The sequence below is a fragment of the Danio rerio genome, chromosome 17 (assembly GCF_049306965.1).
Source record: "Danio rerio strain Tuebingen ecotype United States chromosome 17, GRCz12tu, whole genome shotgun sequence".
NCBI lineage: Eukaryota > Metazoa > Chordata > Actinopteri > Cypriniformes > Danionidae > Danio > Danio rerio.
In genome coordinates this window covers 23,192,501-23,307,500 of record NC_133192.1, presented here as the reverse complement: position 1 = coordinate 23,307,500, position 115,000 = coordinate 23,192,501, and the positions used below count along the sequence as shown (strand labels likewise).

At 36.3% G+C, this 115,000-nt stretch overlaps 8 protein-coding genes across 50 annotated transcripts in view; 6 read left to right on the top strand and 2 right to left on the bottom strand.

Moving 5' to 3' along the window:
* Positions 1-1,953: 1,953 nt before the first annotated feature.
* On the bottom strand, positions 1,954-26,415 carry plekha1a (pleckstrin homology domain containing, family A (phosphoinositide binding specific) member 1a). Of its 13 annotated transcripts, none has more exons than XM_009293023.5 (14): positions 26,334-26,410; positions 17,934-18,126; positions 17,790-17,846; positions 17,654-17,699; positions 14,885-14,982; positions 12,098-12,220; positions 10,185-10,328; positions 9,995-10,063; positions 9,405-9,469; positions 8,518-8,581; positions 8,316-8,405; positions 6,167-6,237; positions 3,503-3,571; positions 2,159-3,366 (listed from the first exon to the last, which is right to left on the bottom strand). In XM_009293023.5, the coding sequence occupies exons 2-13, from the start codon at positions 18,072-18,074 to the stop codon at positions 3,547-3,549; spliced, it is 993 nt and encodes a 330-aa protein (XP_009291298.2). In that variant the 5' UTR covers positions 18,075-18,126; positions 26,334-26,410; the 3' UTR covers positions 2,159-3,366; positions 3,503-3,546.
* A 3,030-nt stretch (positions 26,416-29,445) lies between these two features.
* LOC110437703 (scavenger receptor cysteine-rich domain-containing protein DMBT1) lies at positions 29,446-35,378 on the top strand. Of its 2 annotated transcripts, XM_017351806.4 has the most exons (15): positions 29,446-30,003; positions 30,113-30,142; positions 30,241-30,285; positions 30,588-30,686; positions 30,820-30,858; positions 31,022-31,123; positions 31,255-31,317; positions 32,537-32,635; positions 32,865-32,897; positions 32,997-33,147; positions 33,397-33,608; positions 33,811-33,986; positions 34,126-34,517; positions 34,661-34,917; positions 35,200-35,378. In XM_017351806.4, the coding sequence occupies exons 1-15, from the start codon at positions 29,961-29,963 to the stop codon at positions 35,238-35,240; spliced, it is 1,782 nt and encodes a 593-aa protein (XP_017207295.3). In that variant the 5' UTR covers positions 29,446-29,960; the 3' UTR covers positions 35,241-35,378. The 2 variants fall into 2 exon arrangements, with proteins under 2 accessions (XP_017207295.3, XP_073784576.1); XM_073928475.1 differs by lacking the exons at positions 31,022-31,123; positions 31,255-31,317 and having other exon boundaries at positions 29,930-30,003.
* Positions 35,379-38,991: 3,613 nt separating this feature from the next.
* On the top strand, positions 38,992-61,274 carry LOC101886384 (CUB and zona pellucida-like domain-containing protein 1). 9 transcript variants are annotated; one of them, XM_073928467.1, is made up of 17 exons: positions 38,992-39,061; positions 39,250-39,276; positions 39,356-39,388; positions 39,579-39,723; positions 40,572-40,756; positions 48,252-48,632; positions 48,706-48,762; positions 48,920-48,973; positions 55,325-55,629; positions 55,763-55,910; positions 56,023-56,207; positions 57,282-57,432; positions 57,558-57,769; positions 57,888-58,063; positions 58,211-58,602; positions 58,785-59,047; positions 59,127-61,274. In XM_073928467.1, exons 9-17 carry the CDS (start codon positions 55,410-55,412, stop codon positions 59,162-59,164), a joined length of 1,785 nt encoding a protein of 594 aa, XP_073784568.1. In that variant the 5' UTR covers positions 38,992-39,061; positions 39,250-39,276; positions 39,356-39,388; positions 39,579-39,723; positions 40,572-40,756; positions 48,252-48,632; positions 48,706-48,762; positions 48,920-48,973; positions 55,325-55,409; the 3' UTR covers positions 59,165-61,274. The 9 variants fall into 9 exon arrangements, with proteins under 9 accessions (XP_073784568.1, XP_073784574.1, XP_073784567.1 ...); XM_073928469.1 differs by lacking the exons at positions 38,992-39,061; positions 39,250-39,276; positions 39,356-39,388; positions 39,579-39,723; positions 40,572-40,756 and adding an exon at positions 46,408-46,555 and having other exon boundaries at positions 48,541-48,632; positions 48,920-48,949; positions 55,445-55,629; XM_073928468.1 differs by lacking the exons at positions 38,992-39,061; positions 39,250-39,276; positions 39,356-39,388; positions 39,579-39,723; positions 40,572-40,756 and adding an exon at positions 46,408-46,555 and having other exon boundaries at positions 48,920-48,949; positions 55,445-55,629.
* On the top strand, positions 52,430-55,241 carry LOC141378558 (uncharacterized). Its single transcript, XM_073928465.1, has 2 exons — positions 52,430-52,750; positions 52,832-55,241. The coding sequence occupies exons 1-2, from the start codon at positions 52,504-52,506 to the stop codon at positions 55,198-55,200; spliced, it is 2,616 nt and encodes an 871-aa protein (XP_073784566.1). The 5' UTR covers positions 52,430-52,503; the 3' UTR covers positions 55,201-55,241.
* A 1,584-nt stretch (positions 61,275-62,858) lies between the features above and the next one.
* cuzd1.2 (CUB and zona pellucida-like domains 1, tandem duplicate 2) lies at positions 62,859-72,472 on the top strand. Its single transcript, XM_021467400.2, has 17 exons — positions 62,859-63,012; positions 63,119-63,263; positions 63,969-64,153; positions 64,987-65,085; positions 65,223-65,261; positions 65,400-65,498; positions 65,642-65,692; positions 66,793-66,891; positions 67,029-67,076; positions 67,235-67,330; positions 67,485-67,526; positions 67,613-67,778; positions 69,075-69,286; positions 69,486-69,661; positions 69,801-70,192; positions 70,336-70,580; positions 71,164-72,472. The coding sequence occupies exons 1-17, from the start codon at positions 62,958-62,960 to the stop codon at positions 71,169-71,171; spliced, it is 2,157 nt and encodes a 718-aa protein (XP_021323075.2). The 5' UTR covers positions 62,859-62,957; the 3' UTR covers positions 71,172-72,472.
* Positions 72,473-72,864: 392 nt separating this feature from the next.
* On the top strand, positions 72,865-78,188 carry ifi44e (interferon induced protein 44e). The gene is made up of 8 exons (XM_073928482.1): positions 72,865-72,953; positions 73,312-73,338; positions 75,169-75,202; positions 75,288-75,492; positions 75,610-75,756; positions 75,841-76,012; positions 77,345-77,445; positions 77,535-78,188. The coding sequence occupies exons 2-8, from the start codon at positions 73,314-73,316 to the stop codon at positions 77,709-77,711; spliced, it is 861 nt and encodes a 286-aa protein (XP_073784583.1). The 5' UTR covers positions 72,865-72,953; positions 73,312-73,313; the 3' UTR covers positions 77,712-78,188.
* Positions 78,189-81,226: 3,038 nt separating this feature from the next.
* Positions 81,227-115,000, bottom strand: part of ikzf5 (IKAROS family zinc finger 5) — a 260,811-nt gene continuing 227,037 nt past the window's right edge. For 10 of the 21 annotated variants that reach the window (XM_073927087.1, XM_073927081.1, XM_073927086.1 and 7 more), the window contains 3 exons: positions 85,136-85,303; positions 83,480-83,653; positions 81,227-83,093 (listed from right to left, as the gene is read on the bottom strand). In XM_073927087.1, coding sequence (XP_073783188.1) covers positions 82,141-83,093; positions 83,480-83,653; positions 85,136-85,268 — 1,260 coding nt within the window. In that variant the 5' untranslated portion in view covers positions 85,269-85,303 and the 3' untranslated portion in view covers positions 81,227-82,140. 21 annotated transcript variants of the gene reach the window in all.
* Positions 110,212-112,679, top strand: hmx3a (H6 family homeobox 3a). Of its 2 annotated transcripts, none has more exon segments than NM_131634.2 (2): positions 110,212-110,764; positions 111,164-112,679. In NM_131634.2, coding segments are annotated over 2 exon segments (894 nt in total). In that variant the 5' UTR covers positions 110,212-110,478; the 3' UTR covers positions 111,772-112,679.

Genomic DNA, 115,000 nt, shown 5'->3' with positions numbered 1-115,000 from the left:
ACACTTCAAAAATTTGCAATCTAGCAGCAGCCACAAATGTCCACCAGAGGACGACAAAACCTCCGTTTTCACTAATGATAGACAAATCCGTGAAAAATAAGTATTGCATGTTTCCTTGCGGCGTTAGTTCACAGGCGTAATATAAATAAAATCTGATTTTGTCCGGACCCCTATTATAACAGTACTACTTCATTAATTAGTTCTTCATTAATTGGTTCTTGCGTGACCCAAAGAATAAATCTTATCTCTAAAAGTAACATACGGTGGTGCGTACAAAATAGCATATTCTTCATACGTTATAGAAACTTTATAGGGAAAAACAGTATGCGAAGGTAGTGAAACATCTGAAGTTATATGATAACCTACTGCTTCACCTAATTAATAATAGTTATAATGTAGTTTTGGCCACATCTAATGGACACTTTACTATTTTATGAGGCCACAGAAGAGATTTTATGGATAGACACACATACTATACAATTATTCATGGCCACTTAAATATGGTTCTATACGAGTAAGTTCACATTCAAAAGTAGTACCTACAACACAGTAAGTAGCCTACACAATTTCAGGTACTCAGTATGTAGCCTACTATACAGTACCTACTTACACTGTATGTACTAGCCTAGTGGTTCCCAAAGTGTGGATCGCGGGATAATGAGCGGGGGTTACTTGAAATTTCAAAAAACCCAATTTATTTTATAAAACTATCAGAATGAGCATATTTTGTCCATATGCTGCAGAAGATAAAATCAGTTTTTAATGTTTATAGGGGTCTCATTACGTTAGATTAGACACAACAATAAGGTCAGATGTAGCAGATTGTTCTCATGGCACCAGGTTAAACTTTCTGACACTTTTACGGCACTCGCATACTATAAAATTAATCAATACAGGTCATGACTGAACAGAGGATGATCTTCGAGTGGCGTTCTCCAAAATAAAACAAAGAATAGACTTGGGCCTATTGGTGTGTGTGTGAGCCGTTTTGTGTTTGCAAGGTTTGTATATTTAGTATATAACCACCTCAGAGGATATTGGGGGTCGCAAGTCATTGGCATTGTTACTTTGTGGGTTGCAGGCTGAAAAGTTTGGGAACCCCTGCACTAGCCAAAGAGCTAACCCATAGTAGCAAATTACAGATCAGCAGAGCCATAATGTACGGCAGTGGGAGTCAGACAGCTATTTTTTTGCTTACAGTAATGTTACAGTGAGTGGTCTGGATAATCGTCAGCTCCACCTCAACTTCTACTCTGATACTGTTTGCCTTTGACATGCTTTTTTCCTGGAGAGATGAAAAGTGGTATCAGTGCACATATTGTACAACAACTGAAGATGCAGATGAAAAAACCTCTAAGTGCCATCTGAAATTTTATTCAAAAATGTGCATTTTTCCTCAAGCTCCTATGTCTTGATTCAGTAATTTCACTTTAATGGCAAATAATAGGTTATTGTCATCGCTTTTAGCATGGAATACCTGAACATAAACATAAGAGGATCAAAAAAAAAATGCTCGTTCTAGAAAAAAATTCCACATGGCACTTAAAGTTTTTTTTTTTTTTTTTTTTTTTTTTTTTGCATCTGACCTCTTCAACTATAGATACAAAATTTAAAAGGCGCATCATAAATGATTTTTTCATGGCAATTTAATTCACATATAACATGCTGCATTATTCATTACACAATCATTTATGATACATCTTTCAAATTGTATCGACTCATATCTATAGTTGTTGTACATACAAATACATGTTTTGGTTATTCAATAAAGTCTTTACACAACAATAACGAAACATAATTTAATGCCTTACTTTCCTCGAATTCTTTGGGAACACTGTGTAAATACTAATAATTGGTCATTGTTTATATAAAAGCCTAAATCAAATATGCTAGTCTTATCAAGCAACCATGTCCATTCAGAAGCTTTGGATTAAACTGTTTGACCCAAATGGATGAATTTGTTGATCTCTTTATTGTTTAAACATCAGAGCTTTGGGAGAGCAGACTTCATTTAATTTCATTTGTCTATTTGAATTTCTCGTGTTTGGATCTACTGTACACAAGTCCTAGTAAATGATGACAGATTTATTTTATGGGCTTAACTATTTAAATAATTGTCTATGGGGAGCGAAAGTGTAATATATATCCAATCAACAGCAATAATTCAGACTTGGTTTATTGCTTTTTCTTATAATAAATAATATAAACAAACAAGATTAAAATGGTTACAACACAAAAAAAAAACTGAGGGTTAAAACCGCCAAACCTTTGAAAGCAAAAGAGAGGCTCTTTTTTTTTTAGACAGGGCAAAAATGATGAATCAGTGCGAAGATAAACTTACACTGAAAAGCATTTTGTCATAGTAGTCATACGCAAATCCCAACAACTCAAAACACAAAATGAACAATTCATCAACAACAACCTCTCTCACTCATCTGGTCAGACACTTATAGTCTTATCAGGATGCCGGAAAAATGACAGGAACGTGGACCAATTAAACAGTATCTTTACAAGCTGCTTGGTTTTACTGTAATCCAACTGAGTACCGTAATCACACTGAGTTATTAAATAACAAGTGAATTTGATTCCTCAGTTAGCAGAGCAAATGACAGACAAAAATATTACAACTACATGAAGTCACCCATATGTATGTATGTAGATTAAAGGCAAATGAGGAGTTAAAATGAACTCCGGCTTAGTCCACAGGATCAATTAGTCACAATTAGAGCACAAAGAAAAACCTTAAAAAACTGTACAGAAAAAAAGCATGTTCTGTTATCCTCAGTAAAGGAGAGTTTTCAGATATTAAAAGGGAATCATGTCTCAAAAACACTTTCCAACCCCAATCCATGTCAATCTTCACTTCCTCCAATGCAGTCGGTGATATTTAGCCAAAAAAGAAGGTTGGGGGGTACTTTGAAGAATCTTTGGTGTTTGAATCAATCTAATGTAGTGTTCCTGATCAAAACGAACATGAGCTCTTTCAATCCGATCAGTTTTTGAAGACCTATCACACCTTGATATTTCTGTCCGAGTTAAAAGTTTACTATAAAACAGTCAGACCTCACTGACGGGAAGATCTGCGTTGTCAAGATCAAGTTGGGGTAAAGGAGCGTCGCACATTCCCATGCTGCTGCGTCTCCGCCAGGGCGATTCGTGAGTTACTTGGACAGGCGGGTCTCTTGCAATGACAGGCGGGCGTGTGGACGGGGCAGGGGCAGCAGGCTCATGAAGTGCTCGCTGTCCCATGCCAGGCCTCGCGGGACCATGGCGTTCTGGGTGGCCTGACACGGCAGGGCTGGCCGTCCAGGGGATGACTGAACCCGTGTGCTGGCGGTAGAAACAGGAGCCGCCAACAATGTGCTCCTAAATGGGGTGAAAAAAACAACAGCATTTACATTTGAAGGTCTGGTTTGAACAAAGTGGCTTTTTTTAGGAAAGCGTTAAGGCTGATGCAGCAAGTTAAGGACATCCGAGAAACATTTTAGGAGATGAGAAGTACCAGAGACCAGAGGCAGCAGAGCATCAGATCACAAGTGTTAGTATTCAGAGAGCCCAGCTATGCCCTTCACTGGAAAACACAACATGAAAGAGAGACAATGTGAGAGGCGGAGAGATTTTAAAAGGAGAACTGGACGATGCAGCGTTTGCTCAATTGATATAAGAATTTTGCAGGATCAAAAAAAGGGAAAATAAAAAACTATAAGGAAATGTGCTTTTCATTTGCTCAGTAAGTTTCCTTAGGAGTGTGTTTATACACATTTTAACACATGCCTTTGTGTCACAGGCAATTTTACATTTTTTTTTAAATGCATTCTTGGCAATCAAATCAATACTAAAATTGTTTTAAGCTTGTCCACAATCAATCAGATCCAAAACTGGGCCAAACAACATTTGCTCAGATCACTTTTAGAGTAGATATACAGGTGAAGTCAGAATTATTAGCCCCCCTTAATTATTAGTCCCACTGTTCATTTTTTTCCCCTAATTTCTGTTTAACGGAGAGATTTTTTTTAACACATTTCTAAACATAATAGTTTTAATAACTCATTTCTAATAATTTATTTATTTTATCTTTGCCATAATGACAGTAAATAATATTTGACCAGATATTTTAAGACACTTCTATACACCTTAAAGTGACATTTAAAGGCTAAACTAGGTTAATTAGGTTAACTAGGCAGATTAGGGTAATTATGCAAGTTGTTGTATAATGATGGTTCGTTCTGTAGACTATCGAGAAAATACACAGCTTAAAGGGGCTAATAATTTTGACCTTAAATTTTTTTTTTTATTCTAGCTGAAATAAAACAAATAAGACTTTCTCCAGAAGAAAAAATATTATCAGACTATATTATTTTGACTGTGAATATTTTCTTGCTCTGTTAAACAAATATTTTCATTAAGGTAAATCCTGTAGTATATTAATGTATTATTAGTTCATAGAAATAAAAATGAATGATTATTTTGGATTAAATATTTTACTCATTTAAAAACGTCTTTCAGTTTTTGTTGCTGTACTGTAACTATTTTGTGTCAAATTTTGCTGCACTGATTTAAAATAAAGTAGTAAAAAGTTCAATCTCAAGATATTTTAGAGGATAAACAAACAGAGATGCATATGGAATTTCAAAGCATTATTTGAAGCTACTTCGCCCAGCCCAAGGTACAAGTTGGTAGACAGAGAAGAAGGGTAATTTAATAAAAGAAAGAGTGGGGATGGAAAAAGAAAGTATATAATGAAAACAAGAAAAAGGTGAGAAATATCAATACTAGGTTATAACTGCATTCTGTGTTAAGAGTTACAAATGAAATTACAAATATAAACACATTAGCATTAGTCTGAGAACTGCAACACAACAGGAAAAAAAACAAAACAAAACATCTTAGTCACTGCTGTAGATTGCCAAAACATTTAACTTAATCTTGTGAGAAAGCAGAGACATGTCTAATCGAATAATGGCAGTGATTGATGACCTGATGTCTGAGACTTCATTATTCACCTCACAAGACAAAAAGCTAACTGCAAAACATTACTTGGTATTTGGGATAAATTTATGAAACACTGACACCAAAATGCAATGCATATGCAATGCAGAGCACATTTAACATCATGTTCAACATTATAATAACACACTCAAATTGCACGCACAACAACATATTATTTTATGTATATATACTTGTATGTTTTATAAATGAGTGAAACATGACGCATTAACATAAGATTTCTGAGATATATATTTTTTACTTTCAAAAATGACTTTGTTGAATTTAAACCTTCATTTGTATCATTCACCAAAGTATAAATAGTGTTATATCAATCAAAAACATATTTAAATTAAATCCAACCAGTTTCCAAATAAAAAAAGTTGTATTCTAAGTGGGGATGCTAACAAATAATGAATGAACTATTAATTTAGTCTATAACTGAGCAAAAAAAAAAACATTTAATTTTGATAAGTCCAAAGAATAACTGATGCTGATCCACATTGTAGTGGGATTGTTGCTTATTATATTTAATCACATCAACTTATTTTACAGTTCAATTTCTGTCCAGCAGAAAAAAATTAAATCCAAAAATGACAACTGGTGTAAAAAGATCCTAAATTTCCATCTCATTCAATATTTACCTCATTACAGAATGGCTGTGAACAGGGTTTGGTTATTTCAGTCAGTATTTACCTATTTGGATAATTTAGGACGATTAAAAAAAGGCAATACAATTTCATGAACCATTAAAAAAAAAAAAGAACAATTGAATGATATGAGCTGCTAAAATGTGTGAAACATGCAATGTTTCGAGTGTGTAGCAGGAGACTGCAGTGGGCTGGCAGAGAGGCAGAAGCATTAGAAGTGAAGAACTGCGTCAAAATTAAACATTAGTTCAAATGAAGGAGCCACAGTGTTGAGAAGACATAAGTCAGGGGGAAACAGAATTAGAAGGAAATAATTAGGCCAGCATAAAACTTAAAGCATCTCTGAATGTAGTTTATTTCTACAAATGAGCTTGAACTGTTAAATGTGTATGTGAAGTTATTCTGCAAAAGTGGAAAAGATTAAGCTAGATGACTTCGCCCGTGAGCGTATGTACATTAGCGACTCCTCTAAAGCGAAGCGAGGAAGCGGAAAAAGTGGGGGGCGGATCAAAGGGGCGGAGCTCACATACGTGCTGCCTTGAGTGACACGTGGTGTGTATCTCTGAATACAGGGGCTCGAATGCCTTCTGGCCTGACGCATCTGAAACAACAGTGCAGATCTACATTAGGGGAGGACAGAGGGACAGAGATAAATGTGCCCGAAAAAGTATTTGAGCATTTAATATATGATTGTCATTGCATTTATATATATATATATATGACATTTGCAAACAATAAAACAATCAAAAAAAGAAAAAGCATAAATAATTCTATGGTTTTATGATTTTGAATTTAATTGGAAATCGACACACAAATTTAAGGACAGAGAGGCAACGGCTCATTTCCATAATGATCATTACAATCTACCAAAAACAGCACAAATACCAATGGCTTGGTAATAGAAAGCACTTCAACGTTCAAAATAACAAATAAACAAATAGATGAATGGAGAAAATTCCCTCGACTACACACTCTCTGTTTTAACACGCACACGCACGCACGCACGCACACGGTGACACACACACAAACATATATATATATATACTTTGTGTAAAAATAATAAATATTATCGTGTGTGTGTGTGTGTGTGTGTGTGTGTGTATCAGTGGTCACCAAACTTGTTCCTGGAGGGCCGGTGTCCAGCAGATTTTAGCTCCAACCCTAATCAAACACACCTGAACAAGCTAATCAAGGTCTTACTAGATATACTTGAAACATCCAGGGAGGTGTGTTGACGCAAGATGGAGCTAAACCCTGTAGGCACACCGGCCCTCTAGGACCAGGATTGGTGACCACTGGTGTATACATGTGTGCAGGGCTTTACATTAACACCCGCCAACCCGCCAAATGCGGGTAGATTTCAGCTTTGGCGGGTAAGACAGCCAGAGCTGCACTAGCCACTTTGGCAGGTTGGAAATAATTTTTACAATGTAGTTTTCTTAAAGCAGGGTTCGACAATAAGCATGGCCCAATATACGTGAAATTGCGATCTTAGAATCGAGAAACAGCACGACTGAAAACAATAACTGTGTTCGCGCGAGACAAAGCAGGTGAATACCATATAAGAGGATTATTACTCGCCCGCACAGGTGATGTGATGCGCGCACTGTTTAAAGCGCGCGCGCTCCCGTTTACTTGCGCTTTTTCCCGTTCATTTGCGATCGGTTCTATTTGGAAAAGACTAGAAAAAAAACGATGCTCGTGTACCCACAGTCCTGCTGCTTTTAAGAGCTCAAGATTGAAAAATAGATATATTTTTAAGCAACAGCAGCAGTCACTGCTTTTGTTTTAATTATTCTCAGGCACGTGATCATACTTTCATTATCACTCGTGGTATGTTTTTACCTGCTTTCTTTTGCTTACAGCTATTTTTGTTAATATAGTTTAATTATTATCCTTTACAAAAACATTTCTTTAATATGAGATTAACCAACCATTTTTATGTAGTAACTGCTGATCAGGGACAACACAACATCTAAATCAAGTCATTTTAGCATGTCAAAGTCACATTTATTTATATAAAATATATTTTCCAAACAACAAAATTGTGGCTAGTGAAAATGGCAAGTGGCTAGAAATGTTGGAAATCTACTAGCCACAGTGGCTGGTGATCAAAATAGTTAATGTAAAGCCCTGCATGTGTGTGTGTGTGTGTGTGTATAATATATATATATATATATATATATATATATATATATATATATATATATATATATATATATATATATAAACAAATATGCATCAGCTACTTACACAAGAAATGCCTTTTCACTAAATATTAAGCTAAAATATGCGCTTGATCCATCAATGAGTTAGGTTGTTAAATGCAATGACATTCAAATATTAAGTGTGACTAAAGTCTCCAAAAACTTTGAGGTCACCAGGTTCATAGGGATTGAGAGAAAAAGAGTATGAATGAAGAGAATGTGGCCCACATTTATTCCAATGATTCACTCTTGAATCTAGAGTAATGCAACACTGTACTACAAGCTCATCTTAAACCAAACCACTGCAGTCACCATACTCACACTTCAGTGAAAAAAACTCCTCACACAGTCCACGGTTTCTCAGGTTTGTTCCATTGTTTCACTTAGGAAGAGTGACTACCTGTGTTTGAATCTAAGTGCGTGCGTGCATGCATGCGTGTGTGAGAATATGTGTGCATGTGTGTTTACATACAGAGGCTGCAGACCGACCCGGGCCCCTCTGAGCCACAATAGCTCCTGAAATAGCCTTAATCCAGCCGTGCATCTCCTCGGGACTATCGGCCTGAAATGAAGGGGAAAAAATAATTACTATTATTGCTATTTAAAAGGAAAATGATAGTGATAGTTTACCATTGTATTAAATGCAAAGCTTGATGAATGACAAGATTCCTCACCTGGACAAAAAATGTTCTTGAGGTTGTGACGACTTCAAAGAGGTTGTCGCGCATCATTATTTCACTGTAGGTGAAAATGAAGAAAATATAATTTTATGTTTTTATCTATCTATCTATCTATCTATCTATCTATCTATCTATCTATCTATCTATCTATCTATCTATCTATCTATCTATCTGTCTGTCTGTCTATCTGTCTATCTGTCTGTCTGTCTGTCTGTCTGTCTGTCTGTCTGTCTGTCTGTCTGTCTGTATAGATATATATAGATAAATATAGATATAGATATATATATTTATATATATATAGATATATATATTTATATATATATATATATATATATATATATATATATATATATATATATATATATATATATATATATATATATATATATATATATATATATGACGAGGAAACATTAACCCTTTATCTACCCCACAAAGAAAAAAAAATGCTTGGATTGAATTTCTTAACTCCTAATGTCGCTAGTTAACACACTCAATGCATTTTTTTAATATCCTATAATGTCTAAAATATCAGTGTGATTGATATGTCAGTTTGTGGTAAAAAGTACAGAAATTAACACATATACTATGAAAAATCAAAAAATATAAAGTTTAAGACCAGTTTAGTTTTAAAAATATTAAAAATAAAACATTTATGAACACTAAATCACCTTTATTTTTTTAAGTATACAATAGATTATTTCAGATTAAAGATCAAACAAACCAGCTATTAGAAATGAGTTGATAAAACAAATATGTTTAGAAATGTGCTGGATTTTTTTTTCTTTCCATTAAACAGATATTGGGGAAAAAATAAACGGGGGGGTTAATAATTCTGACTTCAACTGTATTTATGCAATTTGCAGACACTGTTTTTGTACCTGTGTTTACACTCCTGTACCTTATGGACCTCCTTCAGAAGAATAATTCTCAATGGCTCCTTCTCCTGAAAGAACAGTAAATAGAGAGAGAGACAAATAAATTAGCACTCTTACAGACACCACATAGATAGTGTATGGCACACCTTACAGATTACATGCAGGTGAGCAAAATCAGAGTCTTAAATACTTTTTCCATAATATCTTTGACTTGCTAACAGGCAGAGACACATGATCATATGCAGTTAAATCACACACAACCAGCAGTGCCTGGAATTTCACAGGGATAGTGCCGTTCATGTTGAGGCAGAGCACTGGTATTTGCTTTATCTTGTGTTGAGATAAAAAAAAATATTCAATGCAAAAGACAATAAACTTTCAATTTACATTTTTCTGCAAGAAAATATCAAAGTCACCGGGTATATTTTTCCTCCACTACATAAATCTGCTTCCATGTCTAAATAAATGCAACCATTTAATCTAAAATGTTAACATGATTTATTGGCCACCTGAATCTTTGTGCTGAATTGTGAAACGACGTGTGCATTCAATACAAATCATTAATACTTCATAGACAGTGCTCACATACATACCAGATCAGACTTGAAGTAACTCATTGAGTTCTGCTCCAAAACAAAATATCTTCGTTTCCAGTTCTTCATCTGGTGTGAGAGAAGGACAGTTATGCGTAATTAATTATCTTTGGTAGTCAACCAAATCTGCAAACAGGTCTCATTTCTCAGTTTTTGCATTTTTGGGTAAAGACAGCTCCTCAACGCTCACCAGAGCCCCCTGTTTGACACAGTATCCTGCTTTAATAACGGCCTGATCCTGCCCTGCTCTCGTGTGCAAATATGGCGGATGGTTCGGAGGCTTCCTCAAGCCCAACTTCTCTCCTGCAACACTGTGTCCCACCTCTCCATCCTGCTAAAAATGAGACATTTATCAGAGGTTCTACAGGTTTCACAAAGTCAAATTTAAGACTTAAGACCATCAATAATAAAATTTTAGACTTTAGAATTTTTATATATATATATTTTAACTGGCCTACAATCTTTTTTTTTACTAGCTCGATCAAAAAACGTATTTTAAATAGTTATTTCTTAGCCACATATTTTAAATAACGGGTAGCTTTACACAAGACCCATTTAAAATTGTTTACCTACAAGACCATATTTCTGTGAAATTAAGATTTTTTTTTAAGGCCTAAGATTTTGATTTTGAAAGATTTTTCTTTTTAGATCCTTCATCAATATGGGGTCACCACAGCGAAATGAACCGCCAATTTATCAAGCATATGCTTTATGGAGCGGTTGCAATTCCAGCTGCAACCCATCACTGGGAAACACCCATACACACTCATTCACAAACATACACCATGGACAATTTAGACAATTCACCTATAGCGCATGTCTTCGGACTCTTAGGGAAACTGGAGCACCCGGAGGAAACTCACGCCAATATGGGAAGAACATGCAAACAGAAATGTCAACTGACCCAGCCGAGGCTCGAACCAGCAACCTTCTTGCTGTGAGGCAACATCGCTACCCACTGCGCCATTGAGCCACCTATATTATATTATATTATATTCTAAACTATTATAATTTTTTTATAAAACGATCAAAAGAATAATTTGTTGCAATTGCAAATGTTGCTTTTTTAACTCTCTTGACGTTAACATATTTTGCGTAGACTAAAAAAATAATATAAAAGATTAAATAAAAAATGTACGAAGTACACTTTTTGTATCAGGTTTTTATGTGGTATTAAAATCATACATATTTTTAACTAAAATGCAAAAATGTATCAATATTAAATAGTTATATTATTTATATAAAAATGCATTATTATGAGATTTATGATTTAAATGTGATATTAAAATTCTGAAACAGTTTTAATTATTTTTTTGCATTAATATAAATATACTGCATTGATATCAACAAAAAGATTTATTAATATTTAACAATTACTATTAACTGTCAAATTATCATATATATTTTTAATCTGGAATTAAATATGTAACAGACAACAGCTACTTTTCTTTTATTGGTATTAACTGAGAAATACAGTTGAAGTCAGAATTATTAGCCCCCTTTTGATTTTTATATTCTTTTTTAAATATTTCCCAAATGTTGTTTAATAGAGCAAGGAAATTTTCACAGTATGTCTGATAATATTTTTTCTTCTTGAGAAAGTCTTATTTGCTTTATTTCGGCTAGAATAAAAGCAGTTATTAATTTTTTAAAAACCATTTTTAGGACAAAATTATTAGTCCCTTTAAGCTAATTTTTTTTTCGACAGTCTACAGAACAAACCATCGTTATACAATAACTCGCCTAATTACCCTAACCTGCCTAGTTAACCTAATTAACCTAGTTAAGCCTTTAAATGTCACATTAAGCTGTATAGAAGTGTCTTGAAAAATATCTAGTAAAATATTATTTACTGTCATCATGGTAAAGAGAAAATAAATCTGTTATTAGAAATAAGTTTGTAAAACTATTATGCTTAAAAATGTGCTGAAACAATCTTCCCTCCATTAAACAGAAATTGGGGGAAAAAAATAAACAGGGGCACTAATAATACAGGGGGGCTAATAATTCTGACTTTAACTGTATGTAGAATGATAACATTAGCGTTGCCAGACAGAAAGAGAGTTAAACTCTGTTTATAAATGGCCAAGAGAATAAGAATACCTGTGTCTGTGTGACGACAGCCACTCCTGCAATGATTTCAGTCTTATATGGGACCTGTTTCTTGTTGCCATTTGAAGTTAGCTTCTGACTCTCAGAGTGAACTGGATCAGAGGACTTGGGAACCTAAGAGAGATGAGAGAAACGATAGAGAATGATTCAGAAGTTATTTTCAGATAAGAAAATAGCAGTAATTGGTGGTTCTAGACTCGGGAGCAAAGTTTGCATGTTGATTGCTTCCTTGTGTAGTCCTAAAATCACAATTAAATAGCATAAGATTAGTATAAGTGTATAACCAGACAATTTAACCAACCTACACAATAAAAAAGTAAAGAGCAGTTTCTCTAAATCATTGTTTAGCGTGTGTGTAGAGAGCATGACTGACTCGTTCATAAAATTGCATGGCTGAAACTGTCTAGTATTGTTTGTTATTCACTATTTTTGATCAAATTAACATTGTTATAAAATCTTCATTATGTTGTGAAATGTTTGTCATGTTATCCACATGTATCCAAATGCGTACAGTGTATGCATTGTGGTCTGTGCATGCATGCAGTGTTGCCAGGTCCACTTATTTGGTGCCTACTAGTTAATCATTTAAGCTTTCCTCAGACATTGATAAATGACAATGGTGGAAAATAACATGCTGACATTTTTATAGTATTTTCTATATATACCTTATTTCAATTATTTCGGTTATTTTATTATATTCGGTTTATAATCAGATTGTTCTTGTTTGCTGTTATTCCCATTAAGGTCTGGCAACTTAAATGAGTCACTGAGGTTCATGCCTAGAGTATATTCTTGCTGCTGAATATCATTTGTGCAGTTGTTCGTTGCATGTATAAACACAAAAAAAAGTCATATCTAATGGATATTTAAAATAGATCATCACTAACAACAAGTTGTTTAGTCTGGTTCCATTCAAAAGGTTTTCATTATTCAATTATTCCCCAACTGCAAATTTAAAGGGGCAAGAGTGTGAAGCTTGTTGTTGACACAGGGAAACTGCCCACCAAGCAATTCCAGAGATGAAAATATTAAGCAGTTCATCATTCTTGGCTAAAAATGTATTCTAGTGAAGTGATCTATGCCTCAAGTTTCAACTATCACTATGTGGATATCACAGTTATCAGCCTTTTTTCCTTTGGAGAATTTAACCTACCCTCAATCACAAATTCCAGACAAATTATAGAGGATCCGAGTACCTCTCCACTCTCAAAAAGATCTTAGCTTTTCCCTTCCTGATGCGTTTTGTTTTTGAGCAGGTAGAGATGTCAATCTTAATGGTTGCACTATTTATTTCTCAGCACTTGGGGTCTGTATATTAAACAATCTTGTAATCAAGTAAAAGAAATAATAATAATAAATAAATAAATAAGCAGTGCCACCTCCAAACTATTAAAGAAAAAACAAATGAAGTACAGATGAATTAGCCAGCGATTGACTAACAGGATATCTCAACAACTGCTTATTGTGTAGGCCTTCAATCCATCAGCCCACACTCCACATGTGTCTGGCCTAAAATGAGAGCCTTCCGGCCACTGCATGTGGATGTATTAGTGATACAGAGTGAAAAAGAGAAGAAGAGAGACAGAGACACTCTAGTGTGCATGTGTGTGTGTGTGCGTTTGAGTATTCTGAACTGCAAATGACTCAGAGGTGATGGCCGTTCAAACAATACAACTTCCCTTTAGTCAGCCAAGTGACTCGCACATGGAAAAAGTCATCAGGATGAGGAATGCATTTTTTTGGAGAAACTTTCAACTTCCTGAGCATTTCTATGTATTTTTGACTGCACGTGTGCTCAAAGGGAAGGAAGACTGGAAGTCCAAAAAGGACTTGCTGTTTTATTGTGTGCCTTTTAAATTATTTTCAATAGTTAAACTCGCAGAGAATATTAACAAGAATTGACCTGCCTGTTGACAGAACCCCTGACACTGACTGAATAAACTCACACAGTGCTCTCATTGTTTCTTTAACTGTTCCTGTGTGCTGTAGTCTGGGATATCAGATCAGTATGTGAGTGATTTAATAGCTAAATAACCAATGCAAACAATTCAGGATACCCCCCCCCCCCCCCCCCATTTTAACACAATGCAATGTGTTAAAATGTTTTTGAAAAATAGCATCATGGTGGTTGCAAATTGCAATTGCAAATCATAATGTTCACTTATTCAGTTTGATATTGCATGAATAGACAATTGACAACCCACAGTGTAGCTGTGACTGTTTATAATATAATTATACTTTGATTTAATTAGTTATTTGTTTAACTTCACAAATGGCAATATCATTACAGAAAATTAATTAAATTAATTAAATCAAAAATAATAAATAGTTAAATTGGCATTCTGGGGATAGTCACGATTCAAGATGTGCCATTTCAGTGTTTAAAACAAACTAAAATTAAATTTGTATAAAAAAAATTAATTCAGAGCAACATATTCATGCTGAAACTATATAGAATTTTAAACAAAATAATTGTTCTGACCTGCACCTAGGAGCACAGCAAAGTATAAATGTTTAAATGTTATACTTGGGTGGCTACTTTTAATATGTCGTCAATAGATTCCTGTTCTAAATACGGGTGAGCAAATATTTTAATACAGATTCTATTGTTGTTCATTATTGTTTTCTGTAAATATAGGTAAAGGTGAATTAGTCACAATCTGTTGCTAAAAAAAGACAAAAAAAAAAAAACATTTAAAGCTATATTGTATTCTTAAAACCCCTCTTTGCCTTTGATGAAGACATTCACACTTGTGTATTTTGCGTGCAGGCACTTACTGTGATTTTGGTTGCATTGTTGAGAGCATTGACCCATTCCACAAGATCCTGCTGATCATTAGCCTGCAGAAAGTATTTCCTCATTCCTGCATTGATGACTGCAAACAGACAGAAAGAAAGAGATGTTACCAGGTAGTTATAGGAACTACTCATCAGGGCCAGTAACCCAAAAAATATTTTTTCCTTAAGGCCATTTTAAATTCACACAATCAAGAAAAACTCTTACGTCACGTATGCAAACTAACAGCAATGTCATTTAAATGTGTCATTGGTCTTGTGATCATTAAAATAATATGTAGACAAGGAAGACATGCAATTTTTCTTGTTTTGCTAGATCCCTTTATAGTCACACTGGATACTCCACTGTTCAAAACCTTGCATTCTATAATAGTTTGAGTTTCAATTTAGTTTGTGGAGTATTATTATATGCAAGTTTTTAAAAATAGGTGTTACTGGTAGTTCTGAAGAAGAAGTAGGAGCTCATTCAGTCCCCTGATAAGGCTTTCCTATGACTAAATCATTGTCTTGCTACAAAAAACTTCTAAAGGCTAATTTACACAGCACAAAAAGACAGCATGTTACTTCTCAGACAGTCTATGACCCAATAAACAAGCCTGATTCAGCATGTTTAATTTGCAAAAACAAGCACTGACAGACACCAACCGAGGTAACACACTAATCCGACAAAACTCAACTGTCTGTTGGCATATACCAGTCCTGTGTGAATTGGCCTCACAGCCTGTATTAGAGCCCTGTAGACTTTATGGATTACCATAGACACAGCTCATAAAATCAATAAGGCAGTGCGAATCAATTTCAAACTAAAAAAGCTCGACTATATTTTCCCTGCAGTGTCTGTTCATTCAGTGGCTATTCTGAAGAATGAAAGGAAAAATGCTAGAATTCACAACATCACAGTATAAATTCTACTGTGCATACGCAATTTATTTAAAGCTGTACTTAAACATTTAGCTTTCTACTAAAAGAGTGCAACAGCTGGATTCTAGAAATAATAAATCCACCAATTTAATATTAATAGAAATTGATTATATTAACAATAACTGTTAAACTATTAAACAGAGCTGTTTTGTAAGCTCTCAATCGATTGCATATACTTTTGTTGAATCCACCTGATAGCATTAATTCAAGTAAGTTTTGAAACTAAACTGTGATTCACCTATTAGCGGGTTGTTCTGGTTTAATGGTTTACATTGCTTTAATGAGGACTTTTCCAAAACACCTAAGGGAAAAACACTTCTGGATACAGCTCTGCTGAAAAAGTAAGTGGTCACTAATGCACTGTATAGTTCTGCATTAAGCTACATCATTTTGTGTCTTTGTATTACTGGTCAGTGTTTATCTACAAAATGATTATATACTGGCAGCAAAATACTGTTGTCAATGATAATTTGGAAAGTTACTTAGATTTTTTTTTTGTGAATTAAACCAAAGTATAAGTAGGTATTTACTGATAATCTTTCCTTCCAGTGAGCTGTTAAATGTTGTAGTTAGATCAATGAATTAAAAAGGTCTGATAATGCATTATTGGCCATTTTGGAGCCTAATGCTGATAATAGACAAGGAAACTTTGAGCGATTTTGCAAAGCGATGTTGCTTGGGTACTTTCTTATTAAGAATGAGCAACAATACTGTATCTGTAACACATTGCCCTAATTAGCTATGCTGTGTCCCAGCTGGTTGCCCATTTATGGCATCATTTTTCCAAAGTTACCCAGCAACACTCCTCAAAAAGCAATCTTGACCATTTGTATCATCAGCATAAGAGCAAGAGATTCCTTTCAATAAATATAGTCAAATAGGTTTGGATCATGATGGGAAATAGGGGCTCTAATACAAGTAATAAAAGAATAAATGGTTCAAACTGAAGTTCAGATTACCACAGAAGCATCTTGCAAAGAGCAAGGTTTTAGAAGAACATGTGCATACACACACCAACTCAGTAACACACATCTATCAAGTGACCAGACCACTGTTTCCTGTTTCCACTGATGTTGTGCAGAAGGTTACCATGTGCAGTGCAGTAAGCATATGTGCAGAAGTGTGCATGTAAAAGCTGTGAGAATTTGGGCTGAAAAACATTTCAACTCTGCATGAAAATGGAAGAGCTAACGAAATACTGTATACTTTAGCAGAGCTCCACTGCAAAAAAACATACTGTACTGTTAAAAACTATTACAAAGCATTGCTTACAGTGTAAATATGATCTATTACATTATAAACTTTCTACATAGTACCTAGTCAGGATTCAAACCACAAACTCTTCAGTCAACAACAACAGCTTCAGCCAAAAATCATGTTTTCTGAGACATCTTAGATATTATTCTTGTTTTTATTTGTATTTAAAATATAAATTTTTTAACTATAACTTTAGTCATTTATTGTTGTTTTTTTTATTTTGGAAGAAGTTTATTTCTATTTAAAGTTTTTACCAATGTAGACTAAATAAATAAGACAAACATATGTGGTAACAAGCCAAAATAACATTTACTTTATTACAATAAACAAAAATGTTATTTCTTTATGATTTTTTGTTTTGTTTCAATTAACTGTATTAACCATGATACGTTTGTGCTATGTTAAAAAAAAATATTTATACTATATATAGTATGAGAAAAATTAGATAGTATTGTATAAAACAAGTAAAAACATATAGGGCTTACACATTTAACAAAATATTAAGAAAAAACACCCATTAATGTTATGAATGAGTGCAAACTCATAATTTGTATTTATATGAGAAAATCTTACCAAAGCAGTACTCAGCTTTTGGCCTCTGTTTGGTGGCATCGCTGACCTACAGAAAAACCAAAAGTGGGGTTTACAATAACTTCTCAAACAACAATATTAGGCAAATTGCTAAATGTACTAAAGGTTGACAGATTACCTTGGATATGTAGGTGAGACTGAGGAAACCCACATGCTTGGCACCAACGGGCAGGTTCTAGAAGACAAAAATACAGCATCAGTTTCAGACAAAGAATCAGCAATGCTTTACCCAGAAAGCATTTAGACTTAAATAATATGATACCTGTGGGTTGTCCATATACCAGAGCAGGCTACCCTGCTGTGTGTCCAGAATGAAATAGCGCCGCAGAAACTTGCCGCTGTTCTCCACATCTTCGATGTCCAGGAAACCGCAGATGCGGTTCTGCCGGTCCACGTAAGGCATGTCCCCCTGTCTTCACACTACTCATTCCACCTCCTTCTGATATCAGAAACGGCTACAGAGAAACAGAACAGGAAGAGTATGGGATGAAAATTGAGGAGAAAAAGAGAGGTTAGTCAGACAAAAAGAAAATGAGCGGATCCCAATGTGGTTTTAAAAATCTCCCTTCTTCCTCGATGACCCAACTCTCTCTCTTCCTTTCATTCCCTGACTTGAGCTCTTGCAGCTGAACAATATTTTCTTTCTCTGAAGTATCTTCTCCACAGGATCTGAATCACCGCACCACCCAGCATTAGTAACTGAAAAGAAGGATGTTCAATTTACCCAGCAAAGCTATATTCATGGATCATTCATTCATTTTCTTGTCAGCTTAGTCTCTCTATTGGGGTCGCCACAGCGAAATGAACCGCCAACTTATCCAGCACGTTTTTACACAGCGGATGCCCTTCCAGCCGCAACCCATCTCTGGGAAACACACACACACACACTCATACACTATGGACAATTTAGCCTACCCAATTCACCTGTAAAGCATGTCTTTGGACTGTGGGTGAAACCGGAGAACCAGGAGGAAACCCACGCGAATGCAGGGAGAACATGCAAACTCCGCACAGAAACACCAACTGAGCCGAGGTTCGAACCAGCGACCTTCTTGCAGTGAGGCGACAGCACTACCTACTGCGCCACTGCATCAAATATTCATGGTTAGCAACACAAATTAAAATAAATAAAATATCTGTTTAATTATTTTCATTAGTCTGTTCAACTTTACTACACATTACGGCTCAAATGTATCAGTATGATTAATTGGTGTAAAAAACTTTCAAATTTCTAAAAGGAATAGCTGTTGAACTTTCTATTCATCAAATAATGCTAAAACATTGACAAAAATAAAAAATAAAAATCAAGCAACAACTATTTTCAAAATGAATAGAGAAATGTTTCTTTAGTACCAAATTAATACATTGAAATAATTGTAAACAGTTTATAGTGAGGCTCCATTTGTTAACTGCAGCAGTCAACATTAATTAACACTGATGAAACATTTACTAATCTTAATGTTACTTTATAGTAGTTAATGCTTACTAACACGTTATTAAACTTACAAGTTATATCTAATAATACAATTATATATCTGAGCTAACCCAGATGTATTTTTCTTGATGTTAAATAGAAATAAGCTATAAATAACCAATATAGTCAAAGGATCTTTTAATTATTCAGTAGAACCTTATTGTGCTTCTCAAATCAAATTTTAACAATATTTTTAATACATAAATGCATGATCAGCAAGAGACATTGCGTGATGGACAGTGATAGTGCACATAACCACTTACTTTCACTGCATGCACACACTCAAACTGTATCATTTTAAATTCAGGAACAATTTGACAACTTGCAAAGAAGCCACATAACACATCAGACCAAGAATAATTCCACTATTCTCTTCTTTTCAGGGCAGAGACATTAATGGCATGAGCGCAAGTCATAAACAGACAAAGGCTGTGAAGGAAGACAAGGCCTGCTGTGTCATCCCCATGCAGAGGCAACAATGACCATGAGTCACTTGACCAATTAGCATGAAGCACTGGTTGTCCCTGCCTGGGATCCAGAGCACAGAATCGGCCTTGTGTTCTGGAATGTTCAATGGATTTAGAGGAGAGCACGTGGGCCTGTTCCATCATAATCTAAACACGACGGATACACCTTTTTCTTGTACACCCAGTGATGTGTTACGTGAAATAAGGTAGTAAATTTGGTCAAACTGTAAGGAATCAGTGATTTTTTTTTTCTAGCCACTGGGTACAATAAGTCATTATTCTCATTACAGTTCATCTATTAAGCATCAAAAGACATCATATTAGAATTTACAAATTACTTTCAGCAGACCATAAACAATCTAAAAATAAAAAAATAAACAAATAAATCAAGCCTAGTCTTTTTGCAGCAATAGTATCAAGTATTACTGTACTATATATAAAAAAATAAAAACAATATGGAGGACCAAATCTCATTGAACTCAAGAGCTTTGGTGGCAAATATGCTTGTTGTGATATTAATCAGACCCCCTGGAATTTCGCTATTTTGCAATGGCTGATCCAAAGCAAAATCAATAAAATGTTAAAAATTTTTGCAATCATGCAATATTCTTAATTTAAAATATAAATAATTTCATAAACATCCAATTATAAACCATATAATCACATTATATTTATTTCAGTAAGCTATTAATTGTTTTACATGACTTATAGACGTTGCATACACAGCACAAGTGAGGTATTAAAGTGTCTCTCAAAAAATTACGTCTCACCTGTGTTCTTACAATCATTACATTACATGGAAGGGCATGTTTCGCAGCCTGTGCAGTAAGCACTTCAGACTGCAAAAAAACGTTGGAGCAAACATCTAACAAATGGAGCAATGGAACAGACAGAAAAGCAAGCAGCTTACAATGTTGGAGATTGATTCAAGAATGACGGCCTCTGAACGTGACCAAATTGAAGGACATTTTTTTTTGCTTTACATGTATGGCTGGTAGCCTATTAGGATGGGCGTCATATCGATAAATGATTTCGATTAACTCCTTCCCTGCCACTGACGAGAGAAAAAACTTCCCTGTCATTGACAACTTTTATGGCAATTTGTGTTTTATGTGTATTACAGTAGAGGAAGCCCTAATGCATTTTTAAATAAAAAATTGTATATTTATGTTTTTTTTTTTAAATCGCAAAATTGTCCACAAATTTCTCTTCACAAAATCAGTCATTTTTATCTGAAAAAATTATATGTATATTTAAATCCCAAAAAAAATTCTGATTAATTTCATATTAAAAACGAAGCTTGAGATAATTTTTATGAAGGATGAATATGACAAAAGCAAATACTCATGTCATCATGGCCATGTTCATGTGTATAAACAGGTATTTTTTATAAAAAAGTTTTTTCCTGCCCTTTTTAAAAATAAATGTCAGCATTAAAATACACTGGGATGCAGTCAAGGGCATGCTAAATCAACAAGTGCTGATAAAGCGTGTTGGCCAATTAGAAAGGATAATACAGCATGGACAATGAAATCATGAGGCCTTCAAAAGTTTTTAATTTTGACATGATACTGCACTTCTTTGTAGGCAAACAGCCTAAGTGGATTGTTTCTCTGGACAAGGCCTAAGCTTTCACTATAAATTATTTGCAGCACAACTTATTATCTAAGGCAGGGGTGTCAAACTCAATCCCTGGAGGGCCGAAGCCCTGCACAGTTTAGTTCCAACCCTGCTCCAACACACTTACCTGTAGGTTTCAAACAAGCCTGAAGGACCCAATTAGTTTGATCAGGTGTGTTTAATTAGGGTTGGAACTAAACTGTGCAGAGCTGCGGCCCTTTTGGAACTGAGTTTGACACCTGTGATCTATGGTGATTATTATTATTTCTTGTTCTCTTGATTGGAAGCTCCCAAAACCGGATGTGCAACCTATTATTTGAAGCTCATGCTGAAAAAGGATGGACAAAGTTTGTACAAGAAACACACAGATTGTATTGTTATCTGCTGATGTGCTACTTATCAGAGCCTACACAGATCTCTCATTCTTGCTCTCCTCTTCCTGATTTTTTATTTTAGATTGGGCAGATAGTCTTCAAGACAGGTCTGGTCACGTACTAGACAAGATTCATTTTCCTCTAGACTAGGCCAACCACATTAACACAGAGACAGAAAGTAGTAGTGAGGCCAAACTCCTTATCTCTAGATCACAGATGTGTATGTGTGTGCTTGTAGCAAGATTCGAATACACTGTAGAGCTTATTTTTAGGCTATTGAATGTGCTTTAACACAAGCAGACATACAAAGGAAGACACTTAGCATACTTGGTTTGCATGCTGTGTTGAATTCCTGATTAGAAAACAAATCCGCCATTTCTCTGACAAAGGAAAATGCTATAGTAAAGTCAGATGAAACACCACTTCAGTTTAAACTGTGCAAACTCTTGTTATAAATCAAAGACTGGCATATTTTTTGCATTGATTTAAGCAAGCACATTCGCACCTCTCACATTTATTGTGACATTGTGGAACAGCGCTTGCCCTTGAGCTACTTTCAGTAATTGCAAACATGCACATACTGTACACACACTAAGGTTATTAGAGTTTAACCTTTTACATTTTGAGCTTATTTTAAAAGGACAATCCACACCTGAGAGATTGTTGTGCCTCAGGTTTGTAGCATTCCATTTCACTTGGACACACACATTTTATGAAGATTGTATAAAAATGTCTTTTCAGAAAACTTGAATCAAACAGCTTGAATTGGCTCCTGAATTTCTGGAAGCATCAAAAGTTTAGAGGAATGGACTGTTTTCACACATAAACCAAACAGTTCAACATTTCTAAACATTTTGAAGACTAAAAAGCTGTGAATCTATGTTTACACATACAGATTTATATAGATTTTATATATGATTATATATTATGTCTATATAGTAAATAGAGATTTCTGTTTTAATTCACCCTTGTGCAACAGAAATAAAAAAGTTGAACTGTACTTCTAGGGCTGGGCTTGTCAATATTGATAATAAAAATAGTTTGGTAAGTATTTTCAGTATGAAGCGATAGAATTTTATCAAAACATGGTTGCTGAGCATGTGCCTTGGAAGCAATGCCAATAAGCTTAGGATGTCAGTTTGGCATTTCCAATGGAGGTGCGTGCAGGACGTGCACCTGGTGTCAAGTTTAAGGTATGTTTAAGTGTCTCTTTAACACTTATGGTTATTTAATATTTTAGTTTTTGACTATTTATACTATTCGCCTTAGTAATATTAAATGTATTGTTAAAAAATATTCACTAATTATCAATATCGAATGATATGAAACATGATATTGTGATGATTTTTTTGCAATATCGCTCAGCCCTAACTTCTTAATTATTTTACAATAAACAGTGGATCAAATCAAGAATCAATTTAGCAACTACATCAAAATGAGAGCTTGCAAATTGAATTTGAATGCCGTCCAGACATCTGAATCAATTCCCAGCTCTACAGAGAGTAGTTTTGTAGGCTTATTGTGGCTTTAGCTGTCATTTTATTACTTTTTATTGTTACTTATGTAGTTTTTTTTTTTTTTTTTTTTTTACATGTGTGGGACATTTGTTCTGAAATATGCTGGTCCAGTCAAATGTAATAAAGCATTTGACTTTATCTTAGCTTCATGTAAACTGATGATTTAATTAAAGAGGTATTAGTGAAACAAACCTGCAACATACATTATAACTATACATATACATAACTGCACATATTGGTCTGACTGATCAGATTGCATTCTCAACATAAGTAATCCATGCAGTTTGGTTTCCAGCAGGTCAAGACTAGCTCATTTAGGTGACCATTTCAATGTGGTCATGTCATTGGCCAATGAACATTTCCTGCTTATTATCAAATTATTTCATAACTAACAAAACACAATGGTTAAAACAGCTATCATAGCATTATTTATCAATATGTGGCTCTTTTTAGATTCTCGGATGCAATAGAAATTAAAAATGTAAAACAAGAAATGCGTTGGGAGCATTGTTTTTGCTCAAAATGGTCTATAGGACTATAGCTATGGAACTGAAGTAAAGGTTAAAAAAATGAATGGTTCAAATAAACCGGGTATGAAAACACACCCAGTGGTTGGGAAGATATCTCTCAAGTTTCTTTCTTTGTGTGTTGAAGAAATAATTCTATGAGTATGGATATGAAAACAGAGATTCCTGTCCCTCTAGTGAAAGCCCATTCCACCAAACAAAGAGTTCATAAAAGCATTTCTTTAGAGGACTTTGATTGATCAGTGTTTTGAGGGAATAAACTAAACAGATTAACAGATTAATTTGTGTTAAACCTAACCTAAACATTTTATGGGTTTGTGCGCGAGTAATTAATGATATTTTAATTTTTGACTGTCTTATCCGTTCAAATGTTATTTTTAAACTGACTATTGTAAATAAACATGGAACTAACCATTTTTTCCTCAAATAAGCAAACTTTTGCGGATATAAGATGTAATTTTCTTCAGTTTTGCCACATCAACATTTTCCAGCTGCTTGCATTTAATATATTATTTATATATTATTATTTTTTTAAATTACAAGGCTGAGACGAACCCATTTCATCTGTACAGTAAACAGAGATATCAAGAGCAAGAAAAATAATGGCCTCTCCCTACATCTTTCTCTGATTTATCATAACTAACCCTGTGGTAAACACAATTAACAGAAGGCAAACTAATACAGACCTTACACTGTAAAAAAAAAAGAGTCCTGAGAGCTAAATGTTCTAACTAAATCTTATAAGTTATGTAAGCTGTTTTAAGTCAGTTTAACATAATATATGTTAAACAAACTCATAATGTAAATTTGATTGAGCTTAATGGAAGGTAAACATTATTTTTTGACAGTGTAGTAAAATGATAAAAACACTTTGAAATCATAGGTTGCCTCTCTCATAATATAGGTCATGTGTAGTAAAACCTGTATTGTTTGCAAACCAAAGCCCATATTTGCAGACTGATCCTCACAGAAATAAGGCCCTATGTACAGTGATAAAACAATTTTTAGATTTATTAACAGCTGTTTTACAAATATTTCCAATTGTTGTATTGATTTTAATTGTAAAGAAAATTTATTTTAAAAAATCTATTTAAAACAAAACATAGTGACTAATTCATGCCTTTTGAAAAAATAGTTAATCTTTTAATCATTGGATGTTTGTCCACTTACAAAAAAACTAACAAAAAGTAATGACCTCCAACACAATGAACCACCTTTATGCAACATTTCAACATTTTTAGGTCAGGTACCCACTTTAAAAATTTGTGGTAAAAGCTAGAAAAATGCTGATGATAACACACAATCATAACTCTTTTTAGCATACAAGCCACAGCAGTTTTTTCATAATAGTTGTTGTAACTTCTGGAAATTTTTTTTAAGAAGATATAATCTCTTTGTTGGAATACTAAAATAAAAAATGATGATATTTACCTTGACCTTTTAATAAAGTATTTTGGAACTTGACTAGATATGGGCCAGTATAAGATTCTAAAAGTATATGATAACCTTGGATGAAAATATCACAATTTCACTGTATTGTGATCGCTGCTCTAAAATATATTATTTTTAAATGTCTGGTTAAAATACATAAATAATTTTTTTAAGTCCCATTTGAACAAAATATATTTTATTTTGAGAAACTTTTAAAATATTTTGGAACAGTAAACATGTCAGGTTAAATAATTCAAATGAATCGTTGACTTAGGCTATCTTAATTAGTTTAATAATTCTATAAGTCATATAAATCGATATCTGTACAATTTAAAAAGGCATCTTTGCATATCTTTTCTGCTAAAGATATTGTTATCCTTAAAAATAAAATAAATAAAAAAATAAAAAATACATAAATCATATGTATACTTTAGGAACGGTATAGCAGAAAATTTTGGCTGTTTTATAACTTTGGCATTTCCAAATCGCAGTATACCTTGAATATGGTCATCGTCCCATGCCTTAACTTGACCATACCATATTTATATTTAAACTGTAATATATTAACGTTACTAAATTACAAAGAGTGATATTGAGTGATTAAGTAGCGCTAAATTATAATAAATCTTGTGTTGATTTATAAACTACCCCTAACTTAAATCTTCAATGCTTGGAGAAACATTTTCTTATAATCAACCATAACGTAACGTTACATGTAAATAAGCAAATATTATAAATAGTAACAGCAATAATAAAGACTTACATAAACTTCTATATTTAAGTGCTATATTGAATGCAAAACTGGAGTTTAAAAAGGTCAGGCAGGTAAGATAAGACAAAACTATAACTGATAAACATTCCATCAACACATAAAACCAAAGGTCTCCTGAATCAAATGAATCAACATTCATGAACTGATATGATTAACGTTAATACTAGCCACTACAATGGCGATAGAAGCGAGCTCACAGTTACTAACTTTATTTAATCTATATGATCCTCTAAACGAGTATCTTAGTCTGTTCCCTATATTTAGATAAACACTGCTGTCGTTTACAAGGATGTGTAAAATCCACGTCTGTCAGTTAGCAACAGCACGGAAAAGCCCAACCTCGCCCTGTCTCCATTTAATCCTGCCTTGAATCTACAGCAGGATCCGTGTTTACGCTTCAACAAAACTCCATGTCCATAAACACGCGCGCGCACACAAACAACAGATGTGCGAAAAACACCAATTTCTCAAACTACTCACTCGGTTTATTATCGCTGAAGTGGTTCGGTTCAGCCCATCTCCTCCTGCTCGAGTCCCCGTTCACAAACTTCACGGGTGTTTTTCCTGCAGGAGCGGAAGTGGCTGCATACGTCACCACGCCAGGTTGAGTGTGCCCGATTTTTTTCTTTTTCGCCTTTATACTTTCGTACAGACTAATTTAAAATAGCAATATTTATTTTTTGTACTGTTCCTGGGGATGAATTAGAAGTCATGAACGTTTTCCACATAATAAGGATAAAATGTAATCAGTATAAAAATATCTTTACAAAAGAGTAATTACTAGCCAAGTAATTAAACAGTACTAAGGAAAAAGGAGCAAATTTGGAATATTAGCAGCCACATTAAGCAACCAAAGAATAAACTGTGCTCGAATAAACGAGTCAATTAACTTAGATATAATGTTCTTTCCCCCTGATTTATCATCATTAACCCTCATAACAATTAACATAATGTAAATAAATGAAGACCAAAGTAGTAAAATAGCTTGAATCAAAGCATCTTTCAGAAAAAAAGAGCCTTAATTGTCTACAAAAATGTAAAAATTCTAAAGTAATTAAAAAACATGCTCATGGAAAATCATATGTTTGGTGTAGTAGTATTGTTTGCCAATCAAATGATGCTTGCTGACCTATCACTCTCAAATAAGTCCATATAAAGATGGCAAAATGTCCTGTTTTAATATGAAGTAATTTTCCAGAATTGTTAAGCAAGCAACGAATGAAGGAATGAAACAGACATAATACTTAACATAAATATTCATTTTCCTTCGGCTTACTTCCCTTTATTCATCAGAGGTTGCCACAACAGCCACAACTAACTTATCCAGCATATGTTTTACACAGCAGATGCCCATCCAGCTGCAACCCAGTACTGGGAAACATGCACACTCATTCACACACACATACACTATGGCCAATTTAGCTTATTCAATTCACCTGCACCGCATGTCTTTGGACTTGTGGGGGAAACCGAGGCACCCTGAGGAAACCCACGCGAACGTTGGGAGAACGTGTTTCCCCAATTACTGCGGTATAGGTGAATTGGGTAGACCGAATTGTCTGTAGTGTATGTGTATGAGTGTGTATGAATGTTTCCCAGAGATGGGTTGCGGCAAGAAGGGCATCCGCTGCGTAAAAAATGTGTTAGATAAGTTGGCGGTTCATTTCGCTGTGGTGACCCTGGATTAATAAAGAGACAAAAAGTCCAAATTGAATTAAAGAATGAATTATTAGCCCCTATAAGCTAAATTTGTTTTGGATTGTCTCCAGAACAAACCATCATTATACAATAACATGCCTAATTACCCTAACCTGCCTAGTTAAACTAATGAACCTAGTTAAGCCTTTAAATGTCACTTTAAGCTGAATAGAAGTGGTTTAAAAAATATCTAGTCAAATATTATTTACTGTCATCATGGCAAAGATAAAATAAATCAGTTATTGGTTATTAAAACTGTTATGTTTAAAAATGTGTTGAAAAAATCTCTCTGTCAAACAGAAATTATGGGAAAAAAATAAACGGGGCTAATAATTCTGACTTCAACTGTATATACGTGCTACTAATACACAGACTCTTGACAGACAGCAAACCTTAAATAGATATATAGAATAAATAGATAAATTAGAATCTGTCAATTAGGCTATTTATGTATGTATACAAAAATCTGAAATCTGAAGGTGAATCTTTGTTCCGTGGAAAATTTAAAGTTCTAAATTCAGAAATTCTGTATTACATAAAACATATGCTGAATAAGTTGGCAGTTCATTCCGCTGTGGCAACCCCAGATTAATAGAGGGAGTAAGCCAAAAAGAAAGTGAATGAAAGATTGAGTTTTCATATGTATTCCAAAACCGTATAATATGATGTACACAATATGTAAAACAAATGTTAATATGTGCATTATCAATATTGAATATTAAATACAAGAATGAGTCACTTGTCAGTTGTTCTCAGGGAAGTGCAGCTGCGTGATCATTTGATCATATCATAAATGCAAATTTGAGGCAGATTTTATCAGTCAATTGACAACAGGATCTATTTAACAACATAGTCAGCTGTGTGTTTTCCATGATTCTAGTTTTTTATGATATACAGTTGAACTCAGAGTTATTAAACCACCTGAATTATTAACCCCCTGTTTATTTGTTTCCCCAATTACTGTTTAACAGAGAGCAGATTTTTTCCAACACATTTCCAAACATAATAGTTTTAATAACTTACTTCTAATAACTGATTTATTTTATCTTTGCCATGATAAAAGTAAATAATATTAGACTAGATATATTTTTAAGATACTTCTTTACAGCTTAAAGTGACATTTAAAGGCTTAACTAGGTTAATTAAGTTAACTACACTGAAAAAAGTGTTGCATGCAGAACTGTTGCAAACAATTTGTTTGTGTTGAATTTAAACAAACAAACATTGCTTAAAGGGGCTAATAATTTTGACCTTTTTGGTCGCACGGAATGAACTGCCAACTTATCCAGCACATGTTGTACGCAGCAGATGCCCTTCCAGCTGCAACCCATGTCTGGGAAACATCCACACACACTCATTCACACTCACACACTATGGACAATTTAGCTTACCCAAATCACCTTTACCAAATGTCTTTGGCCTGTACAGGAAACCGGAGCACCCAAGGAAACCCACACCAACGAGTGTGTGTGTGTGTGTGTGTGTGTGTGTGTATGTGTGTGTGTGTGTGTGTGCGTGTGTGTGTATGTGTGTGTGTGTGTGTGTGTGTGTGTGTGTGTGCATATATATACTTTTAGCTGCAAAACTTTATAAGCATTTAAATATTTTAAATAAATAGTAATAAACAAATAAATGTAAAAATCCAAGTTTAAAAACATTAAATGAAAAATTAAATATGAGAACATTTTTAATAATAAAACATAATTAAGACAAAAGATCATGTAGTTTCTCTAGTATGTGTGCAACTGTATTTGCATGAACTATATGTGTATAAACTTTAGCGAAAAATGCAAGTAGTTTTATGCAAAAAAAGAAATGAGAACATAAAATCATTTATATAACGTAAGTTTCTATTTAAATAACATATAAACAACTATTCATCTAATGCCTATTAGAATTACAATTTGTTCTATTATCATTTTAAATGACCATAGTGTAAGCAAAAAAAAAAAAAAACCTTTAGCACAGCTAGTGCTTCAGAAAGTGTCTGAAAGGAATTGCATTTATCTTCTGTTCATATCAGCTTTAATGTGTATAATGATAAGAACTCAGTAAAATTAAATTACAAAAACTGCATATTTATTTCCATTCCTGAATTCAAATGTCATATTTATAAATGGGTAGAATTTTACTATTATCAAAAATTTAGTAGACAATTTGTGCAAATGTTTAATTAACCTATACTGTTGGCAGTGTAATCTATGATCATTGGGCCATTTAAATTGACACAACTGTGTCAACAAATACATCCACATACAGCTGCGACTTTTACACGATTTATGCTACTTCACAACCTATTCCCAGCAAAGGATCCAGGATATTGCGTCATAAGGAAATAATTCTTAGTGTGATTTTGAGTATATAAGTGATGATTAAAATTGTGAAGCCAAGCTTGGTCAGAAGAGAAAGATGGAAGCTCTGAATATTCTTCTGCTTCTAATTGGCTTTTATGGTAAGAATATTATTCATAGGCAATGAAGGTATATATAAATATAATAATATAAATACATCAATGCACGAAAAGACATATTTAACAGTCATTTGTTTTTGTCACATTACAGCAAATGCTGCTCAGTCATACTGGACAACAGGTAAGCATATTATTATTTTATATTATATATTGTCACAGGAGTTATGCATATGCATATTTTAACAAATGGAATAATCAATTCACCTTTTTTTTTTATAGCAGACTATGACTGGTGGTATTCCACTGACGAGACAATCACTACACGTATGTACTATCTGTCTTTCTATCTATGTTTCATATTTAAAATATATTAAGCATTTAATGGTAATTAAATTACTATTACGTGAGGATCATTTATAAATTGTATTGTGTCAGAACACTAACAGCATTACTAGTTATTATGTCATCACAGAACTGTGAGAATAAAAGGGACAAGCCACGAAGAACAATACAATTATAGAATTTACAATACAATACATAATTTCTGATTCTCACAAATAAATGATTTATATAGTCATACATTCATTTATTGCATTGTGGATATTATATATTTTCCTGTCTTCTAGCTTTGCCCTCCTGCAGATACAACTGTGGATACAACCTCGGCAGCTGTTCATGCCGCTACAACTGTCACACCTATGGCGACTGTTGCCCTGACTACGACAGTGAGTTCTCCTCGAGCAGAAACTATAAGATAGATTTTAGACACAAATCTCTATTGTATTGCACACATTTTTGTAATTCCATACATGCAATTCATGTTCATCTAATGTAGCTTCATGTCTTACCTTTATACAGATCATTGCTATATGACCACCGAATGGCCGGACACGACAGGTGCACCTACAAATTTCCTATTTGTACATCTAACTGATACAATAACTCCTCTGGTTGCCAACTAGTTGACAATACCCTGACCTAACTGTATAATGACAATAAATGGGAATTATTATAGTCATTTCTCAAATTTGTTCTTTCAAATTATGTGTACAATTAATAGCTGGCGAACATTCCTGCAAGAATAACTGTGGAGCATTACTTCCTCTCTGCGGATGTGATTCTAGTTGCCAGACCCACAGGGATTGTTGCCCTGACTATGACAGTGAGATACTTTCAGATAAAATACTAAATACATTTTTTCCCTGCAGTGTTCATACTATAGTTCCTGTGATTAAATGGATTTTTGTTGTGTTATTGCTTTTACTCCTGCTTTATTCTCTTCTCTTTTCGCAGCCTACTGCTCAGCAACAACTTACTCAACGGCAGAACCAGACACTTACTGGCCAGATACAACAGGTGCTGCTCGAATTCAGTTCAGTTTAAGACTGCGTTCACATTTGGCAACATTTTCGGCTAGAGTAAAACTTATTTGAATACTGTAAGTCTGAATGTTGTTATTCTAACTTGTTGTGCACCAAAAACCAGACTGAGACCACTTAAAAGGCAGTCACTCTTCTTTCAAAGCATTTACTGTATGAATGCAACACTGACCACAGCGACACGTTGGCACAGTGGATAGCACGATCACCTCACAGAAAGAAGGTCACTAATTAGAGCCCCAACTGGGTCAGTTGGCATTTCTGTAAGGAGTTTGTATGCTCTCCCCATGTTTGTGTGGGTTTTCTCCGGGTGCTCCGGTTTTCTAGTACGGTTTGACATGCAAATCAGTTATGTGTTTCTTTGCAGCAATTTTGTGTGTGTGTGTGTGACTAGAATTCCTGGTGCTGTTTTGATTCACGTGGATCCATTTTATAAGCTCTTTGCACGTCCTTAACTGATTGTTTGACAGTGTGGATGGTCCCAACCCATGAAAGTAGGAGAATCGAACTATAAGTGTGAACACAACCTCAGTGACACTAATGAGATTAATGCCATTAAATGGTTTGGATGAATTCAGCAATGTTCTTTAGGACAGTAATAAGTCTATAGATAATTGTGTATGAGTATAGTAACATGGGCGTCACAGTGGGTAGCTCGATCGCCTCAAAGCAAGAAGGTTGCTTTGAGCTTCGGCTGGGTCATTTGGCATTTCTGTGTGGAGTTTGCATGTTCTCCCCATGTGGGCGTGGGTTTCCTCAGTGTGCTCCAGTTTCCCACACAGGTCCAAAGATATGCAGTATAGGTGAATTGGTTAAGCTAAAATTAGCCGTAGGGTACTGTATGTGTGTGAATGAGTGTCTATGGATGTTTCCCAGTGATGGGTTGCTGCTGGATGGGCATCCACTGCCTAAAACATATGCTGGGTAAGTTGGCTGTTCATTCTGCTGTGGCGACCCCAGATTAATAAAGAAACTAAGCCAAAAAGAAAATGAATGAATGAATGAATGAATGAACGAATGAGTATAGTAACTACACACAACAATATCTGACACAACAATGATTCCATCACACAAGTATTGACATAAATGTGTAAAATTTGACATAAATCTGTTCCTCCCTACTTTTTTTCTGTCTGTCACACTGACAGCATCTTTGATCTTAGCAAAAGGCTAATTCCCCTGTTTCTCTTTACAAGGTTTTCCCTCCTGCATGTATAATTGTGGATACAACTTCAGCAGCTGCTCGTGCAACTTGGACTGTCGGTATTACAACAACTGTTGCCCTGACTATCACTGTAAGTTCTTTAAAAACAGATGCAGCAACTTAAAAACTCAGTGTAACATAAATTTAATTAAATAATATATTTATAATAACAATATATATTGTTAATTTTTTTATTATTATTATTATTATTGTTGTTGTTGTTATTATCATTATTATTATTAAAAGCACAAAATACATTTACTGTACATGTCACCTCTGGTTTCTACTTAACTAGTTTTACTTTTCTTATTTGTGTTCAGGGTATTGCCCATCATACACAACAAATAATCCAGGTAATGCAAGTAGTTTTTTTTTTTGTAATCACTATTCACTAATAATAAATGAACATACCACTTCTATCCTAAGATTAAACACATATCTTTGTATTATAGTTACTCACCCTAAGTGTGGAGGACATCTGTATGGTGCTGGGATGTTTTCCACTCCAAACTACCCAAGCTATTACCATGACAATGCCTACTGTGTGTGGTATCTTTCTGCTCAGCAAGGACAGAGGATCTTCTTGACATTTGCTGATGTGCAGTAAGCATTTGCCATCTAAAAGTTGATAAAAACAAAATCTTTGAACTATAATTCAGATTATATATAAGTCTATATTAACATTATATATCAAGTATTATTAAAATATTGTGTACTGTAGAAATAGTGCAATTAATGTTTATTTGTGCAGTACCACTACCAACCTGCAGGTGGAACTAATTCCAAAAGCTTCATTAGTATTTGACTGCGTGAAAAGTCTGTTTTTGGATCAGTTATGCCTGTTTCTTTCAGACTGGAGCGCTGCTGTGACTGTGACTACATTACCATTTATGACGGCTCTTCCACTGGTCATCAACAGTTGGGAAAGGTCTGCTCAAATGAGACCACACATCAGGCATTTCACTCTTCCTCACGATACTTGACTGTTGTTTTCAGGAGTGACTACACTAGTGTCAGCCATGGGTTCAAGGCCCATTTCACCAGCTCTCTGACTGCAGATCAAGGTATAGTAAGGTGCCCTGTGTGAGAATTTATGTTTTTATACTGTCTTCAATGAGCAGCTGTCACATGTGTTCCAACTCTTTTCTGACCGAATTGAAGTTTTTGATTAACAAAAGAAACTTACTTACATCTTTACAAGTAAGAAATTGCAACATCTTTGATTAAATTCAGTTTCATTGAAGTTAATTAAACTCTGTATTGCAGGTCGTGTGGATTGTTCCTCAGACAACATGGTCATTGTTCTTCGAAGGTCTTATCTGAACTCATTGGGATTTAGTGGAAATGACCTTTATGTGGATGACCGTCTCTGCAGACCAAACATTAGCAGCACTGAAGTTGTGTTCAGATTCCCCCTCAACACATGTGGAACCGCCAAAAAGGTGTGATCTATGTGTCTCGACAGCTTCTCATCAGCTTTTAATGCTTGAATTTGCTTTTTCAGTTTGATAAATGTGTGCGTTGTTGAGAGCCGTGTTTGCCACACAACATCACCCACTCTCCGTCTCTCTTTCCCTTTAGATGATGAACAGTTTTGTGTCCTACACCAACAATGTGCGGGCATCTCCTTCTCAGTCGGGTGTAATCACTCGTCAGTCAGAGTTTCTTCTGAGTGTGGGCTGCCGAATGGAGCCGGACACTATTGTGCAGATCTTCTACGAGGCCAAAGAAATCCCCAATGGCAACATCACAGGAACGGGCCGCTTCAATGCCAGCATGGCCTTCTACACCTCCAGAAAGTTCAACCAGCAGATTTACGACTCTCCATATGAAGTGTTCCTGAATGACGATCTGTTTGTTCAAGTCAAGCTAACCAGATTTGATGCAAGCCTGGATCTCTTCTTGGAGACTTGCGTAGCATCTCCAAATCCAAATGACTTTAAAGATCATTCCTATGACCTGCTGCGTAATGGGTGAGTCTTGTTCATTCTCAAATGTTACTCCCTCAAATATGTTATCATAGGTGACGGGAATCCCGGAATAAAAGTTGTACAAGTTTGCACTAATAAAGTTTCACTGTTGTTCAAACTAAATTTCTCTTCTTTTGTTTTTGTAGATGTCCCAGAGACAGCACATTTCAATCGTATATCAATGGCGTGGATCAATATGCTCAGTTCAGTTTCCGGGCTTTTAAGTTCCTCCAGACTCATGCCTATGTGCACCTGCAGTGTAAGGTGATCATCTGCCCTGACAATGATTACAACTCTCGCTGCCGTAAAGGTTGCCAATATCGGCGCAAGAGATCCCTTGGCAGCTCCTACAACTCCAGTACTGTGACGTTGGGCCCGATTAAACTCAGGGGTCAGAGTGCAGGTAAAATTAATGCTTTTATAGTTAAATAAATAATAAAATTCACTAATTACTCACCCTCAAGTACCTCCAAAGCGCTCTGACTTTCTTTCTTGGAGGAGAAGGATGTTGGTAATCACACAGTATAATTTAACTTGCATAGTAGGAAAAAAATACTCATTTAACCTCATTTAGGTTTATTGGTATTGGTTAATAAAGGGGTAAATAAAGACATACATTTATAGGAGAAAACACTTTCAGGTCTGAACCTTTTACTTATCACTTTCAATGTATTTCTTTGTCAAGGACGAAGACATGGTGTGGAATCAGAGAAGTCTAAGGAATGATCTGGAATAGAGGGAGTGACCCAGATCATCTTCTCAATCAATGACATAATCTTTAATGTTAATCCCTATTAACCACCCAGCAAATGAATCTTAAGGCAATTTCTTATTATAATTCAATAAAGCATTTCTAAACTGCAATCTTTGTCGTTGGTCTCTGTGATTTATGAATTTAGAAATTTTAAGCGTGAATAAAATCTTATAAATAGAACCTATAAAAATTATAATATTTTGCATAATTATCTTATCAGCCTTAATAAAAATATTACACTGCGATTTTCAAAAATCTACTACATATATTATGGCTTTGCTGTGAATTGGTATTTGGGACCCGGTGTCCCATCATTCATTGTGTTCAGGATCAAGAAGTTACATGTGTCGCATATCAAGAAGTCAAGATGTCTTTCCTATTTAGGCTTGAGTTTCATTAAATACCACATATGTGACCCTGGACCACAAAACCAAAATTTTCTTCTTTTTTTAAATTGAGATTTACAGTATACATCAATGTAAGCTAAATACATGGTATTTACATTAGTGTGCTCTTTATTAGGATATGAGAATATTTAGCTGAGATGCAACTAATCAAAAATCTGGAATCTAAGTACTCCAAAACATCTAAATACTGAAAAAGTCCTTTCAATAAAGTGCTTAGCAATGCATATTACTAATCAAATTTTACGTTTTGATATGTTTAGAGAAGAAAATGTCATTCGTTTATTCTCTCATTTTCCTTCAGCTTGGTCCTTTATTTATCAGGGGTTGCTGATAAACCGCCAACTTATCCAGCATATGTTTTATGCAGCACATGCCCTTCCAGCCTCAACCCAGTAATGGGAAACATCCATACACTCTGAAATTCAAGCACTCACACACTACGGCCAATTTAGTTTACCCAATTCACCTATAGTGCATGTTTTTGGATTGTGGGGTAAACCGGAGCACAAGGAGGAAACCCACGTGGGGAGAACATACAAACTCCACACAGAAATTCTAATTTGCCCAGCCAGGACTGGAACAAGTGATCTTCTTGCTAGTCGACAGTGCTAACCACTGATCCACCGTGCCACCCTACAAAAGGTCTTAATGGAAAATGATCTTTTACTTTATATTCAAATTATTTTTTGGTATATTGATTGTTTGCATTTAAGTGCTGCATTGGTTAATAAAAAGTTCTAAACATGCAGTCTCCAGGTTCACTTGAACACTTGAGCTAAATACAATAAATACTTTATGAAAGTAGACATGTGGTCAAGTGAAAAGACCAAACTGAGACCACACTGGTTCAGTAGAAGTTCACCACACCTGCCAGCCTACATAGACAGACCCACTGCTGTTTAAAACGAAAAAACAAATGTGTTGTGCTGGTGGATTTCCCAAACAAAACAAAAACTTAATGCAAAAGCTCTCCTTCGGTTGACAACCATACTCATCTCCAGATTACAGTATATTCAAAACTCTGCGGCTAGAATACTCACTCATACCAAACGTTCTGCTCATATAACCCCAATCTTGTATGAACTCTATTATCTCATAGTTGCATACCGCATTAAATTTAAAATTCTCCTCCTTGCTTTTAAATAACTAAATATCCTAGCTCCCTCTTATCTTTGCAACATGCTTGTCCCCTACACCCCAACACGCTCATTACGCTTCTCTGACTTTGGCCTTTTTGCTGTCCCTCGGTACTGCCTCTCTTCAATGGGGGGCAGATCATTTAGTGTTATTGCACCCAAACTCTGGAACTCTCTACAACGCTCACTCCGTTCTGCTAATAATATCTCTGAATTCAAATCCTTACTTAAAACTCACTTATTTTGTGAATGCTTCACTTCTGGTCTGCTAAACTGACCACTTTATTTGATCCACCTGCACTCTGCTTATTTGTCTCTTAGGTCTTGCTTTTGTATTTGACTTCCTGTATGTGTATTTTTTATTTGCTTGTACCATCTCCTATTGTCGCATTCTTTGTAAAGTGTCCTAGAGTTATGGAAAGGCACTATATAAATAAAATTATTATTATTATTATTATTATTATTATTATTATTATTATTATTAATATTATTAATTTAAAAGACAAAAATATTCAAATGTGACATTAAAAACAAAGATCATTTTAATACCTAGATGGTTTGAAGTAAAGTGGTCTGTTATATGCATAAAATTTAATTAAATTTGTATTTGTTAAAAAAATATGTTTATAAACCATATAACCATAATATGATTATTCTACGATTTTGTTGTATTTATACAGTATTATTAGGTATATTCCTATTTCACTGGGTGGACAAATGCCATATCAATATCCTGGATACTCTAACTATGCTAACTGTGGAAATAACGCATCTGTTGTATTTACAAAGTTTTTGATAGTAATGTGTTTAGAGACTGCAATACAAATAATGGTAATGCAAACAATAGTTGACACATTTTATACAGCAAAAATAATGATGTGGCAGTGCTGTTCAAAACCACTTTAATTAAGTTAAAATATATTTAGAAATCTCCTCTAATAATTCTTAAATACATTATAAATGCACTCACATTGCCATCTTGCTCTCTTTTGTTTAATAAATTAGTTTTATTAATATTTATAGAAATATTTTTTGATATTAAATTAATATACAGTTGAAGTCAGAATTTTTAGCCCCCCTGAATTATTAGCCCCACTGTTTTTTTCCACAATTTCTGTTTAACGGAGAGAAGATTTCTAAACATAATAGTTTTAATAACTCTTCTTTAATAACTGATTTATTTTATCTTTACCATGATGACAGTAAATAATATTTTACTTTTACTATATTTTTCAAGACATTTCTATACAGCTTAAAGTTACATTTAAAGGCTTAACTAGAGTAATTAGGTTAACAAGGCAGGTTAGGGTAATTAGACAAGTTATTGTATAATGATGGTTTGTTCAGTAGACTGTTGATAAATATAAAAACTACTGATAAATATAAAACAACAAAAATTGATTAAAGGTGCTAATAATTTTGTCCTTAAGATAGTGTTTAAAAATTTCAAAACTGCTTTTATTTTAGCCGAAATAAAACAAATAAGAAATAAGATCCAGAAGAAAAGATATTTTTAGACATACTGTGAAAATTTCCTTACTATGTTAAACATCATTTGAGAAATATTTAAAAAAAGAAAAAAATCAAAGGGGGGCTAATAATTCTTACTTCAACTGTATATTAAAGAGATAGTTCACCCAAAAATAAAATTATAGGCATTATTCACTCACCCTCAAGTGTTTCCTAACCTTTATGAGTTTCTTTTTTTCTGTTGACACTAAGGAAGATATTTTTAAGAAAGTTAAAAAACGGTAACCAGTCACTTCCATAGTAGGAAAACCTATGAAAGTCAATGATTATAGGTTTTCAGCTTTCTTCAAAAAATTTTCTCTTGTATTCAGCAGAAGACAGAAACTCCAACATGCCTGGAACAAGTGAAGGGTGAGTAAAAAAAAAGACTACCTGAAATACCTGATAAAGCAGGGTCTAAGACATAGGAATGTGAGTATATAAATAATGGTGAACATGAAAGTGCGTGCACAATCATTAACAATCAATTCATAATGGCAAACTTAGTGTCAACAGAAACATTTATAACTGAATCTAGATTAATAGAATAAACATTGCATTCAGCTGTCAACTATAGATCTTTTTTAGAAAGTCCAAGATATCGATCTGTCATAAAAAAAAATCCTCTTGTTGGTTTTGAGTATATAAGGGAGGATTGAAAAGCTGAAGACAAACTTGATCAGATGAGGGAGATGAAAGTTATGGCTCTTCTTCCATTTCTGCTTCTAACTGCTTTTCAAGGTAAGACTAACAGTCGTTTGGGGGAAATGTCCAGTATATGTAAAACAGCTGCAAATCTGAACATAAGTTACATCATTTGTTACTGAAATTATAGTTTATATAGTTATTCATAAACTGACTTGGTAATCTTGACAACATGGCATCATAAGAAAAAGCATTAAATTCTATTGCATTATATATTATTGCAGCAAATGCCATTAGGTCGTGGACAACAGGTAAACAACTTACTTGTTTTAAACATATGTTTGCACAATGGGGAATTATCAATTTACATGATTTTCTTTGATTTTATAGATAACTGGCTGTATTCCACTGAAGGTTTTTCAGGTATCTGCATACTTTAGTTATTCTGTGTTCATCCTTCCTAAGAGAACATTATTAAATGCCAATGTACAATATATAGTATATTGTATAATATAGTATAGTATAATATAGTATATAGTATAATATAGTATAGTATAATATAGTATATTGGCTGTAATAAAGATATGTGCTCTTTGTCCATAATATTGTGAAGAATTATGCGGTGACAATATGACAGCGTGGACAGGTGAATTGTTCAGCCCTCGGTACCCTAATAACTACCCTAATAATGCACGGTGCACATGGACCATTCACAGCACTGGAAACACAACTGTGTCCCTGACCTTCAACGATGTTGAGTAGGGACAGTATTTAATTATTCATCTTAAGATCAATTTCACAGTCAAAATAATCAAATTAAATCATTTTAGAACCTAAGCTCTACCTGAAAAAAGTCTTGTAGTCCATTTCAGTTGTAAGAACAACGAATAACTTGACTTTTAGTTGATCATTTTGAAAAGTGGCAGAAGGTAGATCTTTCAGATGAGTCATCTGTTGAACTGCATCCCAATCATCACAAATACTACAGAAGACCTATTGGAAAACACATGGACCCAAGATTTCCATAGAAATCAGTCAAGTTTGGGAAAAATCATGGTTTGGGGTTACATTCAGCAAGAGAGATCTGCAGACAGGATGGTAAAATCAACAGCCTGAGGTATTAAGACATTTGTGCTGCCCATTACATTACAAACCATAGGAGAGCGCAACTTCTTCAGCAAGATAGCACTCCTTCTCATACTTCAGCCTTTGCATCAAAGTTCCTAAAAGCAAAGAAGGTCAAGGTGCTTTAGTATTGGCCAGCCCAGTCACCAGACATGAACATTATTGAGCACTTTTTTTGCCATTCCAGATGACTTTTTAAATACATTATTTCTGTTAATTGACAAGACTTTTGTCTGGGCAAAGTTAGACCTTACTGTAATAATTAAATAATTAAAAATCAAGGCATCATCATATTTTATTGCCTTTCATATAAGCCACTTCTGATACCAAATGATCAACTAAAAGTTAAGTTTTTATTTGTTGTACCAAAAACTTGGATACACGACAAGACTTTTGTCAGGTAGAGTAAAAATGTTTAAAAGATCCTCATTTAAAAAAAACAAGATGACAATATGGTTTGTCTCTCCTCTCCGTTTGCTAGTTTGGAATCATGCTGTGATTACATCAGAGTGCATGATGGTCCTTCTACCCTGTACCCTTTACTGGAGGAAATACGGGACTACAGGAATCAGTCTTTTAAATCCACAGGCAACACTCTGACCGTGCTTTTCTACAGTGACAGCAGTGTAACAAGAAGAGGATTTCAAGCAAACTGGACCTTTGTAGGTATGTGATTGAGAAGATGAATACAACTTGATCTACACTATAGCACCATAGCAGTTCTCTAATTAATTATGTTTGAAAAACACTTTCAAGAGTTCACACTTAGCTGATGATTGATTATAAGCAAGTTTGGCATGCTGTCCCGGGAGAGAGCCCTGAGCTCGAAGGTTCTTGAGCCCTGGGCTCCCTCCCGTTTGGAGGAAGAGAGGGGAGCCTCGAGCTCAGGTAGATCTCGACAACTCCCCTTTTTATAATAGCTAAAGATTAAGATTGAAGGCTATTAAAAGATATGCTGCATTATTAGATTACCTGTATTGAAATTTAGATTTAACAATTAACTTGTTGTACATGTTTTTGGAATGTGGGAGGAAACCGGAGAACCCGGGGAAAACCCACGCAAGCACGGGAAGAACATGCAAACTACACACAGAAACGACCACCGGCCTGTGAAGGAACTAGAACCGGTGACGTTCTTGCTGTGAGGCGACAGTGCTAGTCACTGAGCCACCGTGCTGCCCTATGGAGGGAAAGGTGAAAAGGTAGGGGTGGAAGGGGGGATTCTTCAAATCGAAGATGACTGTAGTGAGAAAACCCTGGCTCTTTATAGTGGTTAGGAATGGCCTGATTGGTGGATCAAGCATGCTAATGCAGAACCAGCCGTGTTCAATCATAATCACGTGCTCCTCTCGAAATTAGTTTATGAATAAACTTCACTTCAAGAGTTCACACTTAGCTGATGATTGATTATAAGCAAGTTTGGCATGCTGTCCCGGGAGAGAGCCCTGAGCTCGAAGGTTCTTGAGCCCTGGGCTCCCTCCCGTTTGGAGGAAGAGAGGGGAGCCTCGAGCTCAGGTAGATCTCGACAACTCCCCAAAATGCTCCACTCGGGACAGCAGCCGCGTATTTGAAGAACCCCCCAAAAGGCACAGGAGATTAATGCCATATCCGGCTGCTGAAAAGTTATACAGAAATAGCTTGGAGGAGCAACAGAGACTGGTGTGGGTGTAAAAAATTAACTGAAAGTGCTTATGTATGACTATGTGTGCTCCCGGGTCCTGTTAATTGTAAGGACCAGCGGGAGAGTGAGTGGGGTAAGTGTAAAGGTTTAAAACATATGTGGTGAGTTTCGTAAAGGTTTAGTATAGTAGTGATGGAAAATGAAGCTGTAAGGTTTTGCGGAGCTGTAGCTGCAGATGAGAAGCGGTTAACTGATTAACCGCTTTGGCAGTCCAATGGGGGGTGTGTCAGTAGTGGTATGGATAAATGGTAGTGTGCGTGAGCTCCGGTGGAGCGACACTGCTGCAGCAGTGGTGCAGGGGGGAGGAAGCTCGGCTGAGCGTCTCTGCGACTGCAGAGGTGCGGTGGTAGTCAGTACTAAGGGGAAGAATACGCTTCTGCAGCAGCGTTTTAACTGCTTTAGCAGTGCTGGGAGTGGCAGAAGTGGTATAAGTGTAATGGAAGTGTGCATGAGCTCCAGCAGAGCGTCACTGCTGCAGCAGTGGTGCAGGGGATGTAAATGATGCTCGGCTGAGCGTCTCTGCTGCTGCAGAGGTGCAATGGAAGTCAGTATTTGTAAGGTAAATACGCCTCCGCAGGGACGTTTAACTGCTTTAGCAGTGCTGGAGAGTGTATCAGTATTGGGTTGCTAAATGAAAGTGTATATGCGCTCGCTGAGCGTCACTGCTGCGGCAGTGATGTGGAGGGGAGTGATGCTCGGCTGAGCGTCTCTGCGACTGCAGAGGTGCGGTGGTAGTCAGTACTAAGGGGAAGAATACGCTTCTGCAGCAGCGTTTTAACTGCTTTAGCAGTGCTGGGAGTGACAGAAGTGGTATAAGTGTAATGGAAGTGTGCATGAGCTCCAGCAGAGCGTCACTGCTGCAGCAGTGGTGCAGGGGATGTAAATGATGCTCGGCTGAGCGTCTCTGCTGCTGCAGAGGTGCAATGGAAGTCAGTATCTGGAAGGTAAATACGCCTCCGCAGAGACGTTTAACTGCTTTGGCAGTGCTGGAGAGTGTATCAGTAGTGGACTGCTAAGTGGAAGTGTATATGCGCTCGCTAAGCGTCACTGCTGCGGCAGTGATGTAGAGGGGAGTGATGCTCGGCTGAGCGTCTCTGCGGCTGCAGAGGTGCGGTGGAAGTCAGTATCTAAAGGGAAGAGCGCTTTGGAGAGCTGATTAACAGCTGTGTAGCAGCTAGGAATCAGGCACAGTAGAGCGACTCTGTGGCTGCAGGGGTGCATAGGTATTCAGAGTCTGGTGCATTATATGTGTGAAAGCAATACATGTTCCCGCTAAGCCTTTACAGCTGTATTATAGCGGGGAGTGTGGTGATGGAAAATAAATTGATACTACAATGCAATGTAATTAAGTGGAGCTGCTGTAAAGGTGTGATGGTGGACAGTATGTAAGCAATACGAGTTCCCGCTAAGCCTTTATGGCTGTATTGTTGCGGGGAGTGTGGTGATGGAGAATAAATTGATGCTACAATGCAATGTAATTAAGTGGAGCTGCTGTAGAGGTGTGATTATAGTCAGTATGGAAGCAATACGAGTTCCCGCTACGCCTTTACGGCTGTATTATTGCGGCGGAGTTTGATAATGGTTAAATTTTTGAAAAGTGTACATGTGAGCTCTTAAAGAGCTTCACTGCTGTGGCAGTGGGAGCTTGGGGCTACCCCTGTGGGAGTCCGAGCTGCGGAGAATGAGTGCAAGTGAAATTGAAAAATTATGAAGAGGAAGAGAAGGGAAGTTTAATAAAATAAAAAGGAAAGTTTAGTAAAAATGAGTCCTAAGACAGAAAGTAGGAAGAACAGACAGAGTCGTGCTGCTTGGAAACTAGGTTGAAGTCTGCAACCGAGAATCAGCTGGGCTTCTCTGAGGAAATATTGGCTGAGGCAAATTGAGGATTTAGAGGTGTTAGAGGACCAATGACAGAGTTTATATCTGTTGTTGGAAGACTGTTCAGGCAGGGCGTCACTGCTGCGGCATTGGTGCAGGGGAAAAAATAATCTCAGCAGAGCTTCTCTGCAGTTACAGAAGTGCAATAAAATCAGTGGTGCAGAGAATTAAGGCTAAACAGCCGTCTCTGCAGTTGCAGCTCAGGCAAAGCTTAACTGTTGCAGCAGTGGTGCAGAGGGAGAATAAGGCTCGGCAAAGCGTCTCTGCAGTAGCAGAGGTGCAGTGGTACTCAGTATTAGAGCCTCACGCGGAAATACTAAGTACTATTAGCAGTGATATTTAGAGATGAAAGTAAAAAAGGGGCTCAGCTAGAGCGTCAATGCAGTTGCAGTGATGTTAATGGGGTGTATAGTTAAGTGGAGCACCTAAACAGTCGATATTAGTAAGTTTTGAGTGCTCCCGCAGGGACGTTAAATACTGCCTTTAGTGATATGTAAAGATGAAGGTGAATAAGGCATATGCTAGAGGGTCACTGCGGTAGCAGTGGTGCTTTGGGTGTGTAACTCTGCGGAGCATTTATGCAGCAGCAGTGGTGTAGTGGGCCATTATGGAGGCAACTTGTGCTCCCACAGAAGCATTTACTGCTGTATTAGTGCGGGGAGTGCAACGATAGTGGTATTTAGAAAATTTGTAAGTGTATGCAAGCTCATTTAGAACGTTCCTGTTGCAGCAACTGAAACTCAAGACAACCCCTGAATTGGTCGGAGCTGTGGTGAATAAAAGTATAGGATAGTTTAAATTTGGAGAGAAAAAGTTAAAGCTAGAAAAACAGGGAAGGGTAGTGAAGGAGCTCCTATGTTAAATAGGAAGGAAATGACTGAGTCATACTTCATACCCAATAATGCCTGATGGTGGAAGTTGGCTGGAGAGGATCGGCTGGGCTTCCCCAAGGTGATATTGCTCTTCTGTGGTGTAAAAATGCTAAGAGGTTTAGAACCAGGGCTGGAGTGGGACACCTTTCAGCTCTGGAGTTTCAAGCCTCAGACCAGCCCACCTCAGTTCACGACTGACTATATTAAAATAAGTAAATAAATATTTCCAAATCAGTTTCTAATGGCACTATCATGTTGTTTTTTTTTTTTTTTTTTTTTTTTTTTTTTTTTTTTTTTTTTTTTTTTTTTTTTTTTTAGAAAACAGCTGCTTTAGAACTTCAAATGTTTACAACCCTAACAGTATTATATGTCTTATCAAAAAATGAAAACACTAAATTACTCTAGCAAGGATCGAACCTGGGTCCGCAGCGTCTTAACCTAACGTGCCAACCACTCGACCACAACAACAACAACAAAAGAGAAAATTGTGGTAAAATAATTGAATAAAAAGGCTGTGGTCAAGTAAATGAATTAAAAAAGTGTCACTGCTGAGAGCAACAGATTCTGGAGCTAGGGACACCGGCCCTCGCGGCCAAAAAAAACGGACCGGCCCACCGGGAATTCTCCCGGTCCTCCCGATTAGCCAATCCGGGCCTGTTTAAAACAGGTGTGTGGGGGAACGGATATCATCCTGCATCCCTTCATCCTGCGAAGATAGATCAGATATGGTTAGGTGTATTGTTGGATTGAAATGTCATACTTAGTTCAGAAGACTTAAATTAAAAAGGCTAGTGGGAATATGGCATCGAGGGTGTGGGCTATGTGAGTGGAAAAGTGTCATTTGCCAAGAGTGTAAATGTATTTAGAAATGGATGTGGAGTGTAATAGATAGGATGAGGGTCAGCTTCTGCAACCAGCTGACATGATCTCTGAAATGAAAAAACAAGAGAGAATCAGAAATGACATTACAACATGGTACATGTATGGCAAACACAATGAATTATTTTAGCTGATAACCATGCGGGGCGTCTTAATAAGAGCATGGGCAACTAAGTGTGGAAGTGCCTTTGTTAATGCATGGTACGAAGCCTCATTGTCGCAACGAGCAAAGATAATAGAGGTAGGCATTTGTCCCTCCTAAGGATGGCATATTAAATGGGAAATCTGCTCGTCTAGTGGTCCTGATGTACCTCTTGAAGACAGGGTAGGTGGAATTATAGTGGAGTTTAAACCCCTTGGTTTGTATCTAACACAGAGTCAATTGATGAACATCAGACATGTCAGAAATGTCCTCCTCTCATTCGTGGAAGTCAAAGCGGGAAGTTTGTTTCTTTGCTGTTTTCACATTTGTAAGTCGCTTTGGATAAAAGCGTCTGCTAAATGACTAAATGTAAATGTAAACATCTAACCAACTTGCCATTATAAGCTTATGGCTTATAAGTGTATGGACATGAGTCACTGGGGCATATTACGATTGGACTTCTATGCCTAATGCGTTGAATGTTTTTCAGTAGCAGAGTAAGCTTTTTAGAAGTTAAACTGCTATCAGATGTGGCAGTTTTTTTTTTTTTTTTTTTTTTTTTTTTTTTTTTTTTTTTATACTTTTTATAATTATTTATTTTCTTTATTATTTATTTATTTATTAATTTATGTATTTATTTATTTATCATCTGCCAACATCAAACCCTGAACTTAAAATTAATGTCACCATTTAGTAGTAATTGTGTAAATGTAAAGATAATCATTCATGAGCTTGTCATGAGAGAGGGTGGGACCATCTCAAATTTTGAGAGTTCATTGGATGGTGACGCTTCTCCTTTCAGCTATTGGCTCGAAGGAGTGTCAATCAAAGTTGCAGAAAAAGGCTGGCGGCTATTTTGTTTGCCAGAGAACTAATGTTATGATTGGAGACGCTACTCTATTGAATGCACCACAGCGATTAGTTTGGAGGATTAACATGGATGTTTATCAATGTATGCATAAGTTGTGGACTGATGTTTTAAGGATTGGATTGTCTAGAACCTTGATTGAGAGGTGAGTCATTCTATTCACGCTATAATCATCATTTAAAGATGGATGTTTAATCTTAGTTGTAGTTTGTGAGACTTCCCCTTGAAAAGTGTCATGTATGTTACCGCTGGTGCACCCCTAGAAGAGAGTTCAGCTTGGATCGCAGGCATCGAGAGTTTAGGCAAAGTTCATAGATGGTGATCTAGTTTTTACTGTGATTTTGTTAGAGAATTGGGTTGAAGACACAGAGATTGCATTGTGTGAGGCAATTTGAAGTAGAAGGTTGAGAAGTTGTAGTTGGATAAGTTGATGTAGCTGGAGAAGTTGTTGTTGTTGTTGGAGAAGTTGATGTAGCTGGAGAAGTTGTTGTTGTTGATGTTGGAGAAGTTGTTGATGTAGCTGGAGAAGTTGTTGTTGTTGATGTTGGAGAAGTTGTTGGTGTAGCTGGAGAAGTTGTTGGTGTAGCTGGAGAAGTTGTTGATGTAGCTGGAGAAGTTGTTGATGTAGCTGGAGAAGTTGTTGGTGTAGCTGGAGAAGTTGTTGGTGTAGCTGGAGAAGTTGTTGGTGTAGCTGGAGAAGTTGTTGGTGTAGCTGGAGAAGTTGTTGGTGTAGCTGGAGAAGTTGTTGGTGTAGCTGGAGAAGTTGTTGGTGTAGCTGGAGAAGTTGTTGGTGTAGCTGGAGAAGTTGTTGGTGTAGCTGGAGAAGTTGTTGGTGTAGCTGGAGAAGTTGTTGATGTAGCTGGAGAAGTTGTTGATGTAGCTGGAGAAGTTGTTGGTGTAGCTGGAGAAGTTGTTGGTGTAGCTGGAGAAGTTGTTGGTGTAGCTGGAGAAGTTGTTGGTGTAGCTGGAGAAGTTGTTGGTGTAGCTGGAGAAGTTGTTGGTGTAGCTGGAGAAGTTGTTGGTGTAGCTGGAGAAGTTGTTGGTGTAGCTGGAGAAGTTGTTGGTGTAGCTGGAGAAGTTGTTGATGTAGCTGGAGAAGTTGTTGATGTAGCTGGAGAAGTTGATGATGTAGCTGGAGAAGTTGATGTAGATGGAGCAGGAGCAGGAGCAGGAGCAGGAGCAGGAGCAGGAGCAGGAGCAGGAGCAGGAGCAGGAGCAGTAGCAGTAGCAGTAGCAGTAGCAGTAGCAGTAGCAGTAGCAGTAGCAGTAGCAGTAGCAGTAGCAGTAGCAGTAGCAGCTGCAGAGCAGTGTATTCTTCAAATCGAAGATGACTGTAGTGAGAAAACCCTGGCTCTTTATAGTGGTTAGGAATGGCCTGATTGGTGGATCAAGCATGCTAATGCAGAACCAGCCGTGTTCAATCATAATCACGTGCTCCTCTCGAAATTAGTTTATGAATAAACTTCACTTAGTGAAAGAGATCCTCCACTTGTATAAAATAAATTATATGATGTCAAAACACAGTGGTATACAATATTTAATTGAAGTGTTTATCACAAAGAAAAAAAAAACATTTATTAAGTGGTTTCAAACGTTTACAAGTATATTTTACTTTTCTGTTGAACACAAATGAAGATGCTTTGAAGTATGGTGGAAACCAGTAGCCATTGACTTCCATAATAGAAATAATACCAGTTGATACCAGTTCCCAACATTATAAAAAAACATCTTTGTTTGTTCAACAGCAGACAGAAAGCTTATATTGCATCTAAGCATGAAGATAAAGTACACTCGCAATCCAATTTTTTTCTCTTTCAATGCAAATATCAACGATTAAACAGGTCCTCCCTCAGACGACCCCTGCTACCGTTATACAGTACTAGATGATGCTTGGAGAGCCACAACTTATAATGAATCAATCATAAACTGTGACACAGCTGTGAAATGGTTTGGCTGGTATCGTCTCTTCATCTATGGCCAGAGTGTCCAGATGCCAGACAGATGTGTTGATAAGTACAGATGTGGCACTCACGCCCCCCTGTGGTTAAATGGTCAACACCCAAAAGTTGGAGATGGAGTGGTGACCCGAGAAGTCTGTGGTCACTGGTTGAGTGACTGCTGTTATTACAGATCTGCTCCCATTAGAGTGAAAGCCTGTCCTGGAGGTTATTATGTCTATGAGTTTGTTGAGCCACCCACCTGCAATCTTGCATACTGTGCAGGTAAATATGCCTCCTTTCCTCCTCTTACATGTGTCTCTTTATTCATAACCAGTTATTAAAAAGTTTCTTTCAGATGTTGAAAAGCCCAACACCAGCTATACAACTGTTACACCAGACACCCTCTCATCAGGTAATAAAACATTCTGGAGCATGTGTTCATCACATCATATTTCTAATAGTTCATAAAGTGTACATGGGATCATGGATAAATTGACTTTGCACATCTACTGTTCAGAAGAAAAGCGTTCAATACATTTCATTAAATGTTCTTATTTGCCTTATTGCAGCAAATACCATTGGGTCATGGACAACAACAGGTAAACAACATTTAATATTATAAAGTGTTGATAATGGCTGTTTCATGCAATCCTTTTACACTGGTGAAATATATATTACATGATGTATTTTTGCTCTGTACAGATATCTGGCTGTATTTTACTGAATGTTTTTTTTTCAGATATGTATCAGCATATAGCATACTGTAGTTATTCTGTCTTTAACCTTTCTCTGAGAATATTATGAACTGGCAATGGAGAAAATACATTACATTTACATTACATTTACATTTAGTCATTTAGCAGACGCTTTTATCCAAAGCGACTTACAAATGAGGACAAGGAAGCAATTTACACAACTAAGAGCAACAATGAATAAGTACTAAAGGCAAGTTTCAGGTCTGTAAAGTCTAAGAAGGGAAGTGTTAGTAGTTTTTTTTTTTTTTTGTACAATTAGTGTGATATTCAAAGAGGCAATTGCAGCTTAGGAAGTGAAGTGGAGACTAAATAGTTGAGTTTTTAGTCGTTTCTTGAAAATAGCGAGTGACTCTGCTGTTCTGATGCAGTTAGGGAGTTCATTCCACCAACTGGGCAGATTGAGCGTGAGCGTTCGCGAAAGTGATTTTTTCCCTCTTTGGGATGGAACCACGAGGCGACGTTCATTCACAGAACGCAAGTTTCTGGAGGGCACATAGATCTGCAGAAGTGAGTGCAGATAAGAAGGTGCTAGGCCAGAAGTCACTTTGTAGGCAAACATCAGAGTTTTGAATTTGATGCGAGCAGCAACTGGCAGCCAGTGCAAACGGACTAGCAGCGGAGTGACATGTGCTCGTTTAGGTTCATTGAAGACAACTCGTGCTGCTGCATTCTGGAGCAGTTGAAGAGGCTTGATAGAGTTAGCTGGAAGCCCAGCTAGTAGAGAGTTGCAGTAATCCAGTTTGGAGAGAACAAGAGCTTGAACAAGGAGTTGAGCTGCATGTTCAGATAAGAAGGGTCGGATCTTTCTGATGTTATAGAGTGCAAATCTGCACGATCGAGCAGTTCTAGAAATGTGGTCAGAGAAGTTTAGTTGGTCATCAATCGTTACTCCAAGGCTTTTCACCATTTTGGATGCAGTAATGGTTGCCCCATCCATCTGGATTGAAAAGTTATGGTGTAGAGTCGGGTTGGCAGAAACTACAAGCATTTCCGTTTTTGCGAGGTTCAGCTGAAGATGATGATCTTTCATCCAGTGTGAAATATCCAACAGGCAGGCTGAGATACGAGCTGGAACCGAGGGATCATCAGGATGAAAAGAGAGGTATAGCTGGGTGTCATCAGCATAGCAGTGGTAGGAGAATCCATGTCTCTGGATGACTGGTCCTAGAGATGATGTGTAGATGGAGAAGAGAAGTGGCCCAAGAACAGAGCCTTGAGGTACCCCAGTGTTTAGATGCTGTAGGTTGGACACCTCTCCCCTCCAAGACACCCTGAATGACCTGTCAGAGAGATAAGATCTAAACCATTGTATAACAGTGCCCGCAACGCCCAGTGACTCAAGCGTAGATAGCAGGATCTGGTGGTTGACAGTGTCAAAAGCAACTGACAAGTCCAGCAAAATGAGGACTGATGATTTAGAGTCTGCTTTAGCCAGTCTGAGATCCTCCACGACCGAGAGCAGGGCAGTCTCAGTTGAGTGGCCTTTCTTAAAGCCGGATTGCTTGTTGTCCATGAGATTGTTTTGAGTAAGAAAGTCCAGGACTTGATTGAACACTACTTTCTCCAGAATCTTGGCCATGAATGGAAGCAGGGATACTGGTCTGTAGTTTTCAAGTAGCGTATGGTCCAGGTTGGGTTTCTTTAGCAGTGGGGTTACCCTAGCCTGCTTAAATGTAGTGGGGAATAAACCAGAGTCAAGAGATGTGTTAATTATGTGAGTCAGTGTTGGTATGACTGCAGGAGAGATGGCTTGCAAGAGATGAGAGGGAATGGGATCGAGTGGACAGGTGGTTGCATGGCTAGATAGCACAAGTTTGGACACCTCAGACTCAGAGAGCTGAGAAAAAGAGGTGAGTGTGTGTGGTGTTGGTGTTGTATCTTGCGTGTTTGTTGTAGGTGCAGCAAATTGAGCACTGATTTTTGCAGTTTTGGTGCAGAAGAATGTAGCAAAGTCATCAGTAGTAAGTGTGGAGGATGCGGGTGGAGGAGGAGGATAGAGGAGGGAGGAAAATGTTTTAAAAAGTAGGCGAGGATTAGTGGCATTGTTGATTTTCAGACGGTAATACGTCTGCTTTGCAGAAGTAACCTCAGCTGAGAAAGAGGACAGAAGAGTTTGGTATGTTAAGAGATGTGCAGGATTTTTAGTTTTCCGCCAAATTCTCTCTGCAGCCCGAAGTTTTGAGCGATGCTCACGGAGAGCATCCGAGAGCCAGGGTGCAGGAGGACTGGCACGGGCTGGCCTGGATGCAAGAGGACATAATCGGTCTAGACATGATGCTAGTGTGGAGCAGAGTGTATTAGTGGCACTGTTCGAATCAAGTGCAGTGAGTTTGCGAGATGGAGGAAGAGAGTCTGAAACAATGGTGGATAGTCTATTGGGTGAGAGAGATCGTAGGTTTCTGCGAAAGGTAACCAGTGTTGGAGTGTGTGGCGGCTCAGGAGTAATGTGGATGTTGAGAGACAGAAGGAAATGATCAGATATTTGTAGTGGAGTTACTATTGTTTGATCAGTGAAGCAGTGTCGTGTGTAAATAAGGTCTAGCTGATTACCTGATTTGTGGGTAGCAGAAGTAGGTGCTCTTTTTAGGTCAAAAGAGGCAAGCAGAGTCTGAAAGTCTGCAGCTTGCGGTTTGTCAACGTAAATGTTGAAGTCACCTAGCACCAATAAGGGAGTGGCAAAATTAGAAAAAGATGAGAGAAGAACATCCAGTTCATCTAGGAAGTGACCTAATTTACCTGGTGGGCGGTAGATGACAACCACATTTATGTAGAAGGGGTGGATAATGGTGACTGCATGGAATTCAAAGGAGCTGATTGTTGGCAGGGACGGTCTCAGAGTAAATTTCCATTCTTTGGAAATTAGTAGTCCAGTCCCACCCCCTCTCCCTGTCTGACGAGGAGTGTGGGAAAAAGAGAAATTAGCAGAAAGAGTAGCATGTGTAGCAGTGTCCTCCGGCCTCAACCAGGTCTCAGTTAGAGCCATGAGATTATAGTCAGAATATGTAGCTATGGAGGTAATAAAATCAGCCTTGTTAACAGCTGATTGACAATTCCAGAGGCCCACGGAGAGAGAGAGTTGTGAAATAGTAGATACATGTATTGAACGAAGGTTGTGAGGATTACGCCTGCAGCGCACCTCCCGTGTTTTGCGAGTGTTAGTAACAACAGGAATTAGAAAACACATAATAAAAGTGCACTGACAACAAAAAATTAACACTGTTACTAACACTCGCAAAACACGGGAGGTGCGCTGCAGGTGTAATCCTCACAACCTTCGTTCAATACATGTATCTACTATTTCACAACTCTCTCTCTCCGTGGGCCTCTGGAATTGTCAATCAGCTGTTAACAAGGCTGATTTTATTACCTCCATAGCTACATATTCTGACTATAATCTCATGGCTCTAACTGAGACCTGGTTGAGGCCGGAGGACACTGCTACACATGCTACTCTTTCTGCTAATTTCTCTTTTTCCCACACTCCTCGTCAGACAGGGAGAGGGGGTGGGACTGGACTACTAATTTCCAAAGAATGGAAATTTACTCTGAGACCGTCCCTGCCAACAATCAGCTCCTTTGAATTCCATGCAGTCACCATTATCCACCCCTTCTACATAAATGTGGTTGTCATCTACCGCCCACCAGGTAAATTAGGTCACTTCCTAGATGAACTGGATGTTCTTCTCTCATCTTTTTCTAATTTTGCCACTCCCTTATTGGTGCTAGGTGACTTCAACATTTACGTTGACAAACCGCAAGCTGCAGACTTTCAGTCTCTGCTTGCCTCTTTTGACCTAAAAAGAGCACCTACTTCTGCTACCCACAAATCAGGTAATCAGCTAGACCTTATTTACACACGACACTGCTTCACTGATCAAACAATAGTAACTCCACTACAAATATCTGATCATTTCCTTCTGTCTCTCAACATCCACATTACTCCTGAGCCGCCACACACTCCAACACTGGTTACCTTTCGCAGAAACCTACGATCTCTCTCACCCAATAGACTATCCACCATTGTTTCAGACTCTCTTCCTCCATCTCGCAAACTCACTGCACTTGATTCGAACAGTGCCACTAATACACTCTGCTCCACACTAGCATCATGTCTAGACCGATTATGTCCTCTTGCATCCAGGCCAGCCCGTGCCAGTCCTCCTGCACCCTGGCTCTCGGATGCTCTCCGTGAGCATCGCTCAAAACTTCGGGCTGCAGAGAGAATTTGGCGGAAAACTAAAAATCCTGCACATCTCTTAACATACCAAACTCTTCTGTCCTCTTTCTCAGCTGAGGTTACTTCTGCAAAGCAGACGTATTACCGTCTGAAAATCAACAATGCCACTAATCCTCGCCTACTTTTTAAAACATTTTCCTCCCTCCTCTATCCTCCTCCTCCACCCGCATCCTCCACACTTACTACTGATGACTTTGCTACATTCTTCTGCACCAAAACTGCAAAAATCAGTGCTCAATTTGCTGCACCTACAACAAACACGCAAGATACAACACCAACACCACACACACTCACCTCTTTTTCTCAGCTCTCTGAGTCTGAGGTGTCCAAACTTGTGCTATCTAGCCATGCAACCACCTGTCCACTCGATCCCATTCCCTCTCATCTCTTGCAAGCCATCTCTCCTGCAGTCATACCAACACTGACTCACATAATTAACACATCTCTTGACTCTGGTTTATTCCCCACTACATTTAAGCAGGCTAGGGTAACCCCACTGCTAAAGAAACCCAACCTGGACCATACGCTACTTGAAAACTACAGACCAGTATCCCTGCTTCCATTCATGGCCAAGATTCTGGAGAAAGTAGTGTTCAATCAAGTCCTGGACTTTCTTACTCAAAACAATCTCATGGACAACAAGCAATCCGGCTTTAAGAAAGGCCACTCAACTGAGACTGCCCTGCTCTCGGTCGTGGAAGATCTCAGACTGGCTAAAGCAGACTCTAAATCATCAGTCCTCATTTTGCTGGACTTGTCAGTTGCTTTTGACACTGTCAACCACCAGATCCTGCTATCTACGCTTGAGTCACTGGGCGTTGCGGGCACTGTTATACAATGGTTTAGATCTTATCTCTCTGACAGGTCATTCAGGGTGTCTTGGAGGGGAGAGGTGTCCAACCTACAGCATCTAAACACTGGGGTACCTCAAGGCTCTGTTCTTGGGCCACTTCTCTTCTCCATCTACACATCATCTCTAGGACCAGTCATCCAGAGACATGGATTCTCCTACCACTGCTATGCTGATGACACCCAGCTATACCTCTCTTTTCATCCTGATGATCCCTCGGTTCCAGCTCGTATCTCAGCCTGCCTGTTGGATATTTCACACTGGATGAAAGATCATCATCTTCAGCTGAACCTCGCAAAAACGGAAATGCTTGTAGTTTCTGCCAACCCGACTCTACACCATAACTTTTCAATCCAGATGGATGGGGCAACCATTACTGCATCCAAAATGGTGAAAAGCCTTGGAGTAACGATTGATGACCAACTAAACTTCTCTGACCACATTTCTAGAACTGCTCGATCGTGCAGATTTGCACTCTATAACATCAGAAAGATCCGACCCTTCTTATCTGAACATGCAGCTCAACTCCTTGTTCAAGCTCTTGTTCTCTCCAAACTGGATTACTGCAACTCTCTACTAGCTGGGCTTCCAGCTAACTCTATCAAGCCTCTTCAACTGCTCCAGAATGCAGCAGCACGAGTTGTCTTCAATGAACCTAAACGAGCACATGTCACTCCGCTGCTAGTCCGTTTGCACTGGCTGCCAGTTGCTGCTCGCATCAAATTCAAAACTCTGATGTTTGCCTACAAAGTGACTTCTGGCCTAGCACCTTCTTATCTGCACTCACTTCTGCAGATCTATGTGCCCTCCAGAAACTTGCGTTCTGTGAATGAACGTCGCCTCGTGGTTCCATCCCAAAGAGGGAAAAAATCACTTTCGCGAACGCTCACGCTCAATCTGCCCAGTTGGTGGAATGAACTCCCTAACTGCATCAGAACAGCAGAGTCACTCGCTATTTTCAAGAAACGACTAAAAACTCAACTATTTAGTCTCCACTTCACTTCCTAAGCTGCAATTGCCTCTTTGAATATCACACTAATTGTACAAAAAAAAAAAAAACTACTAACACTTCCCTTCTTAGACTTTACAGACCTGAAACTTGCCTTTAGTACTTATTCATTGTTGCTCTTAGTTGTGTAAATTGCTTCCTTGTCCTCATTTGTAAGTCGCTTTGGATAAAAGCGTCTGCTAAATGACTAAATGTAAATGTAAATGTAATGAATGTGTTTTTCTCTCTCCTTCTGCTTGCTAGCTTGGAAAAATGCTGTGATTACATCAAAGTATATAATGGTCCTTCAATCTTCCACCCATTTCTGGGAGAAATAAAGGAGTTCAGAAACCAGTCTTTCAAATCCAGCAGCCATGATCTGACTGTGGTTTTCTTCAGTGATCACAGTGTTTCAGGAAAAGGATTCCATGCAAACTGGCTCTTTGTTGGTATGTGATTAAAAGAGATTAAAATATTAAGAATTATGATATTTCACATTTTAACTACTTATTCTGCTAAGCCAAACATTCTCTCAGAATTGCATTTGTGACTCACGTTTTGTTCTTTATCATTTTCTATTAGAAGAATCATGTGGTGGCAATATGACAGACTGGACGGGTGAGTTGTTCAGCCCCCGGTACCCTAATAACTACCTTGATAACTCATATTGCACATGGACCATTCACAGCACAGGAAACACAACCGTTTCACTGACCTTCAACGATGTTGAGTACGACACTATTTGAGCAATTTTAGAACTGAGGCTCTACAGTAAAAATGTGTTGAATGTCCTCCTTTCAAAAAAACAACAATATGGTTTGTCTCTCCTCTCCGTTTGCTAGTTTGGAAACATGCTGCGATTACATCAGAGTGTATGATGGTCCTTCTACTCTCCACCCTTTACTGGAGGAAATACGGGACTACAGGAATCAGTCTTTTAAATCCACAGGCAACACTCTGACCGTGCTTTTCTACAGTGACAGCAGTGTAACAAGAAGAGGATTTCATGCAAACTGGATATTTGTAGGTATGTGATTAAGATGAATACGACTTGATTTATGCTATTACACAGCAATTCTCTAATTGAGTTTGGAAAACACTTTAGTGAAAGACATCCTCCACTTTCATAAAATAAATTATATGATGTCAAAACAAAGTTGTATACAATATTTACATAGATGGTCCATCAAAAAGAGCAAAACATGCAAACTGCAAATATTGCACCTGATTGTGAAAATAAAGTACTTTCAATCCTATTTTTTTCCTTTTCAATACATATAGTAGTGATTGAACAGATCCTCCCTCAGACGACCCCTGCTACCACTATACAGTACTAGATGATCCTTGAAGAACCACCACTTATAATGAATCATCTATAAACTGGAGCCATAATGCCAGATCATCAAACATGAATCTATTTATATGTTGTAATAAATGGCATTTGTTATAAAAGAGGGCATGTTGACAATGGTAAGGTTCCAAGTGCAGCTTTATTTATAAATAGAGAATGGTTAAATGGTCAAAACAGGAGCAAAACAATGATAGCAAGAGTAATCCAGTAAGAGTTGTCCAAAAGACTGACAAAGGTCAGAAAACAAGCACAATCTGAAAACTGTAAAAATGCAAAAACAACGCAGACATGGCAAAACATCAGCAATGCATGGCTGTGGAAGCTGTGCTTATATCTGAGGTCAAATTGGCTGCAGTTGTTTGTGTCTTCAGAGTTGAGTTCATATGAATAAGTTGTGAGGTGCAAAGCATTGTGGTACATGTAGTCCGGTTGAGTGCCTGATATGAGGTGTATGCTGGCATGCACTCCTACTATTTATTACAGAGCACAGCACTGATACATTATAAGCCCCTACAATTATGGTCATGAGACCTGCTTAGTATCGTGTATCTCTTAGTATCATGATCTACTTTGCTAAGAGCCCTAAGGACACTAGGATCACCTCTGGCAAAATTTTATTATATATATAAAATATCTGGGGAGGTTAAAACATACGTGCAGATTATCTTTTATGGTCCTTTTACTCTCTTTTCCATTATGCTTGGACACTAATTAATTCCTGCATTTATTTTGGGGCATCGGGATATCCAGCTACTCACCCTCAGTGTGGAGGACAACTGTATGACTCCGGGATGTTTTACAGTCCAAACTACCCAAACTATTATCATGACAATGCCTACTGTGTGTGGTTTCTTTCTGCTCAGCAAGGACAGAGGATCTTCTTGACATTTGCTGATGTGCAGTAAGTGTGATTAATACAAAAAAAAAAATCATCATCATTATTAACTTATACTACTTGAGAGTATTACTGTATGTGTAGTATCATGAAATTCCTCCATGTGGAACAAAGATTTCTGTTTCTTTCAGACTGGAGCGCTGCTGTGACTGTGACTACATTACCATTCACGACGGCTCTTCTACTGGTTATCCACAGCTGGGGAAGGTCTGCTATAATGACACCACACATCAGGCATTTCACTCTTCTTCACGTTACTTGACTGTTGTCTTCACGAGTGACTTTTCTGGTGTTAGCCATGGGTTCAAGGCCCATTTCACCAGCTCTCTGACTGCAAATGAAGGTAAAAATCTAACACACATAACTTAAATGCTAAACAATTGTAATTTTTATGAGACAAACACTTTGTCTCTCTAATACCTTAAATGTTAAATAAGGGCATGAAATGATTTGTATTGCAGGCAGTGTGGATTGTACTTCAGACAACATGGTGATTGTCCTACAGAGTTCTTACCTGAACTCACTAGGGCTGAGTGGAAATGACCTTTATGTTGATGACCGTCTCTGCAGACCTAATATTAGCAGCACAGAAGTTGTCTTCAGATTCCCCCTCGACACATGTGGAACAGCCAAAGAGGTTTGATGTTTGCATCCAACACGACTCCACTGCCAAATCTGAAATCAGTAGCTTTCTGTCAAATATTTGACATAAGGATTTGCTTAATCAGATTAGTTAAAGATGAATCACCCACATCACCCACTTTCTGTCTCTCTTTCTCTTTAGATGATAAACGGTTTTGTGTCCTACACCAACAATGTGCGGGCATCTCCATCTCAGTCAGGTGAAATCACTTATCAGTCACTTTATCTTCTGCAAGTGGGCTGCCGAATGGAGCCGGACACTATTGTGCAGATCTTCTACAAGGCCAAAGAACTCGTCAATGCCAATATAACAGGAATGGGCCGCTTCAATGCCAGCATTGCCTTCTACACCTCTAGAAACTTCACCCAGCAGATTTACGACTCTCCATATGAAGTGAATCTGAATCAGCAACTGTTTGTTCAAGTGAAGCTAACCAGGTCTGATGAGAGCCTGGATCTCTTTCTGGACACTTGTGTAGCATCTCCAAATCCAAATGACTTTAAAAACCGCTCCTATGACCTGTTGCGTAATGGGTGAGACTTCAAGTTCATTCTTAATCATTACTCCACCAAATATTTTATTATATGCCAATGTGACATTGGAATCATTCAGTAAACTGTTTTTGTACTCATTTGCACTAATGGTCAAAACAGTTCAATGACTGGGGCTAGTTTGACTGTTGTTCAAACTGAATTCCTCTTCTTTTGTTTTGTAGATGTCCCAGAGATAGCACATATCTTTCCTACACCAATGGCGTGGATCAATATGCCCGGTTCAGTTTCCGGGCTTTCAAGTTCCTCCAAACTCATGCCTATGTGCACCTGCAGTGTAAGGTGATCATCTGCCCTGATAATGACTACAACTCTCGCTGCCGTAAAGGTTGCCAATACCGTCGTAAGAGATCCCTTGACAGCTCCTACAACACCAATACTGTGACCCTGGGCCCGATCAAACTCAGAGGTCAGAAGCCAGTAGCAGGTATGACTTCTAATGATTTTACCAGTCACGTCTTATGCATTAAAACTATTTCTTCCTAATGACATTTGCTGTCTTTTAGGGCATGGTGTGAAGGAATCTGAGAAGTCGATGGAGTGAACTAATCATCTTTTCAGTCATCTATACTTAATCTAACTGTTGCACAACTGTACCTGATTGACTGTGTATTTTTGTAGTGGAATGATGTATTATGGAAAAGTCTATATTACTGTTTTTTGGTCTTAATTTTAATTTTCTGTTTTCCTTAAAGTTGGATCTCTCTAGCTAGACGGCTAGACAAGAAGCTATGTTTCTTGTTTTTTTGCATCCTGATGTTAAAGCTATGTTCCTTTTTCATACCACTGTGTATAAAATTGCATATTAATGATGAAGCTAAAAACTAAAGTGCCTTTTATGGAATTATTACTCTTATAGCCACTGGTTAAAGAGACTGGTTAACTGCTAATAAATAAGCTGTGCTTTGAATAAATATTTGGCCAATTGGGGAACTTCACTCTATGTGGACTTTTCTTAATCGTTTAATATTTTTTTGTAATTCAATAAAGCATTTCTTAACAGCAGTTGTTGTCACTTGTGCACATTTACTTGTATTGCTTTCACTGTGCGTATATGGACTCAAATGAAGCAAGATAAATCAGTCTGAGAGTCAATGACAAACAAGACATTATTGTACTGTTTTAGAAGGCTTGGATTTCATTTTTACAACATAAAAAGGGCTTTTTAAAATAATTGTATTCTTGAAAAATATTTTGTCATAAACATTCTATTAATTCCTATTTTTTTGAAAGCCTTAATTTTTAATCAGGACTGGACAAAATGTTGATAAATAAATCCAAATGCACCAGTGGGAATTTTATAATGAACACTCCCAATTAGTGGGACAACATATATGTACACTACATGTTAATGAAAAGTACACTACCTAATAACTACTGATAAATAAAGCAATTCTGAATGACTCAGACTTTCCAAAGTTGGTGATCAAATTGACCGAATAGTGGGCAAACTGGTTGACTGAGAAAACAGGGGACCAAAAGTGTGTAATGTTAAGATTTATACAGACTATAACTGCATTCCTGCCATGTCAAACCAAACGTTTAAGATGTCAACACTAAAAATATAATACAACGCTAAAATAAAACACTATTCACACCTAAACATAAGCTGCATCTCAATTCAGGGGCTTGTCCTTTAATTGACATTTTTGCAAATTACACTCCTGACTTCTAAAAGGATGTGAGCACTTTATGCTACTCAAAATCTCGAAAAACAAATAAAAATATGAGTAATTATGAGTAAAACCAAACAACATTCATTACAACAGTAAAATACACACAGCCATACTGGAAAGATACATTTCTGTTAGATCATTCATTTTCCTTCAGCTTATCAGGGATTGCCACAGTGGAATGAATCACCAACTATTCTAGGATATATTTTAGGCAGCGGATGCCCTTGCAGCCCATACACTCTCTCATTTACACACATTCATATATAACGGACAATTTATTTTATTTAATTCACCTATAGCGCATGTCTTTAGACTGTGGGAGGAAGCTGGAGCACCCAGAGGAAACCTATGCGAAAATGTGGAAAACATCCACACAGAACTCCACACAGAAAAGCCAACTGACCCAGCAGGGACTCGAAACAGTGACCTTCTTGCTGTGAGGCGACAGTGCTTAACACTGAGCCACAATGCTGCCCTGATACAGATAACAGACAAAATTTTAAGTGTAGTGTTTGTGACAATACACTCGTTACAAAATATGAATAATTGGAATCAAAATTTTAGCCATCCTGTGAAATTGTAATAATTTAAAAATATTACCCATTAATTTCTTTACAATTTTTTTAACTTATATTTTAATAACTAAAATCTAAAAACTAATTTAATTTGTCTTTGAGTCTTTGTCATGAGACCCCCTCTCATGATTGTGAAGCACTGTGGGTGTATGGCCATGCACAATAAATGTGCTATATAAATACACATTACATTAAGATGAGAGTAAAATTTACTTATTTTGCAAGATATTAAAACTCAGCTTAAAGTGTAATTTGAAGGCGAAATCATAGATTATAATCTTAACAAAGCTAATTAGGATTATTGGGCAAGTTATTGGATAACAGTGGTTTGTTCTGTAGACAGTTGAAAACAATTATTTACTCATTTGGGCAAATAATATTGACCTAAAAACTGATTTTAATTAAAAAAAAATAATAATCTGGACTTTCTCCAGATGAAAAAAAAAATGACATGAAAATTTCCTTGGTCTGTTAAACATCATATGGGAAATATTGCAACAAGAAAAGAAATTTCACAGGAGGGCTACTACTTTTGTTTGCACTAGCCTGATCTAACACGTCCAATCCCTTAAAACTGCTACAATATAGCTTTGAATGGTGTGGAAATTTAATAAAGCTGCAAGTTGACTTATAATTTTTACAAAAAAACGTATAAATTTAAAACGTTTTACTAACAAAAGCTAAATGAAATAAGCATGATTTTAAAGAATTTGCTTATTTCTTCATCAAGAATGCATTACTAAAGGATGTGGCAACATTTTAAGATGCAAATAATAGGCATTCTTTAAAGACATGATTACAAAAAATATATACTCAGATCATGAACAAACCATTGGTAGACTGGTCTGCTTGATTTATGTCTTTTTGAAAATAATTGCTCCAAAAAGATACAATCCAACTAGTTTTGATATTTATTTTTAATTTTTCTTTGGAAGTTATAGCTAATATCACTGACACTTTACAATAAGTATTCTATGTTAATGTATTTACTAACATAAACTAATAATAAACATTACTTTATACAACATGTAATAGTAATTCAACATTTACTAATATATTAATACAATCCAAATTCATGCTTGTTAACATTAGTTAATGCATGAATAACTAACACTGAACATTTTTTTTACCATTAATTAACGTTAACAAACATGAATATATACTGTTATAAATGTATAGGTTATTGATTGTTCATGTTAGTAAAACATTAACTAACATCAACTAATACAACTTTATAGTAAAATGTTACCCTTATACCCTTATGACCAATCTGGCCAGAAATGATGTAATAACGGAGTCGACACAGGTGACTGTTGTATTGTTTTATGGGTAGTGTAATTCTGTTGACACAAAGGTTGTGGTGTGAGTTGAGACAGCAGTTCAGATGATCTAAATGATGCTCATTTTTATGATGAAAAATTATTATGAAAAATTTTATGAAAAAATATATAATAATAAAAAATGCAGTTAAATTATTCTGGACGAATCCCCACTTTATGTTACAACTTCTTTTTAAGATGGCTCATTAAAAAAAAAATACAGAAAGCAACATAAAAAAGCGTTATAAACATTTTAAATCGATTTATTTTTACCCAACACATAATGGCGGCATGTGCTAATGCTTCAGTAGTGCTCTGACAGTTCAAAATACATACAAATTTGCACATTTTTAATACTCTGAAATATAATAATGAACCTGGAGATACTTTTTATATCTATTGTCACACTTGCTGCATTTTCTTTTGTCTCATACATTCATTTTATGTTACTGTAACCATGTAAATACGTTTTTCTAATTTAATGGTTATTATTTTGACCAACTCTGTGTACAATATGACTTAACCAATATGATCATAATTCCATAATCTCAAACGTTGTGTCAATAGTAATATCTATAAATGAATAGAGTCAAGAGTAATAATAAAAGTTGCATAATGTTCAGCTGTGTTATTTCCACGGTTATGCTCCTCTGTAACTTATTGCCAGCATTTGCTCCAGGATATTGATATGTTATGATGAAACCTCCCTTCTGGTTTGACTATATAAATAATGGTTGAAATTCGAAAGAAGATTTGGACTAAGAAATATGGAAGCTCTCACTCTCCTTCTTTGTTTGCTTCTAACTACTAAGGCCTCTCTGGGTAAGAATCTATTTGTCTGTCTGTCTGTCTGTCTGTCTGTTTGTCTGTCTGAACAATTTTATACATATTGTATTGTCTTGTTGCCCTCTTGTTTTTCCACATTCAGAACCGTGTGGAGGATCCTTGAGTAGCTGGATGGGTGAATTTACTAGCCCCAATTACCCTAATAGTTACCCTGATAAAGCACGGTGCACATGGACCATTCACAGCACAGGGGCGGCAACTGTGTCACTGACCTTCACAGATGTTTTGTAAGAAACATTTATTAATTATAATTATTTTTTCTTTATTATTTTGTTTGTGTGTATCTATGCCAAAACAATTTTATATTGCATTTTTCTGTCTGATTGAGATAATACTAAAAAAGTGTGTAACTTATTTTCTCATTGAAATATCTAGATTAGAATAGTTTGATAATCTGGTTCTCTTTCCCTCAATCCCAACCTTTCTGCTTAATTTATCTCTTGGCTGTCTGTCTACTGGACAGACTCCCCCAGGGTTTAGTTTAAGGCCCAGTTTACATTTACGACAGTTTGGTATTTTTTTATTTTGGTATTATTTCTCTTGGAATCAAAAGATCATTCAGGCTTTATTAGTTTTTGTAAGTGATTCTCAGATATATATTCTGTCAAGCACTTATATATATATAAGTGCAACAAACATCAGTATTAACATCTTATAAATATTTGCAGATTGTGCTTTATGCCATTTTTTCATGTGAAAAAGTCTTATTTATATGTGTCCCATTTATTGCAATGCACTTCTTGATGTTGTCTCAAACACCACATTTAATAAACAACGAAAAGTTAAGTGACTTGGACTTATGGACCCCTGAAGCACTTTTGGTTTGATTTTGGATTTCTACCACATTTAATAAGTTTTAAGTGTAGAATTTAGCAGCTTTGATCCTGATTAGAGATCAGGGTAACTGAGCTCAACTTTGCTTTTTGTTTTAGTCTGGAATCATGCTGCGATTACATCAGAGTGTATAATGGTCCTTCTACCCTCTACCCTTTACTGGGAGAACTAGTGGACGAGAAGAGCAAAAGCTACAACTCCAGTGGCAATGATCTGACCGTGCTTTTCTTTAGTGATGACGAAATATCCAGAAGAGGATTTCATGCAAACTGGGTTTTTTTAGGTTGGTGATTAAGGAAAATGGACTGAATAGCATATTCAAAACAACAACATAACAAATCTTTGTTTTCTGCATTCAGCAGCTAGTTTCTGAGCGAATGATTAAGAGTGAATAAGCTGCTTTGTTTTATGAATTCGAAACATAAAGCTTGGTCTGTGTAGATCAGTGGTGCCCAAACTCGAACCTAGAGGGCCGGTGTCCAGCAGATTTTAGCTCAAACTTGCCTCAAAACTTGGTTGATTTCTATAAAACATGGATATTTCTATAGTCCAGGTGTGTCTGATTGGGGTTGTAACTAAACTTTGCAGGACACCAGCAATCCAGGACTAAGTTTGGACACCCCTGGTGTAAATGACTCAATATTTTAGTTAAAAAACTTAAGTTAAAGTTATAAATACGCCGAAAATATGAAGTCCGGTTCATGAAAAATTTACTCACGCTTTTTATGTGAAAAAAAAAATTATATATATAAAACAAAATGTGTTGCCTGATTCAAAAATGAATAATTCAGATGCACTTTTTATGATCCATATGATATTTAAAAACAAATACAAAAATTTTAAATATACAGCATAAGCTGATCAATCTTATTTCAGAATGCATGATTTGTGTGAACCACTTCTTTGTAGATACATCTTACCTTGAGTATCTGAATATTTATGGCTTAGATCATTATAATTAAATTCCTTTATTTTAATTCCTGAATTTTTCTAATTCATTTATGATCAAAATTAGCTTATCATTTAGTAATAGAATATGTTTTTTTTCATTCTCAGAAGAATTAAATTAATACAAATCACAGCAGGCTGATGAGCTATTTTCCTTATTATCCTTAGATTCTAATTCATGCAGAAACTACTGTGGATTCAGCTTTGGCACTTGTTCATGTGACGACTCCTGTCAGGATAATAGAAACTGTTGCTTTGACTACAACAGTGAGTTCCTCTTCATCAGATCATCAATCACAAATCTTTCTCATACTGAGTTTTTAAACACAGAGAATAACAGATTTACTGATGCTATAAGTTTAGATTTACAGTGTGCAAAAATTCAATTTCTTCCTTTTATACAGGCTACTGCTTTCAAACAACAACATGGCCAACCACAACAGGTTCAGCTATATCAGATTAAAAAAACACTACTGGGTGTTGAGGGAGTCTGATGTCCCTTTAGTCATTCACCAGACATTTATTAATGGCTTTACAATTAATATTTGTAATATTTGTACATTTAAAATTTGCTCTTCTAGATATCCCCTCCTGCATGTATAACTGTGGATACAACCCCGGCAGCTGTTCATGTACTGACTTCTGTCAGCGTGATGGCAACTGTTGCCCTGACTATGAAGGTAAGATCTTCTTGATCAGATAGACATTTAAATATCAAATACTACAAACAAATCTACTGTTGTGAAGGCGTAGAATAGATCATTGCATTTCTTGTGCAGTACTTTTGTTTCTTTCTTCAGTTTTATATCTTCTGTTTATACAGCCTACTGTTCAGAAACAACAACAACAACAACTTTTGAACCAGATACAACAGGTACTGATACTATATTTGTATTGAACTGACAATTTCTATAATCGCAGAAATGATTCCAGCTTTTCCATTCTAACATTATAGACTACTCAGTAAAGTTACCAACAATATGTAAATAGTGATGTTTGCTCTAATTATAGTTTGCCCCTGCATGTACACATTTGGATATGACTTTGGCTATATCTAATAGCAAAACAAAAAAACAAAAAAAATTGGCAGAAATTATTCAAGTTTTGCTTTTCTGTAATACATATAGACTAACTAGTAAAGTGGACCAATAGTGTGTGCATCAGTGGTTCTCTCGTTTGAACTTGGGACCCACATTAAAATAAGGTAAAAATGAATAAAGTATTCTGTACTCAGCGTAGGCTTATAAGTTTATTTTGACCTGGCAAGCTATAACACCTAGGGATGGGAAGATTTCCTGATTCACTCAGTGCATCAGTAAAAAATTTACGATATAATGCATTGGTTTAAAAAGTGTACATCGGATACAAGTTTCAGATTCATCCTGCCAAACATATTTGCATGAGTTAAAACCAATTCATGCGCTATAAAAACTTGTATCAGAGCTGCAGCAAGGGTTTGTTAGTGGTGGTTGTGGTTCATTGGAGAGTGCACTGCAATGACAGATGCCACAGGAGCGCAAGCTTAGAAGCACATTGATTAAAAAAATCTTAGCCTAACAATTAAATTATCAAAAAAGCAATCATATTGCATCTAATTGCATTGTGTTCAATCGCATCAAATTGATATTAAAATGAACTACATTGTGATGGGGCAAATTGTATCGTCAACTATTTCATGTGTATCTTTAATGCATCGTATTGTTGGCTATGCATCACAATGTGCATTGTATCAGCCTCCATTCTGGGATGAATGCTCTGTCATTGTATCAGATTTGTGCACCTCGCTGCCACCACCACTGAAACCATTCATGTTTATTGCTACTTTTTTTCTTGCAACTGTCGCTTACCTTCAGACATGGCCTTTAGGAAAATGTGCTTCTGACACACATGAAACAGATCTGTCAGAAGCAACAACAGCTTTCACACACACCTTTCAAAATTTAAATAATATTTGTAATACTTGCACTTCTTCAGAAATCCTTTCTTGCATGTATAACTGTGGATACAACCTCGGCGGCTGCTCATGTACCGAAATCTGTCGGAGTTATGGCAACTGTTGCCCTGACTATGAAGGTAAGTTTTTCTTAATCAGACAGACATTTAAATATCAAATACTATAAACAAATGTACAGTCGTGAGAGCATAGATCATTGCATTTCTTGTGCAGTACTTTTGCTCCTTCTTCAGTTTTATATCTTCTGTTTATACAGCCTACTGTTCAGAAACAACAACAACAACTTTTGAACCAGATACAACAGGTACTGATCCCATATATTTATATTTTACTGACACAAAAGAACTTATTTGAAGGCAGATGTGATTCCAGCTTTGCCGTTCTAACAATAAACATACTAATCTGTAAAGAGACTTAATAATATGTACATCACGCACACACTGATGCCTTTATTCTCTATAGCTCATTCCTGCATGTACAACTGTGGATATGACTTGGGCAGCTGCTCCTGCGCCAGAGACTGTCATTACTATGACACCTGCTGTCCAGACTATGACAGTGAGTCCCTATTCATCAGGCAGATTTAACTATGAATGGTTTATTGAAGAATGATTTCATTGCTTTTTTCTTATTTGCATAGCTTTATTTTTGTGTGCTGCTTATTCTTTAATTGTCCGTCCTCATTCAGTTTGGTCTTCTCTCTTTTATTCAGGCCATTGTCCATCGTACACAACACTGAGAGACTTAACGACAGGTACTGCTGTCACTAGTTTAGTAGTGTCTGTTTGATGCTGAATACATGTCATCTGCATCTTTTAAGATTTAAAACATTCTTTTAAGAATTACATTATACAGAATCTCACCCTAAGTGTGGAGGACATCTGTATGGTGCTGGGTTGTTTTCCACTCCAAACTACCCAAGCTATTATCATGACAACGCCTACTGTGTGTGGTATCTTTCTGCTCAGCAAGGACAGAGGATCTTCTTGACATTTGCTGATGTGCAGTAAGTGGTGACACATACAGTGCTGGTGGGATTATTCTTCTTAAACTGTCACTTGCCAACACAGATATAGGTTAATGCTGTAATTGATCATAGGGACCCTCTATTTGACTGGGAGAGTAATGATAATGTCTATTTTCATCAGTTACATATAATAATAGTAACAACTTTTATTTAACCAGGTAAATCAATTGAGAACCAGTTCTTTATTTAGATGACGACCTGGCCAAGAGGCGACATAAAAAGCAGATATGAACACAATACAATAACAATTTCACAAATTCAGATATTAACATAAAAAAAACCAAACTAAAAACAAGCATAGTAATCTAGTACTATTAACTGAATTGAATTTTTAAAAGATAATAAAAGTGTTGAGCTTTAACGTCTGCTGCAGATGATTCCAAGCATCAGAAAACTGAAAAGAGTAGCGACCAAATGAAGTGCGAACTTTGGGTGTGCAAAGGTTAATAAATCTACCAGATCACAGATTTAGACATTTTCTGAATGTTAAAAAGTGACTTAATATAGTGGAGTTTTCCCAATAAGAATTTTGTAAATAATAAATGTATAACAGAAACTAATGAATGTGTTGAAGTGATTAAAGAGAAAGCCAGTTCAATAAAGAATACAATTGACGGTGATGAGTAGTAAATGGCACCAGTAAGTAAACAAATTGCTGCGTGGTAAATAACATGCAGTTCATGAAGGAGAGTTTTTGAAGCTGTAAATTAAATCTCTATTATCCAGATTTGGTAATACTGTTAATGTGACTAAATGCTGCTTTAAAGAGTGTGTAAAAGAAGATTTGTTTCTGTCAAAAAAAAAAAAAAAAAAAAACCTTTTTGTGCAATTAATTCATGTGAGTTTTAAATAACAGTTTACCATCTAACCAGATATCAAAATATTTGTAGCATAATTAATCTCTGTACCATCCAATGAGAAAATTTTAGGTGGAAACTCAACATGTGGTAAATTTCTGTTAAAAACCATACATTTTGTTGTATTAGTATTTAAAACTAAATGAAGATTGGTAAAAGTTCGTTGGATGTTATAGTTTGCACAGTTTACATATTCATACATATAGTTCATACAGTACAACTACCGATGGGTGGAACCATTTCCATATGACATCTTCCATTCTAGTGAGGAAAAAAGCTTGACTTGTTTTTTTTAATAAACATTTGGCTGCTTTTGTGTTTTTATTTTGTGTTTATATAATTTATATATGCCTTTCAAGAATATAGTATTACTTTTTTCTGTCTCGGGTAACATTTTGTGCCTTTTTGTTTCTTTCAGACTGGAGCGCTGCTGTGACTGTGACTACATTACCATTCATGACGGCTCTTCCACTGGTTATCCACAGCTGGGAAATGTCTGCTTCAACGACACCACACATCAGGCATTTCACTCTACTTCACGATACTTGACTGTTGTCTTCAGGAGTGACTTTTCTGGTGTTAGCCATGGGTTCAAGGCCCATTTCACCAGCTCTCTGACTGCAGATCAAGGTAGGATATGAAAATATCTTAAATTAGTTCTATTAAACAACTGTAATATATGCTTTTATTTTTTATTGACTTATTGGGTTGTAATTTTTTCCCAGATTCAAGTAGAAAGTTAATTACTAAACAAGCTAGAATAAAACTGAAATGTAAATTCTAAATGTTTTAAACTTTCTTTAAAGTAATAAAGCTTCTTGTATTGCAGGCCGTGTGGATTGTTCCTCCGACAACATGGTCATTGTCCTTCGAAGGTCTTATCTGAACTCATTGGGATTTAGTGGAAATGATCTTTATGTGGATGACCGTCTCTGCAGACCAAACATTAGCAGCACTGAAGTTGTGTTCAGATTCCCCCTCAACACATGTGGAACCGCCAAAAAGGTGTGATCTATGTGTCTCGACAGCTTCTCATCAGCTTTTAATACTTAAATTTGCTTTGTCATTTTGATAAATGTGTGCGTTGTTGAGAGCCGTGTTTGCCACACAACATCACCCACTCTCCATCTCTCTTTCCCTTTAGATGATGAACAGTTTTGTGTCCTACACCAACAATGTGCGGGCATCTCCATCTCAGTCGGGTGTAATCACTCGTCAGTCAGAGTTTCTTCTGAGTGTGGGCTGCCGAATGGAGCCGGACACTATTGTGCAGATCTTCTACAAGGCCGAAGAAATCCCCAATGGCAACATCACAGGAACGGGCCGCTTCAATGCCAGCATTGCCTTCTACACCTCCAGAAAGTTCAACCAGCAGATTTACGACTCTCCATATGAAGTGTTCCTGAATGACGATCTGTTTGTTCAAGTCAAGCTAACCAGATTTGATGCAAGCCTGGATCTCTTCTTGGAGACTTGCGTAGCATCTCCAAATCCAAATGACTTTAAAGATCATTCCTATGACCTGCTGCGTAATGGGTGAGTCTTGTTCATTCTCAACTGTTACTCCACCAAATATGTTGTCATAGGTGAAGGGAGTCATTTGAAACATTTGTACTCATTTGCAATAATGTTGAAAAAACTGTTGCTCAAACTAAATTTCTCTTCTTTTGTTTGTGTAGATGTCCCAGAGACAGCACATTTCAATCCTATATCAATGGCGTGGATCAATATGCTCAGTTCAGTTTCCGGGCTTTCAAGTTCCTCCAGACTCATGCCTATGTTCACCTGCAGTGTAAGGTGATCATCTGCCCTGATAATGATTACAACTCTCGCTGCCGTAAAGGTTGCCAATACCGACGCAAGAGATCCCTTGACAGCTCCTACAACACCAATACTGTGACGCTGGGCCCGATCAAACTCAGAGGTTAGAGGTCTTACCTGAGTCTTGCTAATTTAAAGCAATTATTCTGGCAATGTTTAATCAGACGTTGTTTGAAACCCATACTGTCTTAATGGAAAACAAAATGCAAATTCAGAAGACTTTAGGATAGACAATAATGAGGGTAAACAATATAAAACTTCATTCTCAGGTCATCTGATATGCGGATGACTTTTTTTCTCCAGTGGAACAATAAAGACAATTTTTAAGCTAAAACTATGATCCATGGTGATGCATAAAAAGGAGATGTGACTACCAAAAATGGTTCCTTTGGACAGTATTTTTAAATAAGCTGAAGAAAGCATAATCCTGCAATGTGTGGGCAATTGTATTATTAGAACAGTAGAAACAGAAATAGTTTTTCTTTGTTATATATATATATATAAGCTGAATAAACTAGTCTGTACATGAGTAAATAATATCTATTATAATAAATCTGCACTTACCTTACAACATTTTAATGTTATTGAATGAAATCATTGTTTGGTAGTTCATACATAAACATACATAAACTTTATCTGTTCAAATCTGAATCTGATCACCATCTTTTTATTTGTGTACTGTGCAGGTCAGTGATCAGACAGCTGTTCAGACAACAAGAGAAGATTAAGGCAGCAGAGTGGTTTTTATCATCATCAGCAACTTTATTTCTCATCTCTATGATTAATTAGACCACATCATCCTACCTAATGATGTACCTTCTTTAATTCATTAAAGCAATCCTTCTTCCAAAGCACTTCTTTGTCAAAGTACATTGATTCTGTCATTTTCAGTAAAATTATGATATTTTGATTTTGCCATTACTTAAAGTCACTTCGGACTAAGTAATATTTACTAAAAGCACCCATTTTTTTTGTGTGTAGACATTGTACTAGTACAGGGAAACAAACATACACACTCATTCACAAGCACACTCTGCCAATTTAGTTCATTCAATTCACCTATAGCACATGTCTTTGTACTGTGGGAGAAACCGGAGCACCTGGAGGAAACTCACACAAACATGGGGAGAACATGCAAACTCCACATAAATGCCAACTGACCAAACCAGGGTTCGAACTAGCGACCCTCTTGCTGTTAGATGACAATGCTAACCACTGAGCCATCGTGCCACCCAAGTCTAATAAAGATGTATGATCTAAAATTTTCTTCATTGCTTAAGTCTAAAGGGCTAAGCAAAATGTTTTGTTCAAGTAGGTTAGCAAACAACACAATTTCAATAAAGTTGACATCAATTGTCATGTTATCAGAATTTAAAAAATAGGTTTAAAAAAGATTTTTAAATATTTATTGCTATAGTTATTTAAATATCTGCTGAAAAAAGCACTATTGCATTTTTTACATTAGCTAAATAAAGTTAAATAAAGAGTCCTTGAAGAGCCCTTTAAAGGGTCGTCAATTTAATGAGGTGATTTTAACAGTATTTATGTAGCTGTATTGATTAGTGTAATACTAATCTGAATATAATCAGTTAAATAGACTTAAGTATTCATCTTGGTAACTATAAAACAAGGAGAAAAAATATTTAGCTGAGAACCAAGCACTGCTTGATACTGCACATTGATAGTAAATACTGTATTCATATTTTAAAGATTTGATGCAGTGCTTCATATGGAGTTTTATAAAAGGGAATTTCAGTTGTTTAGTAAAATGATGTCCTTGATGTCATAATACAATGCGCATTTTGTTCTAAACAAACTCGCACCCCAAACATGACGAGCAAAGTCTCGAAAGAAAATCTCGAGATTTTAAAGTGGAAGCCCTTATCTGTGAATGTTTCAAGACTTCTTATTTGTTTGCTGTTTTGGGTAAATGAACAACAAACAGTAGTAAACCGTTAAATTTGCTCTAAACCAGTGCATTTACAAAAGTATATTAACAAAAAAAAATATAAGTAAATACTAATTTGTAACATCTTGCAGCATAACAAGCTGTTTTGCATGGCTAAAAATAAGGAAGTAAATGAGACTGCAAGACTTGACACATTTAAAATGAGTAAAATAAGTAAGGTGGATTAGAATATTTTTTCTCATAGAAAAACCATTACAAAAAAAAAACTTTTTTTAAAAAAAATCTCAAAGGAACCATAAAACAGTGAAAGTATTTTCTGGGTTCTGATATAATGTGCCCCAGAATAACATAAAATACTATCGCATGAAAAAAAAATTAATTGGATGAAAAGATTGAAAATCACAACATGTGCAGGCTGGTTTGTGCCTTGGGGTTGTGACTAAGTAGGCTGGTCTGAATGGAATACAGGTGTGTGTTTGTTTAAACTGAAAGTAAAAGTGAAGTTGCAGTATTTTAGTAAGACTGCATGTTTAACTCTACAAACAGAACCAGTACAGTGAGAATTTGGTGAGTATATCAAGCGGAATTTAAGCTGCTTTATGGATTTTAATGGCCTATCGTTTCATTTCATTTACACAAGAAAGGTTTTTTAAGAAAACTATATTGGACAAAATGTTTGTATTTTGATTTAAGGGTGTGTCCTAAGAAACATTTGATCAAAATCAAAAAAGATGGATAAACAAATGTGTTTTACAACATTTATTTTACAAAGCTAAACAAAATGTGCTGGAAATATAAGAATGCGTATCTGTGTTGGATATGGATCATGTGCAATAAGTTGTTGTATCAAAATTGATTTGTCTGCCTTGTCATTATATTCCACTATACTTTTTTATGTTTATTTTGGGAATTTTACCATACAAAGAAATGGGCAACTTAACACCCAAACCTGGTAAGTATTTCATTTAATTCAAAATCAATAATATATGTAGTCAAATTTCTATTCCCTTAAAAATATTTTCCCAAATGTTTAACAGAGCAAGAATTTTTTTTCACAGTAGTTCCTAATATACATATATTTTTCTATTTTTTCTTATTTTTACTTTCTTTTAGTTTGGATTGAATAAAGCAGTTTCTTTATTTAGAAAATGTTTTTAAAACAATATTATTTGCCCCTTTAGAAAGATATTTTTCAATTGTCTACAGAACAAATCACTGTTATCCAATGACTTGCCTATTTAACATATTAGTTAAGCTTTTAAATTATCCAGCAAAATAACCAGTAAACTAATATCTACTGTTATCAGGGCAAAATGTGTTACAAATGTGTTGAAAAAAATCATCTCTCTGTTAAGCTACACTTGGGAAATATTTTTAAAAGAATTAAAGGGGTGGTCCAGAATGTAATTTTTAAGGCTTGGTTGTGTTAATAAGATGCAAAGCAATGTGTGCTCATGTTTCACTTGAAGGAAATCGTGTAATTTTTTCATATATCTCACTTTGATTATACGCAGCTTCTCAGCTAACATGAAAACGACTGTCATATTTCATAGTCCCTCTAAAAGGCCCGCCCTCAAGTGACTCTGATTGGTTATCATCATAATGTGCTGTGATTCGCCGATCGGCTCCACGTCACGCCAGTGCACAGGAGTGATGTTTATTGCTCTTTTTCTCTCATGCTCAGATTAAGTTATTTTCTGTGGTGACAGAATAAAGCACAAGATGTGAGATGAGACCTGTGTGAGCCTGGATTGATTTGTTTTTGATGTTACACTTCAGTTGGGAAAGCATTGCTGTATTTTTTTAACCAACGCATCACAGGACGTCTTTCACGCATATCCGGAATATACCTGTGTAAATAAGATGAATCGTTCACATATCTTTTGCGACTTTATTGTCTGAGTTGAAAAACGCATGGAAAAGCAGCCCTGTGTAGAGAAACATTGCCATCTCATACAGAGAGATGCAGGTGCTGTTCAAGAGTGTTTATGTATGTGTGTGTGTTTACAGCCGTTTGACTGATAAATATAGATTTGTAGCTAAAATGTTAGCCGTGAAGAGAATTTCCCATTGTTTACATCTTTGTTACAACATACCGTTAACACTGTAGATGTCATGATCAATTTTAACAAATAAAAACACTTACAGGTCATGGCTCACAGAGTTCACAGCGTCTCCTTGCTCCATCTTTGAGGAGATTTTAGCCGAATCCAGCACTGAACTGGGAGAGATTCTGGAGCTGTTTTGTCAAATCATGCTTGCTATGTATTTTATAGTTCTCTGGAACATAATCAATATTGAACTGTAAGCACTTCTATGTTTGGGTCGTGTCATTTGGAAGCCCAAATACAGAAACAGAGAAGCTCTGTGAAAACAGCAGGATGGCATTTCTCCCTATGCAGTAACGTTACAGCGCCTCTGGCCACGGCCTTTACCTGCGCAGTGTGGGATGCGCAATAATGAACTTTTGTGATCTCACAGGGGGCGGAAGTATTTTTTGTAGTCCCCAAAATTTGTTCATTGTAGGCTTTGCTAAGCTAACTCTGTAAAAATCAAGGTCTCCCTTTGCATTGAACTTTGAGCATTTTACATTCAGAAATGCTGTTGTTCACACAGCTACATTACACATCAACTAAAGTTTAAAATATAATATCGTAGTGGACCACCCCTTTAAAACCTCACAGGAGGGCTAATAATTTTGACTTCAACTGTGTATATAATTTTATATCAGCTTAAGATGTAAAACATTTTATGCTAAAAAAAAACCAACCATCTCTTGCAGAATGGGAAAACCCATGGAGAAACACTGAATGGGGGTTAGTTTAGCTCTATACACTTTTAATAATAGTTCACTTACACAGTAAAATTATTCTAACAGAAACTGAATTTTATATTTTTAAGGAAGGCCAAAAAAGACTCTTTAATAAAAAGCATTAAAGAGATGAAACCAAGCAGAACAGATCTGAAATGCTTGAGGGTGTTAGTTGTTGGTCCCTGTGGTTCAGGAAAATCCAGTTTTATAAACTCTGTTAATAACGCCTTCAAAGGACGAATAACCAGCAGTGCACTGAGTGACAGGATTGGTGGAAAAAGCTTCACAGTTGAAGTATGTCCCCCCCTTCCCATTTTTTTTATGATTTACACATTTTTTAACAATACATTTTCATCTAATTTTAAATGTGTGCTTGTTTTAATTGTCATGTATTATGTGTTGTCAATGCAGTACAAATCATTCGAAATTGAATCTGGAAATTCAAGTTTGCCGGTCGTCTTTAATGATGTCATGGGCCTGGAAACAGGACCTATGCAAGGCTGCCCAGTGGAGGACATCATTAAAGCCATTAATGGCCACGTTCGACATGGTCATGTGGTAAAAAACAATAACAAAAAAAGCTTTATAATACCCTCTTGAACCATATTTTTAGCTGGTGTCAGAATGGTCTGTCTTTATCAGTTTAATCCAGAAAAACCACTGTCTCCAGGGGATGGAACATTTAATGAAGCACCGAAAGTCTCTGACCAGGCATTCTGTCTAGTGTATGTTTTAGCAGCTGACAGAATCCAGTTTGCAGACGAAAATGTCTTACAAAAGATGAGAGAAATTCGATTGCAAGTCAGAAATCTTGGTAAGACTAAATACCTTTTTTTTGATGTCGTGTAAAATAATTTTGCAGCAAAAACTGGGTTTTCAAGCATCAAAACAATAAAAAGCCTTAAAAGTTTTGTTTTTCAGATATTAAAATGTGTTCTGTTTAATAGTTTCTTTAAAATAAAGAAAATGATTAGCATGATTTTTTACTAAAGACGCTGATTTAAAGAAAACATCCAATGTCATACCAAAAAATCTTTCAAGAGTTCGCAGTTAGACATTGCTTGATATTAATAGCAGGTTTGTCATGCTGTCCTGTGACAGAACCCTGAGCTCAGAGATAGTTGAGCCCAGAGCTCCTGCCTGGTCAAAGAGCATAGGGAGTATGAGATCAGGTAGTTCTCGAAAGCTCCCCTAAGTAAATGAGGAAAAGGGGGAGATTGGGGATTCTTCAAAAACGAAGATGAAGTAAGGTGAGACGAGCTATTTATAGTAAATTTGGAATAATCTGACTAGATTATTACTGATTGCAGATGAAAAACCAGCAATCATCAATCACATCACGTGCTCCTCTGAGATTGTGAAACTTCACTTAGATTCATTTATCTGATGACATTGAAAACTAGCAATCACCGTGTAGCCTCCAAAAAGTTAATTTTCAATTTAAATCTTTATACTTTACCACTGTCCTTCAAAACAGGATGTTTATCAGCAAGACGTTTTTAAGTGCAGTCCAAATAAGCGGTTTAATTTTACATAGGCGGCCTATATTATTGCACTTTAACACAATAAAACATCATTTGACCCTCATTTCACAAAACATAATTGAAAGATTAACCAGACATTTTACATGTAAATAAAGTTTACTGCATTTAATGTTCTCCAACAATATTTCCAATATAAAGTATGAGTAAAAGTTATCTATAGGATGTATTATAACTATTTCATTATTACCATATAGAAATAATTTTATATCTAATAACACAGTTCTATATATTATTGACCGTAAATATAACATGCCTGTCGGCTGGCCTTGGAACACTTCGGGATCCCCCTGGGGAGAGAGAAGTCTGTGGTTCTCTCCTAAGACTGCTGCCCCCACGACTCGGCCCAGGAAAAGCAGTTGAAATGAATGAATTTTAACACTTCTAGATCCATTTAAGCTTTGCCCTTTTTTATTTTAAAACAATCTTGTGAACTACCAGTGCGTTCAAAGAACTTAATTTAAAAGCTATTTAAAACAACATATAAAGAGTTTATCTTTAGAATAAGTTTTAAAATGTCTTAAATCAATCAGAAATATGTAAAAAAATAAAAAATGCAAGTATTGTGTAAATTTAGAATACCTGCTCTTCTGTACATTTTACAGGGTTGCCCCAGGTCATTGTCTTGACAAATGTGGATCAAGCTTGTCCACTGGTGAAAAATAATTTAAAGAAAATCTACTACAGCAAAAAAATCAAAGAGAGGGTACATAATTTACTCAAATAATTCCCTAACAAGCTCCACGCTGCATATTCTTCTGATATTAACTTTAATTCTATGCTTTATCCTCACAGATGGAATGGTGCAGTACTGCAGTTGGTGTTCCAATGTGCCACGTTTTTCCTGTGAAAAACTACCATGAGGAAATCGAAACCAGTTGTGACACAGATGTTCTGATTTTACAGGCATTAATGCAGATTATAGAGCTGGCTAATGACAATGTAAAGGAGCGTGCAGCTCAGCAATCTTAGTTTACAGTACTGTAGTGTAACTGACAAAACTTTGCCTCATATATTAGGAATCATTTTTTTAAATTATAATTATTAAAATGCACATGACCATATATTTTAAAAATCCCACACTGTTTTAAAATGACCACTGTTACATATAGACAACTTTTAGAAAAGTGTTGCTTTTTAAGAAAGTTACTTTACTGAATATATTCTGTTAAATAGTATGACAGTGGTTCTTAATGTTGAATTCCTGTTTTTTTTTTCTCTCTTTTAATGATATAGACCTAATCAATAGATAATGGACCTAAAAGCATTATAGGGATTTGTAAAGATATTTGACTGGATCTTGTTCTTCTATTTTCTGATTCTGCTTTGTGTTTTATATAATCATGCTTAATATCGGTGGTCATTAATTCATGTATTCAAGCTAATAACTGTTGTTAGGGCACTGTCATTTCCCTGCCTACAATTGCACGTCAATAAAAAGAATAAAAGTACTAACTGAAATGAAATCTTAATCTGATTTTATTTAAAAGATAACTGAGATTAGTAGCCTATATTAAGAAAAGTAAATTAAATAGGTAAAAACAAATAAAACAAGAATAGTAATATAGTAGATTATGCATGTTATAAATGATTAATAGAAGGTAATTTAAAACACCATCTATACAGCACTTAAATTACAGTTATTTAAGAAACATCATAAAATGTTTCTATTATAGCACCAAAGAGGGTTTTGTTATGTACAAGCTGAAGAACCATAATCAAGTGCTATATATAACCATTTTAGAAACAACAGGGATCATATACAGAAGAGGATGGTTAATACATACAGGAGGTGCTGTCTGATCAAAAAAAATAAAGAAATAAAAATAGTTATGGCAGGAAAAGAAACAGAGAAAAATAGGTCAGTACATAAACAAAAAAGTTAAGAAACTTTGGGTAACTAAAAACGAACTGATTTGGAACCAGGTTCTGGCTCTGAACCAGCACTTAAACTTTCGTATTTGAATAGAGGTAACAGTCATTGAAAAACATTTTATATGGAAAATGCATGACATTACGCCAACAGAGGTCGCATTCGAGCTCAGATCAGAAGGTAACGTTTCTTGCAGATAATCAAGACAATTTTTACTTTCTGCACACTTAATATTGCTACCGTTAGCTTCGTCATTTAGAACGGAACATTACATATGCTGCTTTGAAACTTTCAATTAACTAGTAAAAATGAAGTGACGTGTGGCCAAATAATATGGTGACCCAAACTTAGAATTTGTGCTCGGCATTTAACCCATTAAAGTACAATGCCCAGGAAGGGACTCACCTCAGCTGTGTTATTGTGGGTGGAGAATAGTGCTATTTACCTCAAGCAGTGCAGCCTGGCGCTAGCAAACGGTGGGTTTCATTCCCAGTGAAAAGTTTCAGCCAAATGCATAACTGTAACAATGTAGTGCTAAGGGACAACAGTTTTATGCATAGCAGACCTAAAATACCCAAGAAACATTTTAAATTCTATCAAACAGCTAGAAGGATATTTAGGCATCTCACCAAATGACTGTTGATGTTTGACCTTATACAGTCCTGGGGCCTGTTTCAGTAAGGAGGTTTAAACAACTCAGAGTTTAAACTTGAACTCTGAGTTGATTTACCGAGAGATTAAAAACTCAGAGTTTTCAGTTTCAGAACAGCTGATCTGAGTTGGGTCAATCAACTTCGAGTAGACCAACTCAGAGTTAAGTGCGCACACCGTGACTTTAAAAAAGCATTATCAATGGAGCGCAGACATTACGAGTGACTATGGCAACATCTTATAAAAGAGATCACCATTTCTTTCTCCAGCTGAACTCGATGTTCTCATGCAAAGTTATAGCAAATATGAGCGTATATATTTGAAAAGAAGCAACCATAAGTGAAGAAGAGACAGTTAGCGTAGGAAAACAACAGCTCAAGTTAATGCCTAATTTCACTTTTTAAGCATTTAAATATTTAAGTATAATAAAGTAAGTAATGTAATTTGTGACGTTTATATATTTTTTTCTAAACTTTTTTATACATTTATTAGTTTTAAATGATTTAACAGTGCACTTGTGTGTCTGCCATTTTTATTGATCAAGTGATAGAGGTTAATATAACATTTAGAAGGTAAGCAGTACTAAAAAATAATTTTTAGAAAGAATAATAATCCCATTAATCTAGTTACAGTGCATGTCGAAGGTGAATTTAATTTAATTATTTATTAAAAAAGGATAAGCCATTCTAGTACAGTTCTTCTGTGTGTGACTAAAATGTAGGCAATAGCTATGTTTCCATCCAAATATATTACATAAATTTATGTGCAAAACTGAAATATTGCATAAAAGATGCGAATAAAATTCCATCCAACGAGTCAAAGAGAAAAAAATTGTCACTTCCTGATTAAACTGGCACCAAATATCAACAGTAAAAACAGAATTTACTGTGGTAGAAGATGCTGCGTCAATTAATTCTTTATTTAGCCCAATTAATGTACTTGCGCCTGGATGTCAGAAGACAATGCTGAAACACAATGAACACGTGGGGGCGTCTGAAGCCATAAGACGCGGAGACTCTTGACACGCACCAGACGTTCGGAGGTAATTAATAATATACACTAATACTGAAACAGTTAAGGCATTTTAGAATGACTAAAACAATATTTAAGACATGTTACAGTGTGCTCAGCCTGCTGGTTTGTCCATTTACACACATTTTCATTATCATGATCATGATCTTTTTTTTAATGTACATACTGTAATTTGTTCAGTAAAAGTGTTTCCATCGTAGTTTATGCGCACATTTTCTATCGAATAAAAGTTTATCCTACTCAGTTATGCGCGTTTTTTATGCATATTTTAAAAAGTTATGTGCATCATGACGTTTCTATCAATCGTTTTTATGCACGTATCCAAAATGAGCATTAAAATAGGTGGGTAGAAACGTAAGGCTAAGGCGAGAAATACCGCTTCATCTTAAAAAAGGGAGGAGACAGACAGAAACTCTGAGTTTAGAGAACAAAACCTGCTTCTGACCAGGTTAGATTCACAGAGTAAGTTACCACTTGACTGACTCTGGGTTAAAGTTACCTCTCTTTCAGAAACAGGCTTGACTTACCCTGCTTTCTCGAGTTTGACAAACCTGCCATTTTGAAACGAAAAACCCAGAGTTTCTCTCATTTCAGGGTTAAAATACTCTGAGTTTTCAGTTAACCTCCTTTCTGAAACAGGCCGCTGGACTCCTGGCTTCAACAACTGAGTTTTGTTTCTGTTTGTTACCAAAATGGCGCTGACTTTGACATTAAATACAACGCAAAGGCAAAGTAATATTTATCATTAGGAACTGGTAGGACAGGAAACCTTATTATCCTGATTTATCTCTGGTATTATTCTCAAAGTATGTAATGAGGTTACAGAAGAACATTTGCAGAAAGTGTAATAAGTATGTCATGATGTTTACTAGACAAATGTAAGGGAAATCGTTGAATTTTGAGCAAAAAAAAAGGACAGGACAAGCTATCATTCCAGTACACATCGCATAAGTCAGGTTTATTGACATTCAACATCAAATCCACCAAAACATACAATACTTATCTGATAATTTAGTTCATTATGCAGACAGGAATATGAAACGCTTCAATAGTAGTAGCACCACAAATGTTTCCAAAAACATTACAAATAACATCTACAGCATGGCACTGATGGTAGCGATGAGGGAGAGAGAATGACAGAAAGAAAGAGAACCGTGCGCTTACACCGTCCGAACACAATCATCAACACTGCTTTACAAAACCAGTGTATACAGCCATGTGCTATGGTGCTAAGTATGGAGAAGAAGACCTTAGGCCACTACAGTAAAATCTTGAACAACAATCCTACAGGACACGTTTTTTTTACTGCTAAACAGCCAACGTACTTACCTCTGCTAGAAATGTTCATCTTCAATCACAATCTTGTTGAATTAAGTTAAGTTTAAATAATGAGGCACAAAGCAAATAATAATTTAATCCGTAATTAGAGAAGAGGAAAAGTGTTAAATGTGGCGAAGGTCATGTCACGACTAAAACATGAGAACATTTACAGTCATTCAGAAGTCCAAATGTAAAAAAGCAAAAGAAACTACAAAATTTGAAGTGTTAACTTTCAGAAAATAACTGTAGGCACTGATTATCAAACTCTGGCACTTATAAAAGAGAGTTGAGGCAAAAAATCTGCATGACTGCAAAAGTCGGATAATCTATATTGATAGTTTTTAATGTGAGGAGGACACCATTTACAACCTTTACAAAGACAAATAACATGCCAATAAGAGTTCAAATAAAATAAGAACAACGCAGGCTCACCCGAATTTGTCTTTGGAATGTTCCTGATACTAAAATCGCATTATTATGTAAAACAGGGCAAAGAGGAGGCCGGTAAAACACTAGTGTGTGTCCTTATTTGTGCTGCCCTCTTGCGAAGTGACAGGCAAAGTCATAACTGTTTCTGCACCTGTGCCCGCATATGTTACACTGAAAAGGGTTCTCATAGCCATGGCAGCCCATGTGAATGGTATAGAGGATGTTATCTGGGAAATATATGTGACAATGTGGGCAGTGATGGAGCATCTGGGGGTCCTGTACTGGAGTGGGCGTCCCTGGCTGGCTGTTGGTTCCGCTCGGAGTGCTGGTCCTCTCGCTGCAGGGTCCCACACCTGGACTGCAGCCGCTGTGTGCAGCTGGTCTGGGCTCTGGGGTGATGGGAGAAGAAGCTTGAGCTGTGTTGACCGAAACCGCAGCGGGCGCTGTTACAGGCTGCTGGACGAGGAATGTAGGTTTTTCATCAGGTAGCGATTCAGCTCCGGGAGACACAGGCGCACCTTCAGCTTCAGATGGGATGCTGGCTAACTGTCCTGCTAATGTTGAAAGCTGGTTCAGTGGGTTGTCCAATGCCATATCCTGGTCTTCTCTAGAACCACTTCCAATTGCTCCACCGATAGCTTGTGGATCCTTTCCTAGACCGTTATAAGCTTCCTGATGAAGGTGAGCGTGAGGAGGGAGGTCGTGAGTGAAGTCCCCCAGGTGGTGCTGCTCAGAGCTGGGCTTTTGCAAGACCATGGATGGCGGGCTGAGGTTGATGAGCAGTCGGCGGCCATAACCTAAAGAGTTTCCTCTCTTCTGCAGGACGCTGAGCATCTTCCGATGTGAAAGAGCAGAGCGGGCGCCTTTCATTGGGAGGAGTTTATGTCTACGACGACGGTGGTGGGAAAGGTTACTGCGATCGCTACAGCGGAAGGAGCACAGCTCACACTTGTAGGGTTTCTCACCTGTGTGAGAGCGCATGTGAGCCTCTAGATGGCGCTCGTAGGCCGAGGCGAAAGGACACAGGTGGCATCTGTGTGGTTTTTCACCTGGAAGAGGAGATGGAGAAGAGTTTATAAATAGTAAAGCTGACAAACAGACAAAATACAGTCTTTAAAACCACTCAGAGTGTAATAAAAGGGCTGGTTCACCCCAGAACTGAAAATTATTTCCTCATTTACTTGTTTCAAACCAGTTTGACTTCCTGTTGAATATTAAAAACATATATTGAAGAAAGCTGGAAACCTGTAACCATTGACTTCCATAGTAGAAAAAACAAATACCACGGAAGTCAATGGTTACATGTTTTTAACTTTCTTCAAAATATCTTCTTTAGTGTTTGACCGAATAATGAAACGCATAAAAGTTTATAAACACTCAGAGTAAATGTTGAGTAAATTAGTATTTTTGAGGTTTAAGGTTAAAGATCATTTACCTGTGTGTATGCGTATGTGTTCAATAAGTCGTGCAGTCCCCCTGGTGGCATAGTTGCAGTAGCGGCACTTGAGTTTTCCATCATATGTCCTCTCAAAGCCATCCACCAACATCCCTGAACTGTCCTCTAAGGACATGTCTACTGCTGGGTGCTCCAGGCCATTCTGAGCAAGTTCTTAAAGAGAAGTCAATAACAGAATACTTAAGACTAACATAAAGGACACCTAAGAGACAGTCTGCTTAAATCAGCATGCATATTTCTTTGTTAATTTTTTTCTTTCATACAATAAAGGCACAAATCCTATAATTTAAACTACTGGAAAAATGTACATTATATTCCTTCATTATCAAAGTTACATTATCTTCCATCTGCCAATTTTCGTATGTTTTCAGAAAATTGGCCTTTTTACTTAAAATCAAACTTTATAATGTTGTTCTTCACCCTGTGGCTGGATTTTTGGTTTATGGGAAAAACACTTTCCAAAACCAGTGCTGCCGTAAACGCAGCTGAGCACTGATGCACTCTACTGCACACCCCATTTATGATAAGTGCAAGCAAATCATACTGTTTATATTCATGGTGATATTTATATGAAAATATATTATTACTAAATCATAAACAGTGCTTCCAACACATAGATTTTACTTGGGTGGGCCACCGAGGTATTTTAACGGCCGCCCAAGTATATTTAATGACACTTTTTTTTTTTATATAATTGACATGCTTTTACGTTTTTTTTTTTTTTTTTTGTATCCACCCAATATAACCAAATATCCGCTATCAATTAAATAGTGGAAAATCTTCTCTCGTTTACCTGTTCAACACTCCTACATACAGTCTCACATACTTTGCAGATCCACAAAGATGCACGTTTTTGGGATTTAAAAATTCATCCGGCCCGTGTTACTAAATATCCTAAAATGTCTGGGATTCAACTTTTGCTTTCACTTTCTAAAGCTTGTAAGCATTTTTGCATTACTCTTTTATCAAAGGCTACTTTCCGCTTGCTTCACAGCTGACAGCAAGCGCAGCCATGAGACCAAGAGAAAAAGTAAATGATAGTTTCTTTAATCTAAATGATTCAGAAAAACTTTACTATATACTTGGAGAGGAAGAAATAACTGGTCTAATGTGGCTGCAAAATATATGTACACCATTAGTAATGGTTATTGCATTTGCATTATTTATATAATCTACACGTTTTAATCTTGTAACTATATAAACTTTTAGAGATATTGTTTGTTTCATTTCTTTTTTGTCATTTATTTCTCATTAAATGATTATTTCAAGTTAATATATTAAATAGGCTATTTTATATACATATCTTAAAAGCTTTGGCATTCAAGTTTGCTTTGAGCTTGAATAAGAAAGAGAAGATTTTACCCTGTCAGTGGCTGCATGTGGCTTCTGAATAGCATTCTGGTGTTAGAAATAGTGGATTTTTTTTATTTCAACATTTTTTACTTCAACCTATTAAAAAGAAACAGTATAAAACTGTCATAAAAAATACAAATACTGTTAAAAATTCAATTATGTTTTGTTTGTTGCATATAGCTAACTATTTATGTCATTTAAGTAAATGGTCTGGTTTCAAACCTGTGGAAAGCACTAATAAAAAAATATATTGTGTATATATTTCAGACAGACATAAATTACCTCCTTGCAGATCATCACTGTCTTTCACACCGATGACAGACCCTGATATCATGTTGACATGTTGGGTCTGTTGGCTCAGGTACTCCTGAAAGTCCTTCACGAAATCCAGGGGTTCTGGCTTCTCCTCGCCCATTGAAGATCTAGAGTCTTCCACTGTGGTCAAACAGGCTGTAGCGTAAATAAAATATAACCAAACAGATGCATATACAAAAGAAAATCTTTGTAAAGCGACGCTTATATCAAACAACAACATTAGACTTTACAGGCATACTGTAAAGTGTGAATCCAATCGAACCCTTTACAATAACAGTCCCATGCCAGCAAATACAGTAAACAAAGCTGCAAAATCTTCAGCTCGTAAGTTCAAGCTGAACTTGTGGCAGTTGTAACAAACATTACTGAGTTGTATTAGTCTGACTGTTATTCAGTTGACAAGGTAACAGGCGTTGCTATAATAGCGAGTAACGTTGACGTCGCCAAGCTTTCCCAAGCATTATGCGATCATTTAACAACAATGAACAACAGTTACCTTTTCAAGGGTGTCAGCTGAATTAAAACCACACTCGGTTGCTGGATTTGTTGACTGACGACTCCGTTATTTAAGGAGTTTTTAGAAAAATCTGACCGAGAAAAGCTCCATGGTGATGCTGGACAGCTAACGTCAGCGAGTTAGCGCGACTGGATCAATTAAAACGGGATTTAAACGAGCTTTACATTTAAGCGGCAGCTGGACTGACGTCTTTTAAACATGCTCCTTTTGTCTTTTTGGACTGTGTCATTGGCGAATGAAGTGCAAAAACAACCTTTGGAGAGCCAAAATGATGCTATGCGCCATCAAAACAAAAGAAAACGTAGGGGTGAAAGTTCAATTTGGCGGTGCGCCGCTAAAATGATTCCGTCTTCGTTCCGATGGTTGAATATTTAGTTCCTGTGTGTCAGTACTTTGAAGAGCGGGTTGAATTCAAGTAATCCAACCTAGTATCCCCATTCCCCAAATGAGTGAATATAAAAGTGAGTTATATACATTTTCTGTATTTTGACAGAAATTGTAAAATGTACAATTGTCAAAACGACAAATATTTTTTTCTACCCCCTGATAAAACAAAAAAACAAAAAAACAAAACATGCGTTCTTTGGTAGTAGGCCTATTTAAACTAACTCACGTTATAAACTTATCTGATGCTCTATCAGTTTCTATCTTGCTAGTCTTGTAAATGACGCGGTCGTCGTCATCGACGAAAGGACAACGTTTTGATGGAAAAACAGCTGCACAAAAGGCTTGTATTTAAAGGTGGAGATTAGCTTGATGGTTTGTGTAGTTCTGTCGTGTCTGATAACATGACACAGTATACTGCTAAGAGATTACAAAGATGATTGGAAAGCTCACTTTTAGTCACTCAATGAGCAACGACTAAGCCTTTGATAAAATATTTTGTTTCCATCCTGTTACAAGGTACAATTTCATTCAGAAATTGCTAGCAAATTGCAACGTTTAGCTACAAAGAAATGGCAAGTTGCATTTAACCATAATATTTTAAAGTAAAAAAAAATAGTTAGATAGTCAAATAGATTTATCTTGTAAATCATACATCAGTAGTCAGTTTTTTCCATTAAATGCTAATTTAAAAAATTAGAATCTATATAAAAGTCATCCTTTTATTTTTGTTTTGTTATTCTGCGTGGCCAGCAGGGGGCGCTCAACCTGCAGTCTGTGTGAGACGTAATGCCCCAGTGGGGCACTGAAGAGGACACTGTACTGTCAGTGAGCACCGTCTTTTGGATGAGACGTTTAACGGAGGTCCTGACTCTCTGTGGTTATTAAAAATACAAAGACACTTCTCGTAAAGAGAAGGGGTGTAACCTCTGTTTCTGGCCAATTCTTTCCATTGGCCATTAGCCATCATAATCATCCCCATGCACTGAATTGGCTCCATCACTGTCCCTATAGCTGGTGTGTGGTGAGCGCACTGGTGCAGTTGTCCTGTGGCTGCCTTTGCATCATCCAGAGACTCCCCTCATGATTGTGAAGCACTTTGGATGTATGGTCATACACGATAAATGCGCTATATCAAAATATTACATTGGATAAATAATATAGAAATTCAAAATGATACTTTTTGCAAGACTCCTACATTTGAAATATTTCTTGAATTACAGCTTAACCATAAAAAATTGGTATTCATAACCACAGAGGTTCTGCATAACAGCAATGATCCATTTATTTTAAAAACCTTTTAGAATTCTGCATCAAGTGCATTGATGATTCATCGCCTTTTACCAGATTAGCTAAATACATGGATAATTTCCATATTCAAATGTCATGGGCAATTTGATGAGTACTTGAGCCAATTGCATTACTTTAAATAGCAGGATTGGCTCATTCATGTTTCATAGCGTTTAATATTTAACTAGAGGGGAAGTTAGCTGAAGATCGCATTGCCCCATTTGTGTCAGGGTTGTAGGAAAACCATTGAAGAGGGTGTGACAAACGACCAGTTAGAGCGAGAGCTCTGGATACTTATGACACTCTTCAGAGATGTAATGAGAGGCTTCTAGTGTAACATGCAGCAATTCATTGCCTGTGATCATGGTTCAGATGACCAGAGAACAAGCGCCCTGGCTCCCAGTGTTAACAAACAATCTACTGTATACATAGCCTTATTGTGTAGGTACAATAAAACAGTTGTTTTAGGTCACATTACAGCAATAAAGACTTCAATTTACCAAGCTATTATGTTACCTGACATATGGTTTATGTTGCACCCCAGCCCCAATTTCAGTTTGAGATTCTTTTGAAATCCATTAACATTCCTGATTCATGACATTGCATTTGTGTTACATAGTTCTTCAATCCAATGACATTATTTTCTTTCTTTGTGTAATTCTGTACTGTGCTGTTATTAGGGTTAAATCCAGTTCCATTTCACAATTTGGACACTAGATGGCGCAGGATGTCAAGTAGTAGTGATTATTCATCATGGGAATAAGTAGGCCTGCAGGTTCAAAATCGAAATCTGCTTTCACTCTTCTTTACTCATTAAGGAAAACAACATTGTCCATATTTTGTTGTTGCCTATGAATAAGTAAACATTTACGTGTGGGGGAGCACCTGATTTAAAATGCACATGGTATATAACATTATTGGATGAGAATTATAAAATCAAGTTTTGGCAGCTTCTGTACAGTATGTGGGTTTTCAAGTGAAAAGCGCAGCAAACTCATCCAAAGGAAAGCACGACAGCCTGACCTTGTAGGGTTGAACTACGACCCCTGAAGCAGTCAATTACAACACTTCCTAATAGCCTGTCCACACTAATGTTATTTTATAGCAATTTAATTATGCTCAGGTTTCCCGTGAAGCCACTTCCCCTTAAATAATTCAAGCAGGGTGACAGTAATTTGTCAGTTGAAAAAGATTAATTGGGGTTTCAAGTGGGCTTCTTTTCATGAAGCGTTATTGTTTTCAAAGCAGTGGTGCAACAGTGCTTGCGAAAAATAGTTGCCGTGATGATAGTTGGTTGTGTTGTGTTGGTTGTGTTATTCGGTCAACGTCAAATAAAGCTTTTTAAATGGTCCAATTGAGTTAAAAAATACATGAAATGCGTCTTCTTCTGATTTTCTTTCTGATTTGACTGCCACATGAAATTTTAGTAGGTCTCTGAAAATAACTGATAGTGGTTTGGTGTGCACTCAAACTGGCACAGACTTCATGACGTACATTCGCTCTCAAATGAGTGTCAGTTCAGTTTGTTTATGCGGCCCTTCTCGCTTTCGCTTTCTAATGCAGCATCTGCAGGGTGTCTGAAGCGGCTCCCTCTACACCTGCTCGGGGGTAAGTCAGACCAAGTTCCCCCGTTGCCCTAATTCACATTTAAAAGGCTTTGAATGAGCGGGCCCCCTTCTCTGCTCCAAAGCGCTTGATTTATGTGCTGTTTGTGGTTTTATAGAACGCGAAACAATTCATTTTCTCCTGAAAAGGAATTGGGTATTAATTTGGAGAAGGCCCCTGGGCACTTTTTTAACACTCCAATCATATGCTGGAGTCATTTAAAGGCTGCCGTGGACATTAGCCCCCGAAGAAAGGCTTTTAATCCTGCCTGAAGAGCGCAGCTATAGAAACGGCTGCCCCAACGCCAAATCATTACTGCTAAAGGGTGAAGGAGGACCACGGCTGGATTTATTCTTCACGCCCCCAAGACTATTTATTTCTGGAGAGACCCTATCTTACACCCCCCACCTTTGTGCGACACGGGGCGTGTGTGGAAGCAGAGAAAGGAAAAGAAATAGGATAAAGGAAGTACATATTAAGCTTTTCATTTTCCTGCCACTTAATTTCCTCGCGGCCGCCTGTGTAATGAATGTAATTGCTACCTTTGATGAGAACACTATTATCTGAATCACACTTTAAATGGGCAAACAAGGCCCCCTCCATCCTCCCTCGCCCCCCTCTCACAAAGCGGGTATGAGATCTCTAATTATGTGACAGAACAAGTGGTTTTTCTCAAAGCCGTGGCGTTGCGCTCGATTGCCAAAGAGCAGCCCTGGTTACATTTGCACAAAGGCGCAGATTAGCGGCGATACGCGCGCCACACACAAAGATGGGCGTTTTTATCATTAATTTCCTGCGCAAACCAATGAATGTCTCCGCACAGGAAATTCTCATTTAGTCGAATGCCAGATCTCATTTTCTAAAAGTCTGCTACAATCGGGCTGACTGGAATATTGCGCCAAAATCGAATCAATAGGACGGCCTTATAATAAAAAGAATACCGCAATAAAAGCAGCGTAAACTTTATCTTCAGTTAGGGAAAAGGCCCGTGCAAACAAAATTGTATGTGTATAATTTTTTGTTCGTTTTTCAGCACGGACGGACTCATCACTGTATCTCCTTTCTATCATTTAGACAGAAAAAAATTGTGAGTGCATGTAAGAAGAATATTTTGATGACTCTATTTAAGCACTGTAGATTCAAAATAACATTTGTAATAATTTACTATATATTTTCATTATTCTTCATAGATTTCATTCACTTGTCACCAATAAGTATTGACAGTCATAAAAAGTATTGAGTTTAATACATATTTGATTAGATCTGAATAATATACACCAGATAAAATATTTCATATTTGCATGTAGTATTTAGCTATATGTTGACAATTTATTTTCACAAAGGTTATTATATTTGCTCGACACTAGTATGCATTTTGTGTTAAAAATAAATAATTGAAAATTTAGACAAGATGATTTATACAGAAAAAATACATTTGGTTTGTTTATAAATAATACCGGGTTTTGTATAAATAGCTATTTTTACATTAGCCTATATGTATAAAATTGTTTACACTACAGTTTTTTTATATATAATTTTTTTACTTTTTAAACAATAATGCTCAACATTCCTGTATATTTAATCAACTAATCTATCTGTCTATCTATCTGTCTGTCTGTCTATCTATCTATCTATCTATCTATCTATCTATCTATCTATCTATCTATCTATCTATCTATCTATCTATCTGTTTATCTGTCTATCTATCTATCTATCTATCTATCTATCTATCTATCTATCTATCTGTCTGTCTGTCTGTCTGTCTGTCTGTCTGTCTGTCTGTCTGTCTGTCTGTCTGTCTGTCTGTCTGTCTATATGCTCAGCATACTTGAATACACCTCATTTTGAAAATTATTATTTTATCAATTTCTTAGTGAATCTAGGCAATGTATTTTGGTGCAGTTAAACAAAACAGATTTATTAAACATATATTTTTATTAAAATAATATGTTTGGTGACTAAAATATTTAAAAATTGAAGAATAATACAATTAAATTCAAGCAAAATATTGCAAAATAAATTACAACCTACAAAATTTTAACAAGGGCGACGCGGTGGCGCAGTGCTGTCGCCTCACAGCAAGAAGGTCGCTGGTTCGAGCCTTGGCGGTTCATTCCGCTTTGGCAATCCTGGATTAATAAAGGGACTAAGCCGAAAAGAAAATAAATGAATAAATGAATAAAATTTTCTACTATTTTATTTGTATTTATTATTTTTTTCTAACATAAATTTGGGTGTATTAATTTATAATTTAAAAGTTGTTTTTGTTAGATAAGATCTAGATTTGGCTTCAGTAATGACTAATCTAATGTATGCACAAATACATTATTGTATATCTTCCTATTAAAATATTCATTTAAAAATAGATTTGTGAGGGGTGTACTTATACATGCTGCAAGGTATATCTAAATTGTATCATTTCTGAAAGCCATCATTTAGCCTTCTTCAGTATGTGCCGCTTAGATCACGTTCTAACTTTTGTATGACACACACCGATCCTCAAACAGACAGTTCAGTTATTCATGAGGATTTATCTTTGCACATCTCCCGAAGCGCGCGGCGAATAGCTGTTTAATAAAAGTGTCGGGCTCGTCCTACAGATGACGTGACTTTACGAGGCGACGCACGATAAAACCGCTGTCACCTTATGAAGTCTGAATGCGCGCGCGTCCCCCGGTAACGTATTAAAGCATCGCCGGAGAGATTTTCAAACGTCACAGGTGACAGCGCGCTTCTATTCCGCCGAGCTCCCTAGCCGCGCCGAGATGCAGAAACTATAAAGCAACGTCACAATTGACGAATTACACAATTACTCTTAAATGGCTGGCGTTTTGAGCTATATGCAAAGCCATTTGGCACCTTAAATGTGAGTTATTATTCTTGAAAGCAAGCTATACTTAAATGATAAAGTGATAATCAATTCCTTTGACTATGATGCCTCGCTTGGAGCCTGGGGGAAAAACTACTGATCACTTCTATTGGTCTGCAAATGATGGTACTTACAGCATGACAGATGGCTGGCAGGAGCACTGTGTGACTTCAGAAAGGTTTATAATGTCTGAAACAGGCTGTCATTCGGGCCTAGTCAGGCAACAGAGGAATGGGCCAATATTTCTGAGTGAAGTGGCATTTTAGCTGTATTTATCTGAGGATCTCTACACCAAAACCATAGGCACTAATAAAGAAGATGCTGTAATAGCTTTTGACTGGGTCCAGTCGCTCTGGATGGGGAATGAACTGTCCTTTGCTGAATTATTGTGGCCAAATGCCATTTGTACAGCCTGAAAAGTGGGGGCATTTATCCTGACTGTCAGCGCTTGGCCATAGCTCATAGTCCTGAATGATATCTCCCAACGCACAGTTGCCCCAATACTCGCATTTCATGCTCGGCGCTGAGAGGGGAACTAATGGATAGCACTGTCTAAAGGCAGATAATTTAGAGCATCTTCTGTCAAATCTTTAAAACACACGGCTCTACACAGGCCAGCGGACACAGTGGAGTGTATCCAGCGCCATGCACCACCCCAGCCAATTTGGCCACTGAACCAGGGAGATTCATTAGAAATGCCATTTGAATTCTTAAAAAGTGGACAATACAGGGATGTCATCTGATTTAATGCTACATTAGTTTAGTTGTAGGCTTCCTGTGGATATTTGCATCTAAAGACTTTATTTTGCTATGAAAATCTTAAGAGTGTTGACAGATTTTAAATAGGCTGTTGTTGCAAAAATTACCAATTAAATTTAATTCACCATCAGTTTCTTTCTTCTGATGAACATAAAATGAGTTATTTTGAAGAATGTGGGCAAGCAAAAAAAAAAGTTTCTGTGTTTTCAGGCATTTTTTTCTTTAAAATGTCTTCTTTTATATGACTCATGCAGGCTCAAAACAAATTAAAGGTGACAGATTTTATTCTGAATTATTTAAAAAACTATTTCACAAACAATTGATAGGAAATCACAACTAACACATTTAGGTTACAGCATTAGGTCAAAATTTACTTATTTATTTTTTGCATTGCATCTTGCATTTTTAGGTCCCTAAAATACGTAAGCTATTTAAATAAATGGCTAAAACGCATTACAAGTTTTCCAGTTTAAAAACACTTCACTAAACATTAAAAACTCTTACAGTATAAGCTTCTGTTTTCATTCATTCAATCCTTTTCTTTTCAGTCCTTTTATTAATCTGGGGTCACCACAGCGGAATGAACCGCCAACTTATCCAGAATATGTTTTACGCAGCAGATGCCCTTCCAGCTGCAACCCATCACTGGGAAACACCCATACACACTCCCATTCACATACATACACTACAGACAGTTTAGCTTACCTAATTCACCTATAGTGCATGTCTTTGGACTGTAGGGAAAACCGGAGCACCCGGAGGAAACCCACACGAACATGGGGAGAACATGCAAACTCCACAAAGAAATGCCAATTGACCCAGCCGAGACTCGAACCAGCAACCTTCTTGCTTTTAGTTTCTAAAAGAATACCATTTGGTCTCAAAATAATAATAAATAAGAAAAAATATAAAATCATGTTCTCTTTTTTAGTCAGTGCACCTTTTAGTGACAAACACAAGCAACTGATCTAATTCTTGAAAAATGCAAACAGTGACAACCGCAGTTTTAAGCAGCATGAAACCAGACTGAAGAACTAGTTGTTAATGATGTAGTCACGTGTTCTCCATCACATTTTTCTCTTTATTCTGTTTGAATGTAAGAAATCACAAGGAGCGTCTTGAATTTGTTGCACTGTGACAGTGAAATCTTGCTTAGAAAAAAAGCAAATAAGAACAAGCCCTTAACAAACTTTATGTACTAAGTTAACTTTCATATAACACCATAAGAAAAACAAACTTGCACCTGCCTGCTTTATTAACTCCATAAACTGCATAATTTAAGTCCAAATATACCTAATAAACAGGATTTATAAAAAGTGGGCATGGCACCATACCAGAGTATTTTATGAAATTGCATTACAAAAAAATGAGGTATTTATTGAAGGTGGTTTCATTTAAAAACACCAGCCATAAGCCTTTGGTAGACATAATAAAACTTTTGTCAGAATAGTCAGATCAGTTGGGCTAGACCCCAGAATGCTGCTATGATTACAATGTTGAAAATCCTTTAAATGCAATTGTCACTCCTAAATGATGCAGTGTAAACATGGTCTTAATTTATTATTGTAATTGGGAATTAGGCTGCACCCAGAGGACATCTCAGGTTAAAGAGATCCAATGAGGAGACCAATCCAATAGACTATTGATTATTGATAAAAGCTGATCATTGGCATAATCACGTCTAATAGACTCCTTATCTCTTTTCAAACTAACAATTCATTTCCACTTTCCACAGAGTTATATTTACTTCTCTATTTTTCCATATTTTATTATGAGGGAATGACCCAATGTTATCTCCACCCCTCTGCCTACTTTTATTTTCATTCAAAAGTCCAGGTTGCCTTTCTCAACCGGTTTGTGTGTTTTACATCTACTCAACACAAGTTGATGGTATAACAAGGAAGTACTCCATTACCTCTGTTTTCTGTTTCTGAATGAACAGCCCTCTAGTATTATTCATGTTCCTTGAACACTGCTCTTATCTGGCACTATACCCAGTAGGCCTCGTTAGTCACCATATGAGGTGAGTGGTCAGGTCATAATGGGAGGGAGGAATGACCCTCGACCTCCCTGACCTCTTATCGATCCCTGGGCCTGGTGCAGCTGGGCCTTGCTGTTCCAATGCATAGGGGGAGGAATTTAAACACTGCATGCACTGTACCATAACAGCATGATCATTAATAACAAGCATTTTACCTGTACAACAGTGACAAACTAACCAGACCGCAGAGCAGTAGGAGGTTATAAACAGCAATATGAGGGTTGCACAAAGGAGCTACAACAGAGAATGGTTAAAATGCTAATCCATTAATTTTTCTGTCTGAATCTTCAGCTTTAGGATACAGATGAAGTGATGAGAAAGTGAACCGAATTTATTCTCGCTGATGTTTTTAGTCAATCAGATAAAGTCAAAACATTCTGCACAAACTCAAACGGATCATCAGAACAGGGAAGCAAGATGATTTCGGTGACTTCAATGTTGCATGTTTTTTATCTTATTATTTCTAATAATACTTTAGAAAATTAACTCTGGGACGATAAATCAGTCGATGTATTGCAATTCTCTCGACTCGATTCTGAGCTTAGTTTTTAACAGCTGTTGGTGCTCTAGGTTAGTTTACAATCATAGACTATTTGTGAGCATAAAGTAGAGCGATTGTGCTTTTGGTCTTGCACTGTACTAAAAATGGTGAAATGCACTTGAACCATGGCTTTTACTCTACAGAAATAAATGTAAACACAGCTCACTATGAACACTCTAGTTATACGCTTAAGCATTTTCCTTAAATCATTAACTTTTTAGAGTTAGAGTGTGACTGTTTGTAATGCATACAATGTCATCTAGTGGTAAAACCTAAGCTCAAAATCGATTCAAGAGAGAATCGCAATGCATTTGAAAAGTTTCAGAATATATAGTCCTAAAATTCGTAGACCATTTTCTGTAGGAATTTTAGATTGATCTAAAAAGGATAGAAAAATACAGTGGAGGAAAATGTCTCACTGATACCAGAGTTGAGAGGAGAATGTCCAGACTGGTTTAAGCTGATTGAAAGGCAACAGTAACCTGATTAATTGCTCGTAACGACATAGGTCTGCAGAAGAGACTCTCTAAACACTCGTCAACGCTTGAAGCAGAAGACTTAAAAAACAGCTAACTGAGCCTACCTTTCACCAAAAAACTTGACGAGAGAAGAGTAGAAAAAAAGTGTTGCTTGGTCTGAATAGCTTCGATTTCTTCTGCTACATTTGGATGGTAGGGCAAGAATGTGGCACAGACAACATGAAAGCATGGATCCATTCTGTTCCATGATGATTTTATTTTACCAATCTTTTCTTGAATCCGTTTTATCTTTTACTTTGGTGGTTTGGGAATCTTTCTGTTAAGTATAAAAAACACACTGCATCAAATAGTTAAGTGGTCCAGTAAGCTGACTGGTGTGTCACTGGCCAATCTGGAGGCTGTGTACACCAGGGAGCTAAAGAGAATTACAAATTCAATTTTAAGTGACACTGCTCATCCACTACACTCAGAGTTTCAGCTTCTTCCTTCTAGTCACAGATTTTTAGTATCAAGTTGTAAAACTAAACGATACAAAGATAGTTTCGTACTAGCAGCCATAAGATATTTAAATGCGGCATATACTAAAGCAGAGGTATTTCTGTGAGTTGTATATTTTACATTTTATAGATCATTTTAAACATTTATATGGGGGTGGACACTTGAAGTGATCATCTATTCTTTATTGTTTTATTTATTTATTTGTTTTTGAAAGAGAGTGTTTTGTATGTGGGAATGAGGGAATGAGGACTCTTACCTGCAAACCATATCTACCTTCGGGTATAAATAAAGTAACCTAACCTAACCTTACCTATTTTGCCATGTATTAGCGGTCCAAGATTCTGTATGATGTAATGGTGTGTAGTATATTCTTTGGCACACTTTGTGCCCATTATTACCAAGTGAGCATTGTTTAAATGCCACAACCAACCCTAATGTTGTTGCTGATCATGTTTGATTCCTTCATGACCTCAGTGTACCTATCTTTTGAATGCTGCTTCTATGTCACAAAACTCAAATCATCACAAACAAGTTCCCTGCACATAACAGTGATTTCACTCAACTCAAATATCCCCTAGAGTTACCAAATCTCAATCCAAAAGATTCCCTTTGGGATGAGGTAGAATGGGAAATTTTAAAATCTGTAGCAACTGTGTGACGCTGTAATGTCAATATGGACCAAACACCTAGTTTCTAGGACATTGTTGTTTTTTTGGCTTATAGAATTAAGACATTTCTAAAGGGCATATATAAAATATATAAACACGCTTATTACAGAATTTCAGGCAGTTTTATAAGGTTTTAGCATCAGTGTTTTTCATTTATTGAGTTTCTGTCTCAGTTTCTCTCTTTACTCGTATCTTTTTTTGTTTAGGTATCTCGTAAGGTTTCTTTTACACTTTTTGTTTGGATCTTTCACATTAGGTTATTCTCTTATCTAGGTCCTATCACTCACAACACTGTCAACACACACAGACACTTTTCTTCACCTTGATCTTTGGTCCAGTGAAGAGTACACTGGCAGGCCTGTAGACCTGCAAAGAATTGACCCTGTGGTTTGATAAAAAGAGAGAGAGAGAATGTTGTAGGCCGCATGGGGAAAGTAAGCGGCTAATGTAAGCATGTAATAGTTTTCTATAAATAATCGAATGACAACATGGGCGCAATGGCATCGGGGGACTGTAAAAGAATATGTAACCAATTTTAGTGCTATTAAAGCGAAATAGAGAACAAAATATATAAGAGGTCGAGGGTTTCATTTGGAGCCAGGGAATATGGGCTTTATGGCAGCATTGGATATAGTCACTGCAGCTGAAAACAGAAGAGGAGGAAGAGTCTTAATGCTGAACGAAAGGAAATAAAGCAAGGAAAAAACTGTACAATGCATGAAATCAATGGGTCAATAATTGGCTCACTTCTCATGTGTGTTGGTTAGTGGCCATATATCTCTTTTCCTAGGAGCACGGAGCACTGATTTGCACTTATGTTTTTACAAATAATCAATGCTTCATTTTGACCACATAACAGATAGTGCTTTGTATATTACACTTTCGTTTGTAGACAGCTGCAGCTTATAATTGACATACAACAGATAAATATGATCAAACATGGTCGGGATTCATTCCTAGATTGTGAAAACATTTATATTGAAGAAAAAAAAATGCTTGTGAGTTTTAATCCTTTTTCTATGTGTGTGTGTGTATTTTTGTAGAGAATGAAGTTGTTTAGATTGCAGCTATGTCGTTTATTTATAAGGATAGTGCCTATTTTAAATATCTATAATTTCGGAAAGACAGCATGTCAGTATCCATCAGCCTGTCATAATGAGCAGAGCAAAGACGGTTGACGTTGTCCATCCACAAGATAGTGACAATAATAAGCCTTTAAAGGAAACAAAAATGCTAATTTCAAACTACAGTTGATTAAATCATTATCAAACTGGTAAGTGCCATTCTAAGTCAATTTTTCTCTTTTGTATGTTGTAGAGCTGTATTTATACCATAGTAATTGTAATGTTTTGAGTGTGAGATCGGACTCACATATCAGGAATATATGTATTTTGTGTAGGCCACTCTTTGACTTTTTGGTTGGCCATCTGTTTGTTTGTAATGAGTCTCCTGTTTTCGTTACTGCAGACTAGTTCAGTAAACACAGAGAAAGAATAAATGCTCGCATGTGTTTAGTGTTTTTACTTACCGCAAACACTACAGTAATCTGGTAGTGTTTGACTGCTTTGGCTTTTTCGGGGATAATTACTGTGATCTCCCGATTGCAACAGGGAAATATCGGGAAATGTCTCTAGACTGATGGCATTTTAAGCTGTTTAGCCTTATGATCTTAAAATGTCAGCAAAAGCAAAAGCACAAGCAGCAAAAGTTTTGTCGTCACTTTAGATATTATGTTAAAGAATCATCCAAATACTAGCTCTAAAGTGATGTTTGTGAAGTAGCAAGGGTTTCTGCAGTCCTGACATCAGCTGCAGATGTAAATGAATGGTGGAAGAAACTAGTTCCCCTTATAAAAGAGTTTCGAGACTCTCAGTGTTTGATTTTATTTTTTGTATACACGATTATGCGGTTGAACTGTTGTATAAACGCAATATCACACTCATTGCGATATGGCTGTATATCGTCACTGGTGGGACACTAAAGCACTCGGCCCGCAGGCTCGTGCCAACGCACACCTCCCACTAGTGTCGATTTACAGCCATATCTACAGTTGAAGTCAGAATTATTAGCCCCCTGTTTATTTTTTTCCCCAATTTCTGTTTAACAGAGAGAATATTTTTTCTATACATTTCTAAACAATAGTTTTAATAACTCATCTCTAATAACCGATTTATTTTATCTTTGTCATGATGACAGTAAAAAAATATTTTACTAGATATTTTTCAAGACACTTCTATACAGCTTAAAGTGACATTTAAAGGCTTAACTAGGTTAATTATGTTAACTAGGCAGGTTAGGGCAATTAGGCAAGTTATAACAATGTAGTATACAAGTAGATGAGTATAACGATGGTTTGTTCTGTAGACTATCGAAAAAAAAATGCATAAAGGGGCTAATAATTTTGACCTTGAAATGTTTTTTAAAAAATTAAAAACTGCTTTTATTCTAGCCAAAATAAAACAAATTAGACTTTCTCCAGAAGAAAAAATATTATCACACATACTGTGAAAAATTTCTTGCTCTGCTAAACATCATTTGGGAAATATTTGAAAAAGGAAAAAAAATCAAACATGAGTTAATAGTTCTGACTTCAACTGTATATATTTATATAATTTTTTTTCCTCCCTAGAAATATATATTGCAGAGATATTAGTTAACTAGATCTAAAAGTAAAGAAAGCCGTAAAAAACAATTGAATTACTTGAAATAAAATAAAATATTGCAAATTTTATATTTCAGGTAGCCTTTCACTTGTTTTAATGTAGTTTAGCTACAATAAAACATTTGAATACAATTTTTTTAAATGTCAAAGACAAAATTTATTTCATGAAAGTGATACTATAGAGTAAAAACTTAAAGTATCCACTTTTGTGAAAATAAGATATTCATTCATTAATTTTCTTGTCGGCTTAATCCCCTTATAAATCTGGGGTCGCCACTGCGGAATGAACCGCCAACTTATCCAGCAAGTTTTTATGCAGCGATGCTCTTCCAGCCACAACCCATCTCTGGGAAACATCCACACACACATTCACACACACACACACACTCATACACTACGGACAATTTAGCCTACCTAATTCACCTGTACCGCATGTCTTTGGACTGTGGGGGAAACCGAAGCACCCGGAGGAAACCCACGCGAACGCAGGGAGAACATGCAAACTCAAAATAAAATAGAATAAAAATATTTTTAAAATATTTCAATACACTAATATAACATTAATACAACACTGTACTGTATGAAAATACACAGTTACAAAGATCATCATTATTCATGATTATCATCATCATCATCATCAGCCAATCAGTCCATCATCATCCAATTATTATCACCACTTCCATCAATTCTATCATTGCCATTCATTCCAGTTCTAAAAGAACATAATTAAAATAAGTGGCTCTGTCTGCTTCATCCACCAATGTCAGCATAGCATCCGCTCACTGTGCTTAGCATTTAAGCACGCATTCTTAGCATGCAACCTATAACAAGTCATGTCTTTCATAAAAAACTGCATTCTTCATTAATTGCATTCTTCAGTAGTGTGTGTGTGTTTGTGTGTGTGTGTGTGTGTGTGTATGTGTGTGTGTGTGTGTGTCTGAGATTGGTATAGCAGAAGGAGAGAACAGCATCTGAATTTGTTTGCCATTGATTTGTGGCCCATGCGGCGCTGGACTGATATTTATGGGGAGAAAATGCCCCTCTGCCCTCAGGACTCTGGTACAAATCAGATGTGAGATCCAATATGGCCGTCATGAAGAACGGATGATGTGAGGCGAATAAAAAGAGTCTTATCTCAAATGGATTTGTGTGGTGACACTAACAAGAGCTTTTAATCTTTAATTCAAGATGAATTCTATTCTCCTCAGGATCCTATTAGATTTTTCTATTAAGTACGAGTGTAGTAGGCTTTATTTAGCCAGTTGAATTTTTAGTATAAGATCCCCGTGAATGTCATTCACGAGTGCCTTTTTTCCATAGAAGTCTGCCTTTTATTTGTGTCTTTGAGTCCCGGCAGTAGCTGCTTAATTATGTAGGGAGGTAGGAGATCTTTATTCTCCGTGTCCGTGCTGATAGCATCTCATTCACTCTCAGTGTTTGAGGTTTAGATGTTATCTTGACAGGCTGGCTGACAAATAGGAGTCATGCTACACCTGCATTGGGAATCTGTACTGGTGTTCCGGACAAACACGTTTGGATATAATGTCACTGCACTGCTAATGAGGCTGATATGTTGATCGTGAATTTGAATATATTAATTTTAAATGTATAAACTAATTAGGCAAATATGTAAGTAATTAAATACGTAGTAGAGTTCATTGAACAAATAAAACGATACAATTTATATAGATATACAGTGCTCAGCATATACACATCTCACAAATTTATCTATAAGTTTTTAATAGGAAGCTATACAATATTATATTTGTGCATACACATTAGATTAGTCAGTAATGAAACCAAATCTGGAGCTAATCTAACAAAATAACTTACGTTACGATCCAAAAACTAGAACACACAAATTTATGTTATAGAAAAATATTAAATACAACATTTTTAAAAAAGAGGAAAGATCAAGAAGCAATATATATATATATATATATATATATATATATATATATATATATATATATATATATATATATATATATATATATATATAAAATTATTATTATTATTATTATTTTTAAATTGGGATAAAATTTTGTAGGTTGTATTTTATTTTGCAATATTTTGCTCTGTTTTGTTTATATGCACCAAAATACATTGCCTATATTCACTGAAAAATGGATATGTAATGGTATGTATTCAGTTAGGCTGAGCACTGTACATGCATATTTACATTCATTCATTGAAACCTATAATCAAAACCTATGGTATTTATACTATTGCATAGTTATAAATATTGTATAGTTATATACTGTATAGTCCTGTATACATTTTTTAAAATTCTTTTTCAAACGTTTTCCAAGTTATAAAAAGAAATGTTTCACAATATTTTTCCAGTATAATTATTTTCTTCTGGAAAAAATTTAAGTTTGTTCGTTCGTTCATTCGTTCTTGAATGAATGAATGAAAACTGCTATGGTCAATATTACTAGCCCCCCCCCCCCCCCCCCACCCCTTTTTAATTGGCTACAGAATAAGCAACTCTTGTACAATGACTAGGGCTGGGCGATTAATCGCAAAGTAATCGCAATCGACATTCAGAATCTATAATTGATCAAATGTTTCTAGATGTTTTTTTTTTCAATTACTTTCCCCACTGCATGTGGAGTCAGGTTACCCCTTGATGCGTAGTGCAATCTCTGTGATTGGTCGGCTTAATAGTGGTGACAAATGTGAGCGAACACTTTGCAGGAGAGCAGCGAGCCTGTTGGTGTGTGTTTACAAATGCAAAGTCCCATTGAGGAATAATTTTAATTTCATTTTCCATTACATTAAAATTATTATTTACATAACAATATTTGTTTACAAGAGATTCGAGAAATGTACTTTTTAAAAGACAGGTTATAAAAGAGCTGTTTTACTTAAAAGAGATTCTGCTTATTTTCTATTTTTAATATGAAAAACATTGAAAATATTTAGTTTTGTTACCAAAAGTGCAAGTTATTTATTTTCACTTTTTTAATAAGAAAAAAAGTGACTTCGTTTAAAGCAATGTGTGTTTTATTTCAGTTGTTCAGCATTGATGTTAAATAATTATATAGTAGATTGTTTGGGTCAATTATTTCAAAATAAAAAAGTAATTCAAAAATCTCTGACTTGTTATATGTGAGCATATGTACTGTACAAAACTTCAGTGAACTATGTGGGCAAAAAAATCAAATGAATAAATAAAATAATCGTTCATTAATCGTAAGAGTTGAGATGTTCAATTAGTCGAAATATTAGGCCAAATCGCCCAGCCCTACAAATGACTTGCCTAATTAACCTAACTTGCCTGGTTAACAATTAATCTAATTAATTAATCTAGTTTTGCTGAATACTTATATCTCACAAGACAACTAGTAAAGAATAATGTACTGTCATCATATCAAAGACAAAAAAACTATAGAAATAGAAATATTATGTTTAAAAATGTCAACATTTTTCTCTGTTAAGCAGCATTGGAATGTATATTGTATGCAGGAGGTCTAATAATGTACAGTTAAAGTCAGAATTATTAGCCCCCCTTTGAATATTTTTTCTTTTTAAAATATTGCCCAAATGATGTTTAACAGAGCAAGGAAATGTTCACAGTATGTCTGATAATATTTTTTTTTTCTGGAGAAAGTCTTATTTGTTTAGTTTGGCTAGAATAAAAGCAGTTTTATTTTTGAAAAAAACATTTAAAAGTCAAAATTCTTAGCCCCTGTAAGCTATATTTTGATAACCTACAGAACAAACCATCATTTTACAATAACTTGCCCTAACCTGACTAGTTAACCCAATTAACCTAGTTAAACCTTTAAATTTCACTATAAGCAAAATAGAAGTGTCTTGAAAAATATCTAGTGAAGTATTCTTTACTGTCATCATGGCAAAGATAAAGTAATTCAGTTATTAGAAATGAGTTATTAAAACTATCATGTTTAGAAATGTGTTAAAAAACTCTGTTCTCCGTTAAACAGAAATTGGGAGACAATAAACAGGACAGCCAATAATTCAGGGGGGCTAATAATTCTGACTTTAACTGTATATCTGTAAATTTATATTTTGTTTGTATATTTTTGTATTCTCTCTTTCTCTTATTTAAAATCGCTTTTTTAGTACAATATATTTATATATTGACAATATATACTACCATTAGTGCTCATTTAAATTGAAATGCATAATTAATAGTGGATGATAATAATAAAATTAATAATGCTGAAGTATTTAAGCCTGCAACTGAAGACATGACAGTGAAATTAAAGCTCCTATAAATGAGCCGTTTTAATTACTGTACTCAGTTTGTTTGATTAATCCAGCCCATTGCGTTGTGTCTCTCTGTTTCCTCTAGTCAGGAAAGGTCGGTTGCTATGGCCACATTTATATGTGTTCATAAGTGGCTCTGAGTGACTGCTCACCATCTCGGCTCCAAACAACGAGCAATAATCAGCTCATTAAAGAGCTCCCCCTTGCCTCATACACCCTGTGCTCATCTAAATAACAAATAACACTCTCCCTCCGTCCTGCCTTTTTCTCCTCTCTGCCGCCCCCCTTTAAAGCACGTCTCATAGAAATGTATTTATATCTCTATATCTACAATCGAGACGGTGAGTGGGGAAAGAAAAGGAGAGAAAAAGTGGGCTCTGTCAGAAGTGGTGGGGAAGAGTGTGAAAGTAGCCGATTTTCTTAATACATCCCCTGGGAGCAGATAAGTCTATCAATCTGTTAGATTGGAAAGCCATTAGGTGCCCTGGTTTATGCGTCTCAAGCTGTTAAAGCAGAGCAGATTGATTGTTGAGCCTTTGATGGGATATGCTGATCTAATCTCACTGTGCTTCAGTTTGCAATAAATTACACAATTCATTTCCCCCCATTTAGGGGAAGAAAATGACACCTCCAGGCACGCCTGGCCTCTCTGGGCGAAACAGCACACAGAAGCTATTTTATGGCGCCATTTAGCCAGCGAGCTTTCAGCCAACCAGGCCAACCGCCTCTCTCTCTCTCTCTCTCTCTCTCTCTCTCTCTCTGTGCTCTCCTTTCCAAAAAATCGAAGCATAATCAAGGTGTATGTTTAGAAAATTTATTGTTATAATTTCCACCCATAATCTCCTCCATTTTCCTGCAGCCAGAATGACATAGATCATCATCTGAGGGGGGGAAAAAAAGTGGAAAATGGATAGCAGTTTAAAATTTATCGGTCTTTGATTCTCAATTATAGGTGTTTATGACTTCATCCGTCTTCAGCCACCTCAACCTTTTCCATTATGGTGGAATATTATTTGTACGGAATCCATTAAATTCACAAGGCAGGACTCTAATGGCGGGGCTGCAGTGCTTTGCAGAGGGAAAAGTTTTTTGAAAGGTTAGCTTTAGCAAAAGCGCTGCTGTTATGACACCAGAAATTGCTTTATTGATGGGCTTCCTCAGAGCCTGAGCATTTGGGCCATTTGTAACAGCCTCCATATCTCTATCTCCTCTCAGACACTGATGAGAAGCCACTGCTGCCTCAACCCGATTACAGCGCTGTAATGACACACGGTCAGAACGCTTGGCCCAAGAACGCTCACACCTGGCTATTCTGTGGAAGGCATCACCTGTGTGTGTGTGTGTGTGTGTGTGTGTGTGTGTGTGTGTGTGTGTGTGTGTGTGTGTGTGTGTGTGTGTGTGTGTGTGTGTGTGTGCGCGCATGAGAGAGAGAGAATCTGGACAGGTGCTGCAAAGCTATTCCACAGATTCAGCCATGTCAGAGAGAATGAATGGGCTCTTTTAGTTCTTGGTTGGCACAAGGAAGACACTGATCATTGCATCATTGTAGGACACTGAGGGTCAGAGAACCTGTTGAACATCTCTGTACCTGTAAGCAGTTACAGTTCGCAGAGGTTTACATGTACTGCACTCTTCAAAACTTGAAAACAATAAGCAGTATTGCATTGAACATCATTACCCAGCACATATATAATCCTGTATTTTTGAAGTGGATTTATTTGTCACGTCTCTGTTCCTTAAAAAAACTCAAATGGATATTTTTTTTCTTATTTGATGAAAATGTCAATAAAACTAAACTATGGGATTGAGATCTTGCAATGGTGAGTTATTATCTCGAAATTTTGACCTTGTTTGTCAATTGGGACAATTGGTTATACATTCATTCATTCACTTATTCTCTTTTTTTAATCAGGGGTCAACACATGTTTTACGCAACGGATGCCCTTCCAGCTGCAACCCATCAACCCATATACACTTTCCTTCACACACGTACACTGCAGACAATTTAGTTTACCCAATTCACCTATATTGCATGTATTTGAACTTGTGGGGGTAACCAGAGCTTGCCTCAGCAACCTTCTTGCTGTTAGGTGACCCACTGCGTCACTGAGTCGCAACCTTACTTCCTACTATTGCAAGTTTTTTGTCAATTCTTCCAATTCTGACTATGTTTCTCACTTTTGATCTTAAGGTGACTACTCACAACTGCATATTTATGGACTTTACCAGAATTTTATATCTACAAAATTATAAATTCTATAAAGTTTGTCTTGCCAATGCATGTTTTTTTTATTACATTCATGAATAGGTCAGATTTTTTTTATATGAAATGTGAGAAACAAACCCTCAAAAAAGTCAGAACTGCATGTTAACTTGCAGAAGATGAGATTGAACTGTAGAAAGTCTGAATTACGAGATAAAGCTTTTGTCTAAGCACAACAATAGACATTTTTGAGTCATACCAATTTAGAATGACACAAGGGTAAGCCAATCATAGCATTTTTATTTTTGTGTGAACTGTCTCTGTGCTGGGCAGCGCGGTGGCATAGTGGGTAGTGCTGTCGCCTCACAGCAAGAAAGTCGCTGGTTCAAGTCTCAGCTGGGTCAGTTGGCATTTCTGTGTGGAGTTTGCATGTTCTCTCCGTGTTGGCGTGGGTTCCATATGGATGCTCCAGCTCCCCCACAGGCCAAAGACAAGCTCTATAGGTGAAATGGGTAAGCTAAATTGTCCATACTGTATGTGTGTGAATGAGTGTGTATGGATGTTTCCCATTGATAGATTGCAGCTTGAAGGACATCCGGTACAAAAAACACATGCTGGATAAGTTGGTGTTTCATTCTGCTGTGGCGACCCCTGATTAATAAAGGGACTATGCCGAAAGGAACATGAATGAATGAATGAATGAATGAATGAATGAATGAATGAATGAATGATTGAATGAATGGATATATCTGCGCTCAGTGGGTTTTTAAATTATTCTTCCTGTATTCCACAATAACTTCTGCTCAGAGTTTCTTGTAAGATGTGATGGACAGCTTTGGCCCTGATGTCCCATTGTTGACCCAAGCATTTGATTTTAGAAAGATTTGTGATCCAAATGGTGAGGGTCTGTTCTCGCCCTTAAAGTGACATTGAATTCTCCTCTTTTCTCCAGACCCCTCCTGAGCATATAAAAAGCAGCTCAGTGATACTTGGCTAATCACGCTGTAACTCTCAGCCTCTAACTATCTCTCAGCCAATCAATAGCTTCACCATCCCAATTAAGGTGGGCCAGGTCAGGGCCAGGCCACAGTCAGTCCTTTACAACTTAAATGCCATGTTTAAATCCATTGTGTGTATTACAGTGGGACGAGCAGCCTGACCTTCAAGCTTTTAAAGCCTCGTTTCAATAGTGCCGGACATTAATGCACTGAAAGAAAGAGCATGCAGTGGTCATTTTCTGCAAGTCGGTTAAACTGATCAAGGGATTTAAAGTGAAGTTTTGAGTGTGCTAATCATGGTACTTGAAAAACATTCTTAGCTTATTTAAATTTGTGCATTTGGCATATGATTGCATCCAAAGCAGCTTTAAGTGCATTCGGGTAAATGCATTGTATTACAGATTTATTATTTAAAAAATCAGAGTAGTGTATGAAATAGGCCTCTATTTCAAACACAATAAACAAAATAGACCTTTTAAAATATTTAAATCCAGGTCAATATTTATTATTATTTTGTGATTTCATGGTGACCAATGATCCAACAGGCGAATACAATCCAAGAAGGTTTAGAATAGCCCCTCGCCCATTTTTCACCGTGTGGTGCTTTTCGATATTATACTCGTGTCTTTTATCACAATTTCGACCAGACGAGAGAAACTCACAAGATATCAAAACAAAAATCTATATATAATACGTGGGCAATTACAGCGCCAAGTTAGCGGCATCGGGTCATTGTCACCGCGCGGCGCGCTTTTCTCATCTCCCGGGGTCGTTAGACGATGATGGATGTAAACCTATAAAGTATCTAAACTGGACCTTTTAACAAACCATGAGCAATACTATCATTTCTTTAATAGAACCTGCTGACCGTGTCATTCCGTTCTGCCATTTGTCATTTTCCCGGTGAAATAATCAATAACTCCACGCTCTGAAATAAATAATCTAAAAGTCGGGGAATATTATATCTTCCCACCAGGCAAAGAGACACAACGAGCCGAAACGAAGACTAATTTGAAATATCTACACATACCCTACATTGCACAAGCCCCCAATAAAGGCTAACACTGATTCTAATAGCATACATGTTTGCGCCCATCATTCACGGATAAAAGTCTTTATGTGAACCGTTTGTGCGATGTTTAGCTACACTGGATGATGTAGGCCTGCCATTGATTCTCTAGATCTAATTATTGTTGTGATAATAAAACATATGTATTATTATATTAAACAAAAGCATGAGAAAGAAGCATTGGGTTTATAACAGATAATCTAAATTCAGTCTATTTTAAAGAAGAGAGCTGATATCAATGTGTTAGTTTACTATTAAAGATTTGTTTTAATTGTTTGTACATTTTAAACAATTCATGAAATAGTCTTAAATAAGGCAAACACCCGAAATCATGTAGGCCTACCTTCATGCCTACCTGATTAACTTTGTGGACAGCATCCTCTCTAACACCTGATGGCGCTAGGGAACGACTTATTTGATCCTATATGATAATAAATGTGCATTGAAGTACACATAAATACAAACGACTGTATTAATTGCCTTATGGTAGACGTTTAATTATTTTTGTTGTGTAAGTTCATCGTTACAAAATTATTTTCCACGTTACAAAATCTTCCTAAAATATCTGTGGATAATTCCTTCACAGTTCCATATTATGTTTTAAGACTAATTAGAAGTTTAAGACACTTTAAGACTAATAAAAAAATCGTTTTATATTAAAATTAATTATCACATTTTATTAAAACTGTCACAATAATGAAAACTGTGGTCTGTTTTGCTTTGTGACTACTTACATTAATTTGAACAGCAATCAATAATAATATAATGAAACGTGACAACAGTTTTGAGAATGTTGCAAACACCCCAGGTTGCAGTTTTTACATATGCAATTAATAATAATAATAATAATAATAATAATATCAGAACCACTATATTAACGGTTAATTGTTAATTTTTTTCCGCAGCAGGCTTGACTTGACTGATCAGACTTGCAGTGTTTTGCAAGTATGTAGTATATCCTTCTAACCCGCAGAGGGCGTTCTCATCTCGTTCAATTAGTAGCTTATAGCGTCCAGTTTAGTCTTGATAATTATGGAAATCACAGTACTCGTTGTAATTTTCCAAAGATTACCCTATCACGAAAAGTTTTGATTTTTAAAATGTATAAAATTTACATCTATACTATTTACAATGCACTTACTGTTACAAGTGCTGCAAACTCAGCATTTATGATCACTAAATATTTGACCCCATGACCTCCTAGTCTAATTTATGTTTGTAAAGAATTCGTTTAATTTTAGAGTTTGCTTCATTTTAAAGCATGTTAAACTGTGAAGTAATAAGCCTGCTTAACTCTACAGTCATTTTAGTTTTTATTTCCAACTCTGCACCGCACCTACCTAACAAGGTAAAAAGTTATTCTGTATTCTAAACAGTAATATTTGAATTTATATTTAAAATAGTAATGTTTGGAATTAAATAATTATTAAAAATATATATTAATTTTGATTTATCTTTTTTGGATACTTAAAAGGCGCATAACATATGTTATGCCTGATTTTTAAAATTTTATATTTATATATTTAAAATTGATATCAGTATTTGGACACTCTCCTTAATCTAAAAAATGTTGTCTGTAGTATAAATAAAATATATTTCATGATAGATTATTTTAATAAAATTGTGTCACATTTTATATTGCTCGTAGGATTGCCCAAAAATAAATTAACTGCTACTAAATAATCGTCATATTTGGGTTCATCTGATTATTTAGTTTGTTTTAAGTTTACTTTAACTTTTTGTTTAACGTAAAATATGAAAACCTTTTAATAGCTACAACATCTAAAACATTTCTTTATATTTATTGGTGCAGTTCCATCCCTTTGCGACTAGTTTTCGCATATGCCTACAGATTGTTTATGCCCCAAAAAGTCTGTATAAATCCTAGCTTTTATTGAGATGCACTGATAAAAAGTCAAGTTAGACTTTGCAATGCTCGTGGCCTAAACCACCTTTTTGCTATTGCCTTCATCGGCGCACCGCTTGAGCTAAATCCTTGTTCCTTTGTGTTAATGGTCCGTGCTCATTTGCCACCTAATTGGACTATATAAGACCAATAACAAGAGAGAACTCTCAGCCCAGCAGCCAACACGAAGAGCCTGGGAGGCCCCTCCTCTCTCCCGACTCTCCACTTCCCATCTCTCCCTTCATCCCATTTGCTATTGTACGTGCCCAATCGCCGTATACTTTCTGCATTTAACTCGGGTGACATTTTTATTTCATCATTAGCATCTGGCGCCAGACGGACGCGGTGAGCATCATTTTCACCAAGGAACTCTCGGAAGATGATCAGCAAGATTAATATTGTTTATCTCGCCCCGCGTTATTGTCTTTCGTTTTAACGTCAATGCTGACCGTAAACAACCGCGTTTAAGTTCCCATTGCTGGAAGAGTTTACCAAGGACTTTTAAACTGTTTAAAGATTTTCTTTTTTAACGCGTTTTTAACGATTTATAAATTGTAGTATAAACCCGAATATCAAGCCAACATGCCCGAAACAACACAGGATACGTGTGCTTCAGCGAAAGACTCTCCATTTTTCATTAAAAATCTTCTCAATTCTGACAGTAAGCCGTCAAAGCCTAAGCCTATTTTGGCACCCACTAAAGCAGGACTTGATGGCAGCTTCTCCCTTTCTCAGGTTGGGGAAATAAACTTTCCTCGCTTTGAGTTACCCACCCAGCGCTTTGCGTTACCGGCTTACCTTGAGCGTGCCTCGGCGTGGTGGTACCCGTACACACTCAGTGCATCCGCGCATCTTCACAGAACAGAAGGTAAGATTTATTATCTCACAACTGCTTTGTTGAGTAATCTGCGCTGATTTATTATTTATGATAATTAATAGCGTGATTCTGATATAAAATATTGGTGCATAAGCATGCACTGTAGCAAGCCAGCCTATAGCTTGTTTCCCGACAGATTATAAATAATATAGGCTAAGTATCAAACATGACCCACAGCAGCTGTTCTCATTCTTTAAATATGAAAGCTCACATGTTTTTAGTTTAAGTTTTAGTTATGCAGGGTTGAAGTTTTAAAAACACTGAGATTTTGGACAGTGCTAATCACAATTGTTTGCACCTGTCATGTGGCAAAGTGACACGACCAGTGAAACTTGATATGAATATGTTTCTGAAAGAAAACGAATGCTAATTTGGCCTCTATTACTGTAGCAGCACAGAAAGCGAGGGACTCTTCGCCGACCACAGGCACCGACCGAGATTCCCCCGAGCTTGTGCTCAAATCAGATCCGGACGCCAAGGACGATGAAGACGACAACAAAAGTGGCGACGAGATTGTCCTCGAGGAGAGCGACACCGAAGACGGTAAAAAAGAAGGCAGCATAGACGACTGGAAGAAGAGTGACGACGGCGCTGACAAGAAACCTTGCCGGAAAAAGAAAACTCGCACGGTGTTCTCGCGGAGTCAGGTGTTCCAGCTGGAGTCCACCTTCGACATGAAACGCTACCTCAGCAGCTCGGAGCGCGCGGGCCTTGCTGCCTCCCTTCACCTCACAGAGACTCAAGTGAAAATCTGGTTTCAGAACCGCAGAAACAAATGGAAACGTCAGCTGGCCGCAGAGCTGGAGGCCGCCAACTTGAGCCACGCAGCAGCGCAAAGGATTGTGAGAGTACCCATCCTGTATCACGAGAACTCGGCCTCTGAGAGCACCAACACAGCGGGCAACGTTCCTGTAAGCCAGCCGCTGCTCACTTTCCCTCATCCGGTTTACTACTCGCACCCCATCGTCACCTCCGTGCCCCTCCTCAGACCGGTTTGAGAGGACGACAGATGTCTTTTTCTATGTAACTATGTAACTAAATTTTACAGAGACTCGAAAGAGGGAAAGAGAGAAAATGGGAAAATGAAACCAAGAGACAAAGATATTTTTGTTTAGAAAATACAAAAAAAAATTAAAGAAAAGAAAAAAATGTACAAAGACGCACTATCATGCATTTGAGCCCGACATTTTTTGTTTTGTTTTACAATTCCTAAAAATACCCATAAAACTACACATAAATAAGGCTGTTTAGAGGCCTGTATTTCAAATGTTGATGTTGGTTGGTGGTAAATTTCTGACTTTGTTTATTCACTTTGTCATTATACTACTACTACTACTAATAATAATAATAATATTATTAATAATAATAATAATAATAATTATTATTATTATTATTATTATTATTATTATTATTATACCTGCTACGGTTTATCTGTTTATATAACAAATCAACTTGTTCAACTTGTTGACACGAAAAGTCTTTAATACACACGTTTAAGTTTCTTTACAGCACCGAAAACGCGTACCCACAGACAGCCCTGAACACGGATGTGCAATACTACTGTGTATGATCTGTATATTTAGACAACATTTCTATTCTTATTTTAGACACGTTTTCTTACCAAACATTTCTTAGGTTAAGAAGTTAACCGTTAAAACGATTTAACTGCTTGGTCCCGCGTTCAATAGACAATCATATATCTGACAGACATTACAGTTAAACTGAAGACACAAACACGAAGAATAAATACTTTTACTTTTATCTATATTATTTACAGATGTATATGTACATGTACAGATATAACGAACCAAAAGGAAAGGTGTCATTTGTACAGTAATAGATACGTTCTTTTTTACATTGTATTGCTAAATTCTGTTGTGAAATAAACGAAGACTACTGAAGTCAACATGTCTTGTGTGACTAACCTGACGTTGTGACACGACTGATGGGTTGAGATGAAAAACGGCGCTTTTTCATGGCTCACAATTCAGTTTTTCGAACAGCCTGTAAATGTGAATATGCTGCATAACATTCTGTTATTGGCTGACTGAAACACAGGGCATACATACAAATTATATATATATATATATATATATATATATATATATATATATATATATATATATATATATATATATATATATATATAGCCTATATGTATATATCAGAAAACTATACTGGGTAAATATGAGTTAATCATAATGAAAGATGAAATAAACATGGGAGACAAAAATGACGAGATCGCGGAGGAGGGTCAATGGAGAAGGCACTTGTAACAGTTTCACAAATATATGATGTTAATTTTATATACATCCATTTAAATCATACCAACTATGCATAAGGTGATGCAAATTAATTAATATGTAAACAGTTTATTAACAATCAATAAGTGGACTAATTAGTTTATTTGTGACTGTTGTATTTTTCACTGCGCTTTCTTAAAATAATAATAAAATAATATTAAATTCGTGTCTTATTATTCGTCGAGTAACAGCATATTTTAAAAATAACAAAAAAAAGAGCTAAATCAACTTTACAGCAAAACCGGAATTGTTTCACTTAAGCCTCAACTAGCTGAAATAGCCATTACCATCTCAATTACAAGGTGCACCTTTAAAACTGGTGGACTCAACAAGGGATGTTTTGCAAAATCACGTTGTCAGTAAGACCGTATAATTATCTATGAGAGCTGGCGGTATTGCATTAAAGAGTTTTACCTCTTTGTCTGTGTGCGTGTGTGTGTGTATGTGTGTGTGTGTGTGTGTGTGTGTGTGTGAGAGAGAGAGAGACAGAGATAGAAACGACGAGTAAAACTTATTTTACATGTCTTGTATGAGTCCATAACACGGTGTTCAAAAGCGAGTTTGCTGTTGCTAAACTGAATGCAATTAGCTGTATGCAAACCTTTATTAACTGGTAATAATAGTTGTTAATTTGTTGTTGACTTAAGTACAAAAGGTTAGAAAAGAACAAAAATATTTGATATTGAAAATATTTAAAAAAATATTTGATTAACAACGACATCTAATACAATTAAAAACAACTTAAAAAGGTATGTCTTAAATTTCGTTGACTTAACCATTGACTTTTGATATTTGACTATATAAGATACTATTTTCAGGAATGTTTAATGACTTTGTTTAACTTTTGATTTTATTTTAATTTAAAATTAACTAAATAAATTGCCCCAATATAAAAATTGTACAGGCACATGTTGGTAATTCCGTCATGCGTGTAAGTATTAACCGAATTAAGGAATTAACCGTTAACAAATTTGAGGCAATAAAATAATAATAATAATAATAATAATATAAATTATAATGATAATTATCATAATAATAATAATACAAAGGCATTGCCCAGCATTGAGAGAACTTTAATATAGGTCAGTCAAGCTCATCGACAAGCATTGGTCTTCCTATTGCTCTTCCTCTATAAAGTCGAAATCAACTCTCTGCGTTGGGTCTAAGCACTCAGCCAAGAGCACATTCAAATAGCCTACCGCCGCCTAATAATCATAACTCCTATATTGACGTATAATATAATGCAAGCTCAGCACGAGCCCATTACGGTGAATTAATAGATCGCAGAGGCATTATTGCCTGTCGAGTATTGATCGGCTAACGTCTGTAAAATATTGTTTCAAATCAAGGGCATTGTTAACAGTTCTTTTTTCCTGTTGGCTTACTGATGACCTTGATCCACTGTCATAAACTGAAAAAAAATTATCACTCGATAATTTCCATTTGACCATATCTTTATGCAAAGAAGGGGGTGGGGGTAAACAGACAACATGCTCTTTGCATTAACATAGACGTTAGAAGAGTCTGGATAAATAGTTCAAATAGCCGGCTATAACAATCCCCTCCCCTCATTTGTGTTCATAAATCACTTTTTGTAAACGTGAAAATTCCTATTCCCTTTGTGAATCTGACGGGGTTGTCATGTCATCAAAGCTTGGGCTATTCAAAACTGACGGAACGGTGATTTAACAATTTCGATAAAAAACGATAGCCTACGTTTAGTTGGCCGACCTCATATTTTCAAGCGGAAAGGATAGCAGCTCACTGCGTCACAGGATGAGGCTGACAAAATGGACCATCATCTGCCCAATTGAATTATCTTTCGCTGTGTAGGGAAAATGTTTTTCAGCGCTCTGCAAAGTACATTTACCCACAATAGACGGCGAGAACGTGAACTCAATCCTACGTACAACACTTTAGAGGA

Excerpts from the sequence above, each read along its gene's own strand:
- plekha1a (XM_017351618.4), bottom strand. The coding sequence starts at position 18,074 with ATGCCTTACGTGGACCGGCAGAACCGCATCTGCGGTTTCCTGGACATC. Across the intron at positions 17,700-17,789 it reads GTCTCACCTACATATCCAAG|GTCAGCGATGCCACCAAACA; the intron begins GTAATCTGTCAA and ends GTTTTTCTGTAG. Across the intron at positions 3,367-8,315 it reads CGGGTCGGTCTGCAGCCTCT|GAGCACATTGTTGGCGGCTC; the intron begins GTATGTAAACAC and ends CACCCCATTTAG.
- LOC110437703 (XM_017351806.4), top strand. The coding sequence starts at position 29,961 with ATGGAAGCTCTGAATATTCTTCTGCTTCTAATTGGCTTTTATG. Across the intron at positions 32,898-32,996 it reads ATACACAACAAATAATCCAG|TTACTCACCCTAAGTGTGGA; the intron begins GTAATGCAAGTA and ends TTTGTATTATAG. Across the intron at positions 33,148-33,396 it reads TTGACATTTGCTGATGTGCA|ACTGGAGCGCTGCTGTGACT; the intron begins GTAAGCATTTGC and ends TGTTTCTTTCAG.
- LOC101886384 (XM_073928466.1), top strand. The coding sequence starts at position 39,253 with ATGCCATTAGGTCGTGGACAACAGGTAAACAACTTACTTGTTTTAAAC. Across the intron at positions 57,433-57,557 it reads TTGACATTTGCTGATGTGCA|ACTGGAGCGCTGCTGTGACT; the intron begins GTAAGTGTGATT and ends TGTTTCTTTCAG. Across the intron at positions 57,770-57,887 it reads CTCTCTGACTGCAAATGAAG|GCAGTGTGGATTGTACTTCA; the intron begins GTAAAAATCTAA and ends TTTGTATTGCAG.
- LOC141378558 (XM_073928465.1), top strand. The coding sequence starts at position 52,504 with ATGGCTCTAACTGAGACCTGGTTGAGGCCGGAGGACACTGCTACACAT. Across the intron at positions 52,751-52,831 it reads TGTCATCTACCGCCCACCAG|GTGACTTCAACATTTACGTT; the intron begins GTAAATTAGGTC and ends TATTGGTGCTAG.
- cuzd1.2 (XM_021467400.2), top strand. The coding sequence starts at position 62,958 with ATGGAAGCTCTCACTCTCCTTCTTTGTTTGCTTCTAACTACTAAGGCC. Across the intron at positions 63,013-63,118 it reads AACTACTAAGGCCTCTCTGG|AACCGTGTGGAGGATCCTTG; the intron begins GTAAGAATCTAT and ends TTCCACATTCAG. Across the intron at positions 65,086-65,222 it reads CTGTTGCTTTGACTACAACA|GCTACTGCTTTCAAACAACA; the intron begins GTGAGTTCCTCT and ends CCTTTTATACAG.
- ifi44e (XM_073928482.1), top strand. The coding sequence starts at position 73,314 with ATGGGCAACTTAACACCCAAACCTG. Across the intron at positions 75,203-75,287 it reads TGGAGAAACACTGAATGGGG|GAAGGCCAAAAAAGACTCTT; the intron begins GTTAGTTTAGCT and ends TATATTTTTAAG. Across the intron at positions 77,446-77,534 it reads GCAAAAAAATCAAAGAGAGG|ATGGAATGGTGCAGTACTGC; the intron begins GTACATAATTTA and ends TTATCCTCACAG.
- hmx3a (XM_005158695.6), top strand. The coding sequence starts at position 110,479 with ATGCCCGAAACAACACAGGATACGTGTGCTTCAGCGAAAGACTCTCCA. Across the intron at positions 110,765-111,166 it reads GCATCTTCACAGAACAGAAG|CACAGAAAGCGAGGGACTCT; the intron begins GTAAGATTTATT and ends TTACTGTAGCAG.